Raw genomic sequence first — 112889 nt, 5'->3', positions numbered from 1 at the left:
GACCTAAAAACCTTTGGGTGGTTCCTTTGATATCTGTGTGTACCGACATTCTCACCTCAATACTTTCCGCTTCAGTTCAAAGAAAAAGCACACACACACACACACACACACACACACACACACACACTGCAGTAACCAACAGGTTTCACTCTTCACTTGTTTCTTCATGTTTCACGAGTACGCTTACATTACATCGACTTACATTGACCCAAGCGATGTTTACAAAGTTAGCGACCTGCGTTCTCTGGACACGGTCTAGTTTAACAGTGAAGAACAGAATATGTATTTTAAATTACACCCGTATCTTTGAAAACAACATCAGCACACCTGCAGTAAGGTAGTCTGAATGTTTGATGCTGTTTGTCCGGACAGTTCAGTCGGGACGCTCAGCGAGGTTTCAGTGACCTAAAAACTTCAAAAGGCCTCAGCTTCCCCTTCAGTTCTCAGAAGAGAAAAAACAGACCAAGAAGTCTGTTCATGTGTGCTGTCAAACATCCCTTTGAATATCTGGTAAAAACCACAACAAGACACCAAGGTGCAAGAAATCTTAACTTTTATCCAACTCGCAAAAGTTACACATAAAACTACTTCTTCTTCTTCTATGGACATATATATACTTCTTCTTCTTCTTCTTCTATGGACATATATATACTTCTTCTTCTTCTTCTTCTTCTATGGACATATATATACTTCTTCTTCTTCTTCTTCTATGGACATATATATACTTCTTCTTCTTCTTCTTCTTCTATGGACATATATATACTTCTTCTTCTTCTTCTTCTTCTCAGGCTAGACGGACTATGTAACACCATTGTTGATCAGCAGTTTCAGGTCTCTGTGGAGAGGAAATGAAAATAGAGTTTTGACAGCGTTCGTGTCTTCGTGACATTTGAAACTGAATCGCCGCCCTGAGTTATGGAATAAGGTCGTGTGTTTGAGGAGGTGATGGCACACTAACCACAGGAAGCAGACGCAGCAGCATCTCTCTTTTCAAAAACAGCAGCTTCAAGAAGTCAGACTCAGACGGTGCCGAGCGTGAGACCAGAAGAAGAGAGGAACGAGTTACGATGATTGAGCCGAAATGGGTTCCATTTTCTGTATTTCTTTCAGCGCTGCTTCAGCTGGCAGGTGAGATTTCACACGTCACATTTAAAAAATCACAGAGTATGTTTTTAACAACTTTTTGTCAACTTTTGGAGGTCACAGTTTTAAGATATGAGATAAGCACGTTGGCATAAATGGGCAAGGAGGTAAATACAAATTAACACAAACAACACTTTCATTAACAGTACAAACATTTTAACGACGACGAAAGTTACTTTTAAAAAGAAAAACATCATTAGCAATGGATTGTGGGAAAAATGATGTACAAAGCCTTGTACCTTTGCCTTTTTCTCAGTTTCTGGATGCCGTTTTGGTGCCGAATTAAATGAACTATAATCACGAGTATCGGGTTCGGTTGCCATGGTTCCACGCGTAAATCTCTTAAAATAAGGATTTTGTGAAATGTCAAGGCAAAAGTGAAAAAGTGGGCGGTCACCGTTGAGCTCTTTAGGCGAGCGTGACATATTATGAAGAGCTCTAATCAGTCCATTTTAAACTGATGCCTTTCTGCGGGTTGAGCTGAGCATGTGCTGCCTCATTGAGCTCTATGGACATGCTATTTGTTATCCTTGAATCCAAACTTGTCATTTCCTTGCAGCGGGTGGCAATCAAACCGTCTTCGTCACCGTCAGAGATGGAGGCGAGGTCGCTCTGCCTTGTGACAACGCGATCGACGGTCAGCAGGAATGTGACGGAACATCTTGGGACTTCAACGGTTTGACAATCACACGTGGTGGAAACGCTGAGTCGGACAGACTGAGCGTTACGGGGGGCTGTTCTCTGCTCATAAAGGAGGTCACATGGGAGGATGTCGGTCATTACGTCTGTCACCGTTTGGTATCAGAAGTCAGACAACCTCCGGGTGCGCTGGTTTCTCTGTCTGTTGTTACCAGTGAGTATTGGCCTTTTTTTTAAAAGTAGAAACAAACAAATGTGATTTAAAAGAAGTTAAACTGCAATGTCGTCTCTTTCCTCGGCAGTGACTGAAGAGAGGAAAACGGATTCTGCGTCATTACACTGCTTTGTGTTGACGTCCGAACGATGTTGGCCCACAGTGAACTGGCTGTATCAGGGTGTCGATGTGAACAAATACGTGAAAGTTATGACAGTCTTCCAGTTACCCTGCTCTGCTCTTGTCACACTAGAGACTAATCATTACGTGTACAAATCAAGATACGAGTCGCTGCAGTGTGAAGTGACTGACGGTTACGAAGTGCAGCTGTTTCCCTTCAGACTTCAGCCCTCAGGTAAGAAAATGTTCAGCAGCTCATAGTCTCAATTCAATTCAAAAAACTTTATTTGTCCCCGGGGGGCAATTCAAAGGCACACAGAGCAGTAAATTAACAACAGTGCAAGTAGACGAAACATTTTAACCTAAATATAAAGTGTCAATTTAAATACAACTTAAAGCTCAAACTTAACTTAAAAATACAAAACATAAAAGAGTAGATATAAGTGGACAGTGATCGGACTAACAGATGTAAACAGATGTAAACAGAACTATGTGCAGTAAACGAGAAATACATATATATATACAGAGCTATGTGCAGGTAGTCTAATACTAAATGATAAGTTAATAAGGTGGAACAACAGAACTAATATAAACAATATAACTGAAAAGGTAAAAATGAGATAAATAAAGTGACCGTAGTGCAATGATGGATAAGAAACAACAGGAATAAATTAACCAGAACTGTATGAATACTGATATAAAAAGGATAGAATAAAGTGATGTAGTGCATGAGACCAGATAAAGCAGAGGCTGTTAAGGTGCGAGGCAAATGGAAGGAAGTAAAAAAGCAAAGTTCACAGTCTGCATTGGGTGAGAGGTGTTGGTGTCTGTTGGGGGGGGGGGGGGGGGGGGGGGGTAAGAGTTTAGGAGCTGGACAGCCCTGGGAACAAAGGTTGCTCTTCTCCTCTGTGTCCTGCAGCAGGGACAGCGAAGCCGGCGTCCTGAGGGGAGCTGCTCAAACGCTCGGAAGAGAGCGTGTGAGGGGTCCTGCATGACCTGACCTGCTAGCCTGATTGTCTGTTGCTCATAGATCGATGTCAGAGTCCTTACAGGTAGTCCAATGATCTTAGAGCAGACTGTGACCGTGCTCTGCAGGCGGGTCCTGTTCTGGAGGGTGGTGGAGTGGAACCAGCAGGTTATAGAAAATGTGATAATGCTCTCTATGAAGGAGTAGTAGTCTGTTTATGAAAATGGACAGAGAAACTGTCGCCTGGCAGTGAAGCCAAAGCCGTCACGCTGAATAAGCTAAAGTCCTGAAACCCAATTGCAGAAAACAAAAAAGGTATTTATTTAAACCTCCACTGGCTCCCGATCAAGTCCCACATTCAATACAAACTCCTCCTACTTACCTACAAACCTCTCCATGCTCTAGCCCCACCGTACCTCACCGACCTCCTCCACCCCTCCACCCCGTCCTGACAGCTGCGGTTCCTCAGCCCCAGGCCTGCTCTCCACCCCCCACACCAAACTGCGATCCTTCGGTGACAGAGCCTTCAGTGCCACAGCCCGTCAACATAGTGGGAGAGGAACTGTGTATGTATGTGTGAGCATGTAAAAAGTCAAGTTAGCAACGTTAGCACCAGCACTAGTTTGGTTACGTCTGCCATCTTGCTAATCTCATGTAAACAAAAGTGACAGCATCGAAAAAATGACGGAGGAGAAACCGGCGCAGAGTGTGACGTTACACGCCCAAAACTCCCCGTCTACACATGAACACCTTAAAGGCTTCATATGTGAAAAATAACTCTGTGAGTCATGACTGTCTACAATGGGTGTAACACCCGAGTCCCACTGTCTGTGATGTTTTCAGAGTTTTCAGAGTCCTATCTTCAGTTTGTTTACATCGCCAGGACGGCCGGCTGACTCCTCCCCTCGTGTATAAAAGTTGTTTAATTGAGGGACTAGAGAAAAGAAGAATAACATACTGTACTCACTGCTTAACTGTGTTTCTAGATCACGCTCATTTCAGGTAAATTTACATGCAGTGTGAAGATACGAGCATAATAAAGATCGCTAGCATTAGCATGCTAACACAACAATGCAGCGCGAGTTGTTTTGGTTTCATGCTGGTGCTCAAGGGAGACATCTGCTGGATCAAAAAATTGCATATAAAACCTTTAAACAGAGTTTCTGAAAAGTCTTGGAGAGAGTTTTTTCCAAAGTGACCTAAAACGCAGTTTATGTACAAAAAGGGCAAAATGCAGAGAAAAATCTCAATTTTTAAAAATACCCGCCGTACCCGACGAGTGGACTAGGCCTTAGAAACAGGAGGAAGGGAAAGACAAAATAAAATGGGAAAGACTAAAAACACAACTCAGGAATATGAACAGGAAATACACCGGAAACAGAAACTAAATTAAAACAGGAAATCACATTAAAGCAACAAAACCAAGGAATAAACAAACTAATTAAAGATAAATCATGACAAAAATATTTCAACCTCCCCCCTTACTGACTGGCTGAAGTAAAGGGCCATAAGCCCCGCCTCCTCCATGTTAACAGATGGGACATGGGTCAAACTCTAAAGTTAAAACACACGTCAAGTACATTTGTCTTTAGATCAGATTCTGTTGTGATAGTATGTATGTCCGATTGTTCACTATTTTAAGAAGTTTATATTAAATAAGGTACTCGATGCTAAAAAGATCAGAAACTGGATTATCAGATTAGAAGAGAAAACGTAATGAAAACTAAAAAGAGAGCCATTGAACTTTCCGTTAATGTGAGTGTTTGTTTCGTTTTACAGCCAGCTCCCTTCTGCGCTCGTCTTGGTTCAAAATGACGTCACACTCATTTTATGTCAGCGTCTATGATTTTGGCTTCACTTTGGAAAAAGGGAAGGGGCACGGAGAAGCACTGTCCATATTTATATACGGTTGATATATGAGCTGCTTAAAGTAACCTCAAAATGTTGCAAATAATTAAAATGTCTTTTTTGTAATCATTTGAAGTTGATCAATTTGACACTGAATGAATTGCGTTCGTCTTGTTTCAGGTGATGAAGTGAGAACGACACCAAATAATTCAACAACAACACCAACAACTGGATTTAAAAGAACTACGGAGAACACCTTTACAGCAGGTAACGCCTAGTGTTAGGGACTGTTATGACCAGCTCGTGTAGGCCCTAACATTCAATGGAGGTCCACACAGTCAACTTGCTTCTTAAGTTTTAGTTTATTTCAGAACAACACGAAAATACAAGGGCAGAGGGAAATAAGTCCATTCTGTCCAGAGGAAGAGAGACAGAAAGCTATGGCAGCCTGGCTTATATGCCCTTCCACTCAGGTGAAGCCCATCTGCAATCAGCAGGTAGGTGGGCGGGTCTCCCAACGACCAGCAGGCATGCCACCACCAACCACAAGATGACGCCAAACCCTGAAACACAAAACAACAGCAGTACCAGGCCAAACACCATGGCCAGGGCCGTCACAGCATTTACAGTCATCTAAATACCTGAGTACTCACATTACTTAAACGAGTACTCAGGTACACGTTGGTATATTTTCTTCTTTTTGAAAGAAGAGTCGAACAGGAAAATAAAACACATGTGCAGGTGAGCTAGAAACCCATGAGGGCTTTTCTCAAAACATCACCTTAAGAGATTAAACAAAGAGCAAAACAGGACATACAGTATGTAGACAATATAATAAAATCAGGACAATTCACTATTCACTACAAATCTTTCTGACATCAAAACATTTCTGAGTCTCATGTTGTATCTAGAAAAATAAAACAAATCTATCTATATATATGTTTTAACGTTAAAAAATAATGTAAAACATCGGACACAGACCTCCCGCTCTGGATGTACGCTGTGTTCTCTGTGGTGTGTCGCTCATCAGTACTGTGTGTCTGCAGGACAACAGGCTTCAAATCCTAGTTCTGAATGAAAGGACAATTGATGGTAACATATGACTCGATAGTGAGAGCTGTCCACGAGTCTCTTTGGCCATCAGCTCGCATAAGCTTTCTCCTTCCACCAAACTTAATGGGAGCATATCTGCAGTCATCGTTATGAGCCAGTCTGTGCATAAGCCTCACCTTCTCCACTTAGCAAATTATATTAATTACTGCAGGCTGCTATGATGGGGGAAAGAAGGGAAAAGGAGGGGGGGGAGAGGAGAAAGGAGAAGAGAAAAGATGAGACGTCCTATCTACTTTTATGGCAATAAAACAATTATCAACACAAAATAGTCTTTTAAATTAAATGTTTTAATTTACACCTTTCTTCATGCATCTTGTAAAAATGACAGACTGACAAGTCGATTTGTTTTCCCAGATCCTTTTTATTACTTCAGCAGCAACATCCCTGCATTACTTGAGCCATTTGCTCTTTGGTGGGCTTGACAAACATACTGAAAACAAACAAACAAAGCACACACTGAGATTTGTCCACAGTAAATTATTGTGCTTTTTCAACGTACAAAAATACAGCACTTCAAAATGTGCATCTATGTATCAAATTTTCAAAACCTTTACTTTTAAAACAACTCAAACTGCACCCTGTAACAACATATATAACTTATTTCTTTTGGAGAGCTTCTTTCCATCCTGTGATGTTCTGTCCAGATGCAGTACCACTTTCCCTTCAGCTGGGTATGACCAGTGCTTTTTCTTTTTCGACCGACCACATAGTTTACACTTACAGTGGTAGTCCTCTTTGCAGTGCTGCTGTTTTGGTAGCTCCTCTCTTGCTACACGCTCCTGGTCTTCAAGTGCCGCCTTTTGCTGTCTCCATCGGTGACGATTCGAGTGCACTGGACACTGATGTGATGTTGCTGTGGGTGTTGATACTGGTGAATGGTGGCTTAGTGTACTGATGGTATGAGGGAAAAGGGTAATATTGATGAGAGGGAAGTGGAGGTGGTTGTGAGGCCCAGCTAGGGAATGGGGCTGGTGGTGGGTGTCTCTGCTCGTAATCTATATTTGCTTAAATTCAAGTAAATTTACAAGAAAACATGAAAACAATTTAAAGGTGTCTCCTCCGCCATTATTGTTGACAAAGCTGATGTCCCAAAGACCTGGGAAGTCCCACCCCCTCTTAATTCTGATTGGTCGGTGAGAGAGAAGCAATATTGACAAGCTTTGCCCCGTTCTTCATCAATTTTTAATTGAGAAATGTACAAAGAAATCACATCATATATTACAACTGTTTTCCCCTTTTCCTCCCCCCCCCCCCACCGCCCGAGAGCACATACATGTATAAAAGTGCATATGTGCAAACTTCCAAACCCCGTGGCGACCCCACATACATCCCCACCCCGGAACTCTCAATGTAAACATAGAAAATAAAAACAGATTTCAGGTTAAGCACGCCGCACACTGTCCTTAACTATATTGTAGGCTGCTTCCCATGCTTTGAGGGTCTTAAGGCTGGCCCCATGCATTCGGGCCGCAGACCATTCCTTCTGAACAATTTCAAGAAGAGAGTTGGCCCAATGTCGCCGGGTCAAGGAATGTGACGGTTGCCATCTCAATGCCAACATTTTCTTTGCTGCAGTGAGACCAGCCCATAAAATGCTCCTCTGCTGCAAAGACAAGTTTAAAACGGAGTCATCATTAAAGGGTAACTAAACCCCATATTTTCAGCTGTAGTGCTCTGCCCTGGAATTTCCAAAAATGCATTTAGAATGTCAATGTATCAACTTCGAGAGGGAGGGGGGCGGCCACTCACTCCTTTCGCGCCGTTATCAGCTGCAACATGATACAATGTTTGCCCCCCCCCCACACACACACACACACACACACACACACACACTTGACTCCCCACAGTTCGCTGAGTCGGGTGACGAGGCTTTTATAGGTTTGGTGACGTAGTAATTCACTCCTACGTAGTACTGTACTCCACACAGCCGTTACAGTTTTTCAAACGGAAGGGCAGACACTATGCACATTTCTAACACAATATTTCGAATTTCAATACTTTGTACTCAAATGTCGAGATTGGGACTTGGATTGATCCATAACACTACTTAATACTCAAATACAGAGGTTTAGAGTTGAAAAAAAGTGGTTTTAGGGTTTAGTTACTCTTTAAGAAAAAGCAAAATGAAATCTGGACCCAAGTATTCATGTCTTCGTTCTCTTTGCAGTCCGGTGGAGGCTGATCATTGTGTTGGTGGGTTTGTCAGCCCTCATGATAACTGTTGTGACGGTCAACGTATGGACAAGAACTAAAGGTGAGATCATTCACAGAACAACTGATTTTAAACAACCTGCGTTTGCTGCATGTTGAGTCATCGTCTGTCCTACTGTTTTTCAACTTGTCGATTCGTTGTGTTGTGCAGTTTTCTCACAGGTGGATGACGATCATGATGTTGATACAGAGAACTATGAAAACATTAGATCTTCTGCGGGAGTTTGACCAGAGCAGATCATCAGCTACACCATTGACTTGTAATGTTTTATATCAGTGGTCAAAGATTTTAAACAGCTGTATTGTGCTTTTGTAAAAGCGTTCTGGGTCATAATTTTAACAATTTCAAAGTGTCTCTGGGTGCAGGGCAAGTTTCATTTTCCAACATTTGCAGTTGCCGTTTGCAGTCCCAGCAACAACCTTGTGTTCAGATGAACTTGCACCCCTGTTAGCGCCCATGGGCTTGTTGGTCTTTTGTCAGGCATTACCTTAAAGGTGACATATCCTCCTCCTCATCAATCAGTTTAAATAAGTCTCAGAGCTCCTCAAAACATGTGTGTCAAGTTTCTTGTTCTAAATCCACTCTGATCCTGTATTTGATCATGTCTATAAACCCCTCTATTTCAGCCCTGCTCAGAACAGGCTGTTTCTGTGTCTGTACCTTTAAATATGTAAATGAGCTGTGTCTGACCACGCCCCCTCTCTGGAAGGGCTCGGGTGTACTCGGTGCTTTCTCGCTCCATGTCCTATTGTTTACGGTGAGAAGGCAGACTCAGAGGGCAGAACAAACACCTAGCTGTGGGAGTGTCACCCACCTGGGGGAGGGGCTACTGCCCTTTGTGATGTCATGAAGGGAAAGTCTCCAAACGGCCTGTTTGAGCACACATTTTCTGAAAAGTGGAGCAGGCAGAAGACGGAGAGGATGGACTTTTCTCATCATTGGGGGGTTTGTAGACAGACTAGAGATACATGTTAGAGTTAGAGGAACATGGTGAAGAGGATTTTGCTTAATATGTGACCTTTAAGGTCGCAGAAAGCAACTGCCCTAAAGACTAACAAAAACAGGTCTAAAGTCTCACATCATTGTCATGTCATGTTATTTAGAGGGTGCATTAATAAAATGATACGGTGTTGGTGGTCGTTCTGTCCGGGTGCTAAGCAATGTTCAAATGTTTGTTTGCAATGAGCTCACTGACCTAAAAACTTCAAGCGGTTAACTTTGGTTTTCGACAGAGCTCTGCTGTTTAAACCACACTTTGAGTGAAATACTTCCTGTTCAGTTCTCAGAAAAAGCAGAACTGACCTCAGAACAATTGTGGTGGTCAAGGCGTTTGCCTATTCACACGTTTGTTCATGTTTCCTGTCAAAGATCCTCTCTGCAGTCTTAATAAACGACCTCTAAAGACACCATGTTGCAGGTTTGCAAACTTCAACCTGGATCACAATTCTCACTGTTTTAACTTCCAAGTTTTGTTTTTTGTTCTTCCCAGGATGTTGGAAACATCACGGTGAAAAATGCACCATTGGGTTGGTCACATGAACTTTCAAGCATACTTTAGTTTCCACGTCACTCCATGAGATTAAAACATGAATTTGCTCCGTAATCAGGGACAAGACTTGCAGGATCTTTGTGGGTCTGCTGTGATCTCTGAGGTGGCTGCATCTCATCTCGCTGATCATCTGTTTAGGGCAACTGTTAAACATTGTAAAAGTCTGATAAAAGCTGTGTACACTGTTTTCACTGTGAAATATAAAAAAATAATAATCAGAAATTAAATCTCAAAACTTCAGATTTCTGTATTGCATTCATGTGAATTAACAAGATTATTATCAGAGAAGTATGAGTTACGAGCTGTTTGCATTTCTCTGCACAACATCGACGCCTCAGTTGCTCTCCTTACCTCGCGGCTCCACTGGATCTGATGACGGATAGTGTCTCAACGCTTTCTATTTATTTCCTATGGAGATGCAGTAGCGCAATGCATTTGGGATTGTTGCGCTGAGTTTGACAGATCGGAGCAGCCTGTGCAAAGTTGGCAGCTAGTAATAATGCAATAATGCCATCTATGTATCATAAAGACACGAGTATCTCCCCAGGTGTCAAAACCCAAACCAAAATATTAACTGATAAACTCTGAATGTTTGCCACTTAAAGTGCTATAACTGTGAGCTTCTGTTGGGACTGTGAGGAACCCGGGATCTTGATAATTCAGATAAAACAAAGCAGATTTTATTTTCTCATGTGAAAGCAATATGCCCTCAATAAAGGGACATCATAGTAACCACAGGAAGTGGACGCAGCGTCTCTCTATAAAAGGAGGGGTAGAGATGACAGTTTGGAGTGCGAGAGCAAGAGAGAGCACGGATGGTACAATGGTAGACCTCAAAAGGAAACAAATGTCTTTATTTCTCATATGGCTGCTTCAGTTTACAGGTAAGAACGCTGATATTAAATCAACAGAAAAAGAAGCTGCATGGCAAAGAAATGACTACTGATTTTTAAAGCTTTTGAAAGTTTTTGTTCAATCAAAAAAAAAAAAAAACAATAAGTTTAGTAAAGTTTTTGAAACCTATGACACAAAGTTAACTTCACATTTACGATCAACATTTCTCGACAGCAGCAGCTGAAGAGAACGTCTTCCACCTTGGTGTCAGAGAAGGTGATGAAGTCCGTCTGCCTTGTATAAACATGATATGCGACCAGAATAACTGTGACAATACTGCCTGGAACTATTGTCATCCATCATGGGAAAGTTGTATCCAGCTGGATGAAGTGAAATCAGGCAGACTGAGTCTTACAGAGGATTGTTCTCTGGTTATAAAGCCGATCACAGTGGAGGATGCTGGTTGGTTTTACTGTCAACAGCTCACGACTACAGAAATACCAACAACTCCGGCTCTAATTGATGTCTTTATTGTTGAAGGTGAGCATTTATATATCAAGATGTTTTCAGCTCTAAGGCCTAGTCCACATGTAGGCGGGTATTTTTGAAAGCGTAGGTGTCATCGCAGATGGGATAGAACATTTTTGCTTGTCAAGGACACGTTGTTGACTGAGCGTGCTCATGACAGCCGTAACATTACGACTTCATGTGGACACATTTTTTTTTCACCTCCGTTTAAAAAAAATACCCGTCTACCTGTGGACTAGGCCTAAATGTCTTGTACCGTTATGAAATGTTCCAATGAATGGGTGATGAAGATCATTTGAGTCTTTATGTCCCTCTTCCACAATATCTCCATCGTGCAACTTAACAAACCAGTCAACATGTATTCATTTCAAGGAGATGAAGTTTTAATGATCACGTGACGACAAAGGGTGTTGTGCTGAACATTTTGTTGAGTTGTGTTCATCTGTTTTTAGACCCTGCAGAAATCGTACCAGAAGGAACATCCCCAACAGAACATCCTGTTGGTGAGTCAACATTTGTATATGTCTGGTTTTACTCAAATCCCTCTTAATAAATGAATGTATAAAAAAACAACTTTTAGATACTTTTACAGGAATGCATGGGATCTAGGGGATGTTCATTCTCTTACACAAAAATGCATACAAAAACAAAGGCTGGCAGGGGAGCTGATAGCCTAGTGGTTATGTCGTGTGCCCAAGGTACAGAGGCTATAGTCCTCATAGCAGCAGCTTGGTTTCGAATCCGACCTCTTCCCTTTGATGCATGTCATCCCCCGCTGTCTCCTCCCAACATTTTCTGTCTCTCTTCAGCTGTCCTATCCAATAAAAGCTAAAAGGCCCGAAAAATAAATAAAAAACATAGGCTGGCTGGCGGTGTAGGGTAGGGGCTTACCTGTGGTCAGCAGCCAGCCCAAGCAGACAGCTTGCTCAGTTTTTGTTGTAGGTAACAGTTGGTCAAACAAAAAGGAACAAAAACAAGATTTAGTGGATTTTCATCTTCACTGTTGCTTTAAAGTCAGGTCACACTTGATTGGCTCAGCGCTGAGATCCACCCTGGACGCTGTTATTTCACACACTAAACACACCTGGGCCACTGTTAATGAATAAGCCCTGCCCACTACCTGCCAGCCAAACTCACAAGAGGAAGTTATGCTTACTGAAAGACTGTATAGAACCTAACAATACTGACTGTTTTTGTTGTTTGTGTTACCGGCCTGAGCCTGTCCCTTTAAGTAGGTAGCTGATGGGAAATGTAGGCGATGAGAAGTTGTGTGAGTCTCCCGCAACGAGTACGAGTATGTGTGCAGGTACAGGTGTCTATGAATAAAGTGACCCGGTTAAGTGAGTCTACAGCATCTCTCCTCATGCTTTGTGTGCCGAATAAACAGACGATTTGTTACCAGCCTAAAACGAGCCAAGAAGCTTCCCTGTACCACGGTTAAGGACCGAAGCTAAAAAGGTAACATTTGGGGATGCTTTACGCAGTTGCCTTTGTAACATTTGCATTTACAAATGTTCCTTCTAGTCCAGGGATGTCAGGGTTCTGTTGGGTCGGGGGCCGGATTTGTTCAAATGAGACCTCAAGTGGGCTGGACTAATTTTGCCTGCATCACTATAAGTCAACACATGGATATATAGGCTAATGTATGATTGTATAGAAAACATTAACATTAAGCAGAGGGGTTAACTCTGTCACTGCAAACTGGATGTTGGCACATGGAAATATTTAAATGTACAACATTACAGAAGAAAACATCAATAATTATGTTTTGTTTGAGATTATTATATTATGTTTTAATATTGCTGTTCAAGGTTATAGAAACTTTGACACAGGTTATTCTACCTGCCCTGGGATCAGTGCATTAGAGAGAGAGAGAGAGAGACTTTAGAGCTGTGTGTCAGGCCACAGCACAGTTTGCACTCGTTAAGGTTCATCACAGATTAAACCTGCTCACATGAATATGTTGTCACAAACACACAGAGTGTCTTTGATGCATCTTCAGGTATTTTAGTGTTAGGCATTATAAAATGATAACATGTTTCCAAACCAACAGACTTGAATTGATCCTTCAGCGTTGATCACTGCAGTCTGATCAGCTCCGTGTGGAGGGCACGTTTTTCAACTAAGTAAACTCAGTTAAACCACGTTTGATATGAGTCTGGCAGTCCGTTCTTCTACGTGTCCGCACTATCGTAATCTAACTCTGTCACTGACTTTTTACGCGCCATGAATTTTTGCGCTGCTCCTCGGTTAAACCAGCAGACCTCTGTATGATCGGACAGCCTGTGCGTGATATTGTTTTCGGATAAGAATGAAATGTTCAGTAATAGTTATATTTTTACGGTCTGATGAAAGCTGGTGATAAAGGCAGCAGGCTACTGCATTTAGAAGTGATGTCACGCTGAAACTTTTAGGTGATCAACACGTTCACCTCTGGGTGACCTAAAAATGAACCATCTGTAATTAAAATCAGTTATTATTAATTTTAATTTACTGTTTTTACAATAACCAGAGGTAAAACTAGTCGGGAGATGCATCAGGCTCAACGTCTGGATGTGTGGAGACGGTCTGGGCACATTACGCATGGCGGAGAGGATTGTTTTTTATTTGCACGAGCTGCTCTTTGTGGCTCACTCCATAGGAAGCGTTGTTATTATTAGCCAAAACTTTTGTTTTACATCAGTCAAGACAGGAGAAACAAGTGTGGACAGAACTGAAGACTGTCATGATGCGCGCGCAGTGCAGCGGTTAAGTCCCGTAGCTTTGATGAAATTCTGGCAACTTGAGCAAATAAAACTAAAGAAATATCACTCCTTCGATCTCTCTTGAAATTGCATTCTGTGTCACCTCTCTCAGGTGTTCAGCCTGTTTTCTGATGTGATGTATTACCAGCGTAATGCAGGAGCAGCTCGTGATACTCCCTGCTGAGAAGATAATTAATATTTGTATCATGATATCAACCTTTATGTTGCTCATTTAATACAATTCGGGGAAAATACGTATTACAAATATTTAATTTATAAAAAATACGCGGGCCGTATGTCTGACATCCCTGTTCTAGTCAAATGTCTCAATGAGGAGGCAACACACACTCACTTAATAGATGCAAGTGCATTTGTACATTAAGGCAGTGATTCTCAACCACGGTGTCCCGGCTCACTGTCGGGGTTGCAAGATCATTTCTGTTAAGAACCTCACCAGGTGAGACTATGATGACTAGGTAATAATAACTACTACTGGCTAACTCCTGTTTTTATGGATTAAAAGCGAGAGAGGCAATTGAATATAGTCTTTGAAACTTGGTTCAGGAACATAGACTACGCCTCAAACCCAACCCATTTCCGTTTCATGCGTATTTAAGAATTGATTTCACATGAGGTGGGACAGGAAACACACTTACCTTTTTCTGTTGATCATCTATTGTTGTGCCTGGTTTAGGATTACTTATTTGACAGGTGTCAGTGTGTTGTCCGTTCACGCTAAATCTGAATTTTTGTTCATTGATAGCAGTGTGCCACAAGGTTCAGTCTTGGGTCCCATGCTTTTCACTGTTTATATTAATGACATTGCTTTTTCTTTGAACGGTTGTCACGCCCATTTCTATGCAGATGACATTATTTTGTATTGTACTGCAGATTCTGTACAATTAGCCATCAAAAACTAGCAATTTCTCATTAACCAAAAACTGCTACTTAATTAAATTTAAACCAAAATCATGCTATTTTCAAGAGCCAAACACATTGATTATTAGAGTACACACATATCTACTGAATAAGACTGAAGTGGTCGACCTCACCAGCATGGCCAAACATTTTATTTTACAGATAATTTACAGACCTTATGTACCTGTTGTTCATCAGATTGTACAGGTTCTTCTACTCTGGACTTCATGATGTTGACTCTGCGTGTGGCTGAACTCATCCTGATGACTGTGATCACTGTTCTTCTCTTCAGAACTCGAGGTGAGAAACACTCACACCAAACTCCAAGATCAACTTTTATTTAGACTGATAACAACCAACTGAACACTTAGAGCTGAAATGTTTCTTTGTTGTTTATTTTCAGGGACCCGGAGACCACCTTATGACAACACTGTGAGCTAGAAATGAAACCTGATGTGAACTGATGTGTTCAAATAAAAAAGTAACATTTAGCCCTGTTTCCACCAAGCGGCCCAGTTCAGTTCAGCACGCCACACATTTATTGCCGTTTCCACTGTCAAAAGTTGGGAATTGTACCAAAATAACTGATCTTTATCGTCCTACTTTTTTGGTACCCTTCTCTTGGGGTGCCAAGCGTACCGATCCAACCCAAATGGTTGAAGCTAGATACACTGCAGTCCGATGATTGGTGGAAAGAATCATTACTTCCTGTGCAAGAGCAGTAATTAAGTAAGTAAGTAAGGTCCGCTTCTGGACCATTGGCACTTGTGCATGTAAGTGAGGGGGTGTGGCTTTTGAGGGAGCACAGAGGGGAGGGGGTGGGTGCAGACAGCTTACTGAGGGAATGCTACTTTCAAAATCATGCTATTTTTCAAAACTTACCAACCCTGTCTTTATGTGTAGGGTTAGCTGTGGAAATGCAAGCAAGATCATGGTTTACCGTACCAAGTCGCACCAAACCTGGCCGCTTGGTGGAAACAGGGATTTTTTCTTACCTCCATTTAAACTCAAATGTTTTTGTATTTTCACAGGTGCTTGATGATGAAGATGAAGGCTCTGTGAACTATGATGATATTGGAGAACCTTGTGCTTCTGTCAGACTCCACTCAGCAACAATAACTTCTAGACCAACATCCACTCACCAGATAAATTAATCTTCTGCTTTCATCATTTTGATATCTCATTTTTTTATGCATTTAAAGAAACAGATCTACCTAATCGAAAGTCTCAATTGCAGCAGGATGAGATCTGAACTCAGTTTATTAATTTCACTGTACAACCAAGAATAAGTGCTGTTGATCCATAATTTTTTTTTAAATCTAATTCATTACAGGCTACGTAATTAATTGCATATATTGATAATATGAGAAGGATTGCATTACAGGTAGATTTACTGCATAACCCATCTTTTTTCTTTATCTGTAAAAGAATAAATAAAAAAGATGAACTTGTAAATAACTTAACCCCACTTAAAGCTTCTGCTGCAGTTTCTCTTTTAATATACTGATGTAGTATTGTTGCTAAAATAGATTTAATGGGATTTATATACGTTTTGCTTCACATTATTTTAAGTTTTAAGAGACTCAGTTATAGTCTTCTCTTTATTATTTCTGATTCAATGTCATCATTATCAAATAAATAAATATTGACCATTTATTTTCTAGAGTGTGTTTTATGACAAAACTAAATACACGCTTTGTGGGAGCTTTTTTCTTTCTCTTGTTATTTGTTATTTTGCATTCGGTTTTGTATTTGTTTATCTTTGTAAACACCAGGGGGCAGTGGGCACCTTGCCAAGCACTTGGCAATGTGGCAGGTGTGTCACTGTCAGGTGAAGGGAAAAAAGGTTTTTAACAGGGGAAATGTTTGTTCGTTTTGCATGTTCTGAATTAAAATGAGGAAAAGTGATCATGACCAGACTTTGAACTTTCTTATTGCCTGTTTACAAGGTGGGTTGCTGTACCTGTCATACCCTGAACCCTCCCAAATCCTCTTCCAGAAAGGGTTTAGGAGCATGTTTCGGACCATGTTGATTCTATTAGTACCCACTTTCTTTTTTTAAATACTTTTATTGCAATACATTAACGTTTCCAATCACCGCACCCACACATATCCGCAACATCTTTTTTTATATTTTTAACACCCAGTGGTGAAAAGGAAACAACACACAGAAACATACACACAGCATGCAAACCCAAAATACAACAGAGGCAGCATCCAGCGCGAGCCCCGTGCCTCCTCCTCACAAGCACATAGTCAGGCCAAGCATACTGTACAAGAAATAAAAAAATAAAAAAAAATGTAAAAAAGTTTTTAAAAAAAGAAGAAGAAAAGGACTAACTGAAGAAAAAATGAATAGATAAATAAACAACAATAAAAAAAACAACAAGTGTGCGTCATCTCCTGCAGATATTTACATCTAAGATTGTATGCGTGTTTGCACACTGTCTATATCATGTTTTTTAATTGTTGTTTATTTATTTATCCACTTCATTCAGTATATTTTACATTAATGGTTATTCATAAATGAATTCATTAATTAAATAATAGCCTCCCATTTGGCCCACTTGGACCAGCGTATTCTGTACTATATCTCTTTATTCCTAACCCTATAAGTTATTCTCTCCATTTCTGACATTTCTTGCATAGTTTCCATTTTTGCACTGATGGGCTGATAGGCTTTAACCAACACCGAGTTATTTGTTTCATAGCTGCTGTTCTGAGTATTCTGTAATGGTACCGGTCTGGTTCCTGTGTTAGTTCTGGGGGTGACTTCCCTAAAATAATATACACAGGGTTAAGCTGGGTTTTAATATCAAATATGGCGACAATGGTCTTGATGATAGAATGCCAAAATGATTTTAAAACTGAGCAGAAGAAGAAAACATGTGCATTGTTTGCCTTTGTCGCACCACATTTTCTCCAGCAGTCAGATTTCACTGATGTGTACATTTTTGAATGCATGTCTGGAGTAATGAAAAATCTTGAATATCATTTCCAGGCAAATTCTTTCCAATATTTAGAGTTTGTCGTTTTATGAATTTCTCTGCATACTTGGTTCCATTCTTCCTCACTCAATTCAACTCCTATCTCAGAGGACCATCTTTGCTGAATGCTATTTTTGTCACACCTGTTAGTCTCAAGTCTTTTGTATATTTTTGACAGTGAGTTTTTTATTACTTTATCGTGATTTTCGTAAAAGAAACATATAAGAGGGTGCCTCTCAGAAACAGTTACATTTTTTAGCCATTTTAAAAGATAGTTTCTTATCTGTAAATATTTAAAGAATCCACTTTGTGCTAAATTGTACTCTGAGACTAAGGTCTCAAATAGGATTACAGTATTGTTAGCTAGCATTTCTGAAAAAGTTTTCAGTCCTTTTGAAGCCCATAGTTGCAGAATGTTATCAGTTCTGTTTGGTTCAAATGTGGGATCCCATGCCATTTCTCTGAAAGCAAGCAGGTCTTTATCTACCTTTTGAGTTTTACATATGTTTTTCCATCTGTTGAACGTGTTATCTACCCATCTATTTAACCCTCTAATATGTGAAAAATCTTTTTTGTCTATATATGGGCAAGGTTTTAATAGATATTGGTATTGAGTGTTGTTCTATCAATAACCATTTTGCACCTCTTACACTTGACCATGTCAATACTGTATTTATTTGTGTTGCGTTAAAATAATTCTGGAAATTAGGAAAGGCAAGGCCTCCAAATTCTTTGGCTTTTGTTAATTTATTGAACCTTATTCTTTTCCTTTTATTGTTCCAAATAAAATGTGTTAATAATCCGTTCCATCGCTTAAATGATGCTATGGGGATTGGAATGGGTAAGGTCTGAAACAGGAAGAGAAACTGGGGAAGGACCATCATTTTAATGGTGTCTATTCTACCGCAGATAGAGTCTGGTATAGCTTTCCATCGATTTAGGTATTTTTTTATTTTTTATTCTAAAGGTTGATAGTTGAATTCATACATTTTTTCTAAATCCTTATGGAAAAATATTCCTAAATACTTTATTTTAGTCTGATTCCATTTTAAGTTAAAGTTATTCTCAGCAGCTATCTATCTATCTATCTAACTCATTGCCAATAGTTATTGATTCACATTTGGCTTCGTTTATTATATATCCAGAAATGTTACTATACTTTATTGTTTCCTTTAAAGCTGGCAGTGAGGTTTCAGGTGATGTTAAATACATGATGATGTCATCAGCAAACATTGCCAGTTTATGTTCCTCATTTCCGATGACAATGGGTCTCCCTGTCTGGTTCCTTTATGTATTTTCAGAGATCTTGATAGTGTGCCATTGACCTTTACTCGTAATACAAGATTCTTGTACATTATTTGTAACCACTGGATAAATTTAGGGTGAAAACCAAAAGCTTTTGCTGCATTAAATATATACAGCCAAAAGACTCTATCAAATGCTTTTTCTGCATCAATTGTTAGCAAGAGTAAATCTGTTTTCCCTTTATAAGAATGGTCAATTATATTTAAAGTACGCCTAATATTATCAGCTAAGTGTCTGTTGGAGACAAAGCCACATTGGTCCTGATCTATTATGGTTGTCATTATATATTTGAGTCTCTCAGCTATTATTGATGACAGTAGTTTTTGGTCTGTATTTAGCAGAGCTATTGGCCTATAAGATGAACACTTGGTCTTTGTCTTCTTTGGGAATCACAACAATTACTGATGAGTTCCAGGTTGGTGCCCAGATACCTACGTCCAATGCATAATTACACACCCTAAGGAGGATTGGTGCCAATAACACTCTGAATTCTTGGTAAAACTGGTTTGTGTATCCATCATCCCCTGGTGTTTTATTTGTCTAGTTATTTCATCTATTGTTATTGCCCTGATAAGGGATGCATTTTGCTGAGAGGAGACTTGTCTCAGCTTGAGTTTTCTGAAGTAGCTGTCCATTGTGGCTGTCTCTATTTTTCCTGGTTCATCGTACAGGTCCTCGTAAAATTTAGCAAATGTCTCAGCTATTTCCTCTTTTTCAGTTATAATATTTGATTTGTCACACTTTAATTTTGTAATATAGATAGATAGATAGATAGATATACTTTATTGATAGATATGTGATTTATTCATGTACTTTGCCAGAACTTTCTGAGTTTGGTCCCCCATCATAGTATTTCTGTTTTGTGAATAGGAGTGATCTCTCTATTTCTTCCATTCTCAGTTTATCTAGTTCTGCACGTTTGTTTTTTAACTCTGTAGTGGTGACATCGGCAACCTCAAATTTATGTTTTTTCTCTTTTTTTTTTGCAGCTACATATGTTATTATTTGACCCCTTAAGACAGCTTTTGCTCCTTCTAAAAGAGTCATTTCATTTACTTCACCTGTATCATTTAGTTCAAAGTATTTACTGATACAATCCGTCATTTTCTCACTAAATTTAGGGTCCTGCAGCAGAGAGTTGTTCATTTTCCATAAATATTTCCCCTTTTTAGAATTTAGTCGAACCTTTAAGGTAACAGTTGCATGGTCCGATAGGGTTATCGCACCAATATGACACTGACTAACACGTGAAATATCTTTTTTAAACATGGAGAAATAATCTAATCTACTGTAAGTGCGATGTCTACCTGAATAATAAGTGTAATCTTTAGTTGTACAGTGTAATGTTCTCCACATATCTTTTAGTCCTATTTCTACACATGCTCTCCTCAGAATTGTGGCTGTTTTTTGTGCTCTATGCGTATCAGATGTCGAATCCCTATTTGGATCAAGGATCAGGTTAAAGACCCCTCCTACAATAATTATGCCCTTTCCATTTGTCATTATTACATCCAACAACTGAGTCATAAACTCAGGTTCAGCATCTGGAGGATAGTAGACATTCATCAGAGTTAATTCAGTTTTCTCTATTTTTCCCACAACTAGAACATACCTTCCCTCTTTATCTAGTACCCACTTTCTTGTGTCGTTTTTGTGAATTGACTGGTGTACTTCCTGAGTCTGGCAACATGAGTGGTTAAGTTTAGTAAAATGGTCAGGGAGAGGTTAAAATAGTCATGTTAGTCTGTACATCCCTTGGGAGGGTATAGCTAAATAAATCTTCCGTTCCAGAGTTATGTGGGTTAGAACCTTCAGACTCTTGGCTCCGCCCGGCTCCTAGTGACTTGGAAGCAAGCTCCGCCTCCTATAATTAAGCCACGCCCTTTCAAACGGTACCAGCCCCGAGCCTGCACGACGTCGGGAAGTGGTTGAAAATCGATTTTACGACTTTAAGTGAGACATATTTTTACATAATAATAATCACAATTAACTTTTATTAATCCTGCGAGGGGAAATTCAGTTTTACACTCTGTTTAATTAACATGCTACACAAACACAGGCTGAAATACACACAAACAGGATCCTATGGACATGCACTAATGGAGAGGTCTCAGAGTGAGGGCGCTGCCCACAGCGAGCGCTCCAGAGCAGTTTCTTGTGACTCGGTGCCTTGCTCAAGGGCACCTCGGCAGTGCTCAGGAAGTGGACTGGCACCTCTCCAGCAACCAGACCAATTTCTGGACTTGGTCTGTGCCAGGACTTGAACCGGCGACCCTCCAATTCCCAACCCAAGTCCCTACAGACTGAGCTACTGCCGCCCCGTTACCTGATAATACCACGACTGTGGAAAATATTGAGAGCCTCATAGAGGCATACCAAAGCGTCCCCTCTGAAGAAGAGTTCAGGCAAAGTGAGGATGTAAGGGTGAGCCTGCATCCATCACCAATAGGAGACCTGCAGCAGCATGTTGACTTGCTGACACGACCTAGATGGTGTCGTGCTAGAGCTGGAGTCACTAACAGCTGTGAAAGAGGGAGTATACTTCCTCTTTCTTCCCGAGCTGCAGACACACATGCTCCAGAAGCCTGATCAAGATCTTGTGTTTTTGCCAGCATATCCCAATTTGGGGTTGGACCTGGACAAGGTGATGTCAATGTCTGTGCACATTGGGGTAACTATGAAGGCTCGAGACCCGAACATGCACTTGCCATGGTCTCGTTTTGGACTTCAGGGTCTGGTGGGCCTGAACTCAAACCTCTTTACTGACTTTTGCTCGAAACCTCGACCGCTACAAGGAGCATGGGATGCTCTGGCTGGAGGCTGCCCAGCTAAGACTCCCTCCACAGCCAGCTGACATTCATCAGCTGTGTGGGCATGAGGATGAATGGTGACTTTGAATCCATTAGACCCAGTTTGTCATTCTGCCCTCAGATTCATCCCCTCATCATTGCATCCTGTTTGATAAAGTTGGTTTTCCCCCGTAAACAGTTTGACGTGACAGGCATCGGCTGCTATCTATTTATAAAGCACTTATCTGTAATCTACCAGCATCACTTCTCTACTAATCTGGGCTGATAATCAGTATCAGACTGGAACAAGTGACTCGCTAACGTTGAGGGTTCCACGAGTAAACACGAACATTGGTAAAACATCCTTTAACTTTTGTGCTGCTCTCACTTTGAACACATTGTCAAACACATTAAAACTAAATACAAAGTTCACCATGGGTTTAAAAACATGATTACCAATCACTGTGCTCAGGAGTGTAAATGTTTCTAACAGGTGGTTGTCTGCTCTGCCGGCTTATTCCTCTGGTTTTAGGATCTATGTATTTTGTCTTCAGGAGGAGCTGGAAGACATTGCTGGGGAGAGGGAAGTCTGGGTTGACTTATTTCGCCTGCTGACCTTGGATAAGCTGATGAAAATGGATGGATGGCCTGCAGGACTCTCAGATGTAGGGGAGGGGGGGTTAGATTTTCTGTTACTAACTGAATGCACGCAGGTTCCTGTGACAGGATGCCAACAGTTTGATCTACTGATATACTGCACCGCTTCAGTTCTGTGGCCTTACTCACACACAACGTTAAAGTTTTACATCTTCTTGTGAGTATATTCCTTAAACTCATAAAACTTGCAGTTGATTTCAACTGAAAAGAAATGACAACACTTTGAAGCTGAATCACAACCAAAACTCGACTGAACTCGACTGTGCCTAACCACCATAGAAATCTAGCAGCGTTTGAAAAAAGACAGATATGTGACACATAAACCTCTGGCTTGAGGCTCAACATGTCTTGTTTACCCCTTTAATCGCTTAATTTCTACAGCCCTATGCTACTACTTATTGTGCAGGTAAACAGAGAAAATTGATCATTGTTCAAATGTTTGATGAAACTCAGTGTTTCCCCTCGTGAGGGGGCGCTCACATTGGGCGCTCCTGGGCTGTTGGCAGTCAGAGTGGAACAGAGACGGTGAGAGTAGTAAAAAACAATCAACACTGAACTGACACTGAGGGAAACACTGAAGACTAAACTAGGAAACACACGGAAACACCAGGGAACAATGAGACCTAAAAGATAAATACATCTAAGCTGTGAAAAACAAAACTAAACAGACCAACTTGACATGTAAGACTTCAGCTTAAGGCTCAAAATGCCTCCCCACACCATCAATATCTCTTCATGGTCCAGCCCTTTGCTGCTCCATGTTGTGTGGCAGTAGGAAGTCTGTCAGGACGCTCATCAATAGTGTTAAATCAGACTTCATCAGAGATCCATTTGGATCACCCTCCACGGTTTGAGCCGCACGGATCTATGTATAAACATGGAGAAGCCTATAATAAATATGACCTCTAAAGCTGAGTCTCAGTGTAAAGAAGGGGGTGTTCAAGTAGTGCCGTGTAGACCTGCTGTACAAATAGGAAGACATTACTACATATGATGACTTTGTTTCAAACGTTGTTAACTCTGACGCCGTCTGCATCGTGCAGGTTTCCAGCTGGTGGCTGTGTGTGCCGTGTGACTACAATCATGTTTAGTAATGTTACAGCCTGCTGGAGTGTTGTGCTGTAAACTGAGCCAAACTCTGTTGATAGTGCACATGCGCAGACAGACGAGCTGCCTGGTACACAGTTGCTCCTGTTGGTTTTCTTACTTTCTGTGACACCATCACTAATCAATGTTAAAATGTTTTTTGAAGCTGATTTACCTGACCAAAGAATTTTAACTTTCCATCAAAAACCTAAAAGTAAACTCCTGCACACTGTCTAACTTGCAAACAAACATGTGTTGACAAAGTTTCCGTACTAGACCTTTATCACGTATTGGGCAATGTTGTGCTCACACAGCCACAGAAATACTTCCTCTTCAGTTCTTAGTTAAGGCAAACTCGAGGAACATGCAGATCTCAGATCACTTAAATACCCTCTTTTATCTGTTCTTTCTAACAAAAGGCATCAAAAGTTGAACTATGTACTTTCAGGAGTTTGATTCTGTGTGTCTTTTCTTCATGTTTGCTGTCAAACATCACCATGAATCTAGTTTTTTTATTTAAAAAAAACAAAAAACATCTAAAGAAACCCACTGCTATTTTTAAGACATTTATCTTGACTCACGATCTTCACACATTAAACTTCCTCGGTGCACTTCTTCTTCTTTTGAAACACGTCACTGCCAAGAATGCATCGGGGGGACTGCACGCAGTGTGAGCTTCAGATCCATTATGAGCATTTCAATGATTGTGGCATACTGTATGAGTGTTTGGGATAAATATATAAGATTGTGATTCATAGTAGATGGTATAACCTCATAAACAAAAGAAGCTGGATAATGCCACCTTGGGAAAAACAAGCCTTATATTTGATCATATTCAGGATATGGTGTTTACATGCACACAGAGAAACCTGCTTGTTCATATCCCTGTAGACATGATAAACACTAGCATCCTTGTTTCTGATTACTGCATCTTATATGTGCAATTTTTTAAGATCTGATGAAAATGAGAACACTGTATATTGCGTCACATGTCGTTGCAGATACGGCGTATCCAACTATTTTCAAGCAACAGGAGAAGAGAGCGATGGCCAATATAAAACATTTCCTCACCTCTGACTGGTGTCAGCCTGTCAATGCCATAGTGTAGGTCAAAGAAGCACTGGGTGAAGATACACAGCCGTGACCGCTGTGGCAGGGTGGTATTATGTTCCTTAAAGAGGACATATTATCCTCCTTCTCCACCTTTTCAAACAGTCTCCTGTGGTCTAAATGAAACATCTGTGCTGTGCTTTGGTCAAAATATAACATGAATCAAGCACCAGAGGAGGTTTGTGACCCTGTATAAACCAGCTCTCTCAGAACGCTCCGTTTTGGTGTGTGTGTCTCTTTAAATGAGATGACCCCCCCCTGAGTTTTCCCCGTAGACATCACTCCTTCTTAAAAATGGGAATAAAAATGGCGGACCTGCGCAAAAGTTTTATTCCACCCATGGGATGGAGTCCATGGGTGGAGAAACCAGGGGAGGGGAGGGTATTTTCTTTTACCAGAATCCCACTGTGACATCACAGGGAGAGAACATTTGAAACAGAGCATTTTTCTCTGTGTTGTAAGACTTATGCAGACCACAAACAAAGGACTGGATGGGTTTATTTCACATTTTGTGGGTCAGTAGACTCTCAGGTTACCCAGATATATGTTCAGAAACACTGTACAAGTGGATTTTTCATAATATGTCCCCTTTAAGTACTGTCCAATGTGACCTGACTTGATCCACTGTACGTTCTGAAAAATCACCGGTCAGCATATCACTACCTTCTCCCATCTAACCCTCCAATTGTATTTATTTTTATTAGCAAGAGACAAAACTCAGTTTCTCCATCACTCCAGAATAAGACGCTCTCGTTGTCGCCACCACTCTTGTTAAGCTGACATGTCACTTGGCTGTTGTTGCGCCTGCGCAGGTGGTCGGCAGCTGTCAGGCACTGAGGTAAGGCGTTTAAAAAGCCACAGTATCCTGTTTTCTTTCTGAATTCTCACACCAACTTTTATTAACACCTATCACCACCAACCTTAAAGTCGGAGCTGAAATGTTTCTGTGTGCTTTATTTTTCAGGGAACCAGAGACCACCTGATGACATCACTGTGAGCTGGAAATAAAGCCTCATATGAACTGTCTTCATATAGAGAAGGAACATTTCTTACCTCCATTTTAACTCGTATATTTTTGTATTTTCACAGGTGTATTATGATGGAGATGAAGCAGCGGTGTTGTGATGCGTCAGGTTGAGCAGGGAGCAAGAAAATAGAGCCTTTTTAAATAGATGATGTAGTTATGTGTTCTTGGTTTCTTTTGTTATATTTCTGAATTATAGCTCATTTCGGGTGCCAGGACAGCAGGGACACTAGCATGTGCCTATACTGCCAATGCCACGGGGCTGACCCTGCATTAATCCACCGCTTTAATAATTTCCATATTGAACTTTTGTGCTTAAAAACATGGATCCACTTTTAATATAAGGTACTAAGTGAGGATTTGATTAATGTGCTGATGTGGAATATTCAGTTGCTATTGAACTGTCAAAGCCTTACTTGCAGGTATTTAAGCTCTCTTTATGCCTGTCTTACGGCCTCCTTGAGCAAACTAGTTTAACTTTTTGGAAGCTTTGTGTGGGCATGTTGCACGGACATGTTTAATCTATGCTGTAAAAAACGCCTTTTTTTTGCTGTGGTGTGTTTGAGACTTCCTGAAGCCAGCCTCAAGTGGACACTCGATGAACTGCAGGGTTTTGCACTCCCGCATAGGTTTCATTTTTCATGACCGGAGGTTGCTGCTTGGTTTTGCTCTAAAACAACAGCAGAACATGACGTCAGGACATCTCCTTTAATGTTTTTTCAGTCTTCGTTCTGTGCTGTAATAATCATGTTTTCATTATATCATATGAAAATGTCATCTGCAAATAAAGAAACATCAAACACTTAATTCTACTGTGTGGTCTTTGTGACTCCATCAGAGTCTTTCTGAAAGTGAACATTTTCTCTAAATGTCCTTCTTTTATTGGGTATCAGTCATTGTCGGGTTAATTCTCCCTCTGTTGGGTTAAAAAGTCTAATATTTCAGTCAACTGTCAGAGCTTTTGTATTCAGCTGCACCCTTTATGAAGCCTAATATGAGTAGGGTTTGACTAAAACCAAGATATTTAACACAGAACAGTGATTATTAGTGTACAGATTTAACAGAGGAGTTAGAGTGACAGAGCAGGAGAGGCTTAAATACTGCGGGAAAACGGATTTGAGCAAAAATAAAATAAAAAAAGAGGGTGTGTAAATCAAGTGATGGAAGTCAAACATTGAAAAGGGATGAATTGTTCCATGTTGGAACGATTGCGGTTGACCTAAACTGAAGGGATGTTCAAGGATCCACTTGTCGCTTTAAAATGTGTCGGGGATAAACTTGGAGAAGTGAGATCCATCAGGAAAACAAGAGAGGTCGGACCAGAGAGAAAAACCATCAATGATGTGTGTCTTTGGAGGTGGTTATGGTGCTCTCACATGGCTTCCCTTTGGACCAGAGGCAAAACAGAAGAGCTGATGAGAGAGCTCCTCTCAGGTGTTTCTGCTGTCAGGAGTACGGCCATGTTGCTGCAGCGTGCAGAGGAGTTTGAAGATGTGGGAGATGAGGAAGAAATGTTTGTCAAGACTCTACTGCTCATGTAGATACTCACATTCTCACCAAACGACTTCCCCTTCAACTCTCAAGAAAAGACTCAAAATGATGCGTTAACACATCTCAGAGCACTAAAATAACATCTGATCTCTGATCTCTCAAAACATGACGGACATTCAGAGTTGTATTCAGGAGGACAAGGAGTTTGACCCTCCATGTTTTGTTCACTTTTTGCTCACAGAGATTATTATTAAACCTGACTGTTTATTATCAGAAACACCATCTAAAGAGGAGCGTTGCACTTTTCAGACGTTTATCTGAACTCTCAATCTTCACACATTTAACTTCCTCCGTCCTCTTTTTCTTTTTTTTGGTAACACATCTCTGTAACAAATACACCAAAGAACTGAACTTCAAAGTCATCACCATCTGCTGTGACCTCTGACCTCTGACCTCTTTACTGATCGATGCAGCTCTTCTTAATGATCATCAGTTTATGATCACTTAAACATGTTACATCATGTTTTAATAACTATGAGACATTCATAGAAATGAACACTTAAAGCAGGTTTGAAGTCAAAATGAGGAAGTGATGACATACTAAGAAAGGGAAGTAGATGCAGCGTCTCTTTAAAGAAGCACTACTGAAGAAACTCAGACAGTTAGGAGCGTGACAACGGGAGGACAGAGACGGAGAATCACCATGAACGAGCTCAAATGGATTCAAACTTCTTTACTTCTCACAGCGCTGCTTCAGTTTGCTGGTAAGAACATTTATATCACATATTTAACCTTTTTTTAAACATGATGGATTTAATGAACTCTGAGAAACCACAGATGAAGAATTATTCTCAAACTGATTGTGAATATAATCAACATTTTATTGATTTACTTTATTCTTTCTCATTTTCTCAGCAGCAGCATTTCGAGATAAAAGAGTCACATTCAGAGTTGGAGAGGACGCCACGTTGTCTTGTGAAAATGTACAAGGTCAACAGAAGTGTGAATATACGACATGGCTCTTTCTTGATTCAGGAAACACAGCAGTAGAGCTGGTTGTAGATGGTCAGGTTATAAACTCTGGAGTTAAATCAGACAGACTGAGAGTTACAGAGGACTGTTCTCTGGTTATAAAGAAGATCACAGAGGAGGATGCTCGACGTTATGCCTGTCTACAGGACATACCAGGAAGAAGAATAACAAGCGATGTGACTCGAGTTCATCTATCTGTTATCAAGAGTAAGTATTTCAATCTTTTCAAACAAAACTTTTCTAATTCAAACAATAAACTGAAACATTACAATAATTATGAAGACTCTGATGAAGTTAATTTGTCTCTTGTTGTGTTTCTCTTATAATATCTCCATCCTTACTTTGGACTGGAAATACTTAAAATATTAAAACTTTTTTTTGAATTTGAAGTTTGAATTTTATATGAAAACACAAGTTTAGTGCTGAACAGTTTGTTGAATTGTGTTTATCTCAACTTTAGGTGAGGACACAAGACCACCACCACCAAGACCACCACCAACAAGACCACCACCAACAAGACGACCACCACCACCAAGACCACCACCACCACCACCACCAACAACAAGACCACCACCACCACCACCACCAACAACAACAAGACCACCACTACCAACAAGACCACCACCAACAAGACCACCACCACCAACAACAACAACAAGACCACCACTACCAACAAGACCACCACCAACAAGACCACCACCAACAAGACCACCACCAACAAGACCACCACCACCAACAAGACCACCACCAACAACAAGACCACCACTACCAACAAGACCACCAACACCACCACCACCAACAAGACCACCACCACCAACAACAACAACAAGACCACCAACAACAACAACAACAACAACAACAACAACAACAACACCACCACCAACAACAACAACATCTACTGCGGCTGCAGGAGGTAGAGTCTGTTGTCTCCTCTCTTTGTTTGATTCAGATTAAGGACAGAAGTTTGGAGCTAACATGCTGTTGGACACATTGATCCCTATCTGATCTCTTTAGTCCCTCAGTATCTAAGCCACCACACTGACAGAAGTGTCTCCCTGTAGTCACAGTGATGGAAAAGAACGACACCTCTGTGCCTTTGAATGTCTCGTTTCACTTAAACAAAAAAAACTCCCAGAAGGCTCAGCAGACGAGTCAAAAGTAATATCCACCAAATGACATCAAATATTTTAACATTATCACCGTCCTCTTTAACTCTTTTAATTTACTTTATGATCCGTAACAAGTTCCTTTTTTCTGTGGTTAAGATAATGTTGTAACCATCGAAGTTCCTTCTTTTTTTTCAAAGTAAAAGCAGGTTGATATCCAAACAGGAAATAAAGTATCCTTAGCTTAAGAAGGTACAAAATAAAAGCGTAAAAAATACTTTTTTTCAAATACAAAATAATGGAATTTCAAACATGATTAAAATGTGATTAATCCTAATTAAATTCATTTAATCATTTTACAGCATTCAATGTTCAATACAGAGACGTGTTATCTTGAGGTTTTTTTTATTCATCATATCATCTTAAGAACTCAAATCTATTGTCATTAGAAGACGTTTATGTTTTTTGAAAATACAAAAGTTGTTAGCAAAGTTCAATATTTGATTAACGTCTGGTTCCTGTTCATCAGATTGTACAGGTTCTTGTGATCTGGACTTGGTCATGTTGGCTCTGCGTGTGGCTGAACTCCTCCTGATTACTGTGATCACTGTTCTTCTCTTCAGAGCTCGAGGTGAGAAACACTCACACCAACTTTTATTCACACCTATCAACCACCAACCTTAAAGTCAGAGCTGAAATGTTTCTGTGTGCTTTATTTTTCAGGGAACCAGAGACCACCTGATGACATCACTGTGAGCTGGAAATAAAGCCTCATATGAACTGTCTTCATATAGAGAAGGAACATTTCTTACCTCCATTTTAACTCGTATGTTTTTGTATTTTCACAGGTGTATTATGATGGAGATGAAGGCTCAGTGAACTATGAAAATGATGGAGAACCTTCTGCTTCTGTCACACTCCACTGATCAACAACTTCCACACAAACATCCACTCAGCAGATACATTAATCCACCGCTTTTAATAAATTCTATATTGTGCAGGTTTGCAGCAGGTAGAGAGAGAAACAGAGAGAGAGAGATCATCACTTGGGTAAATCTTCAGTTTTTGCAAACATGGCAGAATGTTTTTTTTCTTAATTTCTTCATTTGTATAAAGTTCTTCATATTTTTGAGTGCCTTTAAATGTCAGTATAACCAAATTTTAATCACTATGTCAAATTAACTTTCATGTCTTATTGTTGCTTCAATATATTTGATTGAATGTGTATATTTTACTTAAAGGAGATCTATTATCCTCACTTTCACCATTAATCCTGTCAGTCTGGGACACCTATTGAGTAGTGTTGTGAGATGTGTAACTCATAAACCTTCTTATTTTTCTCATACTGTCATCATTGAAATCCCAAATTTCAGCCTCTGCCTGAAATGGTTCATTTTAGCTTCTGTCTCTTTAAGACCCCCCCCCCCCCCCCCCCCCCCCCGTATTCAGGATTTTCAGTATTCAATCTGTAATAATCATGTCTTTATTAAATCATATTAAAATGTCACCTGCAAATAAATAAACATTTACCACTTAATTCTACTGTGTGCTTTTTGTTATTCCTTCATTAAATTACAGAGTCTTTCTGAAAGTGAACATTTTCTCTAAATGTCATTCCTTTATTTTTGGGGTATCGGTCATTCTCAGGTTAATTCTCCCTCTGCTGGGTTAAAAAGCTTTTTTCTAACCAGATAACTAGAATGAGTCAAAATACTGTACAGAGAAATGCACCACAGGTGAACTGAGTCTAATATGTCAGGAAACTGTCAGAGGTTAAGTGTACATGTTTCAAAGAGGACTGAGAGTGATTGTGCAGGAGAGGCTTAAATACTGGCTTGATTGGAGATTCAAGGCGGCTGTCATCTTAGGTTTGCATAGTAAACTGAAGAGGTGGGCGTGGCTGGCAGTCAGAGGCAGGGTGAGAGAAAAATATTTGACAGTAACCCTCCACATCTGAAAAAACAAGTTTCCAAGTTGGAAAATGCACATTAACGCCTGCTCAAGTCGGAACAACAACTCGGAAACTTGGGGGGAAAAATAGTTGACCGACTTGACTTCATATCTGTTTTCACATGAGGGGCAAAATATGTTTTCTGAATGTTAAGATAGTTTTTATTAATTCCTGTACTGCACATCAGCTTTTTGCTCTTTTTTTGAAACTGAACTACTGTCAGTCACAGAATCGCTGTGATTGGCTAGAGCTGCTGGTCAGTCCTCAGTTCTAGTGCTGCTAGACCTGTCTGCTGCCTTTGACACAGTTAACCATCAAATCCTCCTCTCCATGCTCTCTGAACTTGGCCTCTCAGGATCTGCCCTCTGCTGGTTCCTGTCTTACCTCTCAGGGAGATCTTTTAGAGTGTCTTGGAAGAGAGAAGTGTCCAAAGTGCACAACTTATCCACAGGGGTGCCTCAAGGGTCAGTGCTCGGTCCCCTTCTCTGACCACCTAACATTGAAGTTTCAAGTTGCTTCGTTTGGCCGGTCCTGTCGAATTTGCCCTGAACAACATCAGGAAGGTTAGACCTTACCTGTCAGAGGATGCTACACAGCTCCTGGTACAGGCTCTTGTGATATCATGCATTGACTATTGCAACTCCCTACTGCAGCGCCGCCCCTCCCTACACGCAGAACACGCGCTGTGTGTAGGGCCCCACGATCCATGGGGGGCCCCATTTTGTGCAAGGGGACGCATTCTCTGCAAATGCACAAAGGATGCGCATCGCTGGTGTGAGGCGCGCGTAGAGCACCAAGTCAGCCCGAGGCAGGAGAGAAAAAATAAGAGACGTGTAATCTGACACGCGTTGCCGCAATGATTGACAGCACGCAGCATCTGACCAATCAGCGGTCAGACAGACAGTTGGATGCAGGTGGAGAGATGGCCTCCAAAACGGCAATATGAATCTGGAGCAAGCAAAAGAAAGAAAAAGTCAAAACAACAGGAGGCTCGTGTTTCACTTGAAGGTATGTTGTTGAAATAAAAAAGAAACACCCGAGCTGCTAGCCTGCTAATCATGAGACAGAAGAGAGGATCATTCTGTCTAGATGTGGACTGGAGATTACATTTTCCAGCGGCCCTGATTATCATTTATTGAATGTCTTGTTAACTGCATATACATTCACCTCTGTTGAAAAAGGAGTGGTTAATTGACCAGTTGGTGGTCGTATGTTGGCTCAGGTTTATAGCCTATTAATCTATGCTATCAATAGAAGTTTTGGGCTATTTTTATGGAGGTAAAATGTCGCCATCTCTTGGTGAATTTAAGTCATAACAGTCATATAAGATTAGATAAAATAAGATAAATTAAGATAATCTTTTATTTGACCCACAATGGAGACATTTAAAGCGTTGCAGCAGCAAACAGCAGTGTAGGAATATAGAACCTAAGTATAAAAATGAGTAAATAAAAATATTTAAATATAGAAATATCATCAAATCATAATGAATATTATTATTAGTTGTAGTCGTATTTGCATTAATTGCATTTTAATCTTTGTGAGGCTAGTATTTACATTAATTTCATTGTGTAATTTACCATTAAGACCAAAACAAATCTTAATAATCTGCTTGTATGATGGATTTCTTGTCATAACAGGGTCAATGCTGAAGTTTGTTACTAAGGGTGACACGGAGCCAGCGCCCAGTACGTCACAAGGGCCATCAAGCACCATGTCAACAGGTACAGATGCTACTATCACTACTCCAAGTGCACAACCAGTTGATCCTGCTCTGTGGCCAGCACACCTATCAGACGTCGATCGGGTTGAATTTGTGCGCCAAGGGCCACAGCAGCTGTCTTATGATGACCTCATTGATGACTTTGCATCCAGAAAATGCAGACGTGTGCATCTGTAAAAGGCTTGTTCCATTGTTGATAGAGGCTGTTCATTTGATTTGTTCCTACTAATAAAGGTTGTAAACCTAAATGGCATTTCGTGATATAGTCATTTTGTAATGAGGGGGGGGCCTCAAAATAAAATTCTGCTTAGGGCCCCAATTTGGCCAGGGGCGGCCCTGCCCTACTGGCTGGTCTTCCTACACTATCAAACCTCTGCAGATGATCCAAAGTGGGGTTTTTGTTTGAATTTAGTTGAATTTTATATATTTTATTAATGTCTGATGGAAATGCTGGTTCTTACAGTCTGTTATTGAGAGACATGCTTCTCACATACACTTTTAGAATGGCTATGATCCAAAGTAGCCTGGGTTCAAAATATTTTAAGATTTTTTTTTTTGGATCAATAAATACAAATTTCAAGCAACCCCATTAATTTAATTCCATGTGAGGTCGGGACTCCAAGGTTGGGGAAGCCTGCCCTAACCCATACCTGTCTCTACATGGTACAGTCGTCTGCTGACACTTTTTGAAACACACCTCAGTCAGGACGCTCTTTAATGTTGAAATGTTTGCTGCAACTCTTCTCACTGACCAAAAACCATTAACTGTAAATGTGCCAATAACCTTCATGGGTTACATTTGTTTTGACCAGGACTCTACTTCTGATGTAGATACACACATTCTCACCAAACCACTTCCCCTTCACTTCTCAAGAAAAGACTCAGAATAAGGTGTCAACACATCTCAGACCACTACAATAACATCTGATCTCTCAAACACGACGGACATTCAGAGTTTATTATTAAACCTGACTGTTTATTATCAGAAACACCATCTAAAGAGGAGCGTTGCACTTTTCAGACGTTTATCTGAACTCACAATCTTCACACATTTAACTTCCTCCGTCCTCTTTTTCTTTTTTTTGGTAACACATCTCTGTAACAAATACACCAAAGAACTGAACTTCAAAGTCATCACCATCTGCTGCGACCTCTGACCTCTGACCTCTTTACTGATCGATGCAGCTCATCTTAATGATCATCAGTTTATGATCACTTAAACATGTTACATCATGTTTTAATAACTATGAGACATTCATAGAAATGAACACTTAAAGCAGGCTTGAAGTCAAAATGAGGAAGTGATGACATACTAAGAACGGGAAGTAGATGCAGCGTCTCTTTAAAGAAGCACTACTGAAGAAACTCAGACAGTTAGGAGCGTGACAACGGGAGGACAGAGACGGAGAATCACCATGAACGAGCTCAAATGGATTCAAACTTCTTTACTTCTCACAGCGCTGCTTCAGTTTGCTGGTAAGAACATTTATATCACATATTTAACCTTTTTTTAAACATGATGGATTTAATGAACTCTGAGAAACCACAGATGAAGAATTATTCTCAAACTGATTGTGAATATAATCAACATTTTATTGATTTAGTTTATTCTTTCTCATTTTCTCAGCAGCTGTATTTCTATTTAAAGATGTCACATTCAGAGTTGGAGAGGACGCCACGTTGTCTTGTGAAACTGTGATACAAGATCAACAGAAGTGTGAATATACGACATGGGGCTTTGTTGATTCAGGAAACACAGTAGTAGACCTGGTTACACTTGGTCAGGTTAAAAACTCTGGAGTTAAATCAGACAGACTGAGAGTTACAGAGGACTGTTCTCTGGTTATAAAGAAGATCACAGAGGAGGATGCTCAACGTTATGCCTGTCTACAGATCATATCAGGAGAAATAACAGGCGATGTGACTGTAGTTCTTCTATCTGTTATCAAGAGTAAGTATTTCAATCTTTTCAAACAAAACTTTTCTAATTCAAACAATAAACTGAAACATTACAATAATTATAAAGACTCTGATGAAGTTAATTTGTCTCTTGTTGTGTTTCTCTTATAATATCTCCATCCTTACTTTGGACTGGAAATACTTTTAACTTAAAATATTAAAACTTTTTTTTTGGATTTGAAGTTTGAAATTTATATGAAAACACAAGTTTAGTGCTGAACAGTTTGTTGAGTTGTGTTTATCTCAACTTCAGGTGAGGACACAAAACCACCACCAACAAGACCACCACCACCAACAAGACCACCACCACCAACAACAAGACCACCACCACCAACAACAAGACCACCACCAACAACAACAAGACCACCACCAACAACTCCTGCGCCTGCACTAGGTAGAGTCTCCTGATGTCTTCTGCTCTCTGTGTTTGATTCAGATTAAGGACAGAAGTCTACAGCCAACATGCTTCACATATTTTCATTTTTCTGGCAGACTGGCGATGGTGGTTGATCCTCGTGCCCGTGGTGGTTTTTATAGTTCTGTTAGTGGTCGTTGTGAAAGTTATTAGACGGAAAGGTGAGAGCACAGATGAACATTTTCATGAAGAAAAAAAGCTTTAATTACAAGTTTAATGTTTGTTAGCTGCAGTTTACCACTACATTTTAATATCTAAAAATTTGAGATGATCCATATTTCTTACTTGGAAGCTAAAGTCCAGCTGTTTCTGTGTCTCTACAGGAAACAGAACGCAGATGGGTGACGATGTTGTAAGTCCCAAAACGTTTGATTATGTTGTTTGTTCTGACCGGCTGCTGATGAGACTTGATACATTTAGACATTATGAGGGTCATTCTTTGGATACCATCATAAGAGCCTTATACAATTCATCCTGCATGTTCAGAAGTTTAAAGAAACATTTCTGTGAAGACACAGAGAAAGAGTCATTCCTTCCATTACACTTATCTCATTTATTATATCTGTCCACTTGTGGGAGGTTCAGGAAGTAATCAGCAGCACGCAAGTGTTTTTTTTAAGAGCAGAAACCCCCCACCTTAAAATCATAACTTCCTTAGATTAGTGTGATAAATTGCTCTTCAGTCTTCAGAGGGTGACAACGATAAAAAGGGAAGTTTGATGGTGATGCAACTTCAGAGCACCAGGAACGTATCACACTGTGGGTTCACAGATTGGTTTTCTTCCTATCTTGCTGACAGAATATTCTCAGTACGTATTGGTGATGGTGTCTCTGAGCCTTCTGAGTTATGTGGGGTACCACAGGGCTCTGTCCTGGGGCCCTTGCTCTTCTCCCTATATCTGCTACCCCTAGATAAGATCATAACCAGTTTTTTTTATTTGCTCCAATCAAAAGCACAGGTCACGATAAACATTACTGAGCAGCTGTTTTGTTGTCTTCTCTGTGTAGGCTGATCATGAAGGCGGGGTTTCCTACGCCTCCATCAGATACAACAAGAAGGGGAAAAGAGGAGCTCGGGTAAGCTGTCTGATTGGTTAAAGTCAGGATGGATGTGAACTTTTATCTGAACATTTAGAATTCATTCCATTTATTTTAGCTTTAGTAATAACAGCTTAACTTCATTCTCAACATGTCGACTTTATTCTCCATGTATCAACTTGCACTTTGCATTTAATGACGTCATTTTGTGATATTTAATGCTCTGGGATCTATCTCCAGGTTTGTGCTAAAGACGATGCTGACGATGGTTCAGTGACCTATGCCTCCGTCAAAGCTTCTTCTTCCTCTTCTTCTGCTGCTGCAGGAGCCTCTGCTGACCCCAGCAGCCTCTACGCCACCATCAACAAAGAGAAGAAATAAGAATCCAAAGTAAAGTCACAGCTCAAGTTTTTTCAGGTTTCTACACTGAAAACTACGGAGCCCCACAAGGCTCAGGTAGGACAACATAAAAAGCAATTTGTAAATCCTTTTTTCACGGTTTACAAATCTGTGCGCACAGTTTATAAACAGTGCCCATGGATTTGTAAAACCGTGTGCACGGATTTGCAATCTGCATGCACCATTTAGGAATCCGTGCCCACAGATTGCAAATCATTTGTCGAAATGATTGACAGCTTTTTCTTTTTTGTCTCACCTGAGCCTTGCAGGGCTCAGTAGAAAACAGATACTGATAGATGTGTTTGTAAAAGACTTTGTGTTGATGACTTTCAAGAGTTATTGCTGTAAGATGCTTTTTTTCTCCAACAAATGGCGTTGTAAGGTTAGCACAAACACCTAGCATTATACCTCTGCATGAAATTTTAATTTACGGAGACTCTGAAGTCCCAAAAAGTACAAAAACTGAAATCTTGTGTGCCCACGATAATTATATAAAGGACTGGTATTCAGAAAAACTTTTGACTACATGCTAGTGTGTGTGAGCGCTGACTGTTTCTTCTCTTAATCTTTGCACACAGGATATTCACTCATGTGCACAACATAGCATCTTTAGAGTTAGATGATAACTCGAGTGCACAACATATTTTTTCCACTATTTAGGACTTCAGGAGCTCCGTATAAACCAGCTTTTAAAATAAGTTTATATACGCAGCAGGCACTTTGATGTTCATGTGTTAAGTTGTAGTTAAAGATTTTTAAAAACTGTACCTGTTGTCTTTTGACCTGCATTCATTTAAACATCGATATCATCACTGCTCAGATCATTCTGTATGTACTGAGAGGTACATGACTGAGAAGAGGAAGTGAGATAACGATCATCTTGATTGAGTCACAACCGAGAGTCTGTAGAAACCCAAAAAAGGCTAAATCAACTTCATGACAGATAAAGGAAGGAAGAACCAGAAAGTGGGGTAATATACACTTTACTAAGAAGAGGAAGTTGAGGAATAGTTCTCTTGATGCAGCTCCAGGTTAGACGCTTAAAAGAAGAGAGAGACATGAGGGTTCAGTTGTTGAATTGTATTCTTTTGAACCAGGGGAGAATATTATGATAATAACTTCATTTCATTTATCCGTTCTTATACCTTAAACACAGTTAGTCTGAGTTTTGTAATAATACTTGTGTGCAGCTCAATGTGTTCAATTTAAGAAGTGAAATATACATGTTTGTTAACGTTTAAATCCTGGAAAATATGGAGGCAGCTATACGTTTCTGTTGTTGATCTTGATTTTGGCTAACTCTGGCATATTTACAAAAATGTTTATCAATATGCAATGTCCCTGTAAAATAAAAATAAAAATAAAAATAAAATCTGATGGTCTGTTACTTTGAAAAATATTCATTCATTCATATTGATGATGAGCGACAGTTACCTGCCCAGTGAGACTAAAGGAACAATGTGAGACGTTTTACACCTAAATATATCAGAAATCAAGTCTATCCTGTGTAAATGCGTCTCTGAGTCATGACTGTCTACCATGCAGATGGTAGAACCAAGACCACCAACAACAACAAGACCACGACCACCACCACCAACAACAACAAGACCACCAACAACAACATCTACTGCGGCTGCAGGAGGTAGAGTCTGTTGTCTCCTCTCTTTGTTTGATTCAGATTAAGGACAGAAGTTTGGAGCTAACATGCTGTTGGACACATTGATCCCTATCTGATCTCTTTAGTCCCTCAGTATCTAAGCCACCACACTGACAGAAGTGTCTCCCTGTAGTCACAGTGATGGAAAAGAACGACACCTCTGTGCCTTTGAATGTCTCGTTTCACTTAAACAAAAAAAACTCCCAGAAGGCTCAGCTGACGAGTCAAAAGTAATATCCACCAAATGACATCAAATATTTTAACATTATCACCGTCCTCTTTAACTCTTTTAATTTACTTTATGATCCGTAACAAGTTCCTTTTTTCTGTGGTTAAGATAATGTTGTAACCATCGAAGTTCCTTCTTTTTTTTCAAAGTAAAAGCAGGTTGATATCCAAACAGGAAATAAAGTATCCTTAGCTTAAGAAGGTACAAAATAAAAGCGTAAAAAATACTTTTTTTCCAAATACAAAATAATGGAATTTCAAACATGATTAAAATGTGATTAATCCTAATTAAATTCATTTAATCATTTTACAGCATTCAATGTTCAATACAGAGACGTGTTATCTTGAGTTTTTTTTTATTCATCATATCATCTTAAGAACTCAAATCTATTGTCATTAGAAGACGTTTATGTTTTTTGAAAATACAAAAGTTGTTAGCAAAGTTAAATATTTGATTAACGTCTGGTTCCTGTTCATCAGATTGTACAGGTTCTTGTGATCTGGACTTGGTCATGTTGGCTCTGCGTGTGGCTGAACTCCTCCTGATTACTGTGATCACTGTTCTTCTCTTCAGAGCTCGAGGTGAGAAACACTCACACCAACTTTTATTCACACCTATCAACCACCAACCTTAAAGTCAGAGCTGAAATGTTTCTGTGTGCTTTATTTTTCAGGGAACCAGAGACCACCTGATGACATCACTGTGAGCTGGAAATAAAGCCTCATATGAACTGTCTTCATATAGAAAAGGAACATTTCTTACCTCCATTTTAACTCGTATGTTTTTGTATTTTCACAGGTGTATTATGATGGAGATGAAGGCTCAGTGAACTATGAAAATGATGGAGAACCTTCTGCTTCTGTCAGACTCCACTGATCAACAACTTCCACACAAACATCCACTCAGCAGATACATTAATCCACCACTTTTAATCATTTCAATATCGTGCAGGTTTGCAGCAGGTAGAGAGAGAAACAGAGAGAGAGAGATCATCACTTGGTGAATCTTCAGTTTTTGCCAACATGGAAGATAATATATTTTTTTTTGTAGAAAGCTTCATTTGTATAAAGTTCTTCATATTTTTGAGTGCCTTTAAATGTCAGTATAACCAAATTTTAATCACTATGTCAAATTAACTTTCATGTCTTATTGTTGCTTCAATATATTTGATTGAATGTGTATATTTTACTTAAAGGAGATCTATTATCCTCACTTTCACCATTAATCATGTCAGTCTGGGACACCTATTGAGTAGTGTTGTGAGATGTGTAACTCATAAACTTTCTTATTTATGTCGGTAAAATCCCTCATATCAGCCTCTGTGTGAAACGGTTCATTTCAGCTGCTGTCTCTTTAAGACCCCCCCTCCTCACGTGCCCACTTTACTCTGATTGTCCAGCTTTGCTGAAAACTTTCTGGGGGCAGAACCAATGAGCTACTGGGTGGGCAACTCCTTCAACTTTGGCAATCATTAAATATTTAGAGAGTTGACCTTCAGGGCCTCCGTAAAAATAGGACACTTAAATAGCATTTAATTCACCTATTTTTTTTTATTAAATTGTGCCCAGACGCCTTGTACTTAACTGTCACACTAAACCGTCTTATTTTGAAATACAATGACCGGAAGTTGCGTATTTTACTCTAGCTAGCTTGATGCTAACTACACTTCTGCTTTTACAAGCTCGCCGCCATCTCGGTAAAAAAAGGGACTGCAGTCGCTATTTTGGCAACAGGAACAACCTAAACACAACAAAAACAGTCTCAGCAGTGACTTGAACGACTACTAAACGTTTTATTTGATACGTTACTTGTGATATTTTAAACTGTGTTTCATCCTCTCACGACGACGACGAAGAAGAAGAAGCTACATTAGCTAACTGTTAGCTTGTGACGTTGTTCGCTGAAGCGGGGATTTCACAGCCTGTTTATGTTCTCTTCAGTCCGGAGACTGTTTATGTTCTCTTCAGTCCGGAGACATGTTGGACGGAACCTCAGCTCACGTCGATGACTCCAGCATCGGCGACGTGGAAAACAACAACCCGGTGTCGGTGGTTTCCGGCGGTGGCGATGGGGTGAACGCGGGGAACAAAACGAGGCAGGTGAAGAAAGGAGGCAGGAAGCCGCTGCAGCGTCACCAGAAGCCCCCGAGGAACAACAACAACAACACCCTCCTGTCCGACCATAACAACAACAACAACACCTCTCTGACCGCCTCAGCTGCTCAGCCCGGTACCGAGCTCCCTCCCGGTACACAGACGGTACGGAGCCTCCATCACCTCAAACAGGGAAAGAAAGAGGTAACTGTCTGCTTGTTGTTGTTGTTGTTGTTGTTGTTGTTGTTGTTGTTGTTGTTGTTGTTGTTTAGCGCTGCAGCAATTTAATAGAATAGAATAGAATTACTTTATTGATCCCAAACTTGGAAATTGTGGCGTTACAGCAGCAGTTTGTCCAAACACACAATATGAGTAAAAAACACAATGTTAACAAATAAACACAATATAATATTAAATGCAAAGTAAATAAGCACTAAAAGATATCAAAAATAAGAATGTGAATATATACAACCAGGATTTCACTAAGCATTACTAGTCTTAAATAGGAAGATTAAATATGGAAGATTAAATGTAAATGTGCAAAAACAGAGTTGTAAATGGACAGTATTGACATAAGTCAAAGTGCAGGAGTGTAGACATATTATAAGCAGAAACTATACAATATAACGGAGAGTAGACAGACACATGAAGTGAACATGAGTGCAGGGATAATTTGTAAATTTAACATGTAATACCACCAATACATGTAGAAAAACTTAATAAACCTAATAAAACACCCATTTATGATCATTTGAATTCACTAACATCATCACCAGGAATTAGTTGAATCCACAAAATGTTCTACCATCCGTCCCCACCTGGATATATTCTACCCTTTTCAACATTAATTAATTAATTAACTTAACTAATTTAAGTCGCTGTTACTACAACTTGTTTATTTTTTACTATTTTTGTACTTTTCTACTCTTTTTTTCTTATAATGCTATTCTATTTTATATATAATTTTAACTTTTTTTGTAGAAGCTGACTCAGGGAGAAACGCACAAAAATTCCAATGTACTGTCCTGTACCTGTGCAAATGGCAATAAACATCTATTCTATTCTAATTAAAGTGCTGCACAAATGAAGATTAATTCATGCATGAACTAGTCAAAGTTGAGCAAATTGATGAGTGGAGATGCATAGTCCAGTTTTTTTTAGATCAGCTCCTTTTAAAAATCCTAATTAGTATATTGTTTGTTTGTATTATGCAAATCTGTAGTAAACCTGGCATTGCAGTTCATATTGAAAGAGCATTAAAAATAAAAATTCATAAACATTAAAATAATAATAATAACTTTATTTATATAGCACCTTTTAAAAACACAGGTTTACAAAGTGCTTTGACAAACAGAAAAAACAAGAACAAACTAAACCAAACACAGAAGAACATAACAAATTAAAAATACTAAAAATAATCAAATATAATTCATCAGAAAAGAACCCATAGTGTACGATACCCAACAGACATGTATAACCCGACCATAAATTTATATTTTATAAATATAAAACATAAATTAAAACTACTCCAAAGTAATGTATTTGATCTTTGTACTGGCTTGCAAACAGGAAGCAGCAATAACTAAGGTTTTTGAAAGCCCATAGATCTTCCTCGATCTGTGACCTGTCTCTGCACAGTCAGGCTGATACCTGATCCATCAATATCGGATCAAATATCGATATTAGTTCGTATCGGTCCAAATCTCTAACAAAAAGTACCATGATGGTTCTAGTTCTGTTTTAGCAATTTTTAGACCAAAATTGCTAAATAAACGTATTTATTGGCTACTTTAAGTCGTCAATATGACAGTAAATTGAAAACTTGTTGGTCTTGGAGGGACAACACACAATAAGAGAAGATGTCAGCTTCACCTCCGTCAAATTCACTTAATGTCCGCCATGTTACAGACCAAAGAAATTGTCTATCAACAGAAAACTGAATAAGTTAGTACCTTTATAACCCGTATTTACTGTATTGTCCACATATTTTGAAGCTTTGAGGCCATTAACGATTCAAGACGGTTATGAAGTCTTTCAAAAACAAACTATTTAAACTCATACCTGAATGAAAGCGGATTTAAAAATGTTTTCTATGCGGTAGTTAGAAGTGTGACGCAGTTAAGTTACCAAGCCTTGTCATGTGAAAACGAAAGTAAACTGGTCTTCTTCCTCTTTCTGCTGGGAGGTTGACGGGGATGGTTGCGGCAGGTTGCATACTTCTCTGTAAATATGATTGAGAGGAAGTGGTTGTAAAACAAGGAAGAGAAAGGTTCATAACAATCTTTAGAGGTTTTATATTGTAGAAGACCACAAAGAAATAATGTAAATCTGTAGTGTGTGATAACATCCTTAAATATTAAGAAATAAAATGGTAAATTGGGTCTTTAAAAGTGCACTATGCAGTTTTTAGGGTACAACAAAAGTACAGATGAGGCAGAGCAAATTCAGCTAAATGTATGTGGCAGGGTGGCAAATAACAGGGGCCACCCGGCCTCAAACACAGACATAATCTTGATTTTCATAAACCCGATTCATTGATAAAATTGATATATTTTACATTTTTTTCTGGGATAATAAATTATGGAAGCAGATTAATTTAAAGACTGGTGTATGTGCGGATACACAAACACCCAATTTAGCCTATAACGCGCCTTTATGCTCAACATAAAAAGGTTGATTCCAGAGATAATAACATTGATCTTATTACTGACTTGATAACATTGTGTTTCTGTTTCTTAGCTGCTGAAATCCAAAGGGGGCAGATCGGAGCGAGGGGCCATGCAGCAAGGTGGCCAACCCACCCGCAACCTGCCCAGGCACGATCAAATCACCCAGAACGCGATCGCACGGGGACACAAGCCCAAGCAGGCCCAAAGCCCCGGTGCTCCTCACTCCGCAAAGAAGAAAGACAACACCACTCCGAATAAACCCTCATCTATCCACCCGCCTCCGCTCCGAGAGCAGAAAAAACCCCTGCACGCCTCCAACAACGTGAAAATTGTGAACGAAGCGCCCGCCGAGGATGCGCCCGAATCCCTCAAAGACGGGGAGAAAGTCTACGCTGGAGCTAAGTTCAGTGAGCCGCCATCACCGAGTGTCTTACCCAAACCGCCCAGCCACTGGGTCGGAGAAGACGAGCCTCAACAGAGCAACCAAAGTCGGGAGCAAATGACTGTTCACTTGAAGTCGCTGCTCAAGGTGCAGGATCAATCATGACCGACACCTGGGAATTTAAAAAACGCCTGATGCAAACGATTGGAAAATATGCATTCAGGTAAATCGAGATTGGCTTTTAACACGCTGCAATATAATGTTGAGTAAGTTTTTATCGACAGTAATACAATTTCCCATCATTCAACATGGCTGCCTGCATCGCTGAACATTTCGGAGATGTCGTGTTTGCGCTGGAGTTCTGACAGCAAGCGGAATATGTCTGCCTTCATGTTGGCAGCCGGGGCTGAGAGAGAATATGAAAGAGTTAGAGCAAACAATGTGTTTTTTTTTTCTACAAGATGTGAAAAAGTGAGGGGGGGGGGGGTTGAGGTCGTCTCCAGCAGCAGCAACACGATCCCAGTCTCACGTTTACAGTTTGTACAGAGAAGAGGTCACTTTCTTCTCGAGCGCTTTTGAAATGGCAGCCTTCTGTTGACGGACTTTTTGTCAAGAAAAAGCTAGTTTAAAATGTACATAATATATTGTAAGCACATATGTGTGTATATTTTTCCTTGTTGTTTTAACTGAGATTCTAGTTTTGTTACTGATGTTTTCCAAGAAAAGAAAAAAACAACAACAAAAGATTTTTTTAAAAGTCCCCTGCAAACTGAGGCACTTTGTTAGCGCTCTTTCAGCGGACGGAAGGAAAAGAAAGACTTTTTGATTTGCACTGAAAACTTGAAACAGGGAAGAGGCGGGAAACGCTCGTTTTGATTTTCCAAAAGCTCGACCGGCCACTTTGATGAATTCACCAGCCAGCCACGAGCAAGAAGGAGAGGACTTTCCAGATCATGGCTGGGTCACCTTTCAAAAAGAGGCTCAGAGAGCGGACAAATCAAAAGGTTATTTTTCCTTCCCTGGTAACGGGTCCATCCGGTGGAGATCCTCGTGTGGAGTCATGGACTGTGAGGTGGACGAAGCCTCTGAACCGAAGAGAAGATGGCAATGTGAAAAGTCTCGCCAACCAGCTGCTGCAGGAAGCCGACGACCAGTATCCAGACCCAGTCCTTTTCTTTTTTACTTTTTGAACTTTATTGCACTGACTTGGAATACGTTCACATTGAGCAGCAGCATCTTTCTTTTTTTTTTGCCTTCTGTCCACACTTTGTTTTTCATTCTTTTCCAGGTTAATGTCCAGAATTTTAGATTTCCTACATGATCCGAGTTCAACGAATAGTAACAATCAATACCTCTTTGATACAGACAGTTAGTTCCTCTTGTTTTTACCAGCGTGCACACAGTTCTGCTACAGACAAATCACTGCACACATGCCAGGGCATTTCTTATAACATTGACAATAAGTAAAGCATTATGTAAGATTTCTAAAAAACAGTTTGTCTGCTTGTACAAAAAACATTCCTGCATCTTAATCATCGCTGCTGACCCACCAGTTGCTGTGAACCTATCAGAAACAACGCTGCTTCCTCTTGTTGGCTTGGTACCTTTGGGTCCAGACTCTGGTTAGGGAGCGTTCTGTTTTTAAAAAACCTTTATTGAATGTTTCAAAACAAAGGACATTGCGTCCTTTTTAGACGCAAGGTGTGGTTAGAGTAATGATGCTCGTCATTGTTTGAGAGTGTTTGGCAGAACATTGAAAAAGACACTCCTCCGTCATTTTTACCTGCAGTGCAGACGATCAGCAGCATCTTGGATTTGATGCGCTGCCGTTTTTAATAGAAGATGGTGTTTGACTTTCTTTTTTTTTTAAAGATATTTTTGGGGCCATTTTTGCCTTTATTGGATAGGACAGCCGAAGAGAGAAATAAAATATATGGAGAGAGTGGGAGGATGACATGCAGCAAAGGGCCGAGGTCAGACTCGAACCCACGGCCGCTGCCAACGAGGACCATGGCCTCTGTACACGGGGCGTGCGCCGTAACCACTAGGCTACCGGCGCCCCATGTTTAAACATTTTTAACAATGGCAAGAAAAAAGGTCAGACATCCACTCTGCTTTTCCATCCTGGTTCTGTTCACGTTGACATGATTGGATTTTTAGATCAGGCGTTTGTTTTTGTTCTTCTGGTGCTGACGGCGATGCTCATGAAAACATCAATAGTCAAAAAATACTCAAAGAATGAATCTGAGTTTAATACGGGTGATCTAAATCTAAACTGTATGTCTGTTTAGTTATTACACACAGATTGTAGGAGTTTTCTATCGGCCTTTTTTTACAGCAGTTTTTGACTCATTACCTCTTCATGTTTACAGTCAGCTCTTCATGTGTGGAAACAAACACACTCTGCACGGCTCGGTTAATAATTAGAGTATATTTGGCTTCATGTCAACACGTTAGTCATAATTACAATCTCTTTCATTAGATTTGAAAACACCCCTTTGTCACAATAAGGACCAAAACTGAATTAATATTAATAATATTAATTAATGCACAGTACATTTTCAAGACTTGGGAAGCAGAATCTGTGCATACTTGACTTAGGGAGCTGTATGATTTTCCAGTTGTGCTACATTTGTTTCTGTTGTTTCCGTCATTACAAACCGCAGCAGTGACTATCGTGTTTCCAAAAGTACAGCTGCTTAGTTGTTGTCTTTCCTCTTCTGCAAACATGAAGGCAAGGTTGGAGAAAGGGAAATAAGCGCAGGATTGGCAGATGGTCTTGCTTCTGATTATGATGATTGAACAGTCAGTTACTAACAGTGATTACTTGTGGCAGTACTCATGATCCAATCCATTGAAGAAAACCTCTGCACACCTGCATGCGTCAGGTGCTTCAGAGGGAGGAGGTTAAAACTTAAAGACAATGAGAGAGAGGCTCCCGCACTCTGTCTTCTATGGTGGCCAGGAAGTGCAAACCAAAGTAACAAGATGTGAAACACAGAAAAGTTGATACAAATTTACAAGTGCAAGAATCTTGGCAGAAAGGGAATTTGCCAAATGCCAGAAGTGACCGAGTGAGCCGTCAATTAGTTTGTTTTCGACGTAGAGACTGTGGGAAATGTCTTATACGGAGTATATGTTGACCCAATGATGTTTTTTCCATTTTGGGGGACACACATGAGACGGTTAACACAGTCTTTCCTGTCAAAACAAATTAATTGACGGCACACTCGGGTCACTGGAATCTGCAAAAGTCTGCCGGTTGTAAATTTGTATCTGCGCTCATACAAGTGTGTTGCATCTTGTAAATGTGTCTCAAGCGTTGCAAAAGTTTTCACACTTTGTAAATTTAGTCTGCACTTCCGAGCCACCGTAGCCTCACTTCATGCTGATACAGTTTATCAGAGCATACAACGTTTCAGTCTGATATACTGAATGTACCTGAGATGTGCGGGAGCCTTTCTCATTGCCTTTAAATTCTCATAATCCAAAAACAATGACTCGATCAGCACTTAACTGCAGCAGCCTGGACACAATGAATAATAATAATCTTGTATTATCGAGCAATAGAAACGGAAACAAAACTCGGTGAAGGAGGACTCAAATGGACAACAAGTTAATCACATAAAACGAGGATGGAGAAAAACATTTCATGACACTCCTCTGAAGATGTTTGATGTGAGGCCCGTTTAGTTTTTACTAAATGGATAAGTTGAGAAAGTACAAGAGATTTAGGGGTTTGATTTTGGATGCAGATCTAAAAAAAAAAAACAGTTGTGTGGACGCATTTTGTTTTTAAAATGGATTTTAAAAATCGTACGGCTTCATGTGAACGTAATCTTTCTGTGTCTGTATTTTTGCATTATGTTTAAAGGGGACTTACTTCAGCACATGACTTCACATGCATCTTTCTTTACCTTTTCTATTGTCCAGGATGCTTTGAAGCACGGCATTAACATATTCCAAGAGTACAGTGTGTGTTGAATGTGGCACCGGTGATCTTGTGATTACAGAATGTACCATGTATGTGGTTTTTTTTTGTTTTTGTTTTTTTACGTTGAATGGTTTCTGGGATGCAGGCAGCTGCTGGATCTCGTATCTTGACCTCTGTGACGTCACGTTAATGGAAACTTGTATTACTGTACCAAGAGCGGCCCATGTTATTGCAGTGTTTTAAAAGGATTAAGTCAAGTTATGGTGAGGCTGTGATGAGCTCACACCCATGATACAATTTGGTTTAAAAAAACAAAAAACAAGATTATTTTATGAAGCGTTTCATATCTAAATTAAAAATGACATTAAAATATTGGCTACCCTTATTCTAGCTTGTGTCTGTGTTCATTTCAATAATGTCAATTTTACTCCTGTTGTAGTAAACATCAAACTAGGAGAATATTATTTTGTTTTTTTCCAAAGCCCTTTAAATATGTATTTTGCGGTTTAGATAAAACATGCCGTAATGGCTGCAACGTAATCCTTGGGTGAAATGTGCAAGACTTGCTCTCCCTCTATCTCCATCATGATTTAGACTTGAGAAGAAAAAAAAAAAGGACAGCACAAGAGCTCTGGAGAAACTAAGCCTCTAGTGGACACTTGATGAACTGCAGGGTTTTGCACTTCAGCACCAGCTTCATTTTTCAATACTGGAGGTTGCCGCTTGTTAAAATCAGAATCAGAATCGGGGGTTTATTGCCAAGTACATTTACTCATAGGCTACAAGGAATTTGACTTGGTGTATTGAGCAACAACAGGCAGACTTTGTTAGACCTCGACAGAGACCTCATCTTACGATATATTTCCCAAGACTCTGCTTTTGACTTTGGTTTCTTTGCCTTTTGTTTACGACACAACATCCATACAGCACATTTCCTCAAATCTAGGCTCACACAACTAACTTTTTACAGATTATTCATATCTACCTGTTTGTTAGTTTGTTAGTGTAGCCTACCCAGCCGCTTTGTCACCTCTTCTCACAGTTTAATTCGACAATTCTACAATTCACTTAGCAGACGCTTTTATCCAAAGCGACGTACATCAGAGAGTAAGAACAACACAAGCAAGGATCTAGTAAAAAGGGAACAATGTCAGTAAGAGCAAACGATCAGCTTTGAGTCTGATTGGACACACAGGTGCTGACAGGAAGTGACCAGAGGCAAAGCACAACATTGAGGGCAGTTCTTGAGAGCTCTAATCAGTATAGAAACCATCTTATAAGTCGTCGTTATCAAACAAAAACCATCGTCATTACCATCATCATCATCAATAATATGGAGACCATCATCATTAAGTTAGTAGGTATTCATGAAAGAGCTGGGTCTTTAGCTTTTTCTTAAAGGTGCAGAGGGACTCTGAGTTTGGAAGTTCAGTTTAAGAGCAAGACTGGGAAAATACTGTTAAAGTTCTTATAATAATCTAATGATTTATGTCTGTATGTTACCCATATGAAATACAGGGCTGCTAAACCCATTAGACTACATTATTTTGAAGTGTAGTTTTTACAGTGTCACCAAAGTGTCAAAGGTCAAGTGTAAAAGAAGCTCCCTGTCATGATGTCTTCACTTTGACTTCATCTTGAAAATGAGGACACTAAGTCGTCTTTAAAGTGTGATTATCTGTAGCTGTCAAGCTAACACACTCGCCTTATTGTAAGAATCTTAACCGTCGGTTTTCTGTCAAGTCATTTCAGGTGAGTTAAAACACTCTTTAGCCAGTTTTATTTGATCTCTGTGTGAGAAACAAATATCAAAACGTGTAGTTTAAGATCATATCTTGTTCTTATCGGGGTTATGCGAATATATCCTAAATTATTTGATAAACTTGATAAATGTTTTATGATGCTAAAAAATATCGCTAATGCTAATGGCTAATCGCTAGCTAACACTTTTAATAGATTTATGAAGGCGTGGTAAAGTTTAAGGGTGTATTGTGCTTAATTTGTTAACTTTACAGCCACTCTGGTTAAGTGAGGATAACAAAAGGGAGCTTAATGGTTTTAGTTCTGCACTGCTATTCAACATATTTTTGTTTATTGAAATGTAGGCCTACATAGTAGCCTATCCTAGTTTCATAAGCAGTAATAACTGAATTCATGTTCATGTAAAACCAGTTTATTCAGTGTTTATTTTTAAGATTTAATTTTGGGCTTTTTTTATGCCTTTATTGAAGAGATAGTCAGTGGATAAAGTCAGAATCTGGGGAGAGTGGGAACGGAGCCATGATGAGATGCTATTAATGAAAAAAAGAGGTTAATATGATCTCATTACAGAAATAACAGCACTTAAAAAACAAAATATGTTATTTATCTGCACTATTTGTGTACATTGGTTTAATTGTTTTTGGTTCTGATGACTTGATTTATAGAATCCTTCTGTGAATGCGAGACTAGCCCGGAGAGACTGTGCATGGTCGAGGAAGCGGCTCAACCACAGAGGATACCAGGTAATGCCTCGTTCCATTTACCTCAGAACTCGGAAGTCGGAACTGGGAATGACGTCACACAACCAAACTGTGTTCCAGTTGCATGTCAGAAAAGCAACATGGACGCGTCCAGGAGTAGCCTACCTTTGTTTTGTTAGGTAATACCAGACGATTACAACACACTACGTGATAGTTTCTGACCGAAAATAACATGAAAACACCTCCACAGAGAGAACTTGCACGATACCATCGGTCTGATTGGTTTAATTACACAAAAAGACGACTAAGCTGCCAATAAACTCAACAGTTGCATCTTAAACATCCCTTTCGATGCACGTAGCAGCCATATTGGATCTGAAATCGGGCTACTTTTTTTTTCTCCGAGATTCCGAGTCGTAATTACGACTTCGGGGGGCGTTCCAGTTGACACTTCCGACTGGGAACTGGGAATTCCCCACTTACGAGATCAACTGGAATGCAGCGTAAGAACACAAACACATTATCAAATATAATAGTAGGGTAGTAGGATTCAGAATACTAGAAACGGAACCCTTTTTTTGTTACTTTGAAATAGGACTCTTTTATTTCATTTTCTTTATTTAATGTTTTTATACACTCACTGAATTTTGTTTAAGTGTTTGGAAGCGTGAAATTTGTCAGTTGTTCAACTCAAACTCTCCATTTCACATGTTAGCGTGTCTATTAACGAGGAAGGAGAGAGGCTTGCACACTTGCTCAAATGCCACAAAAAGTGCCTATTATTCCCATTGTTTGAGTACCAGAGTGCTACCTGTGTTAACTTTTAGAGTTTAGTTTTTATTCGTTATTTGACGTGTAAAAGAGCTGACGTTATATCATGATTGACAGCTATGTTTACGCGTGTGCGCCATGCTATCGGAGTAGAGGAGGAACAGTGAGAGGAAACATGACAAACACTGCCAGAAGATTCATTGAACTTTTTTTTCACTGTGAGTTTCTGCTTCAAACGGGCACAATAATCTGTTCTGCTGTGGACTGTACCGCCCCGAGGGATCTTTGACGTGTCATCGGTAAGTTAAACGTGCCTTTTGGTAAGTGGAGTGGGCGGGACATCAAAAAACGCGGCCACAACAGACAATCTCTACGGCACAGACACGGGCTCCAAATTACGTCACCAGCACAATTTCAGGACCTGTCGCCGGGATACTTCTCAACAACAGGACGAGGTGCAGGTGTATATTCACACACAGCCAGTGGTGAGTACAATAAAGATGTTGCTGTTGAGCGTAAGCGTAAGTCCTCAGGTGAGAAAACATGTGACAGACATTGTAATGAATACGCCTATCGTAATGTGAGCCATATGTCCGTCAACTGCAGTTTTGAAGACTAAAACTTTGCATGTTGGACTTTTGGAGCCAGGAACGGCAGTATTTAGATCAATGCTGGAGATGAGCTCGGGTTTATTAAATGCAGTAGTTATCAAAGATATAGGGTCTTAGCCCCTTGCTACTTTAGTAGCTGGTAAATTAGCAAGTTATCATAATTTGCACGGATTGAGATTTTATTTGTGTTACCGATTTTCCCTAGTTTCTTAATTATTAGTTTAACGACGCTAAGAGATCGAACGAAAGTAGCAAGTCATAAAGTGGTCCTTTGTTTTCACTGTATGGTGAATGCAGACATGAAGGACATTTTTCCTGGGGGCTATACTGTCATGAGACTATAGCTAGTGGTATGAATATGACTGTTCTGACATAAGAACTACATCATTTTACTCTATCCAAGATCTTTTTGTGAACCTAACTCAGCAGTTTTAGCGCCCAAACCTTACCAATCACATGTTAGGGCTTTCGTCTTCTCCAATTTTGCACTGTTGTGGTTTTTGTGTTGTCAGTAGTTACTATGTAGTAATTTTAAGATGTCTGACAGTTATTTAGCTAGGGATGTTAAGGTTCACTGTACTGAGGGCTGTACTTTACATTTTAACCCAAAAGCTCTGGGGCTACAGAGTTTGATAGGATTGTAGCACGATATTTAAAACGTTAAAAAAAGTGTTTGGGTCAAGAAGTGGCTGGGGACACTTTGCAACGAGAGCTGGAGGTACAACTCTAACTTTCTTACAACTTGAATGTCTGTCAACAAGCATGCAAGCTAACGCTAACCTCAAGGGCTGAAACGTAAACTGCAATGATAGGCTAGAAATATACTATAAAAATACACTATGTAGTCCAAGACATTGCAAACTGTAAGCGAAAATATGAATGATACTAGTCCTTTGTACAAACATGTAAGTTATCTCTTATGCGTCACAAATATTGTATGCACATCACATCAATAGTGCACAGGGTTTCTTAGGAAATCATTAGGCTAAAGAACAGGGTCATCTACTTTCCACCCCATGATGACCTCCCAAGAATTGCTGTTGGCTTTGAACACCTGGCTGGCTGGCTAGCTTTCTCCAGTGTTGTCGGCAGCATTGATGAATTAAGCCCCCAAGTGCTGATGCTCAATTCAATTTTAACAGAATTTTTATTTTGTTTTATTCAAATGCAAGCTGTATGACCACCAGTGTCAGTTTTAACATGTGTTAATCAGAGGCCCAGGCTCAGTTCAGTATTGAGGAGAAAACCTCTCTCTATGTTCAGAGCCTTTTCCCCCCTGAAGGCTGCTGCATTTTGGGTGATCGGGGATATCCCTGCATGTTGCGACCAGTGACCCTCATAACGCCATACAGGGAGCCTGTGAGAGGTGCAGAGGCAGTGTGGTTCAACAGGCACAATGCAAAGTTCCCGTTCTGTTATTGAGCAGGCATTTGGTATCATGAAAACCAGATGGCAGTGCATGTTTTTGAAGGCCTTGGAAGTAAGCCCTGTGTTTGCTGTGGAAGATTCAAGATTAACTTTATTGTCTCGCAAAGTGAGAAATTTGTCTTGGGCTCTTCGCTTGTTCTGTAGCCATGAAGAAGACCACAATCGGCATCTTTCACATCAAACATAAAACGATGTCCAGAAAGAAATGAAGTACATGAATAACATCAGGTTCTTAAAATACCAGTGCAACCACTCAAAGACTAATTATATTCCATTGCCTATCTGTCATTCTGCATGATGTCAGCCTCAGAGATCATGACACCATTTCAGAACTCTTCACACCTTTAACGTCCTCAATCAACATCTTCCTGTTCAAGAAGGGGATTTTCTGTCAGTGGCAATTCTCAAGTCTGTTGTCCTTGGCAAAAATCAACTAGGGGGCCCTCCAACCAGCGTTCATCACCATTCCATTATGTCTGCTAGTGTCCCGACGTTTTCTCCTCTTCCTCTTTTTTTTTCCCTGTTTCTTTTTTCTCTCCTATAGACGGAGAATTCCTCTTCCTTTTTCTTAGGTGACTTTTTCTTGACTGACTTTGGTTTCACAGCAATAGTGCATGCAACGCTTAGCAGGGCAACAAGAGTGAGTGGTGTCAGATCGGGCCACTTAAGGGAGGTTTCCTACTGTCGTTGCAAAATATGTACATTTTGGTTCCACTGCTTTAGCTTAAGTTTGTGAGCCCACAGGGGCCCCCTACTGGTCTGGGGCCCCAAGCAGTTGTCTGGCTTGCCTGCAGCGCCTCTGCTTACAGTGCAAAATTCATTCAGTCATTCGTGTTAAATATTATCCTCTTGGTTGGTTTGAAACTGGTTTTCAGGTTATTCATTGAAAAGAGCTTGTTCTTTTTGTAATTAAATCCTTACACTTTTTGGTTAAAAATTCTGGTCTCTACTTTTTAATTCCTGGTTTATTATTAATTGTAGTTCCCTTCATCCCCTAGCAATCCGGGGAACGTAACAATGAGCCTTAACCCTCTAATATTGCAGATTTACTTTTTCAGTCTGCTGTCTGTAACTGTGGAGAGAAAACTTAAAGGAACAGTTGTAAAAGTGAACATTTTTACAGCCTTTCTGTATTTTTGTACAGAAATTCGCTGACATGAAAATCTATTAACAGACTCAAAGCCAAATAGAAGAAGTGACGTCAAACTAACCACAAAAAGTAGATTCAGCATCTCTTAAAAACCGCCCACAACTTTATGAACTCGTACAGATGTGAGGGTGAGAACAGAAGAGGACAGACTGAGAATCACGATGGACGAGTTCAAATGGATTCAAATTTCTTTCATCCTTGTGACGGTGCTTCAGCTGACAGGTAAGAAAACTATCACATACAAAATGAAAAAAAAATAAAGAATGTCTCCATCAGTACAGTTTAAAATACTATATAACTTGGGGTATGTAACTTATCGATGGGTCGTAAGTGTCAGGAGGAGGGGTCAAAGGACTTTTAATGACTTAATACATGAATTCATTTGCAGCAGGTTGTCGGTTATTTGGTTACATAAAAGATTTATATCTTCTCGCTGTACTTATGCTAATAATATACTTTTATTTTAGCAATTTGGTGTGAGAACTTCAGATAAGAGGAGGAATGTTAAAGCAGATGTTTGCTGACAAAACAAGAAAAAAGTGACGCATGTTTTTATAAGAAGTCACTATGAGGAAGTGACTTCACAAATTAGAGGAAGTATGAAACATTTCTCTTAAAGACACAGAAGATGAGGGACAATGGTAGAATTCAAAATGTATAAAAAAAAAGTTTCCTTCAATTTACAGGAAAGGATACATAAAGTGTATACATAAAAGCAGATGTGTTGATTTCATTTATGATTTTAATAATGAGAGATGCACCGATCAACTTTTTTTCAGATATACATGTACCAACAACGATATTGTTTTTTGGAACACAATTAATCGTGTTGCTGTTTGTATTCTGTGTCAGGCTACACAAAGCTGTACATTGTGCTGGCTTCACACACAAACAGGAAGCAGCAACAACTTGTAAGGTTTTCACATTACACATTGTAAACTGAAGTGTACTTTTTTTTATCATTAAGAAGGAGCTGTTCCATCTGGATAATGACATTGAAAGTCAGATTTGTATTTCTCTTAATATTTGAATCTTCTCTCTGATCTCTGCAGCAGGAACCGGACTGTCTCCCCTCCAAGACTATGTCATAGTTGGAGATGACGTCGCATTGGCTTGTGGAAACGTGATAGAAGATCAGAGTGACTGTGACAGTACTACATGGACTTACAGTGGACCAAGTAACGCAGCAGTAGAGCTGATTACACTCGGGCAGATTGCTGAAAACACTACGTTTGAATCAGACAGACTGAGTGTTACAGTGAACTGTTCTCTGGTTATAAAGAAGGTCACAAAGGAGGATGCTGGTTATTTTAGGTGTCAACAGTACAAATCAGACAGAAAAGTGAATCCAGATGCTCCGGTGTATCTGTCTGTTATTTCCAGTGAGTATTTACATTCAAAAGTTTTCAGCTAAAACTGTCTTTTCAAAAACAATCAATTGAGACATGACTAAATTAACCATTACTCTGTTGAAGTTTGGATTAAATTGCGTTGTTATTTCTCACAATATCTCCGTCCTCACCAGTGACTGAGCAGAGGAACGGAGATGAGGCGACATTAATCTGCTCTGTGTCGACGTCTAAAGAACACAGAGTGAAGTGGCTGTTTCAGGGTAAAAATGTGAAAGAACATCAGAATGCGAGGACATCATACTCTCCCTGCAATGCCTCTGTGACCTTTCCGATTCATCATTACATGTACAAATCAAGATATAGGTCACTGGAGTGCAAAGTGAGTGTCGGTCACAGAGGGTATCTGTTTTCCTTCAGACTTCAGGCGTCAGCTGAGAATCTAGGTGTGAATACGATGACTTTTTTAAATGTTTTTTTCAGATTAACCTCTTACAGATATTCTTTAAAGTTATAGTTAGACGCCGATATCTCAACAGTAACTTTTTACTGAACATTAGTTTCAGGTGTGTACGCAGGGACAAATCAAACAGAACCAACTACAACTGTACCAAAAGCGACTGACGCTGTAAGAGCAGGTAATGAAGCAGAAATTGTTTTGAAGCATTGTTGATTTCAGTTTCTGTCTTCATCTACACTTTCTCTACTGACGGACACTCTGTGTATCTGTTTTATGTTCTTTGTCTGGGTTGAGTTGCTTCATGTATAAATGCGTAAAGACGGTTTAAAATCAGTCTATTGATTTCTGATATTCAGAGAGACCGAAAAGTTTAAAGCAAACAAACCTTTTTAGAGGAAGAAATATGAAAAACATAATCAGTCCTTTGGTTTCTTAAAACAACACTGATTAAGGATTTGTTATTCAAAGTTCATACAGTGAAAAGGACTTATCTTTAAAATGTGTCGTGGAATAAAATACAAGTGATGCATGGTTTCCTTATATTTTATTTTGTGCTTCAAATGGCAGATTAATTTAATATTTTAATGTACAACCGATTTATTTTTCTCCTTAATAAAAATGTAATTTGTCTTCGTTCTCTTTGCAGCCCAGTGGAGGCTGATCGTTGTGTCTGTGGGTTTGTCAGCTCTCATAATAACTGTTGTGATGGTCAACGTATGGACAAGAACTAAAGGTGAGAACCTTCACAGATTAAAGTTTTTATGAACACACATATTCTCTGCTGAAGCTAAAGGGGAATCCGGCTCTTGTTTTTCAGGTAAACAAACACGTATGGATGAAAACGTGGTGAGTTCTTCTAATCAGTGTTTGTGACTTCAGGCCCCGTGTCCACCTGCCGTTTTTTTTTCCTGGGCAGAAAAGCGCTGGCTGTGCGTTCAGGGGCGCTTGCATGAAGCATTTGTGCGCTGAGAGGAAAAGCGCTGCACGTCCGTCCTGTCTCTATGACAACAGTCTGTTGACAACGGCCGCTTTTTACTGTGCGTTTAATAGTTGAGATTGTTTATTTCCCGATCAGACACGGAGTAAAGAGGATGTGAGTACAAGACACAATCAGTGTGTGGCAAAACTACGGGGAATATCATACATTTGGAAAAGAGCGCAGGTCACTTCAACTGCCTTTCTGAATAAGATTTTCAACTTGAGCGCTTAGAGAGAAAAAAACGCTGGGCACTGCACTTGTTCTCCAGGCGACCGCCTGCTACTGCAAACGCTCTCTACTCAAAATGATGGTGGCGCTCAGAAAGAAACCCTAGGTGGACACTGGTGTTTATAATGTAGTTACTTCTCAGCTGATTTTAGGATGCAGATAAAAAGGCCTTTACAGTAGTCGAGTCCTTGAGAGAATAGGTATGGGAATTGTAAAATACTCTTTTTCAGAGTGTTGGGTTGACTGTGTCGTGTTGTTTGTCGCAGGTGAATGGAAGCCATGAAGATGATGATGCTGTGAACTATGAAAACATCAGATCTCCTGCAGAGGAATGACACAATCTTCTGTCTCTGTCAGACTACACAGATCAACAACTCGAGTTTCTATGAGTTCTTGTAGTCTGAGGAAAACCTCCCTCCATCTGTGAACTTCTCTGTTGGATTGAAAATCTCAGTTTTTCATTAGAACAAGAATTTGTCTTAATACAAAGATTCAATCTAAATGACCAGAAAATACAAAGAAATGTAAAAATACAGGCTTCTCTCTGAAGATGAGGATGCAAATGACCGCCCTGTCAGACCTGAAATGAATGTAAATACATGTCACATATCTGATACAAGCTCTGTGACAGCACATATAATCTATACAATATTAGTGCTTTTTAAAAAACACATTAAATCCGTTTTTGTTTTTTTTTACTTTAAAGGAAGAAAAAAACTTGCAAATACTCATCTTAACCCAAAATTCTTGAATCTTCAACTTCCTCACTCCTGGTTTTTGTGTCCTTCATTTATCATGGACCTGAAGAAAGTATGAACTTTGGATTTTAAGTGCCCTAACATGAGACTCTTTTTACAAAAGCACATATGTAAACCATCTCTCTTCTTGCATAGAAAAGACTTTACACGCTCAACATTTTAACCACATTCGATGGGTAAAATAGCAAAGACATTTACAGAATCAGTCACTATAGACATGCAATTGTATACAACATGAGTGATGTGTTTAAGGTTGCTTTCCCCACAAACCACAACAGGAAACACCAATCGTCTCAATCCCTCAAGGTCCAAGTACCGTGCAGTGAGGTATCAGGCCTTACCCTGCATCCCCATGGCTGTGTAATGCACTCCCTGACCACCTGAGGGCAGTATCGCCTGTTGAAACTTTTAAACAGGACTTAAAACCTTCCTCGTTCCAAGTGCCTTCTTTCAATTTAGTGCCTCTTACCTGTTACAGTCTTGTTTTTACTCTGTAGCACTTGAGTTTGGTTTAAAATGTGAATTACAAATACGATGTGTCATTATTAATGTACAGATTGTGCTCAAAATGTGCAGAAGTATTCATGTTGAATTGAAGAATTGTGTCCATATCTGATTCAACATTGTTGACATGTGTTTAGAAGAAACTGATCTCATGATGTCATTTTGCTCTTGATTGTTTTGTAAGTTGTGTCTTGTTGTAAGTTAACCATGGCCCCACATTTGTGTTGTGCGTGACCCCTTTCAAATGAACTAATAAACTACATTTTTAAGTCCATGAGGGCTGGGCAACGTTTTGTAAATGATACATCAAGAAATGAAGAGCTTCTAGTATTGAATAAATTAAATCCAACTTCACAGTTCATCAGGATTATATCCAGTTCACCACACATGCAGGATTTCAGGAAGTATTTGAAAAAGTGGAATACTTACAGTAATTCATAGAAAACTTTGTTTTGGTCTCGTTTGAATATTTATTTAAAGTTTTACATTTGAAATAGGTTTCAATTAGATAAACTCTAGACAAAAATACAAATGTGCTGTTATGTCTCTTGGCAGAGTGGTAATCGGTAGAGCCAGCCGATAAAATCAACCGATATTAGCTTATCCAGTGACTATCTGTGTCGGCTAATTTTATCGCAAATATGAACCGATATTACAAGACTTTATCAACAGTCAAATAGCATTTAATTTGATGATAATTTGATTTGAATTTAGCATCCTAACCCAGAACATCCACCACATATGTGTGCATTGCGTGTCCGCTCTGGTTTGTTACCGCTTCATGCACCCTCCTCCATGAACTACCGGACAGCTGGAGTGCCGAGACAAAGGCATTCCCGCAGTAATTTTACAGATTCTATAGCAACAGCGCGAGATAATACAATATGTGTGGTATAAAACCATTAAAAACACTCAAACACACATGCAGTCATTGTTTTGAATCATTAAAACATAGTATTTTATTCTGAAAATAAATGGATGTTTTAATTTTTGTCTGACTTCCCATCCCGCTCGATCTTTTCTGTGGTAAATCGATGCGCCGTGCTCCGGCATCCGGCGAAAATAGAATCCTTGCATGTTACGCCGCTACACAAACCCACAGCTACATGCTATCCTAGCGCCTGACTAACTCAAAACACTCAAAACCAATTTCCGCCGGCTCCTCCACAGGTGCTGCTAATGAAGGTTACAGAGACAGAGCCACCACACCCCCCCCCACTCAGGTGTGTCATCAGTACTGACCCTGCTTCTCCTCCTACCAACCACGCCTAGCACTGAAGACACTGAAGTGAATCCTCCTAACGCATTATCATAACATTGCATATCTTCTACGGAAGGCTTCGCACTGCCAGAGCTGAGACGCAGCGCAGCGGAGCTAATGGAAGCACACACGTTGAATAAAGTGAAAACCAGCGTCGCTGCTGTAACGGAGTGGACACAAACAAACACGCTTCTGGTGGAATTTAGGCTTCACATGAGGTGCAAACCAGGGTTTGTTGTTGTTGTATGTGCAGAAAGTCCTGGTCTGCACATACATGTCCTCACAAAAGCTGATGTAACATGCCACAGTGTCAGTGAGATCACTGAGGTTTGTTGATGCAGCCTCAAAAACAGTCCAATCAGAGCAGTCAGAGCAGGCCTGTAACACCAGCTTTGACTCGTCTGTCCATCTGTGCTGGTTAATCAATTCAGTAAATCACATTGCACCACAACACGATGCAATGTTAAAAGTTCTGGTCATTCATGGATTTCTGTTTGATCACGTTGATCCTGGCACTAAAGTGAAGTTCAGAAAGTGCGCTGAGCTTTTTGTTGTGACCCCAAACTTTACTGGAGTTGATTGCGCGCCTCTTGGTCTTATGTCCTAATTAGGTGTTGAATGTCTGTCCCTGTGACCCTCGTGTGTTTCTGATGTTTATCTGGCCATTAGTGAAACCTTCAGAGCTCTGATGCTGTCGTCTTGTACCCACATTCTCAGAAAAACACTTCCTCTAAATCTTCAGAGAAACTGACTGCAACGATAAAATGAGGAACCAACAGATCTCAGGCCAATCAAGTATCATCCTGTCGTAGTTTTTCCCATCGTGGACATCAAGAGTTGAATTCTCTTGGGTGAGGAGTTTGACTTTTCAGCTGTCTGTTCACACATGCTGCCAAACATGACTATGAGTCCTGTTTACTAATAAACTCGTTGAAACTCACAATCATAGCACCCTTAACTTCCTCAGTGAACATCTTCCTGTTCAAGAAGGGGAAAGGTCTCACAGTGTGAACTTCAGACTGTTTATGAGCCTTAAAACACTCTAATATTGCAGATTAACAATTTCAGGTCGTCGTCTGTAACTGTGGAGAGAAAACTCATGAACATTTTTACAGCGTTTCTGTCTTTTTGGACAGAAATCCACTGACATGGAACGGACTCAAAGCCACATTGAGGAAGTGACATCACACTAACCACAAGAAGTAGAAGTAGCAACGCTAAAAAAACCCTTCAACTTTATGAACTCGTACAGATGTGAGGGTGAGAACAGAAGAGGACAGACTGAGAATCACGATGGACGAGTTCAAATGGATTCAAATTTCTTTCATCCTTGTGACGGTGCTTCAGCTGACAGGTAAGAAAACTATCACATACAAATATAAAATGTAAAAGAAATCTTCATCAGTATAATGTAAAATACTATATAACTTATGTAACTTATCGATGGGTCGTAAGTGTCAGGAGGAGGGGTCAAAGGAAATTTAATGACTTAATACATGAATTCATTTGCAGCAAGTTGTCGGTTATTTGGTTACATAAACATTTTATTTCTTCTCTTTTTGTCATCACTGCTGTATGGGTTGTAGTTTTTATTGTTGTCATTTTAACATCTATACCTTTCTTACTTCATAACACATCATTTGAAAGTAATTAAAGAAAGAGAAGAGTAAGTGAGACATGAGACACTTCTGAGAATCTCTAGAAAAACAAAAACTATACAGTATATATATTTTATCTACCGGTGTCAGTTCCAGCTACTTGGTGTCAGTGTGAACTTCCTATCAAATGTTAGAGCGGACATTTTCTGCCAGAAAAAGAAAAAAAGTGACGTATGTGTTTAAGAAGTCATTGAGGAAGTGACTCTTCCCAAATTAGTGGAAGTAGATGAACATGTCTCTGTAAGAAAGCTAAAGACGCAGAAGATGAGGGAATTCAAATTAATTTAAAATGTTTTGATTTCTGATAATGATGCTTCAATTTACAGTTAAGGATATATAAAACATGAACAGTTTTAACAGAAGAAGATGTATTTAAAGACTCTAAGTCTATTTGTTTTCTAACAGGGCAAACGTTGTGCTTCTTAAACAGAGCAAACTTCTTCCCCACATAAACCTCAAAATGTCTCCATGATGACATTGAAAGTCAGATTTGTATTTATCTTAATATTTGAATCTTCTCTCTTATCTCTGCAGCAGGAACCGGACTGTCTCCCACCTACTATGTCATAGTTGGAGATGACGTCGCATTGGCTTGTGGAAATGTGATAGAAGATCAGAGTGACTGTGACAGTACTACATGGACTTGGACCAGTAGATCAAGTAACGCAGCAGTAGAGCTGATTAGACTCGGCCAGATTACTGAAAACAGAGGATTTAAATTAAACAAACTGAGTCTGGGAGTGAACTGTTCTCTGGTTATAAAGAAGGTCACAAAGGAGGATATTGGTCTTTTTATCTGTCAACAGTACAAATCACACATAAAAGCGGCTCCAGATGCTTGGGTGTATCTGTCTGTTATTTCCAGTGAGTATTTACATTCAAAAGTTTTCAGCTAAAACTGTCTTTTCAAAAACAATCATTTGAAACATGACCAATGTCAACATTACTCTGTTGAAAGTTTGGATTAAATCTCATTGTTTTCCCTCACAATATCTCCATCCTCACCAGTGACTGAGCAGAAGAACAGAGATGAGGTGACATTAATCTGCTCTGTGTTGACGTTTGATGGGTGTAGACAAACAGTGAAGTGGCTGTTTCAGAATAAAGATGTTGAAGAACATAATCAAGGTGGGAGGACATCCTGCACTGCATCTTTGACCATTCCGAGTTATCTTGAAATCTACAAATCAAGATATAAGTCACTGGAGTGTAAAGTGAGTGTTGGTGATGGAGGGCAGCTGTTTCCCTTCAAACTTCAGCCCTCAGATGAGAATCCAGGTAAGATCTGTATTATGATAATTTCAGATAACTCTTATTGTAATGATTGAGCAATAAATGCTACAATTTGCGAATGTGAAAACTAAAATAAAATATTTCTTCTATAAAGATTAGAACTTTTAATCTTCATAATTTATATGTAAATGTTTATTAAGGTGTGTATATCTCTTCAGGTGAGATCCCTACAACAGCAACAATCAAATCAACAACACCAAATGAAAAGAGAAAAACAGCAACCGACACAACAGAAACTGGAGTAAATCAGTCTGCAACACCAAATGGTAATGGCTCAACTTCTTATGTTTGTCTTTGCTCTTTAAAACCAAATTAGGAAAAGGAACTTTACACAGAGTTTATTTTCCAATCTGTTCATCATTGCTTCCTTTGTGTGGATGATTTTGACATAACGATGGAGAAAACAAGTTAATTTATATAATAAATGGGGGCAAATTTTGATTGACATCTGCAGCCAAAATACTTAACTGTGTCTTCTCAGTCCTTCCAGTTTGGCAGTGGGTGTTGATCACCGTGGCTGTGTTGGTTGTAATTGCGCTTGTTGTAATTGTGCTTGTTGTAATTGTCGTGAAGATCATCAGAAGGAAGCGAACTGCAGGTGAGAGCACAGATGAAACTCTTAACAACAGGAATGTTTGAGAAAACTGTTTTTTGGAGAAATAGTTGACCCTCTTGTTGTGTTTTTCAGGGATAAAGTCGCAGAGGGATGACGGTGCTGTGAGTTCAAAAATGACATCTTTCTATATTTTGATTCTATGGCTGAGACATGAGCAGATACATTTAATTAACTTACATGCAATCTATCTAACTTTTGATGTAAGCTGAACTGATTGCATCTCTGGGCTGAAGTTGTAAATTTGGAAATGTTTTGCTGTCCCATCAAACTGACTTCTCCTGAAACCTGCAGAGATATAGCGCTATATATGTTGGTTATATTGGGCCTATCGACAACATGTGAATTAACTCCTTTACAGCCAGACTGACCTCAAACTCTGCCGAAACACATCAGAACATATTTAGATCACAGACTTATCCTCATTGCTCCTCGTGTTTGTTCATTGAAGTGATACTGCAATCAACAGCCTGAGCATCTTTTGTTTGTTCACTTCTTTTTGGCAGAAGTTTATTACAAACTTTACACCAGGACAAAAAATGCTTTATTTCCTTTTCATACTCAGATTTATTTAAGATTTAAGAAGATACATATTGGGGAGAGTGTGTCCACCAAAGTACTGAGAATGATCAGGTGGAAAATCCATGGCATGGTCATTTATTGAACAACTCTACAAAACCGCACTTTCAGCGCCTTATTTTCTTAACCTGCATTGTGCGGCGTGACTAAATCCTTCTGAAGAGCGGGAGAAAAAGTTACTCTTTTCCATTTCATATACTATGTCAATCGAACCCTGTGCTGTATACAGGAGGTTGGAGAAGTAAGCAGCTGCTAATAAGTGTATTTTTAGAAGCAGATATCGAAATGGCAACATATGTAGAGTAGAACCTTCACCTGAAAGTTGGCATTTCCTGTTGCTGATAGTGTGTGTGGTTTTCAGAGGGGGAGAGAGGTTAGAAAGGGAAGTTAGATTATCTTTGATGAAAGCAGAAGCGTGGAGCATCGGGTTTTCAAACCAGAAGTCTAAACAAACAAAAAACACCAAAAACTACTGCAGTTAAAAAAAAACATATTTCAGCTGTTTATTATGAAGAGATGAGTCAGAGTTGCTCCAAAAGTTACTGAGCTGTCATCTCTCTATGTGTCTTTGTGTAGACTGCTCCTGAAGATGGTGTTACCTACTCCTCCATCAAGATCAACGAGAAGAAAAAAGGTCAAGCCCAGGTATGCTGTCTATAACGTATCAATCAATCTTTATTTGTATAGCTCCAATTCATAACAAATGTAACCTCGAGACATTTTACAGAGAGAGCAGGTCTATACCGTACTATTTGTTATATTTTATTATTATATCATTGCAGTGTAATTTGCAAAGACCCAACATTAAAGCCAGGGTTGGTCATTTTCGGAAACTAGCATGATTTTGAAAGTTGCATTCCCTCAGTGCTCCGTCTGCACCCCCTCCCCTCTGCGCTCCCTCAAAAGCCACGCCCCCTCACTTACATGGACAAGCGCCATTGGTCCAGAAGTGGACCTCAGCTCATGCTTTGAGAGTGGGCTAGTGCACGCCATAGGTAGAGAGCGAGCAGGGAGACAGGGAGGCGTCTGATTGGTTCATCAGATTGGTACCTCGTGGCAGACATTGGTCAAAGTTTTTACAGGCTTAAAGCTGCTACAGATGACGGATTTTCTTTGTTCCTTTTTCAGAGAACCTGAGTTATTAATTTCTGTCAGGACCTAAAGACAATTTCAACCAAAATGTTAAAAAGTGGATCTGGAGGAAATGACCAACCCTGCCTTTAAACCATCATGAGCACAAAGCAACATTTAGCAAAGTAACAGTAGCAAGAAAAAAAAGAGGCAGAAACCTCGAGCAGGACCAGACTCATGCTGAAGAGCTGCCTGCTGAGACTGTGTTGTGTTTTAGAAGTGGGATAGAGGAAGATCCAGGAAGAAGGGTAGAGACAAACAGAGCAACAAAAACAGCAATGAATAAGACAGATGAATAGCTACAACGTCAGTAATGATGATGAAACAGTGAGTGTTTTGATTGTAGTTTATTTTATGTGATGTTTTTCTACTGGCAGGTCTGGAGGAAAAAAGATGCTGATGAAGGCGCTGAAGTGACCTACTCCACTTTGAAAGCTTCCTCAGTTGATCCCAGCATCCTCTAGGCTTCCTTAACTAGTTGTTGGCGCTGTACGTTAGCAGCAGATCCTTTGACTCCTGTAAGTCGTGAGATGTGGCCTCCATGAATTGGACTTCGTGGTCCAGCACGTCCCGAGGATGCTCGGTTGGATTGTAATCTGGGGAATTTGGAGGCCAAGTCAACCCCTTGAACTCGTTTTCGCCCCCCTGACAACCTTCTTCCGTTTCTCCAGGGTCCAGTTCTGATGCTCAAATGCCCATTGTAAGTATTTTTGGCGGTGGACGGTGTCTGAATGTCAAGGGCAACATGTTCCCTCGCTGCCTAATATATCCCACCCATTGACAGGTACCAATGTCATTCACTTCACCTGTCAGTGATCGTAAAGTTATGGCTGACTGATGTAAATAAGCGACAGCAAGTGTAAATAAATGTATTATAATATAGTGCATTTTGTTTTCTAAACAGGCTTTATTGACAAATATCTTTGTTTTCATTGTCATACTTCTTTGTTTTTAGTTTCAGATGACATTTGTTGGTGTTTATAATATATTTTTTTAACATATATTTCTTGACTCAATTACCTTTTTTTAATCCTGTTAACAAAGCATTCAAAGAAAGCTGATAGCAGAAGTGATGTGACATGATTTCATTGCACAGCTGAAAGAATGTATATGATGAAAGACTTCCTTTTAGAGAAGTTCCAGAGAAGAAGCTTATGCAACAAAGGATGACCTTCTTTGAAGAGGTGACAGCTTTCTGATCAAGCAACATGTATAGTGTGACTTTTAGAGTTTGCAAATAAAAGAAGAGACAGTGTGAAATTCAGATGGATAAAAAAAAAACATGCCTTCATAATACTTGTCTTGATCGATCTCTGGGAAGATCAAAATATGCAAAACTGAGTTATGGTCATTTGAATGTATTATGTCGTTTTAGTGCCACCCGTTGGTGAACTGCCATACGAGTTTACAGTCAAAACAAACTGTAGTGAGATGGGTTGTGTACCAATCCATGTAGATTATGCAGTGGAATAAGAAGTTTTCAAATTGTATGTTTAAGCAAAAATAAACAGAACCACTCAGTAAAAAATGCCTTGTAAGAAGTTTTTTTTTCTATAAAGAATTTAGGCACATAAATATGAAATGATGCACTGATGTGTTAGAATTGTGTTTTATCACTTCAATAAAAAAAATAAAAAAAGATGGCCACACTTGTATATAGATTTCAACACAAATAGGCTGATTATGACGTCATGTGTGGTCAAACATTCAAAATACTCCAAGGTCATACACATCTTTGACAGTCATCTTTCAAATACAACACCAGGAGAAATACTTACAAAGGAAACAATTCATGGGAAGCAATTATTTTATCCAGTTAATACAAAAAATCATGTTATAAAACATCAACGATAAATCCCCAAACCACCGAGCATTCACAGGTAAAGAGGATAAAATCACCTGTTTTGTTTATAATTTAAGATGTTCATAATGTTTATATGTTTTTTTCATTATATATAATATCATCCTATTGTTTCTGAAATGTCTATATGAAACAAAGCATAAAACTCCGAAGAAGAAAATTAAACCAGAGCTTTACTTTGAAGGGCAGTTTCTCGAACCGGAAGTGCCTGTCTATTGACCCAGAATCACTTGATCCGTCGGGGAGATGTTGGAAGGTTTGTGGATCTGGAGCTGAATTTGACTTCACATTGGATAAATAACGACGGATTTATTCTCGTACTGCCCTTTTACTCGACCTTAGGAGTGAATGAGAGCTGCTCGGTGAGTTTCAAAAAAGCTGAATTAACGGAGAGACAGTTGAACGGGATGTCAGCTAACATTAGCTTAGCTAGCGTTAGCTCCGGTGTCAAATGTCGCGATGCCAACAGCTGTGAACAACAACGATTTCATTTTACCTTTCATATTCTGCTGTAATAGTGTCTTTAATCTGCTGCTCGTACTGCGTTGCTTACACATGAATGCAATTTACATTTGAGTCGATGTTTGTGCTGCTACGTGCTGTTAGCCGCCGCTGCCGCTGGAGATCCTCACTCTGGGTTTGTTTACTTCTCCCTCAGATGTGACTCCCTCTGACCGCCGTCGACCATGAGTAACAGCCATCCTCTGCGTCCCCTGGCCTCCGTGTCGGAGATAGACCACATCCACCTGCTGTCGGAGCAGCTGGGAGCCCTGGTGCTCGGAGAGGAGTACAGTGACGTCACCTTCATCGTGGAGGGGAAACGCTTCCCCGCACACCGGGTCATCCTGGCTGCTCGCTGTCACTACTTCAGGTACAGGGTCAGATGGACTTGAGCTTGTGTAGCACTTCTGATGGCAGGGGTTGGTCTCATTCATACGCCGCTGACGAAGCAGTGGGAGCAATTCAGGGTTGCGGACATGCTGCTGCAGGGAGCTGGGAATCGAACCCTCGACTTTTCGGCTGTATTTCGTGTTTCAATGTCACCTGACTAACACAAAAGTCAAGTCGATTAAATACAAGCACCTGTGATATTTGTTAATGTCCTTTAGATGTTTTCTTAGTGTGTGTGTGTGAAGAAAAATGTTGTTGTCAGAAGTGGGATTTGAACCCACGCCTCCAGGGGAGACTGTGACCTAAGTAGGGCTTTTACAGCGCCTGTCACACCTTCACATTCACACCCTGGTGGCAGAGGCTGCTGTGTAGTGAGACCATCAGAAGTTACTAATCTCATTCATACACCTCTGACGAAGCAGCGGGAGCAACTCTACAATTCACTTATCAGACTCTTTTATCCAAAGCGACGTACATCAGAGAGTAAGAACAACACGAGCAAGGATCTAGAAAAAAAGGGAACAATGTCAGTAAGAGCAAACGATCAGCTTTGAGTCTGATTGGACACACAGGTGCTGACAGGAAGTGACCAGAGGCAAAGCACACCCAGCAATTCAGGGTTAAGTGTCTGGCCCAACGGCACATCGGACATGTTGCTGCAGGGAGCTGGGGATCGAACCCTCGAACCAACTGAGCCACAGCCGCCCCTAAATGTCTAAACACATGGTCCCTGTCACTTGAGTTACCACTCTCAGTCCTCTCAGTTAACCTCTGACCTCTGACCTGTAACACCAGGGTTGTCATGCTTCCACAACATGGATACGATACTAATTTAAAAACCAAGACAGAGACTAGTCAAGTCATATTTATTTATAAAGCACATTTAAAAACAGCTACAGCTGACCAAAGTGCTGTACAATCCATAAAAAAAGAAAAAACAACTTCAGATCACAACGTCCACAAGAGAAATATATATATGTATATAAATAAAGAATATATAAATAAAGCAACAAAGGAACCTGAAAGAAGGGCTAGAGCTGCACAATCATAGCCAATGAGATCACTGTTTTTAAAGGTCCCATATTCTTCTTTTTCTGGTTTTATATGCTCTTTAGTGTGTTTTCCAAACGCGGCTTCTCCTACGTCCTCCTGTTAGCTGTAGCATTAGCTGCATGTAACGCTCGGTTCTAGCCCCCCTCGATAAAAATTTGTCAGTGTGACGTCTTGTCAGTGTGAGATCACTGATCTAAGCCCATTGGCTCGTTGTGGCAAGCCCAGCAGCTCATGTTGCACGCCGGTTAACTTCTGTAGCACGCCCACGATATGCTGTAGTCTGCGGTAGCACAGTAGTGCTAAGGTGCTAATGTTTATGCTCCGCTCGGAGCCAAAGTGGCTGAGCGACTGACCAATTACGGCAGAGCCGACAGGCCGACCAATTGGATCAGACTTGGTACACGTGGGGACTCTGAACGTGGGCACTTCAGAGCCTTAGAGAGAGAGTCAGAAGCGAGCCAGTGCATGGAGCGACAGTTCATGAAAACAGACACTTTTTTAGAACTTTAGCTATTGTGAACATACTTTAGTAGGTACATTAAATATACGAACCCCAAAAAGGACATAATATGACCTCTTTAAACATGATTGGAAAAAGATAAAGTTCCGCACACTGTTCAGCTCCTAATGAGCAGTAATTTTATTTAATAAAATGTACAGAAAGCCCTGCAACTTTTCAAGGATGTTTTTACTTGACACTGCTACTTTTCTAAATGTTGCCAAGTGCTTTCCTCACGGTGGATTAATGTTGGGTTTAGGGCTGTCACGTTGAAGGACTTCCCCCTGTGGTGATTCAGGGTGGCTCGAGTATTAGTGCACGGATTTGCAGACGGCTTTTTAATTTTTTTTCCTTCCATGCAAAGCAACACAACTTCCCTTGCGACTCGATTATCACAACAGGTGAGCATCGTGTGGGGAGGCTTGTTTTTAGGATGCAGCAAAACCAATAGAGTAAAATCACATCGGCGAGAGAGAACTAAAGCTGTCGTCATGTACTCTGTAGCCAAATCCTGCTGTTCAGGTTTTTAAAAACCCAACTGTCTGGCGCTTTCTTTGTAGCCAAAAAGCTTAAGATGAGGCGATTCTGGTGATAACTGTTGCTGCGGTAACGATGCTTTGCTTCAGCAGAAGGCATTATCGGTTGTCAACAGCTCTGCCATTGCGTGAATGTTTGTGTCTGTCATATATAATCAAAATAATCTTGCAGGCCAGATACTTTTTACAAGATGAGACCCTCAAATTGGATGCGTTTTCCTCATTTCACACTGCTCTTTTAGGTGCTTAGTTTTACAAATTGCATCCTCTAAATCAACTGGTTCTCCTTTTTCATTTAGCCCGAAAGCAGAAATGTTGACAAAGTTGCATCCGGTTTATGCACCAGTACAGTTTCCAGATAAACATGACAACACACCGCTAAGGTGACTTCATGTGCGCTGCCTCCTTGCTCCACATTTGGTTTGTTAATATCGCTGTAATTCTTTATTTTTTTGCGGTTACCGCGACAGCCCTTATCTGTAAATGATATAACAAAGAGTAGAGTCTAGAGCTGCTTCTTTTGGAGAGAGTCTTGAGATAACAAGATTAGTGACTGACTTTTTATGTAGAGCCTGATAAATATGGATTTTCTTTAACTTAAGAAAATAAAGATTATTGATCTGGCAGCTGATAGGGAATGATTTAGATCTGTCTTTTTTACACAGTCTCTGGACATTTCTGCTGTTGTCATAATTTTTTTTCTTTATTTCTTGCGGCTTACTGTCCAAAGTTTAACCTTTTTGTGATCAGATAAATTCCCGTGGAGAACGTTTTGTCAAATGTCACAGCCACTGAAAAAGAATCCCACATCGTCCTCTGGCTCTTTAGGGCTCTGCTGTACGGTGGGATGAAGGAGTCCCAGCCCCAGGCGGAGGTGTCTCTCGAGGAGACGCGTGCCGAAGCCTTCTCCATGCTGCTCCACTACCTGTACACGGGCCGGGCCAGCCTCAGCTCCGCCCGGGAAGAGGTGCTGCTCGACTTCCTGGGGCTGGCTCACCGCTACGGCCTCCAGCCGCTGGAGGACTCCACCTCCGAGTTCCTCCGAACGATTCTTCACACCAACAACGTCTGCCTGGTTTTCGACGTGGCCAGCCTGTATTCTCTGAGCGCGCTCAGTGCAGCCTGCTGCGCCTACACGGACAGACATGCACCAGAAGTGTTGAACTCTGATGGCTTCCTCTTGCTGTCGAAGGTAAGAGGTTGAAGAAGGAGAACAAGATGTTGTGTGAGGAGTTCTCATCAGGACTGCATCCGGTGCTTTAATCTGTCCTAAGATCTCATGTTTACCTGCATGTAACCTAAAGTTTATGTACAGGGATCTCTAGAGGTGTGTTACTGATTTTTATAACAAATCATCAGACCAACAAGACACAGAAGTTTAGTTTTTAATTTGGGTTTGATTATTTGTTGCATCAGAATTCATTTAAATCCAGAGTTCAGCAGCAAGATTAAGTCAAGGACTAAATTTTATTTTCAAATTCAGATTTTCCTTCATTTTAAACCAGCTTTTAAGTTTTGAAAATAAATCTCTGATTATGCAAACCAGCCTACATGCTTTGTATTTTTTCGACTTGCATCCCTGTGTTTATAGACTGCACTGCTGACTGTGGTCAGACGGGACTCCTTCGCTGCCACTGAGAAGGAGATCTTCCAGGCCTTGAGTCGTTGGTGCCGGCAGCACGTGGATGGAGCCGACACTCAGGAAGTGATGGCGGCGGTGCGGCTTCCGCTCATGACTCTGACAGAAATGCTGAACGTGGTGCGACCGTCCGGCCTGCTGAGCCCCGACGACCTGCTGGACGCCATCAAGACCCGATCTGAGAGCCGCAACATGGACCTGAACTACCGGGGCATGCTCAGTGAGTGCTCTAACGTTTCTGTTTCTGATTACATGTATCTGTTTCTCCTTCAATGTTTTCATAATAACAATCTGGTGTTTCAGTCCCCGAGGAGAACATCGCGACAATGAAGTACGGAGCTCAGGTGGTAAAAGGAGAGCTGAAGTCGGCGCTGCTGGACGGAGACACCCAGAACTACGACCTGGACCACGGCTTCTCCAGACATCCCATCGAGGAGGACGGCCGAGCGGGGATCCAGGTCAAACTGGGCCAGTCGTCCATCATCAACCACGTCCGCCTGCTGCTGTGGGACAGAGACAGTCGGTGAGAAGACGCTTATATCATCCTGCACAAACAATACTAGTTTTTACATTTGTATTGGTTCCTACTTGTGCCTGACCAGTATGTTAATTTATTAAAAAACATTATTTATTTTAGAGGGGAGAGAAACACTGATAACTGAGAATTCAGCCAGTATAGGGAATTTTGATCAAGAATGTAAAAAGGCCTTGTGCTTTCAGATTGTTTACCAATATCACAAGGGATTGGTTTTGTTAGAATGTTATCATAAACTCTGTACAGACTTAATATGATAGTGATAAACCTTTCTGTGTATTTGTACTAATTTGAAATATATTTTTTTCATTATTTCAGGTCCTACTCGTACTACATCGAGGTGTCTATGGATGAGCTGGACTGGGTGCGAGTTGTGGATCATTCAAAGTATCTGTGCCGCTCCTGGCAGAATCTGTACTTCACACCACGAGTTTGCAAGTAAGTTAAACAGAACTGGTCCCAACAGAAGAACCTAGCTGGTATGGAAAACTTGGGGAAAAAAAGTAACACCTGTACTCACTTGTAGTTGTGCATCTTTTGGTGTTCTGTCAGCTTGTCAGGATGGAGAGGATGTTGGCACGATGTCGGTTGTTTAAAATGTTTTTTTTTGTTTTTGACTGTCAAAATTCAATTGCTTCACTGCAGAGGAAGAGTAAAGGGTGTGCAGTGACCAGTGTAAAAGTAACGAGAAAACAATGGTGACATAATGCGGCGTTGGTATACATTTATTGTTTTTTTCCCTCTACATTTATTTTAGTTTTTGCATCATCTTATCCACGCACAGACACAAACACAAGGAGTGCACCTCGCATTTTGAGAAGTTCCACTCAATATTCTGTTATTCATCAGAGTTCAGCTTTACATTATTAAAACAGAGACATGAGAAGCTTCAGTTTTGATTGGAGCAAAGCACATCGATGCATTTACAAGAGGGATGTACGGACAGTTGACCTTCTCTCTCTCTCTCTCTCTCTGATGTGATTCTACTCTCTTGGTTCTGCTGCATCCTATCGCTCCGCAGGAGTCGAGAGATTTTTTTTTTTTAAACTGGAGTTTTGAAATGTTGCAAGGAGCTGCCGAGGGCTCGGGCACAGTTTAACATTCGGTGCGCTCAGTGAGGTCCTCGTGCTCGTCTGCACTCTCTCTCCCCTGCTCTCTGTGTGCTTGAAACACTGAAGTTATCTGAGGGCAATTTACAGTACCAGTTATTCCAAAAAGGAATTTACCACTCAACTTTTGCAGCTTAGGATAACGGCCTCTCCCTGTACATTTCAGCATCATAAAGGCTCTGACCTTCAAATCAATCTTCTCCTGGTTCTTTAAATGTCGGATCGCAGCTGATTGATTGTCCTGATCATTTTGTGTCTCAGGTACGTTCGCATCGTAGGAACACACAACACGGTCAACAAGGTCTTCCACCTCGTGGCTTTTGAGTGCATGTTCACCCACCACTCGTTTACGCTGGAGAACGGACTTCTAGGTAAGACACAGAAAAGAAACAAAAATGATCTTATCTTAAATGTTTATTTTTAATCCTCTGATCTTATTGGTTGATATCATTCAGTTACAACACTTTCCTTTTATTTAACGAGTGCATATCGTGTCGACTCTGCTCTATAATCCTATATCTACGCTCTGCAGTGCCCAGTGAAAACGTGGCGACCATCGCAGCGTGTGCCAGCGTCATCGAGGGCGTGAGTCGCAGCAGAAACGCCTTGCTCAACGGCGACACGCGCAACTACGACTGGGACTCGGGCTACACGTGTCACCAGCTGGGCTCGGGGGCGATCGTCATCCAGCTGGCTCAGCCCTACTCCATCAGTTCTCTGAGGTACATCCAGAACACAAATGACAAATCTCAACAACTTCAGGAGTTTTTTTGCTTTTTGTTTTTACGAGTAGATTTAGCAACAGCTTAGTGCTGATGTGGCAGTTTTATCTACCGCGTTTAATAAGAGTATTTTATTCATTTTGATCGACCAGCTGGAGTTGGAAATGATACTCACAAAAATGACAACTGAACAAATTGTCACAGGAGCATTTCTAAGCCTTTTTTTAAACACGGTATATCACAATTCAAACTAATTTCATAATGATTTAAGAATTTATAAATACTGTGAAATCCAGAATATAATAAGATGCAGTCTGATTTCTGTGCAGCTGTGTCGCTCATCTGTTTTCGCTTTCTCTCCTACTAGCTACAGTACGGTAGTTTAGCTCTCAGCCTACGGGGGAAGTTGTGAAGTACAGACCCTCGTCTCTCAAATCTTGCTGCCCCCTCTACTGGTCACTCCTTGACCTTCATTGAGGAGTCTTATAATACTATTTACTGTCAGTATAAATGCACCATTATGAGCTCACGACGGAGAAAAGATGGTAAAACGTGGTGCCACCAGCCTCGTTAGCGTCGCTATGTTTCACAGCACAATTTACAATACACAATGAATGGCAGTGAATGTTCCTGTGCCTCATGTCACGTGCTGTGTGTGATGGTGAGGGCTGCACTCTGACACACCGGTGTAGGACGCAGCCAACTTTCTAGAAGGAAAAAAAGGTGTCAAATGTGGGTTTTATTGAGCGGCTTTTATAGTGGATAAAGTGGTCTGTTTGTTATAGCTGTGGTTCTTTAGGCTTAAGCTCTTTTCACTTTGTTTGAAAGCTTGTAGGCTGGAAGTAAAATCCTGATCTGAAGACATCTTTGTGAAAAACTGGTTTAACCGTGTCGATTATCTCTCCGCTTCCTGCCCGCTCAGGCTCTTGCTGTGGGACTGCGACGAGCGCTCCTACAGCTATTACATCGAAACCTCCACCAACCAGCAGCAGTGGACGAAGGTGGTCGACCGCACCAGGGTGGCGTGCAGGTAAGGCTCCTTTTTTTTCAAGATTCAAAGATTCAACATGAACTTTATTTTTCCAACTATGTGAGAAATCATCTCGTGCCTCTTAACTCGCGCTGCAACCAAAGAAAAAAGAAAACATTCAACATCTTTCATATTAAACATAAAACAATGAAGAACGTCTAAAAAAAAAAAATAACTTCAGGTTCTTTAAATACCAGTGCATGAGAAATCATAGTCCAGTGCATATCATGGGGTTTGATCCCCAGCTCCTGCAGCAACATGTCTTCTATGTCGATGTTTGCTCAGAGGACGCCAGAATAACTCTGACGCTTTAAGAGAACAGAAAAACACCAAATGTAGAAAAATGAGGAAGAAAGCCACAACTGTTATTATGGAAGAAAAAAAAAGAGTTTCGATGAGAAATGTTCCATGATGTGTTTAACGTCTTTTTTTTTCTCCTCACAGGTCGTGGCAGACGTTGAAGTTTGATAAGCAGCCCGCGTCTTTCATCCGCATCGTTGGGACTCACAACACAGCTAACGAGGTGAGGTATCTGTTCAGTGCTTTGTCAAGGTGAAGTGCTGTGCATTTCCTATTTATACTACTTAATGCCCTTGCAGGTGCTTAATAGGTGATGCAAATGAAGCCTGTGAGGGGTTCAGGACTTCATCTCTAGGGGGGCATCTGGATTAGTTCTTAGAAGGCGTATTCAGACTGACGTTTTAAGTTGCAATATTTCCGTCCCTGTGACGTTTGGCCTTCAATATGAATGTTGCAGAAGCCTTGTAGTGACCAATTTTAACAAACCCGATATTGTTTGGAAAAGTCACTTGAGGGATGAATGTGGAAGCTTTGGGACGCGTGCTTAGCTCGAAGAAATTAACGCAGTCCATTGATGACGTGATTTGGATATTTCAATCCATTTATTTTAAACACTTCTTATCAAATAAAGGAAAATATGACGAACCACTGTCTATAAATAAAACAAACAAATCTGCATTGGATGCGTTAAGGCTGACACGGTCAAAAAACTATATGCCTCCAAACACACCTGAATCCAATTACCTGGAACCTTGGCTTTATGCACAGCATAAGTCAAGACTCCACCTAGTGTTCAGTGTCGGAATTATACTCAAATACAAATTCACAGTGTTCTGTTAAGTTTCTTGCAGGGATCAAATAAAACAAGCATTTTGGCTCCTACAAGCGTAATAGGACAAGGTGATCCCCCCTGTACAGTCTTCCTAGGTAGTAAAGCCTTAAAGAACCTTAAAGAACTGCTCACCCCCACAAACCCACACAAGACGCCTCAGATCTACCACCACAAACTGCCTCCAAACCCCCCAGGACTAAGCTTTGCTCTATGGGGGGACAGAGCTTTCTCCTCTGCTGCCCCACGCCTGTGGAACTCTCTTCCTCGCAAATCTGAGGGCCCCACAGACGGTGGATTCCTCTTTAAAAGAGCCTTCTCCTAAAGACCTTTTCCCTTAAACATCTGCTCTTAGGACTTGTTTTATGCTTAGCTTCTTAACTCTGATTTGACCTTTGACTGTTGCTGTTGTTTTTATGGTTTTATTGAAATTGTAGCACTTCGAGATTTCTGTTTAAATGTAAGGTATGTTATAAGAGGGACAGGGTTAAGCTAGCAGAGGAGAGCAGCTCTGTGTGTGTGTGGATGTTCAACTCTGTGTGTATGTGGAGCTCACACTGTGCAACGCTGCAGAATCGATATGAAAAGTCTTAAGGTGTAACGACGGCGCTCTGTTGATGAACTGCACTATGAAAAAGAACCAGTGTTTGACTCTTCTCTCTCTCTTCAGGTGTTTCACTGCGTTCACTTCGAGTGCCCGGCCCAGCTGGAAACGGAGGTCAACGAAGGCAGCCCGGGCCTGGACTCCTCCGACGCCGGGTCCACCACCCAGCAGCCACGACCCCAACGACCTTCACGCACACACAGCCTGCTGCCCTCCCAGCCCTCGTCGTCCTCCTCGTCGTCCTCACAGTCCCATCATTAAGAGCCTCCCCCCCCCCTGCTCCCTCTTATTGGAAGGTGATGAGAGGAAGGGAGACCTCAGAATGCCATTTTTTTTGCACAGCCTTCATCATCCAGAATGCACTGCTGCAACGCTGCTAAAGGCGTCTCATTGTCATAACTCATGGTCCGTCTGTCAGAAGTGCAACATTAGAGACTGGGTGTATCTGTAGCAGCATTTAGGGCTCCAGTCTTCCCAGTTTTGAGACAGAAAGTTAGCTATTACATCCACTGGCTTGTACTCTTTTGTGAAGGTACTTTTTAGCTACTCAGACTCCGAGGTTTTCTCCTTAAACGTGAAATCTTTACTCGTCCAAAGATGAGGCTCACACTGAACTGTGGTTATACTGTACCACCCAATCGCAGTAAGAACAGGGCGGGGAGGGAGGGAGGGAGGGAGGGGGGGTTGCTACCCGAATTTTACAAGTTAACATTTCCAAAGGAGGTGGATTTTATCCTGAATCGAGCTATTTTTTTAAAGAAACTGTCTAAAAGAAAACCGACTCTACTCACTTTTCGTACCATCGAGCTAACAGGGTAGCGGTCGAGTATTTTTCAAAGTTTGGAAATTGAATCGTTCAAATGTTGCCAAAGCTGTGGAGCTAATGCATTTCTGTGGCGTTTGTATGCAACTTGCACTTAATCCTGTTATGCGTTTGCATATTAAGTAAAAGCCGTTGGGGGAAACTCGCTGACGGGCTCTCGCACCAGAAAAAAAAAAAACCAAAATAACCGGTCGTCTTTTTCACAGCTGAAATTCATACCTCAAGAAAAAGCTACTTTCAAAACTAAACTCTCTGTGAGTGAATTAGGTGTCTTAATTTAGCTTTTTTAAAGCGCTGGCATAGCCTAGCAGAGGAGTGATTTGGGAATTGAATTAGGTTGTGGAGAGAGAAGAAAAAAAAATGAAGGCTGAGGGGGCTCGGACCAAATTCTGTCTGCACTCTGGGCTGCAGGGAAGTAAGTTTATATACAGTTTATACAACATGAGCAGCTGCTATTGGCACTTTAACTCGAGTACTCAGAAATAAAGGTTGCAGCTTGGGTCTCCTTGCCTGATGTTCAGTACTGAAGTGCTGGATTTGGTAACTTTTCTGTTTTGTTTGTGAAGTGAACTGCAACACCTCGCTCTTTCTTTGTTTCTGCTGTGTTTTTTTTTTTGTTTGTTTTTTGGAGGTTTGTTTTTAAATTAAGCTATCAGTGCTGTGGTTCCTGTGTGTTTCCTTTGTGTGTCCTGATGTTGCACTTTTGAGTTGTCTTGAAAATCTCCTTTATTTCAAACCTTTTGATTTCATGTTAGAGAACCCTGAAATACCCCGTCACCCTACAACGAGCCGCCAGACGACTCTGTAAGCCTTCTTTTGACATACCATCTACATTTGATGACATTAGATTAGCTGGATAGTTTGATAAAGTCTTCCTTAGTAACTAAGCAGAGAATTGACATAGGGCTTTAGTCAGGTTACGTCGTGATGTAGAGAACGCACTCCCCATCCCCCCCCCCCCTCCCTCCATGTCCCTTTATAAATGTGTAAAGTTTGACTTAATATATATATTAGTTTGGATCATCGATGTGTGATTGCATTTCACTGCCTCTTGTTCAATACATTGCCTGTCAAAAATGTGATGATGGAAAACGACCGACATTGTTGATTAATGTTCATTGCTGTGAGGGGTCACACCCGTTCTGCTTGCCTGAATCGCTGCTGTTCAAACACAGCGGAGGTCTTTGATACAAGCAATACAGTGATGTGTATCTTCTCTTTTGTCTGGAGAGCTTCTGTTACTGACCAAACAGTGGGGATTGATCAGTCAACATCCATCAGGAGACTGACACTGATGCCCTCAGAGGATTTTAGACGTTGTTGATGCCTTCAGGATTTATTATAAAATATTTAAAAAATCTGATTTTAAAGTTTTGATAGAATTCAGTCTTGTTTCTTCTCAGAAAGTCAAAGTAAAAAAACTCAGAAGCATCGAGGTGACAGCAGGCTAAACTCTTTTAAAACATAGAAAATAGCTTTATTTATTTTCATTTAAGGTTTATTTTTGGGCTTTCTATTCCTCTATCTTAGAGATAGGACAGTTGCGGGAGACAGAAAATTGGGGAGTGGGGAATGACATGCGGGAAAGGGGGCCAAAGGCTGGATTGGAACCTGGCTGCCCGCTTTGAGGAGTACAGCCTCTGTACATGATGCGTGCACTAACCACTAGTCTACCGACGCCCCTAAAACAGGTTTTATTTTTAAAGGAGCACTATGTAGATTGTTGTGTTTTTAAAAGGTGCTATATAAATAAAGTTATTATTATTATTTGGTGGTGAAATTTGAAAGTTCTAGAAGTGAAACAATTCTATGCCATATTTTAAAGGATAAAATTGGTCCCTGTAACACTGTTTGGAGCTAAAAAAAAAAAGCTAACAGGAGAGTTACACTTTCACTGCTGCAGGCCCCCCACCGTGACTTCTTGTGTGTCATTTTATCTTCAAATATTGTTCCAGGCACTGAATTTTCCTCTGAGGACAGTTTGTGTATAGAGTTTTATAGAGTTATGGACATATACGACAGAATCTGTACACTTCTCCAAAACTCCAGAGTGCACCTTTAAAAATGAATCAGCATTGTATGGAAATGGAAATGGTCAGACTTCAGCTGTATGGCTTTAATCTCTGGTTTGTTCACTGATCAAAGACTGATTCATAACCCAACATGTAAGGGGAAACCATTTGATTAATTATGCCTCATCTGTACATTTGATCGACTGCACATTTCTTGAGCAGTGCTGAATCCTCCAATCAAACAAGAACATAAAAAAATGTCTTTAAGAATCACCTGCATTATTACTGTATAACATCTTGAAACTCGGCCTAACAGTACAGTCAGAACTAGTTTTAAATCATCCATTGTTTCACTCAACCTTGTGCTGCTAAGGTACACATCTTTTAAACATCGTGTACATGAATCTTTTTTTAAATGTGTACGCTGACGGGGAGTGAGAAGACGTGCCATCTTAAATGTGTTCCTTGTAATAACTTTAAAAAAAGGATCTATCTTTCAGATCAGTCTTTGGAGTTTCACAACAAGCAAATGCTCATTTACTCATTATTCACATGTAGGAAAGGTTAGCGGGTCAATAGATGCATCAGTCCGGAGCTGGTGGAGACCTGAGCGAAAAAGAGTCACTAATGAACTCTTTGAATTGTCTGAAACTTTACTGCTCCGTCGGCTTTATGCGTAATGAGGCAAGAATTACAAACCAGCTTTGACAGCATGTCTGGGTTGTGTGACTCAAAAGAAATCTATCAAAACCAGTGAAGTATAACTAGACCTATGACAAATTAAAACACAATACAAAGAACATTTGGGGGAAATAAATGGGATTATAAGATGACCAATCTTTTTTATCCTGTGGCCTCGTAAAGAATGATCCGGCTTCTATTAAGTTGAACCAGAGATGCTGTTAAGTTCAGTTTGTAAAGTAGGTATTTGATGAATACTTGTCAATGCATATCACAGAGAGTCCCAAAGTGGTTCCCGTGGTTACATGGAGGAGGACTTCCAGGTAAACGTAAGGCTGAAAATCTATCTAAACCAGAAGTGAGGAGAAAATACGACGAGTCATATCTGGCTCTCAGCTTCACCTCGTCCCCGACTTGAGAAGAAAAAACAAGCCCACACTAGCTGCTGAAATGAGCGAGGGACTGGAAGTATAAAGCCTAAAAGATTTTCATTGATTTTGTTATTTTCAGGTAGTTTACTCATCTTCAGAGAATCTAGAAAAACAAATCTGTAAGAGTAGAATAGAAAGTCTTTATTGTCATATAATTGTGCTACACAAATAGAAACCCTTTACCTTAAAGTGCTCGATCATACAGGCGTCTATCAGCAACAAACAACCTGCATTCAGGTAAAAGAAGAGGGACAGTAACTGGACACAAGTAAAGAAAATAAATGTACAGTCAGAAATGTAAATATTGCAAAGGTAAGAAGTGTGTTTTCTGCTCTGGAAAAATCAGATTTCTACAGGCAGAAGTGAAGAATGTACAGTATGTATGCTCAGGTGTATACACAGGTATAACTCATACTTAAAGCAATGATTTGTTACATCTTCAAAACTGTGAAGTCTCATGTTACAGTTTAATAATCTGTTGAAGACACTTCTTAGTTTGCTCAGTTTGTTGTCACATTGAAGATGCTGTTCTGTATTTACAGACAATATTTTGGATAAAGTCTAAACACATAGGACGGTGTTAGAAAAGAACATGACTGACTGACAGTGTGATTAGTGTATATGGATGTATGTTTATGTGTGTTTGTATGGTGAAAGGTTTTGATCTTCCAAAGGGGGGCCAGGCGGAGAAAGTTTGAGCACCACTGGCATAAGAGATCTTTTCAGCCTACAAACTGGTATGTATTTAAATATCAGTTCAACACTGATAATAGCCTACTAATAATAGTTTGATGTAATATTTACCAACTGAATTTTTTATTTCTTTTGACAACATTACAGTCTTTATCATCAGGTAACACAGATTAAAGTAAAGCCACAGATCAGTGCTAGTCATCCCTTAAATCGTTCTCATATCAAGTAAACACAGAAACTTAAAATGTGTCATTTTGTAATTTAATAAGGAGAAGCGTGCAGAGGCGCTGCTTGTCAACAGGCTACTGCTTGGGGCCCCAGGTCAGTAGGGGGGCCCGAGGGGCTGGTTTAAACTTTAAACCACAGCAGTGGCTCAAAATGTGCAAATTTTGCAATGACAGTAGCAAACCTCCCTAAGCGGGCCCCATCTGACAGCTCTCACTCGTATAACAGTTGACTGAATGATTCTTGTCTAGCCCTAAATATCGGGGTGGGATGTTTGCTTGATTATTTTGTTGCTGCAGCATTATTTGTAACATTATGGGGATGAAGGGTATTTGGAGGGCCCCCCTGTGGATCTCTACCTTGGGGGCCCAAACAGACTCCAGAATCGCCTCTGATCACAGTCTTTGTCATCAGGTAACACGGATTACAGTAAAGCCACTGATAGTCATCCCTTACATATGCAGCCTTTGTTCTCTTTGTTAACACAGCAACTTAAAATGTGTACTTTTCTCATTAAATATAATCCAGTCGGATATATAAGCGTGTATAAATGTTAGTTTTGACACTGTTTTGCCTTCATTTCTTTGAGCAATATTGACATTTCTGGTTTGATGGACGCGTTTCCGGCCCACACCAACTACGTGTGAATGGGGGCGGTCGGAAACACTTGAGAGTGGAAGTTGTTCGCCGTGCTTTTTATTTTCCGGTTTCTTCTCCTCTTCTATGTTCATCAACATCTTTTAAAGGTGTTTAACTCAAAATCTAAGCAGAGGTTTTGTGTTTACACGCTTTTTAGTGTCGACTGATACATCGCGACACCCCCCTCTTTTTGCCCAGTCGATGGTATAGTCCTAACGTCCAGCTGATTGCTTTGAGTACCGTTCAATTATTCCAGTTCAAACTGAGCCGTTTTCTTTCACTTATCGGGAAGATTTTCTTTTTTAGCCGAAAAGGGATCGAGCTCGTCTCCGGTTTTTCACCGATTTGTGGACTTTAAATCAAAGACAAACGAGGAGGATATTTATTTTTTTACTTCAAACTTGAATGTTGGATCGTTTTTTGCTCGCTGAACGACCAGGCCCCGGACTCATCCCCAGCCTCGCGTTGCCAGCTCGGGGTTTTTGTTGGTCGTCATGGGAGACACCAGCGAGCGAAGCAAAGCTCCGAGTCTACCTCCGCGGTGCCCCTGTGGATTCTGGGGGTAAGATATAACACGAATTTATCCTAATTTATCAAACCTACTTCGTTAAAGTGACGGGATCAGATCTTCTGGAGGGGTTGAAGTAGTCCAAACCTATTGTTGTTGTTCTGTTGTAACAGGCCGAGGGTGGGGGGTTGGGAACCTTATAAATACTCCTCCTAGCTTCAAACATATACTGTTTCATCACTACTTTTACATCTTTTAAACCAGTTTTAATCATATCAAACCTTCGCTGTGACATTAAACCGTGTTATATCGTGTTTTTGAAGTCGTTTTGTCAACCAGGAGGAGGTGACGTACCCGAGATAGAAGATGATTTATTGCCAGCAGGTTCCTTTTAAACCTGCCCCCCCCCTGTTCTCCTGAATCACCTCGAAGGAAATAAAACAATAAAACTTCAACATTTCCACTTCGGTTTAATCATCACACGAAGTAGTTTGGATAAAAGCAGCCTTTAGAGTTTGTATTACACCCTTTTTTACAGTCAAGTGGTGGATGTGTGTTGCATACCGGATGTGATTCACTCATGTCTTCAGTGTTGCCCCATAGGGTTATTTTATTTTTTATTTATTTATTAAAAACGATGTACACACACATAAACACGACTAAACATACATAGGCATGCTTTATACATTTTTAAAAATTAATATAAAATGAAGAAGTGTGATAGGAAGTAGAGGTTTAACCCTTTTTAAGCTGTTAACGAGAAATGAGTGTAACTTAGTTAGCCAATGATTTAGCAGAAACATGTCTGGATCTACTTTATTTCCTCTAAGTTTATTAAGAACAAGAGGAGCAGCTCATGTAAAAACGTCCTGATATTGTAGGTACAGTTTTTAAATGACAGCAGACACCAGAAGTGACAAAGTAGTTTTTACTGTATAGCCTCATATATAAATATATACAATGATACATGCAGAAACTCACTGGAACAAACTATTAATATGTGACAACTTGACATGTTGTAAAATCCATATACCCCGAAATTAACTAAACAGTCAACCTAACCATTGAATGGAAAATAGTTAAAAATGTAAATAGTTAACACCTAAATGAATGGACTTTTGAAAATGTGCATTGGCCACCATTCTGACTCATCATACAATTTCAGTAATGAATCAATACAAACTCTAAAGATAAGGTACTATGTCATTCAAAGGCACACAAATGATGAAAATGAAGACCAGGGCTCAAGCTGTGAATCTTAAATAATGTCAAAACATTAAATTGGCCGCTAAAGAATCTGCAAATATAGGAAAGAGTTATTAATTATGTCTTCTTGGATCTGGGGGGGTAAAGTAACTTGTTAAAACATCATCAGTATTTTATTTTAATCCTTAGTAAACTGTATTTTAAAGACAAAAATAAACATACAGTAAAATGGATAAAACAGTCAATATGACCATCACAGTAAAATAATGTGAAAATTTGCAAAAGACAAGAAATAGAGACAATCAGAGGGCAGAAAACAGAAGAAATATGTGAATTAAAGAGGAGTTATTGAAATTCAAAATCACTATACGTTAGTATAGTGACTCAAGTCATTGGTTTTAATTCTTAACGGCTTAAATCAAAACTAGAACACCTTTTATTTTATCATGCAGCGCATGACATGTATCTCCAGAGAAAAAAGAGCCTAACACTAAAAAGATATTCTGTTTATAATGTTTGCAGTTATGTTTGTTTTATAGTGAAAACACTCAGAAGTCTTGTGTGTTTTGTAATGAAATGAAATGCCAGTGTGACCACATTCAGTAAAGTTAGGGGCTCTTTTGACAAAAGTTTCATTGCAAAATTCAAAAACCAAAACGACAGCTTTGTGCTGATCTATTTAAAAAAACCAACTCAAACGTGACTGATTCTTCTGGTGGCCTTCAAAGCAGCAGAGAAAAAACCTACTGAGATAAGATTACCCTTATCGTCCCTCTGGCCTCCGTTGACTCCCTGTAAACTTCTGTCATACTCGGATAACAGAAACATCCTTCATGTCAGGGAGGAACCAACAAATACTGTGTAAAAACACGTCAGCAACACAGTAGATCCCCTTTTTCATGCATCATCATTCCACCAAAACGCTGTACGTCTTGACATTTGGTTTGAGGAACAATCCCTTATCATCCCACTCCCCCCCTCCAGTAAGCAAACTGGGACCAGTAAACCCACCTGTCATTGTCAGGTGACAGAAATGGCAGTGTTGTGCGTTTACAGCCCCTTCCTGCCTCGGCTCAGAATAACACCTGGCCGGGGGGGGGGGGCTGCTGACCGTTCTGTCCCACACAGGCTGTGCACACATGTCACTGGAACTCAAGGCCTCTTATGGAGATCTTGAATGAGGTTATTGTAGCCTTTTTTGAAGGAGGGAATTTAGCGTTGTTGAAAGATGTTGGAGGCACAGAGCACTCTTCTTCACCCTGACAACAGTCAATAATGACATCTTTTTAAAGCAGCATTCTGGTTTAATCAAGGAAAAGGCAATGACTGATACAGAGTGCCAAAGACTACACCATGTGACTATATTGACTTGTTTTACTTCTTTGAGTTGGTCTGTTTTTACAAGTGAAATCTCTCAACTGTTGTTGTCTTATTCACACCTTCAAAGGGAACTGAAACTCTCCAAAGAAAACCAGTTTGAGAAATCTTACGTTAGTTCAGGCAAGTGTTTCCGTTTAAAAAAAAAAAAGACAAGATATATATAAAGTAGGAACTAGACAGGGCGCCCGCATCCTAGTGGTTGGTGCTTGGGCCCCATGTACAGAGCCTCCAAGTGGACGTCCCAGGTTCAATTCCGACCTGTGGCTCCTTTCGCCTTTCTCTCTCTCTCCCCGATTTGTGACTTTACCCTCTGTCTCTCAAAAAGCCCCAAAATAAACCTTTAAAACAAGGAGGAACTTCAGCGTCGATGATAAATCTATCAACCTGTTGAAAAGAACGCCAAATTCAGAATTGTTGATCAGATGTCATTTAAAAAACCAAAGATATTTTTTCTTCTCTGGTCTCGTCATGAAGACAACAAGTCTTTAACAAATCTCCATCGTCAAGTTATGCCAGCATTCTGTCGACTATTTTATTGTGGATTAAATAACATCAAACCATCTCCTACATTTAACACAAATTGCAAATTAACAGCAATTAAATTTAGCAGAGTTAAGCCTGATTTATACTTCTGCGTTGAATTAACGCCATAGTATCCTACAACGACCTGAACACCACATACTCGGTGTGTCTGCTTAGCTCTATAATACTCTGTCTACAGAGTTGGCAGTACGTTTGTGTACAGGAAACAGAGACGAATGAAATGGATTATGTAGGAGATGATAAATATTGAGCAGAAGTTGATTATAATGCAATGACGAGAGGAGACATCGGAGGAGATGGGATGTACAGCCGCTGAATCAATTGAAGACGGGGGGGGGGGGATTTCTGTTGCGGTTGTTTGGCCACTCAGAGACCTGGATCAGGATCGGCTTCTGCGTTGGCGGTACAGGGCTATGAAAACCTAGTGGCGTGTGCTGCAGCGTAGATTTCAACGCAGAGGTATAACCCAGGCTTTAGATGATGAGGTGCTCCTCAGCTGTTACAGAACACAGATAGCTGATGTCCTACTAGAAAAAAAAGCCTGCTCCCAACTGAGTCTGGCCTACATACAAGGTCATCAAACTGGTTTTAGGGTCAATTTTCCTGGAAGTTGAACTCAAAATAAATCAATGTATGGCTCCTGGAGAAGATTGTGCAATCAACCCAGCTGTCAACGCCTCGGGGTGATGTTATGAACTTATGAACCCTGACAAGACACTATTTTGTTTCCCATACTGGAAGAGCAAAACATATGCTGCTTGTGAAAAACCAGGAAAGGATTCTGCAGTCAAGAAGTCGTTGGTAACACGAGGGGGGAAAGAAGTCTTCTCTTTTCGTTTAAACGCCACAATTCTGATCTAAAACTATCTCTACGTTCAGTAATTGCTCTGGTGCTCCTCACAGTTGTGAAAGTCGGTTGACAAAACGGTTAAAAGCACTTTTTCCAAATCTGTTGATCAGCTCTATTATTCCAGCAATGAGTTGAAAACATGACAGATCGGGGTCACCACCACCAAAGTCTAATCAGTTAAAGCTTCGCCCCGAGGCCGGCCTTCTCCCAAAAATTCATCATGATCCACTTAAAGATAATCTCAGACATCTTGGGGGACACACTGATACATACAGTCTTTGTCCTGCTGCGTTAGTCACATGGTGTGAAAACCCCACGGTGTTCCAGCTTTTTTGACACCATTGACGGGGCCCACAGCTGACAGGACATTGTGGTGGTGTGCACATTAAAGAGGAGTCCAGAAGGGGAGGGGAAAGAAAGGGACATATCTAGAGGTAAAGGTAACGCCAAGAAAACTGGGAGGCAGGCGAGTACAATCCAAAATGCTCGTCTTTTCTGATGCAGTCTGGATACTTTAACTTGCTAACCAGCCGTTGGGATTCTGTCCAACGACACAGAGCATTAACATGAAGACAAATATTCTCATAAAGCGGGCTGCCTGCGTCATTCTTTTTATGCCGTGGGAGCCTCCCCCTGCCAATCTAACGGGGATAGTCTCCTGCTGTGAGGTGAACAACCAGATCAGGAGGATTCCAGGGGCAGACCTCCTGAAATACTCCAGAAATGCTCAGGAGTGCATGTAAAAAGGGTTTATGACCATTTTTTAACCACCTCTCTCCTCTTTCGGCAGCAGGTAGCATTTTCTTTCCGAGTAAATCTTAGCCAAACCTCAAAGGCACGGTGGCCATGTGAGGACAAAATCATACTACTGTATTTGTGTTTAATCACAGAGTGGCCTTTGTCACGCTCCGCTCCACTCTGTCAGCCTCTGTTGAACTTTGATCTTAATTCCTGAGTGATGTGATGATGGTCTCACATTGACCGATTCGTGCTTATCTATTTCAAAACATGTGATTTGTTTTCACCTGTTGTACCCAACTTAAGCCGGACCTGCAGAAGGACCCACAGTAATCGACCCCGAACATGTAACGGGCAGACTGTGATTGTTTGTTAAAAAGGTTTTAAAAAATGTCCTTTCACTTGGTTGAAACTAAAAGCGATGATTAAATAACATCATTTAAAGAAAATGAATCAATAACAGCAGTTATTATTGGGTAATAAATTCATTACACCCATATGCCCCTCCTGTCTGTGATTCTTCAGCCGTTTACTTCCCCCCCCCCCCCCCGCACTCTTGATTTCCTGTCACCCAGCCTCGGATTTATTGACACAGACGTCCAGATTGCCAGTTTGACAAACATAAAAAAAAAAAAAAAAAGGCAGCGTGGATGAAACGTAAGGAGCGATTACAAAAGACGGTTATGGTTGGCACTCAGTCATGATATAATTGTCATTTGAGATATTAGATAAGGGGTCAGGTCCGTGTTACATGGGCAGCAGTACCACATTACAGAATGGCGTTTCACTTCCACTTGTATGTTCAGCCTCTCACCATTAAAACTGACAGGAACGCCATCTTTTAGGAAGGACATGTTTTATTATCCAGAATAAATCATTCGCTGGAGTATCTTTAAAGATGATGTGCTTCATTTCTGTGCGGTTTATTGTTTTATTTCTATTTAATCATCTCCGTTTTTAACATGTTTCCTGCCTATTTGTTGTCTGAAAATGTCCTTGACGGTTGAGGAAAAATGGTTTTTACTAAAATAGAAGCGAAGCTGAAATGTCTGACGAGGCCACTGACGTTTTATTTTCTTACCTCTCTTATCAGGTCCAGTAAAACTATGAATCTCTGCTCCAAATGTTTTGCTGGTAAGTCCTTTCACACTACATATATTTTAACAACATTATTTCAGTTCATTATTCTATCTTGGGTGACAGCTGCATACGTAACATCACACAGAAAATGGACCAACAGGGTTAAAAAAAAAAAATAAAAAAAGGAGGAACAAAGTGGGTCAACGGAAACCGCTAAAGTTCACTTTAAACCTCTGATTGGGTCTAAAACTAGTTCATAAAGCAGTTAACACTATCAGCAGGTTTATCTTTTAACATCTTGTTTCTTCTCCCTCCAATAAAAGTGCTCCACTACTCACTGCTAGAGCCTGACCGATTGATCCACCAGCCGATAATACCGGCCGATATTAGCACATCCAGTCACTATCAGTATCGGCTAATTTAATCGCAGATATACTCCGATAGCAGTTCTCTATTTGGCTGTCACCAGCAGAGGGCGCTGTATGTATACAACAAGCACCATCACTCTCCAGAGTGTCAAGCGGTGACGCACGTACATGTGCAGTTACTTTCCAGTCGAGTTACCATCTTGTATTTGTTATATATCTCTTCCACATGTGTTTGAGAACTACATTTATGAGTTTAACACAATAAATGTTTATCTATGCATTCAGAGAGACCGAAGATAGATCAAAGAAAGATATCGGCCCATTTATCAGTATCAGATTTATCCCTATAACGGTCGGGCCCTACTCACTACTCCCAGTCGTACCACTGTACAAAGACACTTTATCATTCATTAACCAGCTTGGTAATACTTACTAAACTTGAATTGAGCGGTATAATGAAGTTATCTTTTTGATATTATACATTATTGTTTAAAGTCTTTCCAGTGAGGCTCTGGTTTGCCTGTGATGTGTTCATGATATCTTTATAAGTTTTGCCCAAGCCATACACAACTTTGATTAAGCTTTAAATATTGTGCATATTTCAATGTTTATTGTGTCCGTTTAAAGTCTCTTGGCAGAAAGAGTGCTGCTATTTTTCTATAAAACCACCAAGATGGATTCCTTACATGTGTAAACCTGCTTGAAAGAAAAACACAATCTGATTCTGTAACTCAGCGGTTTGACTGAGTGGGAATCAGCTACTTCTATGGACTATGCATGTTGTATAAAGACTATTTTAAGTAATCATGATTAAGACAACCTTTTTATTTTTAACGTCTTTGTAAAGTGGTCGCAGTTCAAGAGATGAAGAGTCACAGAGTTCATGCAAAAATGTCACAAAGATGGGAGAAAACAACCGGCCCAATCTCTGCTCTCCTGCTCGCTGGCAGGTGAACAGCTGCCGTTTGGCGTCTTTTTTTCTTCTTCTTCTGTTCTGTAATGTTGCACATCTTCAAGAAGCAGCGGAGGAATTTGAGGCCTGTATGTCAAAAAGAGGAAACACAGAAGGAACAGGTCGCTCCTGCTTATAATTGCATGTTAGTGCTTCCTTTAACACTTGTAGGAGCTTGAAAACATAAAATCTCTTTTTTTTCCATCGGAAACCGTTCTGCTTCAGTTTGCTTCTTGGCGCCTCTTTTTTTGGCGTGCGGCTCTGATCCCACTCGGACACATCCAGCAGCAACCTTGAGCGAAGCTCTGCCAGCTGATCTCAGTTAGGAACGCTAACAAGGCTGAGAAGTCATTTAAGAAAAATGAAAAAAAAACTCGGAGTCAGAATCCAGAATTCAGAGTCCCCTCCTTTATTACAGAAGTCCTGAACACTTCTGCACAAAATGATCAGCTTAAACCTGCCATTTATAAAAAAAACATTTTTAATTGAAGTACTGCTGTGTACTTGCTTTATATTCTTATTTAATTAGATAAGAGGAGGCAGTAGCTCAGTCTGTAGGGACTTGGGTTGGGAACCAAAAGATGTGCCACTTCCCAAGTACTGCCGAGGTGCCATTGAGCAAGGCACTGAACCCCCAACAGCTCCGGTGCTCTCCCTGTGCAGCAGCCCCCTCACTCTGACATCTCTCCTTTAATACATGTCCACAGATCCTCGGATTAGTGTAACACACTTGACACCCTTAACCATGTTGGGAATTAAACATTATTCTGCTTCCTGTGTGACCACTTCATATTTAACATTAATTTAAAATAAGCGGTGTAAATCCGAAACCCCTTTAAAAGTAGAATGTTTCCTCATTGTGTAGACGAGAAAAATGCCCAATTAGAGTTTGAAAATGTCACGGTATGCCTGGAGTTTTCTCAATGACTCCTCGGGTCTGGTTTAGATGGATGGGCATGAGGGTGCACTGCAGCCCCTCAGTCGGTGTCCATGGCAACCATCGAGCATGGCAGACAGCGAGGACCTCAGGGCCCCCGGCTTTGAGTCTGGCATCACAGACCGGGCTCAGAATAGACTCAATACACATGAGCGCAGAGGCAGAAGTGGGTTAGTCCACATGTGGAGGAGAGAAACCAAAATGTAGGCTGACCCGCCTCACCCTCCCTGGAGGAGAGAGAGAGAGAAAAGAGACAATATCCTCGTGGATCGATCGAGTCTGAGATGATCAGAGTACAGACAGGTCTGAGGAGCGGCTCAGTCCTCCAAGGTGACCGTCCAGGACAGGAAAATAATGTTTCAGTTTGCAAAGTTTACTTCTTGTCCATCGGGGGCTCGGCTGTTTTCAAACTTTTACATTTGGTGGATTTAGTTCTTGGTTGTCTTCTGAAACATTAAAAGGTATTCTATTGGAATAATCTTTACCAGAGGGATGACAGAACACAGCTGACAGGAAATGAACAGGGAGAGAGATAGGACTGTGACTGACAGTTACTCATATTATTGGTTACCTGCTCATCATAACTCACCAGGGACCAAGTGGGTGTCTTCATTTCTTTTTTATTCTATAACAGCCCAACAAAAATGACACCATCCTCAAAGAGTCATGTAGTATTTCCACTGCATCACTCTGAGTCACTCTCCTTTGGTTTCCCTTTTTCTTTTTGAATAAGTTGTGAAACTTACCGGAGAATGTTTTGTGGAATAACCTTGTCAGAGGTTTCAAGCGAACTTAAATATGGAGTTCACTGCAAAAAAGGGATTGGTCATTGAATTGTGAGACGTGAAACCCCACACACACAAACCGCCCGCCAGCTGTAGAGGAAGAAGGGTTTTAGCAGATGCAAAGTGATGACCTAATTATAACCCGTACTCGGTTTGCACAGTGCATCTTTTAGTTAAAGAGAAACGGTGACATTAATGAGTATGCTAGTGCAGAAGTGGCTTGAAAATTACTTTAGCAAACAAAGAACAGCAGACTCTTAAGAGTGTTTTTTAGTACAGGTAAATGCTGAATAGTGATGTGTGGGTCACAGCGTAGCCACAAGACCATCATTTACTAAATCAACACCTAAAAGACACAACAAAATGTAATAAATATATGGAGAAGTAGACTCATCTCGATAGAATCCCACTAGTCTTTGCAGGTCGCCCCCTGCTGCCCGTTAGAAACAGTGCAGGTTTTAGGCTCTCCAACACTGGCCCTTCTTTTTCAGAACTTGAGTCTACATGCACATCTTTTATACCATAGCCTGTACCATCTGTTTTCTGCACGCAGAGACAAAACCTGTTATTAAAGACTTGGTGTCAGATGTCTGGAGGTTTTTGGGCTGTGCAGCTGCATTTCTGTACACATGCATGACTGGAGATTTTGCTCTTGAGTTTCTTTCTCGTCTCACTCTGCATGCGTTTTTGCTGTCCTATTTTTACATCTTTGTCCGCTTGCTTCCTTTGCTGTTCTTCACCACAGACATCCAGAAGAAGCAGCCAGGAGAGGACTGCACCTCCAAGCCCATCCAAAGCACCGGGAGTAGTAGCCAATCGCCCGTTTTCAGTAGCGAGACGAGCAGTAGCAGTAGCCAATCCCCTTTGTCGTCGTCGCCGCCCTCCAGCTCCGAGCAGCCGTCAGCGGAAGAGTCCTCGCCCACATTTCCCAGCATGAGGGAAGGTAAGATGGGACTACACGCTCTCATGCCTCAACAGTGCTCATTTTAAAGCGCTGATGAATCAAGCGTTCTGATCAAGTCGGGATGAGAAACCTTCAAACTACTCACACTGAGAAAAGCGTAACTATTAAGAGGTTTGCTGCAGAACTTTTTTATGAATTGATCAACATTTTCTCTCAAGACTTGGACACCAGTGTGTTGTTTTAGATATCAACTGTCATCGGTTTGTACTGGCACAAACGTCACTGTGCAGCCTTCTCAGTCCCACAATAATCACAATAAAGATAAAGGGATCAGCTCTCGGGGTTTCACTTTTTGATGGACAGAGATGACGCTAATGTCCCAGTACAACATGGCACATGGTGCAGGGACAACTGGAGTGAACATGCAGAGTGCAAGATACACAACAGACAGGCTGCTTTATTTAAACTGCAACACAGGCAATGTGGTGCTCCATTCAGGCAAAGAAAGCATTAGATCAGGGATGGGCAACTTTGGTCACAGCAAGAGCCACATTCATTTCATTCTCACTGCCAGGGGGCCAAATTGTAGTACACAAAAATGATTACAGTCGATTATGTCTCAAATTAAACTCAACATATACCAGTGATCAAATATTATTATGGACATATTTCTGGTTTTCATGATTTCATGGCAGATTTTGTCATGTTTCCAATGAATTGATATGTAAAAATTGACCTGAGGGCCACGTTGGATTTTGATGGGGGCCGCGTGTGGTCCCCGGGCCACCAGTTGCCCACCCCTGCATTAGATAAGACGCATCAAGACATCGAGTGGAAAAAATACAACACTAGACTCATTACAAATTCAATCAAATAAATTAAACCATGAGATGAAAGAGAATATGACAAAAACATAGAATACAAGTTTAGAATGAGGGCGCACTCACACTGGGCAATCTGTACCGTGCCTAAGCACACTTCACCCTTAAAGTCCAGTTTGTTTGACTAGTGTGAGTGCTCCGGTACACTTCCTCGTCCCTGGCACATTTGGAAAAGGTGTGCTTGGGCACGGTCCAGTTCATGCACAAGCACATGAACACAACGTGTACAGCCTTCATTACCGAAAAACCCCGGAGTGTTCTATCTCACTGAAATGACTCAAAATAAGACACAAAGTCAGTAAAGTAGCCGTCATGTTCTCTGAGTTGTTGCACGGTGAGTTGATGCTGACCCAACCGCGTGTCCCCCCCTTTTTTTTTTTCCAACCCGTGCGTCTTGTAAACTCAGCACGCTTCATGATCATGTAAAGCCATGCATGTGTTGTATTACAACCTTGTGTACAAGAGGTAACCGTGCTCAGGCCCGGTTAGTCCTGGAGCAGTGTGAGTGCAGTGCAGGCCAGCGTGAGTGCGCCCTGACCATCAGAAACAGGAAACAGCATATTTTAAGGTTTCAGATTCATTGATATCCTCTGAAATATGTTGTCAATTGTTTCTCATGAATGTTTTCATTTGTTTGCTGCAAAGTAGCTCAACACAGCTTCCTCTGATGCTTCTGAGTTAAGACAATTACGGCAAGTAAAACCTAGGCTTACATATATCTATATAGTTCTTTTCAATGTCTCTACACAGTGTTTACCATTCAAATCTTTGTTGATCACGACCATCTTTTTAAACTCAATAACACTTAGTCGATTTCTGTTTTAGTCAGGCAAAAATACAAATACAAATGCATTATGGGGAAAAACAATTATTTAATTTCCAGTTTAGTCATTTTACTATGAATGTTGAGGAAATCTTTATGTTGATTATTTTATAGTAAAAGAAAAGATTAAAGGGAGAATGTGCAACTTTTTACACATAAATATGAAAATCATAAATCCAGTCTGTCCTGTGTAAATGTGTCTCTGAGTCCTGACTGTCTACAATGAGGGAGAAGCTCGAGTCCCGCTGGCTGTGTTGTTGTCAGAGCTGTGTTTACATGGACGGGACGGCCGGCTCCTCCCCTTGTGTATAAAAGCTGTTTTAGTCGAGGACTAGAGAGAAGAAGAAGCATCAAATGGTTATATTTATGTTTTAATTGCTCACAGTCCCTTACAAATAAAGTAAAAAAATGAACATACTCACTGATTATTTAAATGTCATGTAAGCATTTTTAGGTCACTCTCATTCCGTGTCAATTTACATGAAATGTGAAGCTACGAGATAGCTGAAGAGCGCTAACACAACAATGCAGGACACAGGCTTGAGCAGCGTGAGCCAAGGACAATTTTGTTGGCCGGTTGCGCTAAACTCGTTGGTGTGAATGTGAGGGGAGAGGGGTTGGAGGTGTGTCGCTGGAGGAGAAGGAGTTGTGGCCAAACAGCTGTTTGTTGTGGTTTCCTGCTGGTGCTCAAGGGCGACCACCACTAAATCAAAGAGTTGCACATTCTTCCTTTAAATGTCTTTATCTTTGCTGCTAAATCTCATTTAGCAAATGTCATATTGGTAAGTAATAATTCACATCTTTAGAAAGAGTGTTTTGCCTTCAGCGTCCTGGTTAGTAGAACTACAAATACCATCTCTGGAATATAAAAATATTCCTCTGGAGAGTAAAATGTTTCAGGATCCTTGATATGTGCAGCGGGTCTAACACGGGAGTTTAGTTAGTCTGCTCACGACTTCCACAGGGTCACATTTTCTGTGTTGTATTGAGGCTTATAACAGACTCACTTCATGTGTCTCTTCTTGTATAATAGTTTATTTTTGCCTTATGTGAAGAGATCGTTTCTCAGCCTGTCTCACACGTCTCTTTATTCCCGTCTGCAGGCGTTTCGTCCACAGAAACAGCCCAAGGCACCCTCTGCACACCCACAAAACGTCCACGAGAATCAGGTACAGTCGGCCTCTTCTTCTCCTGCCTGTAGCTCTTTCCTGACCTGCCCTACTTTCTTCAACGCTAACTCTTAAAAAAAAAAAAAAAAAAACCTGCTGTGTGATTTCAGCGTCGGGCTCGGAGAGCGAGGCCACGCCGGAGAAACGGCCGCGGACAGACGAGCAGCAGCAGCAGGAGGAGGAGGAGGAGGAGGGGAGCAGCGAGGAGGCCCGCGGGACGCCCAAGCAGAAGAACCGCCGACGCTGCTATCGCTGCCAAACCAAACTAGAGCTGGTGCAGCAGGAGCTGGGCTCGTGTCGCTGCGGTCAGTACCGACACATGACGGTGGCTCTGCAGTCACATGTTGACCTCCACCTTCACACACACACTGAGTTTAATTTAACCTCGCTACGTTCCCCCCACTGTGCTTTAAATATGTCGTGCAACAGATTCAGCTGCTGAGGTTTTATTTTTATTTTGACCTAAAAAACTTAGAGCTACATAAACCCCGCCCACAAATCTGTTTCAGTTCATTCTGACTGTTAGATCTTTTTTTTTTTAAAGGCACAGGTTAGAGATTAAAGGTAATTTATTTGCTGCTGATTCACACTGAACAGGTAAAATATTTTACGGCAATTTCAGTGGATTTGTCATGACCCCAAAATATTTAAAATTGTGTTCTAGATATAAATATTCTAGATCTGTCATTAAGATAATTTGAAAGAAGAAACTGTGTGTGTTTTTGTGCACACTGAGCTGAATTCTTGCAGGTGAATTTATGAAATTAAGTTTTATTTCTCTTCATTTATTTTCCAACTTGACCTTGAAAACTGTTGTTCTTCCATGTTTGATGATGTAAAAAACATCGATTGTGATATTTCCCCTCTTAATGAGAGGGAGCGTTTATCGGGGGTCACTTCCTTCACCTCACCCGCTCTGCTTTCTGTTCCCCCCCCCCCCCCCCTCTCAGGCTACGTGTTCTGCATGCTCCACCGTCTCCCCGAGCAGCACGACTGTCTGTTCGACCATCTGGGCCGCGGGCGCGAGGAGGCCGTCCTCAAGATGGTGAAGCTGGACCGCAAGGTGGGCCGCTCGTGCCAACGCATCGGGGAGGAGTGCTCCTGATTTGCCACGCCCGCGTTTTATGACCCGCCATCCGGTTAGAGATGAGGCGCTTACAAAGAGGAGGAGGAACGAGGAGGAGGAGGAGGAGGAATGACATGTGGGGTTGATGGGAGGGAGGGGAAGGGGGGAAGAAGAGGAGCAGAAGGAGGAGGAGGAGTTAGGGAGGGAGGGAGGACGGTTTTTGACATCCTGCATCTGACCCGACAATTTTTTGGATCTGAGCTCGACGCCGCCCTGTCGATGTCCTGATTTCCTGCGAGGAGCTTCTGTTTTGGACTTTGGACTCGGCTGCTCGGTGCCAGCAGGGAGGCCTGGCCGAGGTTTTCTGCGGAGCCACGTTCAGAATCGCATGTTCACACACAGCCTTAACCCAAACCCCCCTCTGTCAGTCTTCAGAGGACGGACACCAATGCAGAGACGGATCCAGTTAAGAGCTCCGCCATTTCTCGCCATCCTCTTCGGTCACTCCTTTTTTCTTTTTTTCTTAAACTAGGAAATCACAGAGGACGAACTGTCGTAGCATTCAGTTGGATTGTCATTCAATATATATATATATATATATATATTATTTTTTTTCATTTCTTGGTCACGGGTTGAGGGGTCCAGCTCTTTCCCATGACCACTCCTCAGGTCGTCATCAAGGGGTTGGAGTATCAAACCTGTAGCCCCGCCTTCCTCTTCTTCTTCTTCTTTTCTTCCACTAACGTTTGGGTCCACATGCAGCATCACTTCCTGTGTTTGGCTCGTGCATGGAAGCAGCAGACGGTGTATTTGTGCAGGTTTGAGTGTGCTAATGTGAGGCAGTCCGAGGACGCTGTCATGGTTTGATTTCCTTTTTTTATTTTTATTTTTTCCCCTTCCTGTGTGGCCGTCATGGTGATTAGCTCTGTTTCTACTGCGTAACCACGGCGCCGTGGAGGACAATACAGCCAATCCCTGCCTCCGCTCACACGGAAAGAGTCAAATATATGAACATCACACTAACGGATACATGGGCTGTGTAGCAGATCCTCTTCTCCCTCTCTCCCCCCTCCCCCAGTTTGAGTAGTACTGTTGTTTTACAAAAAAGAAAAAAGAAGAAGAAGGGGAATACGTCTGAATTTTTGTATTCAAATGAAGAGTTGTTCGCCAAAACGCCACGAGCTCATCACAGTTAAGAGTGCTAAACTGGACACGTTTATTACCTAATACCCTTTAACCTCTTCTATAATTTATTTCTTATTTTTTCCTTTTTGGTTAGGATTGGGTGTCATTGAATTTTCTGTTTGGGACATAATTCTTATAATGTTGCTATAATAATGCTTTTTTTTAATTTTTATTGATTGCCCCCCCTCCCTCTCCCTCTCCCTCGCCCTCCCCCTCCCCTGAGGTGTTGCTCCTGTTCTCGAGCGTTCACTACATCATAGTGGTGCAGTCTGAATCAGTGATGTCACAACATTAGGGTGATGTAACACAGACAATTTTTTTTTTACAAATAACCCAAAGATAAAAGAGAAATCTGATAGAAGATGGAAAGTGTGCGATATGATTCAGAGTCATCATCCAGGATTTCATCTCTTCTGTTCAGTAGTGACCTCGATCAGCTCGGGGCTGGGCAGTAACACTTCAAATGATGACATCACCTTATTTCATGTTTTAATATCAAACACAATCACTTTTTATCACCAGACATGATGTAATAGTTCTAAAACACCTTTAATCATTTTTCAGTGACATTATTTAAGGATTCTTTCTTTTATAATATAAAGCAGTTCAGGTATTTTTAAAAAAGGCTGCAAGCTGAGCTGCCACTAAGTCCTGATGTCATCACTTTTTTTCCCCCCCCGACATCTTTATTAAGAGATAAAACAGGCGTGCACTTTGACTTTCTTTCTTTCCCCTTGTTTGCGCTCGCCTACTCGCCCCCCGAGCTTGTTTCAAGAGGTTCCACTTCCTGCTTTTTTTTTTTTTAAGAATAGGGGTCTGTGTTTATCGTCAACAAGGTTTTTAACAGCCGCTGTAATAGTTTCCTCCTCTTAAAAAAAACAACACTGGAATTAAAATGAGGAAGACGCAGCGCCATGCTTAACGTCTGTGGTTTTTTCACTCGCCCCTTAAGCAGACACGCGATGTCTTTAATGAGGGGGCTGCTAACCGAGCTGCTCGACACCCACATAACAGACCAGTTCTGTCAAATAATTTACTCTTTTTAAGATGGTAACAGGAGTTTACTGCCACTGTCATGCACCCTGTTTCCACTCTGTTTTCATTTTGTTGACGATGCAGGAAGCAGATGTGTTCAAAAAAGTGAAACAGGAAAAACAAACGCAGAGAAACTTTGTTATTTTTTCCTGCGGTACTGTGAAGTAAACTTCTTATAGAAGCCCTGTGATAAAGATTTTTCAGGTGTACGTTATTGAGGGTGAACATCTTCTGACATCACTGATTCAAACTGTCGCCGCTCTCCTGTGTTTAAGCGATGCCTCGGCTGGATTTTCGCTGCAGATGACAACATGTGAACGTTTAAATTAAGTGGTTTCCTCCTTTTTTTTTTTCCCCTCGTGTGTTTTAAGTTCTGTCATTGTTTGACTTCAATCAGCCCTAAACAGTCTACCTGCTTGGACTTTGTGCTGTGCATATTGTTCAGTTTCACACTTCTCTTCCTTCTGCTCCTAAAGGGACATTCTGCCCAAATCAACTTCTTTGTTTGTGACTTTGCAGACGCTGACTTTTTTTTTCTTTCTTCTTACTCAGATTTTTTCATTTTGTCTGTTTGGTATTTGGAGCTCGTTTGAGGTGCATTCAAAAAAAGTTGGTTCATAAAGGTACGGATCTCAATAGAAGTACTTTTGCAGTATCACAGGGAGTGCAATCCAACGATGTTAAAAGTGTGTATTTAATTTTTCCAGTTTGGAGAGTTAAGAAACGAGCAGCAGTGGATTTCCTCGAAACGCAGGAAAATCAACACGCATCACTTTTTTGTTTCTTATTTTTCGCGAACGAACTTCAGAAAAGTTGATTGAGGTGGAGAGCCCTCGTTACCAAACACCACTTAACTATGCTAATCCTCATGCACAGTCCCCCCCAACCCCTCCCTCCACCCTCCCCCCCTCCTCACCCGTCTCGTCCTTTCCTGTGAGAACGCAGCGACAGAGGGGGCGGGGGGGGGGGGGGGGGACAACGTCGTGGCTGGTTCTTCTTTTGATATTTTGAAGAAAAAAAACCTTGTTTTTGTTTTTTTTTGAGTGCTAATGAGAAACGGAAGAAATGGAATATCTTTCTGTACCTTTTAGAGAATCAAATTATTTAACCTTATATCAGTTTGAGTTACTTACACCCTAGCATAGAGTGGCATATTTAGTTAAGTGTATAAAAAAAGCAAGAACATAATTCTGTCCTATTTTCTCCTTTAATTTTATCGTGTTCCATTTTCTGCTGAGGAAAATAAACTGGATTAGAGGATGTGGTGTGTGTGTGTGTGTGTGTTTCTTCTTCCTGATTCAACGTGTGTTCAACAGGGTTTTCAATAAAAATGCCAAAATAATACCCATCGTTATTATTTTATTTTAAAGATATGTTTGCCTTTTATTGGATGGGACAGGTGAAGAGAGAAAAGTAACGTCGGGATGAGAGAGTGTGGGAAACATGCAGCAGCCCACCCCGTTAATGTTTTACCTATTTTTCTTTCTGAGACATTTTTTGGCCTTAATGTCTTTATTCTAGAGAGAAGACATGCATAGAGTCAGAAACAGGAGAGAGAGAGAGTGGGAACGACATGCCACAAAGGAGCCGCATGTCGGATTTGAACCTGGGACCTGAGCCTCAGTACATGGGGCACGAGCACTAACCACTACCGGTGCCCTCACTTTGTCAAAGTTGATCCCAATTTGATGTTGAAACTTAACTTAAATTTAAATTTAACTGACCACATGTGGAGTATTTGTTGTGGATTTTTCTGTTGCTAATGAAAGATCTCAAGTCAAAGTCTTTTGTCTTTGTGTATTTTATTGTATATAATAAAGTTTTTTTGCAAAAGGTGTAATCAGCTACAAAAGTAACATCAGTCACAAGTGCATCAAAGATTCCCGGGGCAGTCCCGGTTGCAGAGCATATTTATACTTTCACAGGGTGTAGGTATATTACATATACATGGTCATTGGTTTCAGCTTGCCTGGTGATTTATCTAACACCAACAGAAACTCCTTTGTTCAGAGGGAACTGATTTAGGATCATGCTGTACTCAGATCCTGAGGAGTGTTCCTGTTGGAGATACAGACCAAGGCCATACAGAGAAACAGTTTCTCATTTCTAAATGACGCACGAACATCCTAATCTTTCAAGTTCAAATGAGGACGACAGACAGATAGTATTTTTCCACTCCATATTGTCTTTTTTCCCTCCAGATGCAGAAATGAGAGATTTACAAGTTTAACGAGCAATTACGCTGAACGTGGAAAGATAAGTCGCAATAAACACAAGTGAAATGATCATTTGAGTTACTCAGAATTTAATGTCAAGTTTCTTTTATTTCTTTGGCAAATTTCAGGAACAAGGGAATTCAAAGTGCTTCACACAAGACATCAAAAGCATCAAGACAGAGAAAATAAACATCTAATAATCACAGAGAAGATTAAATATGAAGATATTAAAGTAGAGAGCTCCAAAAGAAAAACAGAAATATGACATTATGGGGGAAAGTGAGAGATTAAAATATATGAATATAGAAATAACCTTCTAGTCGTGATGGTGATGTTAACTGCTCTGCGGACTTTTAAAAGTAAAAACGCTCTGAAGTGTCTGACTTCATGTCACAGCAGCTGAAGCAGATAGCTCCAAAAAGAAAGACTCTGAAACTTATGGGTCGTGATATTGATTTAGTTTTTTTAAGTGTCATAATAATGAATATGTACCCACTGCCACGCCCACAGTAAAAATGCAAAGGGGTCCTGATTCCCCGTCCTCTAGTTCATTAAGTTCCCTCTCGGCTGGTTTTGATTTATGAGGCTCATTTAAAACTTTTTTTAATAAATCTGAAAAATATAAATAATGATTCAAATCTTTTTTTAAAAGATGTATACTTCCAGTCCTCCAAGATCTTCTCTCCTGACACGCTTAGTTCATTTTCTTTATCCAGCTTTGATTTGTATTTTGTGTTGATTGAAGCACCTGCAGAAAAACCCGACCGCTCACATGATGGATGTGACGTCATAGAGGCGTGTCGTCATTACCTCATCGTACAGTTGAAGCCTATATGACTCTTCATGTTTGTCTCTTTGTTTTAGGAGTTTCCTCCTGGCAGAGAAAAACGGTGTGCAGTCAGATTTTTAATTTCGCTTTGCCCCGCCCACCTCTGTCATAACCTCGACCCCACTGTCACTTAGTGGACCCCCCTGTAGTGAGTCAGTGAAATAAAGAGGATTGCCTTTGAAGTTACTTTTCTCATTTGAATCTAGAACTGAAAAATGAGGAAACAAGAGTTAAGTGTTAGAGTGATGAATAAAAGTTTATATCAGTTAGGTAAATATTTATTTTTAAGTCAAATATCTTTTATTATTTATTTTTTTCTCACGCATTTTGAACATTTGTTTTTGAGTTGTAATTTTAGTCCACTCTGATACTGTTCATTAAAAAAGAACAGGGTAAGTACTCTGTTTGAACACTAGATGGCGCACTAAGACTGTAAACATGTGATTTCCTTTTCTGGTTTGTGTCTCTTTTAAGAGGAATCACTTAGATATGTTTTTTTTTATTAATAATAACGCAGAAGGCACCCTGTTTATCTGATCATTTAATCAAACTAATGTTGAAAACAGATGATTTTTAAAGTTTTTTTTGTAAATGATTCTGAAGACAGGTGATCCCTGTCCTCTCCTCCTGACCTCTGACACACACTCCTCCTCTGTCACTGTTTTTCTCATTTTAGTGTGTTTAGTCAGAAAATCATTATTCTGGTTTTGTTGTGAAATCTGATTTTTTTTTCTTGATTCATAATTTTGACCAAGATAAAGACTACAATAAGTTTTAGCTTACTCTCTTTGTGAACAACAGTTTAGAATACATGTGTGTTATAAATTATAATAATAATAATAATAATAATAATAACTTTATTTATATAGTGCTTTTGAAAAACAAGGTTTTACAAAGTGCTTTGACATGTTCAGAAGAAATCATGACAACAAGGCAACACACAGAAGAGACACCCGACCACTAACAACAAAACCAAGACAGAAAAATAACCCAAAGAAAAACCTGAGCAACATCAGGAACCAAGACATCAGAATTCAAGCAACAATAACTCAAAATAACTCAGAGAGCATCAAGAAGAGATCAAAACAATAAAAGATGCATCCTAAATGAACTGCTTAGTCTCCAAAATATATTTATTTTAAAATCATTTCTTGACTTGTAGTCCATGTTGGATTATTCTTACCATCAGGTCACTTCATTGAATTCGTCCCTGCAGGTTTGAAGCACTTTCTCACTTTGTTAAGTTTCTTATTCTTGTTCTTCTTGTTCTACTTTTTTTATTGAAGAGAGAGAGTGTTTATGAATCAACATTCAGACGGATTTAAATGTTCCCGAGTTAGACGAAAGGCTGATTTTTACCTTTGCCAGATGTTCCTTGGCATCATAGAATTAAATATATAATCCATTAACAGACCTTAATGAGTAAAGAAAAACAAAACAAATACAGATATATACAAAAAAAAACGAGAAGAAATAATATCCAACATAGGACATCAGTGTTGACATTAACCAATTTTGTAGATTTTATTTAAATGAATGACAGGATGTTGACTCTCTAAACAATAACAAATGGTATAAAACACATTTCCTGTGTGCTAAACAATAAGACCCCGAGGTTAAAGAAGTTAGAGTAATTAATGCTGCTTTCAGAATTCATATAGTTAGAAAGTGAAGCTCTGTTGAACAGCACGTCGATCTGTTCTATTCTGTTCTATGTTCTGTTCTGTTCTACATGCTGTACTTCTGTGGAGTAGTATTTGTCGGCAGGTGGAGCTCCACGCTCTCCCACTCAGACCTTCAGGAGGGTGCAGGACACCCTGAGAGCAGCACACCGACTCACAGACACCCTGACTCAAGCCGGGAGTGGGAGAGACCACGCACGCTGTGTAGTCGGTGTGATTTTACCGTCACCGGGACCGGGCAGACTTGTGTGTCAGTGTGTGTGTGTGTGTGTGTGTGTGTGTGTCAGTGTGTGTGTGTGTTAGTTAGCGCGGGTTTTTTTTTTTTGGGTGTGTGTGTTTGTTTTGTTTGTTTTCTCGTCTTTTATTTTTTTTAAAAATGGGATTCTGACAGCAAGAGGGGCTGCCGGGCGCCGCCGGCTCCTCCTGACCGGAAAATGAAGCGTCTCTGTCGGAGGCTGGCGGTGGCCGTGGCGGTGCTGGTGTGGCTGGGAGCGCTGGTTTACCTGCTGGTGCTGAGCCGGAGGAGGCTGCCGGAGCTCGGTGTCGGAGGAGGAGGAGGAGGAGGAGGAGGAGGAGGAGGAGAGACAGCGTACAAACAGGTGAAGTAAAGAAACAAACACCTCTTCTGCTGCTTTGTGTGTCTGAAAGATCTCTTTGATGTGCCGCTGGAGACTTCCGGAGTGTGTTCGGAGTTCACAGCAGACACTGTGGAGGTAAAGACCACAGAGCCTCCAGTGAGGAGTTTATGGGGACATTAGAGGTTGTTTCATCCCCGTAAAGAGGGCTGTTTGGCTGGGGGAAGCAGTTCTCCTCAAAAACATGGACGAAAAGTCGAAATGAGCATGCAGCTCTTTTTGTTTGAGTATTTTAAATGAAGGCGAACAGGTTGAACAGGTTATTTTTAAGAATAGATTCAAGAAAAAAAAGCTCATTAAATTGTCTCAGTGACCTAAAGTGACCTCCACAGACCACCAGTCCTAAACTCAATTTACAAGATCTGAATTGACAACAAACAGAAAAAACTACCCTCAAATGTAGGAAGTTAGAAGAACTCACAAATGTGTGACATATTTGCTTGAACTTCACCAAAACAATGAACAGATTCTGAAAATATCTGCAGATTAAGAAGTCAAACAGGACATTTCTGTATTTTTGCACAACCTGGATTAAGTTGCATCAAAACAGAAAAACAGAATTTCCCCTTGCGGGATCAATAAAGTAAATCTTAATCTTTATCTTCATCTTTAATCTTAATCAGTTCCAACTAATACTGAACACACAGATGAACTCATCCATTATTTACTTTGCTGTCGACCTGCGATGATCAAACATCACAATGTCATAATTTCACAATCATCTATTTATTAAAGTCTGATGAAACTAAATCCTCAAACCCTTATTCTTTATTCATCCTTTATGTCAGCAGGGAGCTTTTCCAGGCGTGCCCCGCAGCAAAACCAAAATAAAAACAGTTAGAAATAGAGACATAGACACTGAAACACGCTCATATTGTCAAACCATGTAACATTCAATGATTTCACTTTTTAAAACAGTTGCAGTTTCCTCCCCTAAGTCGTTCAGACACTAGCTCTTTAAAAGACGGTGTATGAAACAAGAGAGGGCGGAGCTTATCTCTCTTAAATAATAATAACTTCAATAATGAAGAGAAGGGGAAACAAAGAATGAGATCAGTCTCAAATAAGATATAATCACTGTGAAATCACTGAAGGGAAAAAAGTCTGAAGAGTAAAACTTTGAACTTTACCTGAAGACATGAATTAATAAAGTTTTTTTAACTTTAGTAACAGAACAGAGTGCCTGGGATATATTCTGCTTATATAAGTATACTTCACTCTTCAGACTGGACTTCAGTTTTTCATGGTGTCGTTCCACCGTCCCCAAAGAGCGTCTGTTTGCTGTTCAGCTTGATTGAGGACCAACGCCTCCTAACCTTTGACGTCTTAGGCCACGTGTCCACCGAGAGTTTTTTTTTTTCCGGTCAGAAAAGCGCCGGCTGTGCGCTCGGGAGCGTTAGCATGAAGCGTTCGAGCGCTGAGAAGAAAAACGCTGCACGTCCGTCCTGTCTCCATGACAACGGCCGCTGTATGACCGACACAGCTCCTTTACTTTTTACTGCATGTTTTATATTTGAGATCAGACACGGAGATACGATCAGTAGGCGGCAAAACTACGGGGGAACATCGTACACTTGGAAAAGAGCGCCGTGATGTCAACAGCGCCTTTCTGAAAAGTTGAACGATTTTTAACTTGAGCGCTCGGAGCGGCCGCACAAAAAAAGGCGGAACGCTTCGGAAGAATAAACGCTGGTTGCTGCACTTTTTCTCCAGGCGGACGCTTTCTGCTGTGAACGCTCTCTACTCATTGAAAACAATTTAAAAAAAGAGGCTGGCGCTCAGGAAAAAAACCGCTTAAAACGCCTTATACAATTGATTTTATTTTAAGGTGAATGATTTGGAATGGATTTCATGACAGATGCACACGAAAAAGCAAACAACACACATGTATTGTCTCAGACTAATAGATGCTGTCGTTCTTAAGTTTTCTTAAAGTCCCCATAAAACGAAGAGCACGAAATAACCGTATTTTCTCTTCCTGTAAAACGTTTCAAATGTCCGATGACTCATCCTGAACTCATTTTTCGGCCAATTAAAAAGCTTTGTCGACGCTAACGATCCAGTCAGATTCATCCCAATGTCACGTCCCGTCTTATATCTGGAGTTTTTTTTGTTTTTTTTATCCTGCTTCAGTTGGAAAATCCGTCATGACAGGGCAGGAAGAAACTCTCTAAGTTCTCTTTTTAAGACGTGTTTTTTTTTTTTGCTCAGTAACAGAAACAGTCTGCTTCAGTGTGTCCTACCTGCAGGGTGACCCATGTCACTGATGTTCAGAAATATATCCAAAGTTCAAGTCTGAACTCAGGTGTCTTCCTCTAAATGCCAACAAAGTAAATCAGTTTTTTTTTGTAGCTTTTAAACTTTTCTTTGTCGATTCATCTTCAATAACGTTCTTGTTTGTTTTAGCTCCACAGATAATGATGCTCTACCTTACGATGATACCTTATGATACTACACCCCTGCAGTAAAGCCACACATGTCCTATATGGTCCGCTGTAATTGGATCAAGTCTTCATCAGACTGAAGCGTCTCCTTTGAAGATAATTAGGTTCCTTCTCGACCCCGGCTTGGTGTCTGCACTGCAGGATGTCTGCTATGCAAAAAGACCCCGCGGCATGTTAACTGTGGCTGGCAGGATAAATTGTATCGATCCGGCCTCTCTTACCTTGTTTTATTGAACGCCCCAGCACACACACACACACACACACACACACACACACACACACACACACAGACACAGACACACACACACACACACACACACACATACACAAATTAGAAATCCTAGAACAGCCCAAATTCTCCAGAAGACGTTCTCTGTAGGAGACGTGTTAAACATGAGGACGTCGTAAATATAAACCCTTTTAAATCTGTAACACAGACACTGTGTATGTCTACAGGACGATACAATAATAATCCATCAAGTCATTTTATGCACAAAAAACATTATTTGTCTCTCTGAGAATGAACCAGAATCAGATTTCTTTGCTCTTTCTTTGAGTGCACTTTATGCAAAATCCTGCTTTTTCATTGTATTTTGATATCATGTTTTTAATAAGTCATTAATTTCTTAAGCTCTATATGGAAGGAGCACTGTCTCATTGTGTGTTAAAAGACTCCCAAAAACATGCTGACGCACTCGTTTCCACTTCTATATGTAATTGGTGTTTGTAGATATTTAAATACACAGATGATGCCTCCTAGAGTCCAAAGTGAGGAAGTGCATTTCTTTACAGATGTCACAACAGGGTCCTAAGTCTCTGACTAGACTCTTCTCCTCTGTCACCCCCCGGTGGTGGAATGAACTTCCAAACTCCATTGGATCTGCAGAGTCCCTCTGCACCTTTAAGAAAAAGCTAAAGACCCAGCTCTTTCATGAATACCTACTAACTTAATGATGATGGTCTCCATATTATTGATGATGATGATGGTAATGACGATGGTTTTTGTTTGATAACGACGACTTATAAGATGGTTTCTATACTGATTAGAGCTCTCAAGAACTGCCCTCAATGTTGTGCTTTGCCTCTGGTCACTTCCTGTCAGCACCTGTGTGTCCAATCAGACTCAAAGCTGATCGTTTGCTCTTACTGACATTGTTCCCTTTTTTCTAGATCCTTGCTTGTGTTGTTCTTACTCTCTGATGTACGTCACTTTGGATAAAAGAGTCTGATAAGTGAATTGTAGTATAGAAACCTTTTAGAAACGACCTGTGGCCATGGGGGAGAGACTATGATCATGTGTGAAAGGGGCTGACATTTTAAATGCAAATGTTCCTCAGTTGCTGAATGACAGCTTTTTAGAAAAAGGTCCCGGTGCACACTCCTCTTTAAGACCAACCTGTGTTTGTCTCTTTAAGAGTTTCAGATTCTGGTTTCAGAGCTGAAGTTGTTTTTTTTTTTTATAGAATCCACAAAGTCTCACACTTCCTTTGCAACATGATATCCAATCAGAGCAGACCGCTGACAAACGTCCACCACACACTGCTCCAGTAAAACCACGCAGCCAGGTTTTTTTTACACGGTGGCCTGAAGTGAGAGCCAGTAATTAAAAAAAAAAAAAAAAACACTTCTGAATGTGGAGTCAGGGAAAGCGGATGTATGGAGGTAGAGATTTTAAGCTCTGTAAAAGGTTTGACCAACCTAAACTTAAGATAGTCGCTAACGCTGCTCGGCGACTGTAATTTAGTTGATGACTAAACACCGGAAAATAGTGACCCTCCCATCATTCTCAGCTGTACTTTTTAACGAGAAGCTGTCGCCAACACGCCTTCTTACAGCTCCTGTGAAGAACTTTTATCTGGTGTGGACTAAAACAGCAGAGCTCATTTCTTTGCTGATCTTGCTCTGTGCATGTTTAACTTCTTTTAACATGAAAACGTTTCACTCAAAAATGAATCTTTGTTGTGGAAAATGTCAACAAACGCTGTTTCTTCACTGTGCTGGTTATTGACTTGTCCAGAATCGTCCTGGTGGCAGTGATAAAGTGATAACAGGCATTAAGGGCCTGTCTTCACTAACAGTGTTTTTTTTTTTTTTTGCGGTTTTAGAGCACTTCTCACTGTCGCTTTCTGTTGCTAGGTTACAAAGGTTTTGCATATCCGCTTCCCTCGTTAGTGACTGTAAGGTCTGTTTTAAATTGCTGTTGGGCCACGCAGGCTTAGGACAGTCAAACCAAGGACTTGGGCCTTTGAGTTATTTACTGATATCACAAAGAGGCCTAGAAGGACTCTTTATCCCAGAATCCCCTGCGGTACTTCACACCTACGTGTGACGTAAATGGGGGACTGGAACCTGAGGGAGACCCCACAGAAAGGCGGCCAGGTGATTAAACTCTGAGACTCCCCTCGTTCAATCTCTTACCACGCGCTGACTTCAAGTGTTCGGAGACACAAGCTCACCTCCTGTTTCCTGCAACAATCTTCCTTTGTTTTAAGTTTTGGCGCGCAGGTAATCCGCGGCCGGCAGTGTTCCAAATTCCGAGCTCGGATTGTCCAGTGAACGCATCTCAGTTTCTCGGAGAGCGTCAGACTATAACAGATTATCAGAAAGATAACGGTCTTATTCCGTCCTGCAACGAAAGGACATCAACGGACATCTTTCCACTCGACGGAGAACCAACGAAGCCGCTCTTGCCGTAAGGGACCCTCGCCGCCATCAGACGCCTCTAGACCAGGACAGACAGAAGATCTGTTTTATCGCCGGACTCCTTTTTCCTTCACCGATCGCGGGCAAAGCGATTCACAAGTGAGGCTTAATTAGGTCTGGGCAGAATTAGCTTTAGAGAGTGTTTTTAACAATTGATTGATTGAAGCAGAAACTGTAATTTTTATCTTTGTTGGACCGTCGCGTCCTGAGTTTTACCTGTTTAAAACTCTTGTTGTTCCCATTTCGGACCGCTGCGTCCTATATGTGTTTAGCGTAACAGCGTTATAACCGGGTATTATTCTTCTGATCAGAAAGGCCAGTGTAAGTCGTATTAACTTGAATTCGGCCACTGGTTTGTTTCTGTGAATGAAGGGAATTACTCCGAGTTGTGGTGCGGGATTCGGACTGTGATCCGGCCTCTTCAGACACGCATTTCTCTCCACCTCTACGCTCCTCTTTTATCCTCTTTTCTTCCCCTTTGACTAACACACACACAGATCTATACACTCGCGGCCATCCAGACGCCTCAGACACACAGATCGTGTAGGGTCGAACTCGGTCTCTTTTAGACATTAAGGACACATTAGGTCTTTGTTAGGTGTGTGCCATCGGAAGGACGACCACGTGGGACGAAGCAATCTCCCCCCTCTTCCCCTTCTCTATCTCTCTTTCATCCACAGACACACACACACACACACACACACCCACACACACACACACACACACACACACACACACACACACATTCACACCCCTTCCACAAGCCTTGCTTGATAATGTTTGTTGCTTAGATTAGTTTATAATAGTTATTTGTTTGATTAAGTTCATTGATTTTGGATTGATGTTGCTTTGTTTAAATAAATTCTGTTATAATTTAAGAGAGCAGTTGTTTGTGATTACTGGTGTATTTGCATTGTGATATAAGCTGGGTGCGAAGGCTATGTGTACAGATTTCACGCCTTCAATTTATTAAATATAGTTATTAATTATTAATAATATTAGTAATTAAATAACTGATTTGAGACTGATTTGAGTAATATTTTGGTTATATTTCCCTGAGTACAGGGTGGTGCCCCAAAACGAGATTAAACATAGTTTAATGATATTTTATTTATATTATTAATAATTAAAAATAATTATTAAAGAATATAACCAAAGTTGACTTGATACAACCCCAACATTGCACTAAAAGCTTAATATTTGATTTCATTCGAGGACATTTTACAAAGAAAACAAAATCGTCCAACGGGACCTGGAAAAAGTACCGTCGATAAAATGTTGTCTGCATGGGTGCGTGAGGTAAACTGTGACCAGTTGAAAACAAAGTTGACGTTGGTATTCGTCGTCCCCGCCTCCTTTTTATTGTGATTGGTTGGTGAGAGAGAAGTGACATTGACGAGCTCTGCAGTGAAAAACTGTGAGAGTCATTTAAAAGTCTGTACAGACATCAGATAGCTGATGGCCTCATTTGTTTTCATAATTCTTACAGAGGCATCAACGTCCATTTGTTTAATCAGGAGCTAAAACATTAAGATGATAAGCAATCTATGAAAAGATTGAAATATTGTCGTCTTTCTTCAGAAGAAGACGTTGGCATGACGCAAACGAGGCTGAAACACAGAAGCAACAAAGACAGACTGGCTTCTAGCTTTAATGACTCCTGGAGAGCAGCTGGGCTGACAGGTGAGGGAGTCAGGGGGGTCAGGAGGGGCAGAAACCTCTGCATCCTGCTCATAGAGGATGGAGAGTTCAAACCCCGATCGACGTGTTGGACACACACACACACACACACACACACACAAACTAAATAAGAGAAATAAAAAAAGAGGTATTTGTGATAAATAGAGAATCCAAGTGTGATAATTATGTGTCAACAAAGCTCTTCAAAATCACTTCAAAGAAGACACACACACTTTGTGTTAATCACGAGGCTGTCTTCATTTTCCTCGAGTGGGAGGAGTTTTTTTTTTTTTTTTCATTTGTTGGATAATTCAGGAATTAAGGTTTAATCTGCTGTTGCTCTCTTTTTAACTTCCCCAGATAAGATCCTCTGCTAAATGCCTGAAATATGAATTTGATCTGTAATTAAAGCACTTCAGAAGAAGGGCTGGAAACAGCTGCAGCCACTTAGCCGAGAAGAAGAAGAAGACTTTTCTTGTGTGGACTTGTTTTTTTTTTTGTGAGAGAATGTGTGTGTGTGTGTGTGTGTGTGTGTGTGTGTGTGTGTGTGTGTGTGTCGTTTTCAAGTCAGGACACACATGCTGCTACACACCTCGGCTTATTCCCGTGCCAGACACACGCACATGCTTGCCAACTTAAACCAACAGGTTTTCACACCCAGCGTAGAAAAGTATAGGAGTGCCTTATATCATCATTACTGAGCACACAGTCTGTTCTTTTTCTAAATCAGAGCCTCTCCTCCTGCAGCAGTATTACGATCGACGCAGATCAGAAAGGATATGAGACGGTCCTTATATAACAGGTGAACACTGAGCTAAAAACGGAGTGTGAGGGTCCCTGCAGGTTATCTATTTGCAGACATGTTCTTGATATGTGTGAACACGTCTGTTTATGCAGAGCCATGTCTCCTGTCCAATCTGCAAGTGGATCTGAGAGGATCCTGCTCCTCACACTGATCCTTTGTGCTGAAACACATCTGTATCTTTACTGGAGCTCACAGGCATTATTCATGGGTATTCATGGCCTTCATGATCCTAAGTAATGGGAAAAAGTCCTCACCTGACATCCCACGACCAATGGGAGAGAGTCTGACACCTCAGTGTTTAAATCAGGTACAGCAATAAACTGTAAATGTGAATGTTTGAAGCCTGAGTGTTGTCAGCCGTCTGTTCCTGCAGGGGGCTCTGGAGGCTCATCGGCAGCAGCCGCCATGTTGGAAATCCTGTCTCAACCTAACTTTTCAGTCAACCTAACGACAGGCTGAGAGCTGGAGCTGAGGCGGGTTTTAAACCTCCTGACAAACCGTTAACTCCTGCCCACCTGTCAATCATGTCAGCTACGCCCCTAACTATGGATAACACATATCGTTTACAAAATCAAATCAGAGCTTTTTCAAAAAGCAGTGTGTGCCAGAGATGACAATAACTAATCAGACCTATTTAGTTTTTTGTACCAGGCTGTAAACATGTTGATTTATGCTGTAAAAACAGCTTTTTTGCCTGTTGCCTGTGTGTATGTGACTTCCTGGGGTCAGCCTCTAGTGGACACTGGAGGAACTATATGCCTCTCGAGGCTACAACCAATTAGAGCATTGAAAGGTGTGATGTAGAAATAAAAAAAAACGGTAAAATACAGTTAACTATATAAAAACTGCTTGTGATGCCAAGACAGCAAAAACTGTGCTCACAATGTTCTTATTTATTGCTCAAGAAAGTTACAGAACAAAAAGCTTTGTGCATAATTAAAAGACACTTTTATTTTTTATTTTTATGCAGTTTTGATGTCTCATGTTGCAGCACCGAACACGACCCTGATAGTTCTCTTAAGTCTTTTGGAGGGCACAACTGAGCTGAAAACTGAAGGCAAGGTTCAGATGGTCAAAATAATTATAAAAACCTGAATTGCTAATATGTTTCTGAAAAAAAAAGGCCAAAGGAAAGGGACAGGAGATGTCACTTTGTGGATAATTTTTCCTCATTTTTATGTCGGCACAGGTGAAGCTAATTGGAAAATTCCAGACGCTGGAATATGTGCCTGCGATTATGCGTACTTGCATGTAATCAGATGTTGTTTACATG

At 40.6% G+C, this 112889-nt stretch overlaps 8 protein-coding genes and 5 long non-coding RNA genes across 16 annotated transcripts in view; 12 read left to right on the top strand and 1 right to left on the bottom strand.

Moving 5' to 3' along the window:
- The first annotated feature begins 1067 nt into the window (after positions 1 to 1067).
- LOC132985382 (uncharacterized) lies at positions 1068 to 9123 on the top strand. The gene is made up of 5 exons (XM_061052732.1): positions 1068 to 1128; positions 1703 to 1996; positions 2250 to 2351; positions 8212 to 8279; positions 8708 to 9123. Exons 1-5 carry the CDS (start codon positions 1068 to 1070, stop codon positions 9104 to 9106), a joined length of 924 nt encoding a protein of 307 aa, XP_060908715.1. The 3' UTR covers positions 9107 to 9123.
- Positions 2384 to 3252, bottom strand: LOC132984649 (uncharacterized). The gene is made up of 2 exons (XR_009674990.1): positions 2993 to 3252; positions 2384 to 2866 (listed from the first exon to the last, which is right to left on the bottom strand). It is a non-coding gene; the product is annotated as an uncharacterized LOC132984649 (long non-coding RNA).
- Positions 9124 to 11493: 2370 nt separating the features above from the next.
- On the top strand, positions 11494 to 16743 carry LOC132984550 (uncharacterized). Its single transcript, XR_009674964.1, has 4 exons — positions 11494 to 11670; positions 15028 to 15129; positions 15233 to 15261; positions 15861 to 16743. It is a non-coding gene; the product is annotated as an uncharacterized LOC132984550 (long non-coding RNA).
- Positions 16744 to 28802: 12059 nt separating this feature from the next.
- On the top strand, positions 28803 to 30851 carry LOC132984648 (uncharacterized). Its single transcript, XR_009674989.1, has 4 exons — positions 28803 to 29223; positions 29946 to 30047; positions 30140 to 30168; positions 30265 to 30851. It is a non-coding gene; the product is annotated as an uncharacterized LOC132984648 (long non-coding RNA).
- Positions 30852 to 34244: 3393 nt separating this feature from the next.
- LOC132984647 (uncharacterized) lies at positions 34245 to 37428 on the top strand. Its single transcript, XM_061051514.1, has 7 exons — positions 34245 to 34566; positions 34718 to 35041; positions 35303 to 35443; positions 35542 to 35625; positions 35788 to 35816; positions 36473 to 36541; positions 36743 to 37428. The coding sequence occupies exons 1-7, from the start codon at positions 34506 to 34508 to the stop codon at positions 36881 to 36883; spliced, it is 849 nt and encodes a 282-aa protein (XP_060907497.1). The 5' UTR covers positions 34245 to 34505; the 3' UTR covers positions 36884 to 37428.
- A 1026-nt stretch (positions 37429 to 38454) lies between these two features.
- LOC132984549 (uncharacterized) lies at positions 38455 to 40245 on the top strand. The gene is made up of 4 exons (XR_009674963.1): positions 38455 to 38543; positions 39267 to 39368; positions 39461 to 39489; positions 39586 to 40245. It is a non-coding gene; the product is annotated as an uncharacterized LOC132984549 (long non-coding RNA).
- Positions 40246 to 40439: 194 nt separating this feature from the next.
- On the top strand, positions 40440 to 48250 carry pnrc1 (proline-rich nuclear receptor coactivator 1). Of its 2 annotated transcripts, XR_009674991.1 has the most exons (3): positions 40440 to 41084; positions 43620 to 47519; positions 47566 to 48250. XR_009674991.1 is itself a non-coding variant. In XM_061051524.1 (2 exons), the coding sequence occupies exons 1-2, from the start codon at positions 40764 to 40766 to the stop codon at positions 44094 to 44096; spliced, it is 798 nt and encodes a 265-aa protein (XP_060907507.1). In that variant the 5' UTR covers positions 40440 to 40763; the 3' UTR covers positions 44097 to 48250. The 2 variants fall into 2 exon arrangements, 1 of the variants encoding a protein (XP_060907507.1); XM_061051524.1 differs by having other exon boundaries at positions 43620 to 48250.
- Positions 48251 to 54393: 6143 nt separating this feature from the next.
- On the top strand, positions 54394 to 58837 carry LOC132984643 (uncharacterized). 2 transcript variants are annotated; one of them, XM_061051510.1, is made up of 7 exons: positions 54394 to 54509; positions 55340 to 55669; positions 55813 to 56082; positions 56197 to 56274; positions 56743 to 56829; positions 56914 to 56942; positions 57570 to 58837. In XM_061051510.1, the coding sequence occupies exons 1-7, from the start codon at positions 54449 to 54451 to the stop codon at positions 57636 to 57638; spliced, it is 924 nt and encodes a 307-aa protein (XP_060907493.1). In that variant the 5' UTR covers positions 54394 to 54448; the 3' UTR covers positions 57639 to 58837. The 2 variants fall into 2 exon arrangements, with proteins under 2 accessions (XP_060907493.1, XP_060907494.1); XM_061051511.1 differs by lacking the exon at positions 57570 to 58837 and adding an exon at positions 57036 to 57342 and having other exon boundaries at positions 56914 to 56982.
- A 2196-nt stretch (positions 58838 to 61033) lies between these two features.
- LOC132984645 (uncharacterized) lies at positions 61034 to 63189 on the top strand. Its single transcript, XM_061051513.1, has 3 exons — positions 61034 to 61180; positions 62019 to 62348; positions 62493 to 63189. The coding sequence occupies exons 1-3, from the start codon at positions 61120 to 61122 to the stop codon at positions 62810 to 62812; spliced, it is 711 nt and encodes a 236-aa protein (XP_060907496.1). The 5' UTR covers positions 61034 to 61119; the 3' UTR covers positions 62813 to 63189.
- A 311-nt stretch (positions 63190 to 63500) lies between these two features.
- Positions 63501 to 66103, top strand: LOC132984646 (uncharacterized). Its single transcript, XR_009674988.1, has 2 exons — positions 63501 to 64614; positions 65478 to 66103. It is a non-coding gene; the product is annotated as an uncharacterized LOC132984646 (long non-coding RNA).
- Positions 66104 to 67186: 1083 nt separating this feature from the next.
- Positions 67187 to 78905, top strand: btbd9 (BTB (POZ) domain containing 9). 2 transcript variants are annotated; one of them, XM_061051509.1, is made up of 11 exons: positions 67187 to 67323; positions 67620 to 67832; positions 70769 to 71132; positions 71532 to 71799; positions 71883 to 72102; positions 72433 to 72552; positions 73485 to 73594; positions 73756 to 73945; positions 74868 to 74975; positions 75420 to 75498; positions 76775 to 78905. In XM_061051509.1, exons 2-11 carry the CDS (start codon positions 67648 to 67650, stop codon positions 76967 to 76969), a joined length of 1839 nt encoding a protein of 612 aa, XP_060907492.1. In that variant the 5' UTR covers positions 67187 to 67323; positions 67620 to 67647; the 3' UTR covers positions 76970 to 78905. The 2 variants fall into 2 exon arrangements, with proteins under 2 accessions (XP_060907492.1, XP_060907491.1); XM_061051508.1 differs by having other exon boundaries at positions 67276 to 67327.
- Positions 78906 to 82436: 3531 nt separating this feature from the next.
- LOC132984641 (AN1-type zinc finger protein 3-like) lies at positions 82437 to 99882 on the top strand. The gene is made up of 6 exons (XM_061051507.1): positions 82437 to 82774; positions 88531 to 88571; positions 92305 to 92502; positions 95271 to 95336; positions 95447 to 95641; positions 96287 to 99882. The coding sequence occupies exons 1-6, from the start codon at positions 82707 to 82709 to the stop codon at positions 96439 to 96441; spliced, it is 723 nt and encodes a 240-aa protein (XP_060907490.1). The 5' UTR covers positions 82437 to 82706; the 3' UTR covers positions 96442 to 99882.
- Positions 99883 to 103457: 3575 nt separating this feature from the next.
- Positions 103458 to 112889, top strand: part of galnt14 (UDP-N-acetyl-alpha-D-galactosamine:polypeptide N-acetylgalactosaminyltransferase 14 (GalNAc-T14)) — a 187704-nt gene continuing 178272 nt past the window's right edge. The window contains exon 1 of the mRNA XM_061051537.1: positions 103458 to 103948. Within this exon, the coding sequence (XP_060907520.1) occupies positions 103784 to 103948 (165 nt within the window). The 5' untranslated portion in view covers positions 103458 to 103783. The remainder of the gene's footprint in view (positions 103949 to 112889) is intronic.

The sequence above is a fragment of the Labrus mixtus genome, chromosome 12 (genome assembly GCF_963584025.1).
Source record: "Labrus mixtus chromosome 12, fLabMix1.1, whole genome shotgun sequence".
NCBI lineage: Eukaryota > Metazoa > Chordata > Actinopteri > Labriformes > Labridae > Labrus > Labrus mixtus.
The sequence above is the reverse complement of the archived record's forward strand: the minus strand, read 5'-3'. Positions and strand labels throughout refer to the sequence as shown.

Excerpts from the sequence above, each read along its gene's own strand:
- LOC132985382 (XM_061052732.1), top strand. The coding sequence starts at position 1,068 with ATGATTGAGCCGAAATGGGTTCCATTTTCTGTATTTCTTTCAGCGCTG. Across the intron at positions 1,129-1,702 it reads AGCGCTGCTTCAGCTGGCAG|CGGGTGGCAATCAAACCGTC; the intron begins GTGAGATTTCAC and ends ATTTCCTTGCAG. Across the intron at positions 2,352-8,211 it reads CTTCAGACTTCAGCCCTCAG|TCCGGTGGAGGCTGATCATT; the intron begins GTAAGAAAATGT and ends TTCTCTTTGCAG.
- LOC132984645 (XM_061051513.1), top strand. The coding sequence starts at position 61,120 with ATGGACGAGTTCAAATGGATTCAAATTTCTTTCATCCTTGTGACGGTG. Across the intron at positions 61,181-62,018 it reads GACGGTGCTTCAGCTGACAG|CAGGAACCGGACTGTCTCCC; the intron begins GTAAGAAAACTA and ends TTATCTCTGCAG. Across the intron at positions 62,349-62,492 it reads GTATCTGTCTGTTATTTCCA|TGACTGAGCAGAAGAACAGA; the intron begins GTGAGTATTTAC and ends CATCCTCACCAG.
- LOC132984643 (XM_061051510.1), top strand. The coding sequence starts at position 54,449 with ATGGACGAGTTCAAATGGATTCAAATTTCTTTCATCCTTGTGACGGTG. Across the intron at positions 56,830-56,913 it reads CGTATGGACAAGAACTAAAG|GTAAACAAACACGTATGGAT; the intron begins GTGAGAACCTTC and ends CTTGTTTTTCAG. Across the intron at positions 56,943-57,569 it reads CACGTATGGATGAAAACGTG|GTGAATGGAAGCCATGAAGA; the intron begins GTGAGTTCTTCT and ends TGTTTGTCGCAG.
- LOC132984647 (XM_061051514.1), top strand. The coding sequence starts at position 34,506 with ATGAACGAGCTCAAATGGATTCAAACTTCTTTACTTCTCACAGCGCTG. Across the intron at positions 34,567-34,717 it reads AGCGCTGCTTCAGTTTGCTG|CAGCTGTATTTCTATTTAAA; the intron begins GTAAGAACATTT and ends TCATTTTCTCAG. Across the intron at positions 35,817-36,472 it reads CGCAGATGGGTGACGATGTT|GCTGATCATGAAGGCGGGGT; the intron begins GTAAGTCCCAAA and ends TTCTCTGTGTAG.
- btbd9 (XM_061051509.1), top strand. The coding sequence starts at position 67,648 with ATGAGTAACAGCCATCCTCTGCGTCCCCTGGCCTCCGTGTCGGAGATA. Across the intron at positions 67,833-70,768 it reads GCTCGCTGTCACTACTTCAG|GGCTCTGCTGTACGGTGGGA; the intron begins GTACAGGGTCAG and ends CTGGCTCTTTAG. Across the intron at positions 73,595-73,755 it reads GCTGGAGAACGGACTTCTAG|TGCCCAGTGAAAACGTGGCG; the intron begins GTAAGACACAGA and ends TACGCTCTGCAG.
- LOC132984641 (XM_061051507.1), top strand. The coding sequence starts at position 82,707 with ATGGGAGACACCAGCGAGCGAAGCAAAGCTCCGAGTCTACCTCCGCGG. Across the intron at positions 82,775-88,530 it reads TGCCCCTGTGGATTCTGGGG|GTCCAGTAAAACTATGAATC; the intron begins GTAAGATATAAC and ends CTCTCTTATCAG. Across the intron at positions 88,572-92,304 it reads CTGCTCCAAATGTTTTGCTG|ACATCCAGAAGAAGCAGCCA; the intron begins GTAAGTCCTTTC and ends TCTTCACCACAG.
- pnrc1 (XM_061051524.1), top strand. The coding sequence starts at position 40,764 with ATGTTGGACGGAACCTCAGCTCACGTCGATGACTCCAGCATCGGCGAC. Across the intron at positions 41,085-43,619 it reads TCAAACAGGGAAAGAAAGAG|CTGCTGAAATCCAAAGGGGG; the intron begins GTAACTGTCTGC and ends TCTGTTTCTTAG.